At 33.2% G+C, this 144,179-nt stretch overlaps 6 protein-coding genes across 12 annotated transcripts; 3 read left to right on the forward strand and 3 right to left on the reverse strand.

Annotated features, from left to right (window-relative positions):
* The first annotated feature begins 2,518 nt into the window (after positions 1-2,518).
* Positions 2,519-22,244, forward strand: LOC132718276 (X-ray radiation resistance-associated protein 1-like). 5 transcript variants are annotated; one of them, XR_009624064.1, is made up of 17 exons: positions 2,519-2,676; positions 2,888-3,096; positions 4,614-4,758; positions 5,603-5,700; positions 5,946-6,091; positions 7,564-7,665; positions 8,156-8,457; positions 12,225-12,391; positions 13,808-13,959; positions 14,613-14,673; positions 15,288-15,560; positions 16,717-16,867; positions 17,230-17,342; positions 17,670-17,801; positions 20,354-20,527; positions 21,267-21,854; positions 22,118-22,244. XR_009624064.1 is itself a non-coding variant. In XM_060701958.1 (16 exons), exons 1-16 carry the CDS (start codon positions 2,574-2,576, stop codon positions 21,396-21,398), a joined length of 2,460 nt encoding a protein of 819 aa, XP_060557941.1. In that variant the 5' UTR covers positions 2,519-2,573; the 3' UTR covers positions 21,399-22,244. The 5 variants fall into 5 exon arrangements, 4 of the variants coding, with proteins under 4 accessions (XP_060557941.1, XP_060557943.1, XP_060557944.1 ...); XM_060701958.1 differs by having other exon boundaries at positions 21,267-22,244; XM_060701960.1 differs by lacking the exon at positions 17,670-17,801 and adding an exon at positions 18,689-18,703 and having other exon boundaries at positions 21,267-22,244.
* A 1,068-nt stretch (positions 22,245-23,312) lies between these two features.
* Positions 23,313-50,590, reverse strand: LOC132718274 (regulator of nonsense transcripts 3B-like). Its single transcript, XM_060701956.1, has 15 exons — positions 50,434-50,590; positions 46,551-46,657; positions 46,015-46,121; positions 45,633-45,731; positions 44,090-44,200; positions 42,778-42,860; positions 42,079-42,276; positions 41,093-41,398; positions 39,458-39,585; positions 33,843-33,902; positions 33,221-33,385; positions 32,668-32,764; positions 31,414-31,506; positions 23,757-23,770; positions 23,313-23,376 (listed from the first exon to the last, which is right to left on the reverse strand). The coding sequence occupies exons 1-15, from the start codon at positions 50,503-50,505 to the stop codon at positions 23,313-23,315; spliced, it is 1,704 nt and encodes a 567-aa protein (XP_060557939.1). The 5' UTR covers positions 50,506-50,590.
* Positions 50,591-51,540: 950 nt separating this feature from the next.
* Positions 51,541-58,304, forward strand: LOC132718277 (2'-deoxynucleoside 5'-phosphate N-hydrolase 1-like). Its single transcript, XM_060701963.1, has 5 exons — positions 51,541-51,602; positions 54,030-54,165; positions 55,232-55,297; positions 55,795-55,905; positions 56,981-58,304. Exons 2-5 carry the CDS (start codon positions 54,033-54,035, stop codon positions 57,082-57,084), a joined length of 414 nt encoding a protein of 137 aa, XP_060557946.1. The 5' UTR covers positions 51,541-51,602; positions 54,030-54,032; the 3' UTR covers positions 57,085-58,304.
* Positions 58,305-68,973: 10,669 nt separating this feature from the next.
* Positions 68,974-80,038, reverse strand: LOC132718279 (metallo-beta-lactamase domain-containing protein 1-like). Of its 2 annotated transcripts, none has more exons than XM_060701967.1 (6): positions 79,743-80,038; positions 76,732-76,793; positions 75,101-75,199; positions 72,833-72,996; positions 70,168-70,282; positions 68,974-69,648 (listed from the first exon to the last, which is right to left on the reverse strand). In XM_060701967.1, exons 2-6 carry the CDS (start codon positions 76,781-76,783, stop codon positions 69,371-69,373), a joined length of 708 nt encoding a protein of 235 aa, XP_060557950.1. In that variant the 5' UTR covers positions 76,784-76,793; positions 79,743-80,038; the 3' UTR covers positions 68,974-69,370. The 2 variants fall into 2 exon arrangements, with proteins under 2 accessions (XP_060557950.1, XP_060557949.1); XM_060701966.1 differs by lacking the exon at positions 72,833-72,996 and adding an exon at positions 71,766-71,929 and having other exon boundaries at positions 68,977-69,648; positions 79,743-79,993.
* Positions 80,039-82,025: 1,987 nt separating this feature from the next.
* Positions 82,026-89,099, reverse strand: LOC132718278 (WD repeat-containing protein 73-like). Of its 2 annotated transcripts, none has more exons than XM_060701965.1 (8): positions 88,875-89,099; positions 87,664-87,731; positions 87,092-87,180; positions 86,022-86,110; positions 85,230-85,468; positions 84,056-84,366; positions 82,788-82,821; positions 82,026-82,520 (listed from the first exon to the last, which is right to left on the reverse strand). In XM_060701965.1, exons 1-8 carry the CDS (start codon positions 88,910-88,912, stop codon positions 82,309-82,311), a joined length of 1,080 nt encoding a protein of 359 aa, XP_060557948.1. In that variant the 5' UTR covers positions 88,913-89,099; the 3' UTR covers positions 82,026-82,308. The 2 variants fall into 2 exon arrangements, with proteins under 2 accessions (XP_060557948.1, XP_060557947.1); XM_060701964.1 differs by lacking the exon at positions 88,875-89,099 and adding an exon at positions 88,696-88,781.
* Positions 89,100-98,262: 9,163 nt separating this feature from the next.
* Positions 98,263-126,050, forward strand: LOC132718275 (long-chain-fatty-acid--CoA ligase 4-like). Its single transcript, XM_060701957.1, has 16 exons — positions 98,263-98,420; positions 100,233-100,415; positions 100,987-101,199; positions 101,535-101,712; positions 105,233-105,339; positions 108,097-108,238; positions 109,050-109,130; positions 109,486-109,614; positions 110,624-110,688; positions 111,270-111,341; positions 114,906-115,045; positions 121,088-121,260; positions 121,643-121,717; positions 122,651-122,839; positions 123,285-123,560; positions 125,974-126,050. The coding sequence occupies exons 2-16, from the start codon at positions 100,281-100,283 to the stop codon at positions 126,048-126,050; spliced, it is 2,052 nt and encodes a 683-aa protein (XP_060557940.1). The 5' UTR covers positions 98,263-98,420; positions 100,233-100,280.
* The last annotated feature ends 18,129 nt before the right edge of the window (positions 126,051-144,179 follow it).

Raw genomic sequence — 144,179 nt, forward strand, 5'->3', positions numbered from 1 at the left:
AATATACTCCTCCTCGGCTCGTCCAGTTGAATTGACCGTCAACAATAACCAATATGGCTGCTTAACTTAAATTGAATACTTTCTATGTCATCATCAGTTGATTTGTGTGTTTGTAGAAACGCCTGGCTATATGTATATGTCTTAGACTTCAAAATCTGTACGAAAAACGTAAGTTTTTTTGTACTTGCAAGAAATAGTCCTAATGTACGTGTATCAATTACAATCCTAAAGAATAATGGACCTATATCTGATTATCATGAACACAGTCAACAAATTATAGTACATTAATTGTTTTCTATTTTATAGTCAAGTCAGCTTTGTTTCGCTTACAAAAATAGTCTACACAAATGCATCGTTTTTGGATTGACTAAGAGCTTAAATTATGTTGTCGAACTGACTAACTTATTCCATGAGTTTTTCAAAATATTGATGAGAACAATAGAAATGTGTCATTTGGATAGTCTTATGAAATACTTGTATATTGAGATTATACTTGTCTAACAATTAATGAATATGTCTCGACAGTATTATAAATGTTTCACTATATGCCGAAAACAAAAGTACAATGTACAGTTTCTTGTAAACCAGCACCAATCTATTTCCGAGCAGCGGGAAGTAAATACATGTATATAGAATGCAGCTTCATTTATTTTAAATATAATCCAAAAAAGGAAAGAAAATCAACATAAAATACAATGTACTTATCAATGTGAAACAATTTAAGACCATATTAATCTTGATAAAATACTACGTCATTTATTTCACGGAAGAAATAACTACTTACGGACCAATGTGCAACAGAAAGTGGGGAGGAGAACGGTGAATGTTAGAAAGTTTAGTAAGAGCACCAGACTTCCTAACACGAAAGGAATAGGTTCGAATCTTCAACAGAGTTAGATTATTTTCTCGACTACTTCCCATAGTCCTAACATTGGAGCGATGTTTGATTGTGGTTTTTTACGTCACAAACCGACACAGTTTTAGGTTTTATTTGGGACTTCCCAGGATTTATCTTGGTGGAGGAAGACCTCAGGTGCAAATTCGTGCATTATTTTCGGCACGAACGGGCAGCCTAAGGGCCTAGCTGGATAGTTCCTAAACCATGAAAAAATCCAAAGTCCCTAACCCCTCAGGGTGGGGGGGCAAGTGTTTTGAAGTCAATAAAATTTAACCATCGGCCATTCGGAAAAAAAATTTTATCTTTTGCGACCCTTGGCAGCATAATAATTATCATTTTTTCAACGGTTTCAAAAAAATTCAAAAATTTGAACCAACCCCAATTAACGAAATTACAATTTTCAAATTTTTTCAATCCCCAAAAAAAAAATTTGTTTAAATTAAAGTGGGGGTTTATTTTGTTCATTAACCCCCTTTGATTTTGGGTTAACGCAAAACATTTATTTGCGTCTTTTAAAAATGAAAATGACGTCCGTCAAAAATTTTATGCACGGCCCGTGAAATTTAACCTTTTTTTTACGAAGTGAAAAGCAACACGGGGTGTGGGGAAAAATTTTTTTAAAAACTGAGCTTTCTGTATGTAAAATTTGTACGTTTACATGTAAAATTAGAAAAATATGAGGTACATGTGTATGAAATAAAACAAGACTGTTCAGAGGTTCAGTTGAGTTCACTCTATAGGTTTCACAAACTGCACTCCACATGAGCACCTCTGTGGCACTTTAATTGTGCAACTCTTAAAAGTGCACTTCAAAAAAAAACTAGAGGTATACACTCGGACCATAATGCACTGAAGCTTGATTGGGGACAACAATTAACGACTACAATTAAAGCAAGTCATAGAAATTGTTGATCCAGACCTGAATTAGTCTCCCAAACACTTTTTTTTTTATTTTCAACCTTGCGGATGTCATAAGCTTGGGAGGCTGTCCCATACCGGCGCACCCTCAAACCTAAAAGAGTATACTGCATGTTACATGTACGTACTTTTGACACTTGGTGCATATAATGTAAATCTACCTTTTTGATATCTAAAAGAGTAATTAAACTATATCATTTTTATATGGTGGTGATTTTTAGTTCGGCACTTTAACAAAACACTTCTTCGGCTATAGTTTTGATTATTGATAAATGTTAGAGTAGGCATATAATTTACTTATTTCTAGATACAGACAATTAAAATCATTTTCAAATTCAATATGGTAGTTGCTTTACGGGAATCTGGTGTCACTCCCTACAACATTTCTTAATAAAAACATCAAGAAAACACGGCACACTCTTATAATCGATGTAAAAGTTAAAGGCTAAAGTTTCATTTCATACTGCTGGGACTTAAGTCCCTATCAATATTATGACAATTTATTTTTTAAAAAAGCCTGCGTTTTTGTTTTTGATTTCTCATCTTCTTCTTTCCTAAATCAACAGGGATTTTCACGTGCTGCTTATATACATTTTTCAAGTTATAATCCATTATCTTTTTAATTTTTTTTTTACATTCTAAAATGTTATTATTTTAACATCTATTCTTGGCCTAACATTTTTGGGCTTTATACCTGTCCGCTTTACGGAAATTGACGGAGTTTTCCGATGTCGGTTGCCGTAGCGATGTTTACAAAATGGCGACCCTCCCTGGAATAAAATATGATGACGGTTTACCTGCAATCTCAGCTAACTGCTTCCCTGTCAGAACATTTTTGAGACACGATGTGACAGAGGAAGGTAAAATCCATACAGTTTCTGAAAAACATTTCCTTTAAGATGTTTGTATTTCGAGAAATATTATTTTATGGTTAAATTAGGACGAAGTTGCAATTTTTCGGATATTCAGAATACTCGGATAATATATCATCACTTATGCGCTTAAAAGTTTCCTATGATAATTGAAATGTTAATAGCAATGTAATAAATATGTACTGATGATCTTTTTTAGCTGATGGGGCATGGCTTGTTGCCCAGAGAGCGGAGCAGCGAAAGAGATTTAAAGCCATTCTCTGCACAAAGCCAAAAACATATGCACGTATTAAAGAAGAAAGACGGAGAGCTGAGCAGCAAGGAACAACCATAAGTGAGCAACTTCAAGCTGCAGATGATCATGAAGAAGAGGAAAAAGATGTTCCTATGCTAGATGGTTTCTTTTTAGTATGTGTGATCAGGAATATTCTTAATTTTGGTGTAAATTCTTAATGTAGTCGGTGTAAAAAGCTCATCAGAGCTTATGTTTATTGTTGATTGATTGATTTTCTTTAGACCGGGCGGTCAAGGATAACCTACAAAAGTGCAAGCACTTATTTCCAGTAAGTCCTTAACTCAGCAGACACTAGAGACAGCTATGAGATACAAGGAAATCCGGGAACCAGTCCCTAGCTCTTATTGAATAGATTCCTTGGTTCTTTTACATGCCCAGTGTATAGCACTGATACATGCGAGGATTACCTGGGTTTCCTACCAGTAAACCTCTAGTTAGGTGGGAAACACTGAAAGTGTTTCTGAAAAATCCCAAGGGTGTTACCCAGGATGGAACCCGAAACCTCAGGAGTGACAGTCAGTGGTCTAACCAACTGAGCTATCGCGCCACCTTGATGTATCCGACTTGTAAATAAAATTTACTTGACTTGACTTGACTTGTCAAAATTGCAGCACTCATTTTTTCTGTGAAAATACTTGAATAAGACATTGTTGCCATTTGATGCCACAGGGTCTTTCTAATAGAATAGTCTTGAGTTGGACCAATTTTAGGAAAAAAATGTCTCGGCTGAGTCATGTTTTTAGGTTATTTACGGGCTGTAATCTGGCATATATGTAGTACAACACCGTTCAAAAATCAAATTATAAGATAATGTTTTGTTAAATCGAATAAAAATTACTGGCTACATTACATTAAAAGTTTTAACTTAAAAAAGTAACAATTTTATAGATTTGCAATGAAATTAAGAATTTTTCATTCCCAGTGACACTGCTCATATCTGAATTATCTGAGTTTCATAAGCTTTTTTTAAATTTATGCATAGTTCCATGAGAAAATAGAAATCGATTTTACAGAGAAAAAATGTTATTTAATAGTATCATGTAAAGATAAAATGACATTTCATGTTGTTATTTAAAAATATTTTATGTTTAATATAGTGCATTTTCAAAATGGAACTGGTTGTCGGCAAGTATTCTGAATAAGCAGCAATCTATGTTTTTCAACAGACCACAGCTTAAAAAATATTATTTTATGAAATATTTTTCTTTTTTTCACAAATTAAAAGATTTTTTTAAGAACATCATGTTGTTAGAAATTTCATTTTTTGTTCTTGTATTTAATTTTCGCCCTTTTCTTAAACATTTACATTATTTGCATGTTTCAAAAATACCTAGTTATACCGAGACATGTTTAATTGTAGCGAGAAAGGTTTACATAGCACATTTCAAGACCATTCTATTTGAAGGACCCTGGATGACAGTATCTGTTTCCCAAATGGGTTTCATGAAGTCAAGTCATTAGTCTTGATCAAATTTTTTCATATTGTAACACACAAAAAGCTTTTTAAGTATGTCACCTATGTGCTATATCCATTTTATATACATTACAATTAGCAGATAAGTAAAATGAGAGTCAAGCTTGCATTTCATGAAACAATTCAAATAATGTAATTTGTTTTTCATATTTTCAGATGCGCCATTGCTGTGTGGATGACCCATCAGATCTTTGTTCTGTAAATATTTCTGGGAAAGAAATGACCGATGTAAAGGAGGAAGATTTAGCCTTATTTGATAATGTGGCTTACGTAAATGCTAGTGAGAACTACCTACCATTGGGTGTGTAACACAATACAGTTATATTTACATTTGATTCTTGCATTTAAAAAATTGTTTTTGGTTTAACATATGTTTGTAACAGTATTTCACTATTTCAGTGAACATTAAACTATACTGATAATTGCCATGAAATAATCTAGTGAAAATTGATACTGTAGATTCATATACAATAAGTATAATTGTATGTACTATGTGTAAATGTTTGTTCAAATGCCTCAAGGATTTAGGAAGGTAGGATTTATTTTATCAAGTTAACTTTGATAAATAATGTATATTAAATTGACTTAATTTTATTTAAACCATAGATTTGTTTATTATATACTTTTAAATGAAATATTGAGAAATATTGATGAAATAAAATGCGTATTTTTATTATCCGTATTTTCACTGTAAAAATTTATTTTTCACTGCAGTGAAACATATTTTCCGTATTTTCACTGGTGACCTGCCGGACTACTTTCTTTTAAATTCTGCCAGTACTCAAAATTTAAGGGAAAGTCTTTCAAATTTTAATGTCCAGAAAGAGAAAAATGTATATAATAAACAGAAAATTCAAGTTTTTTCTATAAATACATGATTTATTTTCATCTTGTGGCATGAAAATACCATATTTCACTCGTGGCTATCGCCACTCATGAAATATTTATTTTCATACCACTCGATGAAAATAAATCATGTATTTATAGAAAAAACTTGAATATCCTCTATTTACTTTATTCTTTTTTGATGTATATCTTGATAATATAACAATAAAATAATGAAATAAACAGTTTGTTTGCTGAGATTTAAAACTTAAACATTTAAAAGATGTTCTAATTATTTGTTTTATTGATTTAATCTTCAGAGGCATTTAGAGGTTTTCCAATATTAAGAGAACTTGAGATGCCCCTGAATGCATTGAGGAGTATCAGACCTAACATTGGTGATTACCCATTACTTGAGGTATATTTTCAATGTGTATTTATATTTTTTCATTCAACTAATGTTATAATCTGTGTGATATTTTAATTTGGCCAGCCTGATCCTTGATCTACAACAAAAGTTGAAAATGTTTTCTGATCATATCAAGTAAGAATCATCTTTCATTTTCTGAGATTCTCCATAGCCCATACTGCCATAGCACATGTTTTAATTAATTTGTTGTGCTTAATTGATACAATTTCCTTTATGCATTTTCTTTTTAACAGGTGCTTGACGTCTCTTACAACAATTTATCACAAGATGATATTCTTACCCTGGGACTACTTTCTAACCTCAAAGTGCTTCACCTCACTGGCAATGGACTGGTTTCCCTGCCACCTAACATGGCAATGCCTCATTTTGATGAAAAAACGTGAGTGAATGATTCTTTTTTTCTCTGCTCCTTTAACATTTATTAAATGTATGTCACCAGTATAGTGCAGTCTTATAAGGTAGAAGGCTTTATACCTGAAACCACTTAACCATATAATAGACTGATACATATTCAAATCTGGAAAAGTTCATTTTAGATATTTTAGCAGGTGAATGTCATCAAGTTTATGTATTACTTGCTAGTTGCAGAAATTTCATACTCAGCTTTAGTCTTCTATCTTGCTGTCAATATATATGTTTTAAAACTGTAAAGTGGACAAATTAATCAAATTGCATATTCTGTCAGTATGCAATAAAAATTGAATCATTGAATTCGGATGAAAATACAACAAATCATGCATAATATTATTAGTAACTCTTTTATAGATATCATGAACTTAAGGTACAGTTATTCATCCAGAATGTGTTTAGATCAGAATAAAACTTACATTTAATGACCTTTTTAGCTTTACTTTTCGCAGAATAATCGAGCTAATGCAGTCACCCATTTGTCGGCGTCCCTGTGGTTAAGTTGTAAGCTGGTATCTCCATAACTACTGAAGGAAATGTATTGAAACTTCACACACTTGTTCTCTGTGATTATCTAAGATGATTGGCACAAGTTCCATAACTCTGTTTTGCTTTTTTACATAATTATGCCCCTTTTTAGACTTAGAAATTCTTGGTTAAGTTTTTGCGTGTAAGCTGGTATCTCCATAACTACTGAAGGGAATGGATTGAAACTTCACACACTTGTTCTCTGTGATTATCTAAGATGATTGGCACAAGTCCCATTACTCTGATTTGCTTTTTTACATAATTATGCCCCTTTTTCGACTTAGAAATTCTTGGTTAATTTTTTGCGTGTAAGCTGGTATCTCCAAAACTACTGAAGGGAATGGATTGAAACTTCACACACTTGTTCTCTGTGATTATCTTAGATGATTGGCATAAGTCCCATAACTCTGTTTTGCTTTTTTTACATAATTATGCCCCTTTTTAGACTTAGAAATTCTTGGTTAAGTTTTTGCGTGTAAGCTGGTATCTCCATAACTACTGAAGGGAATGGATTGAAACTTCACACACTTGTTCTCTGTGATTATCTAAGATGATTGGCACAAGACCCATAACGCTGGTTTGCTTTTTTGCATAATTATGCCCCTTTTTCGACTTAGAAATTCTAGGTAAATTTTTGCTTGTAAGCTGGCATCTCCATAACTACTGAAGGGTTTGTACCTTTTCGGACAATTTTATGTTTTCATATAGGTAAGCATTATTATACTCAATGAAACACCCTTGTGACAACTTTTCGAATAGTCGAGCGTTACTGTCCTCTGACAGTTCTTGTTGTATAACTAGTATATATCAATATTTTATTTTCATTGATTTTCTGACATATATTTTGAATTTTGAATACTTCATAAATTTTTAACAAATCATGCATAATATTATTAGTAATTCTTTTATATTCAGTAAGACAGAGCATTTGAGGTTTTCCAAGTTGGAAATTTTACTGCTGGATGATAATAGATTAGAGGATGTGTCTGTCTTTGCTGCTCTTGCTGGATTGTCAAGGTAAGACTCAAACCATTGATGATAGATTTAATGTTTTCATGGTTTTCTTATTTCATAAAAGTTAAACATTTTGTAAGATATAGAAATTCTTAAAGTTTGAAACATGGGAAATACAGATTTGTGATTAATTGGGAACTTAAGAAATATTGGGATAGAGACATGAAATTGTGAAGATCATGGGAAAACAAATGGACTAATATCATGAACTTATTAAGGTACAATTGGGATATGTTATGTGCAAATATATTTGAAACATCAACACATTTACAAAAAGAAATACATATTGTATATTGTATACACCTTTGTCCATCTCAAGAGTAAATGCTGCTATGATACTTGAAGAAAATCATTATAATACAATTTTGGTATAATATGTCCTCTGGATTCACTTACAGTTATCATATACATGTGAAACAACTTGATCATAAAAATTCAAAAATAGAAACAAATTTACTACTGTTTGTAAAAATATTATAAATTGTATTTTCAGTCTAAAGCACTTAAATCTAGAGAAAAATGAATTATACTATGTCCCAATGTTGAAATCCATAGAAGGAAAATTGGTTCAAAATGAGAGCGAGAAGGATGCGAGGAAATTACGAAGATCAGCTGAGAAAGAAGGCAGGAGATCTGCCCGAGGAACACGATCCAAGGACCCTACTCCAAGACATCCGGTTGAGAAGAAAGAAAGGGAGGGAACTACTGATGCTCCACTACCTACACCAGTACCCACCGGGGAAGATTCACAGAAAGGGTCGGGGAAAATGGAAGGGGATTCTTCTGTTCAACCAGGTAAGATCGTGTTATGATTTATGATGACAACACTTTTGAGAATAAATTCGTAGGAAATATAACATTAAACTTCAGGCTTTGAATTTGAAAGGCTCTGAAGAGGCTATATTAAATCATTTTGAGTCCAGTATCTATACTTCTTTAAATCTTAATTCAAGACAACATAAACTGTTGTACCTTTAACAAATAAAACATGGCCTTGAGGGCAATATGCAAGTTTACGGACTGATTGGTCAGACTGAGGAAGGTATATGGCCCGAAGGGCAGCTGAGGAACATATTCCTTCCGAGGTCTGACCAACCAGTCTGTAAACATGCATTTTACCCGAAAGGCCATGTTCTATTTGTTATATTATACCGAATCTAAATCCTTTAATCCCTTTTGTTGCTGTAATGTTTCCTATAATTTGCGTTCAAATGGTCAGTGTGTGAAATATCTCAAACCCTAGTCAGATATTTTAGCTCGACTATACGAAGTATATGGAGAGCTGTCCTACTCGCCCCGGCGTCAGAGTCCGCGTCCAGATTTTAGATTAAAGTTTTGGTGCAGTAAAATATTTTTCACTATAACTTTGTCATTTCTTAAGGTATCAACTTCAAACTTCAAATATATGTTCCTTATCATCAACCACATCTTATGTGACAAGGTTCATAACTCTAGCACCAATATTTTCAGATTTATCTCCCCTTGAACTTAGAATTTTCCTCAAAAAATACTATTTCTTACTGTTTCTTCTTTATTTCTTAAGGGATCAACCTCATACTTCAAATATATTTATGTTATCATCATCCCCATCTTATGTGACAAGGTTCATAACTATAGCACCAATATTTTCAGATTTATCTTCCTTTGAACTTAGAATTTTCCATAAAAAATATTATTTTTTACTGTTACTTCTTTATTTCTTAAGGGATTAACCTCATACTTCAAATATATGTACCTTATCATCATCCCCATCTTATGTGACAAGGTTCATAACTCTAGCACCAATATTTTCAGATTTATCTCCCTTTGAACTTAGAATTTTCCATAAAAAATATTATTTTTTACTGTTACTTATTTATTTCTAAAGGGATCAACTTCATACTTTAAATATATTTACGTTATCATCATCCACATCTTATGTGACAAGGTTCATAACTCTAGCACCAATATTGCAAGAATTATCTCCCCATAAACTTAGATTTTTTAGCTCGACTTTTCTATGAAAAGGGGAGCTATCCTACTCGCCCCGGCGTCGGCGTCGGCGTCGGCGTTGGCGTCACACCTTGGTTAAGTTTTTCGTACCACCCCACTTTATTTCAGAAGTATTACAAGTATGGCTTTGAAACTTACCATACTTGTTCACCATCATAACTTCCATCTACAGACAAGAGTACATAACTCTGTCAAGGTTTTTGACAGAATTATGGCCCTTTTTTGACTTAGAAAGTGTATTGAGCTTGGTTAAGTTTTTTGTACCACCTCACTTTATTTCAAAACCATTGGAGGTATTGCTTTGAAACTGACCATACTTGTTTACCATCACGACCTTCATCAACAGACAAGAGGACATAACTCTGTCAAGGTTTTTGACAGAATTATGCCCCTTTTTGACTTAGAAAATACATTGAATATGGGTAAAATCCACTTATTGCCTTAACCCTTTGAGATATTGCTTTGAAACTTTTAATGCTATTTCACATCATTACCCCCATCTGTACGCAAGAGAAGGTAACTCTGTCAAGGATTTGTTTTAAAAATTAAGGCCTTTTATCGACTTAGAATCTTGGTTAAGTTTTTAGTACCAGTCCACTTTTTGACTGAACTGTTTGAGATATTAATTTGAAAGTTGGAATACTTGTTTACAATCATGATTCCCAAACATGTCCAGGAGAAGGTAATTCTGTCAAAGATTTTATTTGAATTATGGCCCTTAACTGTCAATGTTTTGTATTATAGCCCTCTTTTGACTTAAACATTTCAAACTTTGCTGCAGTGTTCAAGGGTATCACACAATTCAGTAAAATAATTCTTCACTAAATATCTTAATACTCATGGCCATTGTTCACTTTAAAAATACAGAGATTCTTGTATTGCCTTTTACTGCAAAAACTTTTTTTATTGGCAAGCAATAAAAAAGTCGAGCGCGCTGTCTTACGGACAGCTCTTGTTTACTAGTAAAATGTTATTTTTTATTATAACTTTTTTATTTTTAAAGGTATCTACCTCAAACTTCAAATACTTATTCCTTATCATCAATTACATTTTATGTGACAATGTTCATAACTCTTGAAGCAATATTTACAGATTTATCTCTCTTTGAACTTAGGATTTTCTTTAAGAAATATAATAACTTCTTTATTTGTTAAGGTATCTACTTCAAACTTCAAATATATATTTCTAATCATTACACAAATGTTGTGTGACAAGGTCCATAACTCTAGCATGACTATGTCTAGAATTATTCCCCTTGATCTTGGAATTTATGTTAACAAATGTTATTTTTTTACTATAACTTAATACATAATTATACATAATTGATTTTTCTTTCATAGTTTTGTCCTCCTTACTGCATCCAGTATTTTATTAGTCGAGCTTCGCTGTCTCCTGTGACAGCTCTTGTTATAATTATTTTCAAGCAAATCAGCAAAAATAATCGTGCTCTTCTTTTGTTATTCAATTTTTGTTAATCAAATTAAACAGGCGGAAAAAAAACGAACTTTAAGATATTCACAAACTGTATAGATAAAATTTATAATCAATCTAAAGACAAATCATGACTTTTGTTTAACATGTAATAAATTAATGTGAAACAAAACAATAAATTCTGTAAAAAGAATCATTTAACAACAAAATAAAATATTATACCTCATTTGCATACGCCCTTCTACATTTAATATGACATCATCCAGTCCATATAAGAATTATGGACCGCCCCGGTCTGTATGCGGTTTATGAACTGGATGACGTCACGTTAAATATAGAAAAGCGTATGCAAATGAGGTATAATATTCCTCTTTATGTCATGAGATTTAAGTTAGAGCAGATATATAGAACATATATAACAGAAATATAGCTTTATACACTTTAATGTTTTACATGAAGTATTCTTTAACTCATTGTAACTCAAGTTCAAATCTTAATGTTTTACCTGAACTGAAGGACTATATAGATTATGGTTTAAATCAAATTTCGTTTAAATTTTCAAGATATGTACTTTATAATAATGTTTATTACAAATTTTTTTAAGAAGCATTTTATGTGTTAAAGGGATATTCAGGCAAAGTAATGACAAAAATATTAAAATGATCTTATGTACTCAAATCAAGCTAAAATGACTTTTCTTGAAGTTTCTGCATGAATTTCTGTTTAAATTCTATATAGTTTGGGTTTGAAGTGTAAATATGTCTATATATGTTGAACAAAATTTAGACGCCAATAGAATCACCAAATAGTTTTTAAACAAGTCAGGTGACTTGAATAAACCCTTGAAGTTACAACAACAGATATTGTGGATATTCTATGATTGAAGCAAGCCTAAGTCATTCATTTGACATGTTCTTTTACGTTTCCAGAGTTCACTTTGACAACTATTGTGAAATGCTACCCTCTAACCTGACCCACGCGGGTCAAGTTAGGAAACCACCATTTTATTCTTTATATGGAGAAAGGTTTTGTTCCTTTGACTGTCTAATATATTTATTTTGATGGCATTTACAGAATAATGAATGAAAAATTAAAAACTAAGAAATGAAAATTTTGCCTGTGTCTCCCTTTAATTACAGATTTATTAAAGGAGGATTTTACAGATTTGTCACGTCAGATTACTGACATTGATTTAGAGAAGGAGATAACTCTACCAGTCACAGATGAAGGCAATAGACCTCTTGGGGATGGTTCTGGATTACCTCCCTTTCCAGACTTGAGGGCTCTCAATCTTGCCTATAACAAGGTAAACCTTGAATAATTTCCTCCTTTTTATGCTCCCCGAAGGGTGAGCATACATGTATAGTCGCCACTTTGTCTGTCCGTCCATCTGTCTGCTTTTCTTGTTCGGGACATAACTTTGAAACAACAAGAGGTATCAACATGAAACTTTGTAGGTAGATAGATCTCGTCGAGTAGGTGTGCAGTGCACAAAAACGGTAACTCTGCCTTGTCTAATTTTTGAGTTATTGCCCTTTGTTTATTTTTACACTTTGAACTTTGTCCGGGACATAACTTTGAAACAACAAGAGGTATCAACACGAAACTTTGCAGATAGATAGATCTCATTGAGTAGGTTTGCAGTGTACAAAAACCGTAACTCTGCTGTGCCTAATTTTTGAATTATTGCCCTTTGTTTACTTTTACACTTTGAACTTTGTCCGGGACGTAACTCTAAAAGCATAAGAGATATCAACATGAAACTTTGTAGGTAGATAGATCTCATTGAGTAGAAGTGCATTGTTAAAGAATCATATCTCTGTCTTGTCTAATTTTGGAGTTATTGCCCTTTGTTCATTTTGACACTTTGAACTTTGTCTGGGACATTACTCTAAAATTTTAAGAGATATCAACATGAAACTTTGTAGGTAGATAGGTCTCATTGGGTAGAAGTGCTGTGCTAGAGAACCATAACTCTGCCTTGCCTTATTTTGTCACGTCAGATTACGGACATTGATTTAGAGAAGGAATTAACTCTACCAGTCACCAGTTTTTACCCTTTGTTCATTTTTTTATACTTTCCTGTGTCCAAAACCTTCTCGGGGAGCATCACCCGGTTCAACCGGTTTTTGTTTTTCAGCTGTTTTATTCTAAGATAATACTTTTCATCTTTATTAAGTACAAATGGTCATAAAACTGTTCAATTATTATTATTTTATTACAAAGTAATAGTTTTGTACTATGTATTGAAGGAAGCCATTCATCTGTCTGTTTTATTAGGTTTGAAATTCTGCCCACATTCTTATCTGCAACCAAAATGACAACAAAAATGTTTTCAATAATGGTCCTGTGTTAATGCATTGTGTTACCAGTATTATCATCATCTGATAACTGATAATTGTTTAAACTTATATATTATCTACCTGTATTTAATGTCTATAAACATTTATATATTATCTACCAATGTTTGATTTACTAGTATTTATTTTCCTACCTGTATTAGCGTATACATTATTACAAATATTTGATACCTGCATCAATTTATACATTATCCACCAATAATTTGATACCTGCATCATCAATATACATATTATTATTATTATATACATTATCAACTAATATTTAATTTCTGCATCAATTTATACAGTGTCTACCAATGTTTGATAACTGCATTAATTTATTCATTATCTACCAATACTAAAATATTTTTTTTTATATTTAGATAGAGGATGAGGAGGCTCTTCTAGCTGTTGCTGCATGGCCGATGTTAGTGGAACTGATAATACATAATAATCCTCTAACAACAGAAAATAGTGGAGATCCTCCCCTGTTACAACGATTCCTCGGTGAAAGATTAGGCATTAGAATTAAAAGGTAAAACTATTTTAGGATAGAAATACTATAAAATAGTTATAACAATATATTGAAGATGATCATAATATAACTTAACCAAAATTTAATGAAAAAAATTATTGGTTTGATCCTGTTGTGAAGCAAAATTTCTCATTGGGTCTTATGGTCATTTGTCTCTCACCGCTGGTTCAGAAATGATGTGGTCTTAGTAGTTAGTCACTTTCGAAGAAATTAGTTATTACTGGTAAGTAAGCCAGGAAAGCTTAACAACCAAGATATGACAAAATGTGTTAAAATAAATTTAAAAAACAAACATTTTATCAACATTTATTCATTGTTAGATCTGAAGGAAAATAGTAGAAAAATAAGTGCAAATCTTGTTTATCCTTTTATATTTTATGTGTTCTAAAGTATCTTTTTGCACTGGCCATCTAAGTTGGTTCCCTTTCATCAATATTCCTACCTTAAGTTATGCCATTTATGAATATTGTTAATTGAATTTTTCTTGCAAGTTATACTGTTGTTTATTTCAATTAGGCTTATGCTAGTTTTAATATTTGGAAGCTTTGTGATGAGAGTGTGCAATGGTTCACTAATTAAGATAAATATAGCATTTTTTTTTTCAAAAGTTGTTTAAGGATGAAATGTCCATATAATAAAAATTTGTGATTTAGGAAAAAGGAGGCAGATGTTGTGAAACCCCCAGTAGAGGTCAAGATGAAGAAATCCAGACATGTAAGTGCACTATGTACCCCATGTCATTTGCAACCCCTTCCAGCTACCCCATGGAAGTGTGGTTTCTGGAGCATAACTTCAACTTGATGCTTTGAAAATAAGACAAGTTTTATCATATATCTTGTTTATCATATTTTAATCTTCAGTCTGTCCCACAAACTGCCATGCCAGCGAGATTTTATTCTGGTTGGGAGAATGTCGAACTTGCTTTGGCATTTAGCATAGATTTTGATATATACTGACCTTGCAAGATTGTGATAATTTTTGGCTTTTATGTATACGGTCTACACCCTGTAGATAATCAGTACAAACCTCATAGCCATTTCAAACCTCATAGACTTTTTTATACCTCATAACCAGTTCCTATCTCTGTTATTCTCATAGCCAATTCATACCATAACAGTCCTCTTAGCTTGATCATTTTTCATTGCTGGATATTCATACTGGTTTATACTTAAAGAACTTGTTTATTGATCATTTACCTATGTAAAAAGGTAAGTCACAATATTGAAAAAGTTGATCATAAAAAAAAAAAAACAAAGTAAAGTATAATGAATATGGAATCTGGTATGGTGTTTCATTATATCAGATATGAAACTTCTATATTTTTTTAGGTTACAACTGTGGTACCAAAAATCCCAAAAATGAATGTTGATGACTTACTTATGTTGGAGGCCCCTAAACCTCCACCAGCCCCCAAACCAGAAAGGACCAGAACCCACAGTAACCTTGACCCTCAGAAACCACTTCCTGCCATTCCAGCTTCGCCAGTAGATGGTCAAGGTCAAAGGTCACAGAGAGAAACAGGAGGTGATGAGAGTTCAAGGCCTGTAGATGAAAGTCAAGGTCAGGAACAACAAGATAATGATGCCTTCTTTATGACACAGGTATTTTTCTCTATCCATTTTTGTTTTTATTTTTCTCTTTACTTCTGAAAAATAAATTGTTTGTTTGTTATATCTTGGCAGTTGGTCTAGCTAATGAGCTTTTCTGGATGAGCTTTTCTGGATAACTTAACCCAGTAATTACTAATTGCAAGTGACTGACTGACCTTTAATCCAACATGGTTTCTTAATCAACGGTGAGAAAAGAATGACCATGAGATTCAATAGTCACAGAAAAGTTTTGCCTCTCCCAAAAATCGAACCAGCAACCCTTGGAGAGAGATGAATAAATCATTCAATATTTGACATAGTTTTTGAATGGTGAATTAGAAATTTGACAGCCTTTAAACAGTCTTAACTACTTTTTCTTTATGATAACAATTTTTATTCAAGTTAGTGAGCTATCATGGAAGCCAATTTATTATATACTTATAAATGAAATATTGATGAAATAAAATGCGTATTTTCATTTTTCGTATTTTCACTGTAAAAATTTATTTTTCACTGCAGTGAAACATATTTTCCGTATTTTCACTGGTGTCTTGCCGGACTACTTTCTTTTAAATTCTACCAGTACACAAAATTTAAAGGAAAGTTTTTTCAAATTTTATCGCAAAAAAGAGAAAAATGTACATAATAAACAGAAAATTCAAGTTTTTTCTATAAATACATGATTTATTTTCATCTTGTGGCATGAAAATTACCATATTTCACTCGTGGCTACCGCCACTCATGAAATATTTATTTTCATACCACTCGATGAAAATAAATCATGTATTTATAGAAAAAACTTGAATATCCTCTATTTAGTCAGCCTTTCTTTATACCAGATAAAATGCATACCATTTCACAATTTTTACATTAATTTCAAAATATGCATCTTTTCATATGACTTCACATTTCCAAGCATGGGGTTGTTCATGGCCTAGTGGTTAAGGTCGTTGACTTCAAACTACTTTCCACTCAGTGCCGTGCAAGTGTCTTCATGCAAACTCTTTCATGTGAGAAAGCTATCCAGCTAGCTTACAGAATGTCAGTGGTTCTACTCAGGTGCTCTTTTGAGATCACGAACTTAAATTTACCTGTCGTCGTCCTCCACCAATAAAGCTGGAAAGTTGTCATATGACCTATACTGTATAAAATTTCCACACATAACCAGGTTGATGATCAAGAAGAAGAGTGGAAGAAAGCCAAGAAAGAATCAAAGGTCAGGAAACGAAAGCAGAAGGAGAAAATGGCAGATGATAAATATAAAGGATATGAAATACTTCTTGATGCTGAGGATGACACTAACTACTCCCCACCAAAAGGTATGTCATTTATAGTCTGACCTAATCAAATTTCTAAGATTTTGTTGCATCTTTAGTTTGTTTTCTAATTTCTCAACATTCTCAAAAAACTGTTCCCCTTTGGTACATTTCATCGCTGTTCTTGATTATCAAAACAAAGCAATCATATTATTTTGTTCATTAATTTTTCATTGCAATTTTGGCATTATTACAGCACAGCTTATTTGGACTTGCAGCATGAGTCTTTTGTTAGTTGAACATTTCATTTTTAAGAATATTTGATAAAATCAACAATATTTCATTGAAGAAGCAAGACATAATTTTATGAGTTGTAATTGGTGTAAAATTGGTGTATTTACATAGGGTCTCCTGTTATATTTTAGATATGCATGGTACTATAAAGGCCCTGAAGTATGCTCTGGGACATGAACTTGTGTACAGAGATCCTGCAGTTAGACTAGACCGGATCAGTAAACCGGTAGAGCCATACCGGAAGGTAATATATCATCTCTATATACTTGTTATATTCCATCAATCAGTCATCAATCAGTCATATAAGTTATTCTGATTATTTGTTTATAACACTTACCATTCTTAATTTATAATGGACCTCTCCTATTTTGAAATATCCACTAAGCAGTTGGAGGATTACAATATCAAGGGGGGCTGACTTTGGGGGCTCACTTTGGCCTACATATTTTCAAGGAAAGTGAAAAAATGGAAATAATTTGCTTGTAGACCTACTTTCTAATAATTCCATGTACATATACATTTCTACAAAAATGTACAAAATACATGCCAAAACATATCTCTTACAATCCAGAGGAAAAACCAGTTCCTTGGAGGGCAATTGCCCCCAGAACCTTTAGAATTTTGCCTACAATTAAAGTCAAACCTGGAAGCTACACCCATGAAAATAAGAATGAATTTGAACTGTCATAGGATTAGAGTATTGGTAAGACATATTTTTACATTATAAGGCTAGTCTGATTATAAACTGGTGCCATAGACAGGTCATTATCACTATAAGTACTGTAAGGGTCAATGTACATCTATTTGTTTGATGGGTTATACATGTATTCATTTTATATTCAGTCTTATACTTTGTTTTCATTATGCTCATCTTTTTTCTCAGTCACCAGTGAATGTATGTTAATATTGTATTGTATTGTATGTCATTCACAGAACTTGTGTTTAGATGTGCCTCTTATTCATTTTGCCATGTCATGTTTAATATTACCGATATTTGTAAGTCTATATGTTAGTAATATTGAATATTAATGTTAGTAATATTAAATGTTTGCCATTATAATTACCAAAAAGAGCAATCAGGTTTTACATTTTCCAAAGAGTGGGTGGGAGGGCGTGAATACAAGTACAGAAAAAAAGTTAGATATTGTGAAAATGAAATGAATGATTCCTGTTTTTGATTTATTTTCTGTTGGAATATAAAAACTAAAGCCGTGTTAAAAAACGTGTTTAATTTCCTGGAATTATAATAAACAGCAATATCATCTTGGTAACTCAGTTTTCTTTATGTAAAAAGGGGAGGGGGCATTAATAAGGGTAAGGGGTCATTTAATAATATAAAGAAAATAATAAGAATTTGATGGAATGTTGATGATGCAATATACAGTATTAGTAAAGCACAGTATGCAAGGGTTTGTGTATTAAATTCTTAAGCACAACTCAAAACAGCACACTACGTCAACTGCCTTTTGCCAGCACATGGGAAAGTTGACATTTAGGTTACATACAGTTGTTTCAAGTCATGTGACACAGTAAAGTGTATAACATTTAATTTTCTTTAATAACCTACTATTTGTTTGTGAATGTACTTAGCTACGACTGGTCAAGGTAAGAACCAAGATCATGTACCATGATCATGATGACATCATAAAATAATCGCATGAAAACATTTGACTTCTGCTCTAGCTAATATATTTTGTTTCTTTAAGTGCATGTTTGTTTTGTTGTGTAATTACGGCTTTTGCAGTCAGGCATGTATTGCCCTGCCTTTGCAGTGCTCTTGTTACGACATCTGCATTAGAGCTACTGAATTATATAACATATATGCCCTCCACATTGATAGATTGACAGGCACATTGTTTTTGTCCTGTCAATGGGTGATTGTAATTGCACAAGAAATACTGCTAAAATATCAGATATGCAGAATATATATCTCTACAGCCTGATTTTGACATGCTGAAAAATGACCTTGACATCTATTTTCAAATTTTGGGTACATAGGAGATTTCACAAAAACTTTGTTTGCGTTACAAAGTTGAAATGGGCATGTTGGGTTTTTTAATCATTTCCTGTTAAACATTTTATAAAACCAACACTAGCTTAGCTTACATGTGAAATTACTGTTAATGTGAATTTGCTTTGTTCTTGTTGCTTACAGAATAATTCTTAATCCCCTCTTTGAATCCATGCACAAAGATGCTACAATCTGAATAACGATAACTTTGTAATGTTAAATTATAGAGCAATTATAATCCTCTTACTCTAAGCGACCCATTTTCTGGCATTCACATAAAAATTTAAAAGACGGCTGAACATGAATTATAATGATAAAAAGACCATGTGTATAACAATGTATTTACAGTAAAAAGAATTTTATGAGTGATTTTACCTTGAGAAATCTCTATTATTAAATACCTGACTTTACTTTGAACAAAGTTATTATAGTACTCCCCGCGGGTACCGCGTCCTTGCCCATTCTGATGTAATCAGAAAATTTGTTTCTTTTCACATTGAATGCCACCAAATACTGTTTCCACCATTAAAGTGAAAGTGGAAGTGCTGCTTTTTGTGAATTTGGATAGAAATTGTTAGAATTTTTTTCATTTCAAATAAAAATCCATAAAATCCAAAGCTGCCTGTGTGTGCTGAAAAAACTTCGTTATTTTACCCCATATTTAACAGTTAAACTTATAATTTCATGTTCCGACAAGTGAAGGTCTTCTGCTGAAACTGTAGTGACAGCATATTCTGTTACAAAAAATTATACTGAAGCCAAAAAGGGCCATCAATTAACATACCACGGTACCATAGTGCTCTCCGTATAAGCTCCCATTCTAAACATGGCTGACGGACCATAGATGTTTCTAATTAAAATCATTGAGTTATTCTATGAATGACATGTGTATTTTAAAGTCAAGATGCGACAGCTAAACACAATTCAATAAAATAGTAAATATAAGTTCTTTTTATTTGTACAATTTGCTGGAAATAATAAGAACAGTGGTACCATAGGGGACCATCCTACATAAAAGCATTTCTGTGGCATAATAAGCCTACAGAAGCAGTTCCGATAATCTTTGTCAGTCTATTCACCTTATAATGATTTAACAAGTCATAAAACACCTTAATTTCTGTGAAATCTCTTTCTAGACAAGCAACCTCAAACTTGAATTGCATTTATCAAATTCTTTTGTTTTTTAATGTATACATAACAATGCTTACCAAGTATATACTGATTTTGTTTACGCTGTCTTTCAGACGGAATACTTAAAGGGGGCTCCACGTGTTTCACAAGGGCAAAAGAAGGAGGAAATGTTGGCAGAAATGAGGGATAGAGTTACAACAGAAGAGGCTGAACTTCAGGATGTTCTACAGGGAGGAAATAAGGACCTGAGAAAACGGTTCCCAGATTCTGATAGACTACTGTCAGAGGTTGGTGTTATCTACAGTATCCAACCATAGTCTGCTGTTGCTAGGCACCAGTTTTGTTTTATAAATATGTGGGAGAAATTTGTTCTTCCTATATTAGGAAAGCTCAGGAATTGCAATATAATTCATATCAGTGACTCCAATAAAAAAATATTACAACTAAATTGGCACAAACTCATTCATGAGCATTTGGCATATTGCATAGTATTTGTTCAATAACTTCAAACAATTCATCATTTCCCCTCGACATCTACATATATAGACACAATGTTAAGAAAGAACTGCCTCAGACTGAATTGACTGTCTGCAACACTCATCTATTCTTAGTGCTTTATGTGAAAATATCCTTTGAAAATGCAGTTAACAAAGAGGAATAATTCAGTAAAAAGTTTATGCAAAAGTTGTGGGTCATGTTCATTCACCAACAAATGTTACAAAGATATACATCATGTACTTAAATTTTCCAATTTATAACAGTATAACTTCAGATGTTATGGAAACTTAAATTTTTATGTACTAAGGGCTACAATTGAGTACAAATCTATGCTATAGTAACTGCTATGGGTCTTTGAAAATTACCTATAATTATAATGTTAATAGTTTGTATGAAGTTACAACTGATTCTTCAAATGGATTATGAGGCATAAAATATCAATTTCTTTACTGACGTGAGAAGGAAGAGTAACCTCATAATTCTTTGAATAGTTAACTTATTTCTCATCATTTCTTATTATTTTCTCAGATTCAAAGACGATACAATGCTGTGCGTGTAAACTCTATGAAAGAAGCCAAGGACGCCAAGAAAATGCTGGCAGGGACATTACAGGAAGTCAATAAATCAGCTGGTACACGAAAAGTGAAAATGGAAGTGTGAACTTCACAGAATGTAAAAATAAGTGTGAAAAGAGAACACTTTTTTTCAGTCAGCATTGGATAGAACTAACATGGAACTAACATTGAGAAAATGTGATCAAATCAAGTTTTGTTTTCACATTTAATATCTAGATATTTTTTTTCAGAATGAAATATATTTTTTACTGTGATATAATTTTTGTTTCATTTTGTTAATCATTATTTGTATATTTGTTGTTGATAGTGCCTTCATAATTACTTTTAATTAAAACTGCTGAATTTGATGTAAATTTTTTATGAAACTGCTGAAATTTTACAGATTTATCTATACTGTACATGTATATTTATACATTAATTTTTGATTTATATGAACAGAAAGTAATGTAGAAGTGTATTTATCTGTCCATACAGTGTTTTGCTGAATGTAACATAAAGAAAGTTAGGTTTTTAGAGCTGTTTATTCGATTTCAATACATTTGTATAATTTATACTTTTACACATTGTCGTGAAGTTTTAATTCTTTCCAGATCATTTTATGTTATTTTACTCATTTTGCATTGAATATTAAATTAATAATAATTAGGAGAACAAGGCAAATTCCATTCAAAATCAATTTTGATGACTTTCAGGATTTCAAGCATTTGTTAACATCTAAACAGGCTTTATTTACATAGACCAAAGATCAAAAGAAATTATATATTTCTTGAATTGCACACAAGATAAAACTAGTATTATGTGTAGGTAGGATTTTCAAGTGTACAATTCATGATTAGTATTACATTGATTTACATGTATGTTTTACAAAGCCTTTCTGTATTTGTTTTTTATATTGAAAGGTTGTACTTGACATTAAAATCATTTCAGTCAATACTCTTCTTTTTTTTAATCATTTATGAAGAAGGTAGATTGGGGAAAATAACAAAACTGGCCTATTTACTTGGCTATAATAACGAAAAACCATTTTAAAAAATACAATCTGTAAAATAAACGGGTAAATAACCTTTTAAATTAAAAATAAAAGCATAGAAAATTTTTGAAGAACCTTTTTAAAATAAAAAATTTTGAAGAAGTATAAATAAATGTATAATGGATTGTTTTTATATTTCCGCACTTGATAGTTTTTTCTCGTTCAGAATGGTTTTTTCCCTTTTATTTTACCCATGCCCGAAATGTCATCTGGCTTTGGGGGGTAAAAGCAACAAGGATACTAATTTTACTCTTATAAAAAAAGGGAAATTTTTCTACGCTGTTGTAAAAAAAACAGTTAGGTGTAATCTTTAAATTTCATGGAAAAATTTTTTTTAGTAAGATAGAGTTTAACAAAAAGAAATAGGGTAAAATCCAAAAAAACTGACTTTTCAGTTTGGATCGGCAACCCTTTTCCCCAAAGGGGAACCCGCCTCCCCCCAAACTCGGCAAGCCTTTTAACTCCCCCAAGGGACGGCCCCCCCTCCACCAATTCATCCAAAACCACAAAAAAAATTTTTAACCAAATAAAAAAAACAGATGTACGTTTTAAATGTAAGAGTAAAATAACATTAAATTTGGGACATTTTCAGTTAACAATTTTTCTTAATATTTTCAACACCCCAAAATCATTGGCAACAATTTTTCGTAATAAACCACAAATATAAGGGTTTAAATTTTCGGTTACTAAATGTAAATAGTATGTGTTTTCCCTCATCTTTAACTGCCCCCTTATTAATAAAAAATTTTAGTAGCAAGAGAAATTTTCCCTTATTTATTTTTTTATAAAAAAATACAAAAAAGTGTTTCTCTTTCCTCGATAAACGGTTTTAACAATAAGGGGTGAGCAAGCAAAGGGCCAAAAATTTAAGGGATTACCTCAGCCATACTGAAAATGTAAAATTACTTTCTAAGAAATTTTGCTTTCCCGGCTAGTTAAAAACCACAGAGTCAGCAATCCGATTACTATTTAATGCATTAAAACTTTGGCAACACTCCCAAACAGCGGGGAACCCAACTTTTTTTGAGTTTTTCTGTTTAAAAAAGTACAAACAGAAAAACAAAAAAAATTTTAATAACAACATAAAAAAATAAAATTTTGCTCATCATAAAATCATTTGGAAAAAATTTATTTTTTTCAACAAATTTTAGTTTCCAGGGGGAAAATTTTTTCCTTTCAAAAACTTAAACAAAACTTTTACGCACTAGGGGTTTTAATACACAAAATTTGCATTTGATAGTCATTGCTACACCATATAAACAAAGGGTGCAACTGGGGGACCCCATCTTTTTTTTTTGGCTGAGACCCCCTGTGGGCCCCGGACAGCTCTCGGGGGCTGTCACTGGACTGTTCATCTTTTCCGTTTTTTTTTGCCCCTTTTCTGCGTTCTGCACTTTTCGTGGGGCAAATTGCCTCTCTGGACGATCCTGAAAATTCCCCAAAAATTTTAAACCTCAAAAATCAAGGGCATATATGATTTTAAGATCAAGGTCCCCGGGTTTAAATTAAAGGGTTAAGATTCTTACATGATAAGTTTAATTTGACATAGGTTTTGGAGCCTTTTTTTCAAGAACCCTATTTGGATCTTAAAGAATTTAAGGAGTCACCCTAATGGGGATATAAAACTGTAAAAAAGACAACATAGGCAATAGCCTTTAAAATTTACCCGTAGCAAAATTTAAAAAAACTTTTCCGGTGTTTTTGAGTTATGACATTTTTTTGAACTAAAACCTTTTCCCTTTGAAGGGGTTTTTTTAGAAATGGGGAAAAATTAAATAATCTATAAATCACATTATGAAAAAAAGTTTTTCCCATTTCTTTGTTAAGAAAAAAATAATGACATTTTGGGAACAAATTTTAAAAAACAAAAAAATGTTTTTAAAAGAAATGTTTTTTAAAAGTATAAAAATGTAACCCTACCCACCCTTTAACATTATTTACCTTTCCCCGTGTAAAAAACCTTTTTTTAAAAATCCCTAAAATTTTTCCCCAATAGGGGGGTTTTTAAAGTTCCAAATTTTTTTTTTAATGTATATTGGTTGGTCTTGCAAAATATAAAATACTTTTACCGTGTAGTTTTTTTTTTTATTAAACTTTGAAAATAATCTGGTATCATATTTTCTATTAAATTTGGCATTATTTAGTAAATAAATACCTACAAAAAATTATATAATTAAAATTGAAACACTTTTTTCTTCCATAAGAGATCTGAGAGATTATTAAACAAGAGGGCCATGATGGCCCTGATGTCGCTCACCTGTATATAGGCTCCCCCCCCCTACCCCCCCCCCCCCCCCAACGTTGCAGGGCCAATTTAACCCAAGGGCTTTTATTTGCACAAACTTGGTAGACACCCATAAGAAGATGTTTCATGCTAAACATCTAAGCTCTAGCTCATTGGGCTTTTTAAAAGAAGATTTGTTTTAAAGTTTTTACTATACACATATAGTTAAAAACAATGACACCCTGGGGCCGGGCCAGTTTTGACCCCAGGGCTTTTATTTGAACAAACTTTGTAGACACTTACTAGAAGATGTTTCATGCTTTAATATCTAAACTCTAGGGGTTTTTCAAAGAAGATTTTAAGTTTTTTGCTATACACATATAAAGAAAATCAATGACCCCCGGGCGGGGCCAATTTTGACCCCAGATCTTTTATTTGAACCAAACTTTGTAGACACACACTAAAGATGTTTCATACTTAATATCTTAACTCTAGCTATTTGGGTTTTTTCAAAGAAGATTTTTTAAGTTTTTGCTATACACACATATAAGGAAAATCAATGACCCCCGGGGCGGGGACAATTTTTGACCCCAGGGCTTTTTATTGAATAAACTTGGTAGATACCTATTAGAACATGTTTTATGCTTAATATCTTAGCCATAGCTCTTTGAGTTCTTTAAAAGAGACTTTTTTTAAGTTTTACTATATGCATATAGGGAAAATCAATGAACCCCCGGGCTGGGCCAATTTTGACCCCAGGGCTTTTATTTGAACAAACTTGGTAGACACTTATTAGAACATGTTTCATGCCTAAATATCTTAGTTCTAACTCTTTTGGTTCTTATAAGAAGATTTTCTAAGTTTTTACTATATGCATATAGGGAAAATCATTGACCCCCCGGGGCGGGGCCAATTTTGACCCCAGGCTTTTATTTGAACAAACTTGGTAGACACTTTATTAGAATATGTTTCATGCTAAATATCTTAGCTCTAACTCTTTTGGTTCTTTAAAAGAAGATTTTCTAAGTTTTTACTATATGCATATAAAGAAATCAATGACCCCTGGGGGCGGGGCCAATTGGACTCCAGGGCTTTCATTTGAACAAACTTGGTAGACACCTATTAGAACATGTTTGATGCTCAATATCTTAGCCATAGCTCTTTGAGTTTCTTTAAAAGAAGATTTTTTAAGTTTTTACTATATGCCACATAGGGAAAATCAATGACCCCCCCCCCCCCCGGGGCGGGGCCAATTTTGACCCCAGGGCTTTTATTTGAACAAACTTGGTAGACACCCATTAGAACATGTTTCATGCTAAATATCTTAGCTCTAGCTCTTTGGGTTCTTTAAAAGAAGATTTTTTAAGTTTTTACTATATGCATATAGGGAAAATCAATGACCCCCTGGGGCGGGGCCAATTTTGACCCCAGGGCTTTTATTTGAACTAACTTGGTAGACACTCACTAGAAGATGTTTCATGCCAAATATCTAAGCTCTAGCTCTTATGGTTTTTTAAAAGAAGACATTTAAAGTTTTTTCTTTCGGTTGCCATGGCAACCAGAGTTCTGCATGGAATTAAATTCTTTGAACAATTTTTAAAGGTGACCACCAAAGGAACATTCCTGTGAAGTTTGGATGAAATTGGCTTAGTGGTTTATGAGGAGATGTCATTTAAAGTAAAAGTTTACGGACGACGGACGGACGGACGACCGACGGACGGACGCCGGACGAAAAGCGATCACAAAAGCTCACCCTGTCACTTTGTGACAGGTGAGCTAAAAATGTTAAAAAGAAAAAGAAAGAAAAAAAAGTTGCCCCTTTGTGGGGTTTGAACCCACGCCCCTCAGTTTCAATACACTTTACAGTGATTCTAGCCTATTTAAATACTCTTCAAAGTGGAGATAGTGCATAAGGGGTGTACTACCTTAAATGCTTTTAAGCACATTAAGATTTACAGTTTACACAAAATAAACTACAATTCTACACAAAATACTTTTGCTGAATATATGCACACAGAATTGTTATTATCATTATTATTATTATTATATTTCTGTTTTAAATGGTAAAGTTATATATTTTCCACTGTTCTTTTAAGGATCTCAACATTTTTAGCCAACAAACAAAATGGGAAACAGCAACATCACTTTAAATCTGTGCATGTTACAATATTATACTGTTGTCATATATGTTAGTCTACAAATATATTCAGACAAGGTATTTTATTCATGCTGAGAAAAGAAACTATCATAGGCAGTTAGTAATTAAATTCCCATATGACTTTAAAAATCTCCAAAACTAACCATGGACAACTCTAATTTCAAAGCAGACCAAGTTAATTAAGCAAAATCCTAAGTGTTGAGAGTTGTAGCATGAACATATGATACTTGAAGTATTCAAAAATGTTGGTTATTATAAGAGATTCTTTATTTGGAATGTGTATTTGGCTTCAATAAGTTGGTCAATGCCAATACTGCACGAGGGACGGTAGCAAAGACTGTGATTTAGTGAAGTAGAATCCACGAGATCCAAATAAAAGTACAAGATAAAGACAAGAGGGCCATGATGGCCCTGAGGTCGCTCACCTGTATATAGGCCCCCCCCAACCCCCACCCCCACAACGTTGCAGGGCCAATTTAACCCAAGGGCTTTTATTTGCACAAACTTGGTAGACACCAATAAGAAGATGTTTCATGCTAAACATCTAAGCTCTAGCTCATTGGGCTTTTTAAAAGAAGATTTTTTTAAAGTTTTACTATACACATATAGTTAAAAACAATGACACCCCTGGGGCCGGGCCAGGGCTTTTATTTGAACAAACTTTGTAGACACTTACTAGAAGATGTTTCATGCTTAATATCTAAACTCTAGCTATTTGGTTTTTTCAAAGAAGATTTTAAGTTTTTGCTATACACATATAAAGAAAATCAATGACCCCCGGGGCGGGGCCAACTTTGACCCCAGGTCTTTTATTTGAACAAACTTTGTAGACACTCACTAAAAGATGTTTCATGCTTAATATCTTAACTCTAGCTATTTGGGTTTTTTCAAAGAAGATTTTTTAAGTTTTTGCTATACACATATAAGGAAAATCAATGACCCCCGGGGCGGTGCCAATTTTAACCCCAGGGCTTTTATTTGAACAAACTTGGCAGACACCTATTAGAACATGTTTGATGCTAAATATCTTAGCCATAGCTCTTTGAGTTCTTTAAAAGAAGATTTTTTAAGTTTTTACTATATGCATATAGGGAAAATCAATGACCCCCGGGGCGGGGCCAATTTTGACCCCAGGGCTTTTATTTGAACAAACTTGGTAGACACTTATTAGAACATGTTTCATGCTAAATATCTTATCTCTAACTCTTTTGGTTCTTTAAAAGAAGATTTTTTAAGTTTTTACTATATGCATATAGGGAAAATCAATGACCCCCTGGGGCGGGGCCAATTTTGACCCCAGGGCTTTTATTTGTACAAACTTGGTAGACACTCACTAGAAGATGTTTCATGCCAAATATCTAAGCTCTAGCTCTTATGGTTTTTTAAAAGAAGATATTTAAAGTTTTTTTCTTTCGGTTGCCATGGCAACCAGAGTTCTGCATGGAATTAAATTCTTTGAACAATTTTTAAAGGTGACCACCAAAGGAACATTCCTGTGAAGTTTGGATGATATTGGCTTAGTGGTTTATGAGGAGATGTCATTTAAAGTAAAAGTTTACGGACGGACGACGGATGGACGCTGGACGGATGGACGGACGCCGGACCAAAAGCGATCACAAAAGCTCACCCTGTCACTTTGTGACAGGTGAGCTAATAACATGATTATGACCCTTTTATTCTACATACTTTCTCATATATCTAATCTATTGAGCTTTAATTGATGGCATTCGTGAGCTTTGTCAGTGCAGATTACACAGGCTATAAAATAAGAATCTTATGTCATGTCAAATCAGTATTGTTGATGTGATACAGGCAGCATTGGTATCACAATATACAATGTTATACACTTATAATGCATACATGTGAACTCTCCCACTTTAAGTGGGAAACTCCCACTTTCTGCAGCCGTATTTTCAAAGTATTTTCTTAAAATAAGGGGTATTTTCACAAATTTAAGAAATCTCCCTATTTTTGATGTCAAAATTTCCTTCTTTTTTTATTGCAAATTCTAAAATCTCCCTCTTTTTGAAGAAAAATCTCCCACTTTATCACCAAAAAATGTTCACATGTAGGATAATGTTCATAATGAGGCAACATATATTACGGTATACTATTCATCATTAAATAGTTCTATATATCTTGAAAATACAACTTGAGTGAAAAATATATAATTCTAGTGTCTGAGAGAAGTGTTACAAATCTTGGATAGTGTTATAAAGCAGGCATGCAGCAAGCTTTATAGCAAAACTCGAGCAAAGAGTGTTAATTTTAAGTAAATTTGAAATGACCATTATTAATTCATCACATCATACAATATTGTTAAGTCACCAAAATGATAAAGCATTGAAAAATTGCAAAATCATTAATGCACTATTTTCTTTGATGACATTATCTTTGACTTTACATACAGATGATGATGTCATAATGATTTTTGTTGAACATGTGCAATCATATAAAGAAATACATAATGGGTGTATTAAAGCAATCAAATGATACAAAAATGCCATGAGAAAAATATTTCCTTTTCCAGTCACCAAAAAAAAGCATTCCTTAAAGAAAACCATGCTGTGATATGCAAACGTAAAGATATTAAGTATAAACTAATGACATCATATCATGCTGGTAGTTATTTATAATATTTTCCTATGCATGGTTTACATCTCCTTTATTATCTTTTCCTTATTGAACTCTTATTCTATAATCACTTGTCAATGATACTGTATAGTAGATTCAACCTGCACAATCATGCAGTCTGTTTAAACACATTTATTTAAGCTCAATTGAGAAACAAGTTCTTGCAACTTTTATTAATCACTTTTGGATCCGCTTCCTGGAATCAACCAGTACTGGTGTCATATAAAGATACATGGTCGTGACCTGGTTAGGGCTCAAACCCATGATCCCTGTGTTGAGAGGCAGACACCTTAACCATTAACCACTCCCCTTGCAATCTGTTGACTGACAACTATAGTGTTAAATTTAGATATGTTGTTATTGAAACAACAAGAACTGTCTGTAAACAGTGCCGGTTATTAAATGAAAACAACACAATGTTTAACAAGGGCTAAATATCATAAGTTGAAAAAGAGGAAATTTTTTGCATAAAAAATTTAAGACTTTCTGCCCTTTTGAAATGGTGTCCTTTCATGACACTAAATTTGAAGTGAACAGCTTTTAGTTTCACGAAAATGAACTTAAGCAAAAATGTTAACTAATGCCTACACCAGCACCGATAAGAGCATTGTAACAGTAGCTCTGTTATTTTTTCTTTGAAGAGTGGAGCGAACAGTCCTAATTTAAAGCAGGGCAAGTTTATTAGACAACAAGAGCTGTCACAGGAGACAGCGAAGCTCGACTAATAAAATACTGGACGCAGTAAGGAGGACAAAACTATGAAAGAAAAATCAATTATGTATAATTATGTATTAAGTTATAGTAAAAAAATATCATTTGTTAACATAAATTCCAAGATCAAGGGGAATAATTCTAGAAATAGTCATGCTAGAGTTATGGACCTTGTCACACAACATTTGTGTAATGATAAGAAATATATATTTGAAGTTTGAAGCAGATACCTTAAAAAGTAAAGAAGTTATTATATTTCTTTAAGAAAATCCTAAGTTCAAAGAGAGATAAATCTGTAAATATTGCTTCAAGAGTTATGAACATTGTCACATAAAATGTAATTGATGATAAGGAATAAGTATTTGAAGTTTGAGGTAGATACCTTTAAAAATAAAAAAGTTATAATAAAAAATAACATTTTTCTAGTAAAAAAAATCTAAGTTTATGGGGAGATAATTCTTGCAATATTGGTGCTAGAGTTATGAACCTTGTCACATAAGATGTGGATGATGATAACGTAAATATATTTGAAGTATGAAGTTGATCCCTTTAGAAATAAATAAGTAACAGTAAAAAATAATATTTTTTATGGAAAATTCTAAGTTCAAAGGGAGATAAATCTGAAAATATTGGTGCTAGAGTTATGAACCTTGTCACATAAGATGGGGATGATGATAACGTAAATATATTTGAAGTATGAGGTTGATCCCTTAAGAAATAAAAAAGAAACAGTAAGAAATAGTACTTTTTGAGGAAAATTCTAAGTTCAAAGAGAGATAAATCTGTAAATATTGGTGCTAGAGTTATAAACCTTGTCACATAAGATGGGGATGATGATAAGGTACATATATTTGAAGTATGAGGTTGATCCCTTAAGAAATAAAGAAGTAACAGTAAAAAATAGTATTTTTTAAGGAAAATTCTAAGTTCAAGGGGAGATAAATCTAAAAATATTGGTGCTAGAGTTATGAACCTTGTCACATAAGATGTGGTTGATGATAAGGAACATATATTTGAAGTTTGAAGTTGATACCTTAAGAAATGACAAAGTTATAGTGAAAAATATTTTACTGCACCAAAACTTTAATCTAAAATCTGGACGCCGACGCCGGGGCGAGTAGGACAGCTCTCCATATACTTCGTATAGTCAAGCTAAAAATTAAGCAATGTAATGGTTAAATTGAAATAAATGAAGTCGTATCCATACATTAATAAATAAATAAACTGCATTAAAATCATCAACTTGCCCTTGCCCACCCCCCCCCCCCCCCCCCAAAAAATGTAACAAAAAATAAGAGTAATAAAAATAAAGAAAAAAAACAATTTTTGCGGGGGCAGCATACCTTTCTCTTCCGTCTATCCAATGCAGCTGATGATTCACTGTCTCTAGGTGCGTCTGTATTGTTATTGTTCTGTGATTTACCCTCTTCATTAGGCTACATACAAACACACAACATCTAGTTACAGTCACATAAACACACTATAAACTACAAATACAGTCTAACCTGTGTTAAAGACCATCTCCAAATAACAGATCATATACTGAAAAACCTGCCACTTAAGACCAGTGTTAGTTTCTAAAGACCAAAATTTCCTTTTCTACAGGTCAACAATAAATACTTTCTTTCATATTACTGGACTGCATTTTAAAAGACAGGTTTTAATATACAGTAACACCTGCTTCTACAGACCACTGACTCCAAAACATCCTTTTAACTTTGCTTGCAAATGGTTTTTTTATCACTGATAAAATACACTTTAAATTTTAAACAAATAAATAAAACCAGGACTTTTACAGCCAGTTCATCTTTATTTTTAGGTGGCTTTTATCACAGGTTTAGCTGTACACTAAATAAGATTTCTATTGAATTAAATATATAAAATTTTATGCTTAAACTTGATTTAAGACTTCAAATTGTCCAGTTCAAAAAAGGGACAAAGCATGGCAAATATCAACCAAAATGCATCTTCCAAATAAACATAACAAATTTTTATAAAAGTATCACATGCACTATAATAATAACAACAACACACAAACAATATACTAACATTCAAAAACTAGTTTATATGGCAAATGGGTGCTGTACATACATGGAGAAAAGACTGATATTTCTATATTGTACATTGTATATCTATTTCATTATCTGATTACATTTAATAAATATGTGTTAAAATACAAGTGTACACAGTTCAAAAAAGAGCTCATCTTTCCACAAAGTTTTTAATATGTTTTATGCTATTATTTTTTTAATAAATAATTTTCGCATTGACTTAGTACAATGGATTTCTTCATCTTTGAATAAAGATCTGTCATAACTGTTTTTAGCAGGTAACAATAAGGTACAGATGCATGTCAGACTGGGTTGCTGGCAGCTATGCTGTCGGCTCAATTTTAACCAAACAACTAACAGACATACTACTGTCTTATGGACAGATCAAAATTCAATGTAAAATCCATTACACAAATTTGGCAGGAACTTGTAAATTTATAAACAAATTATTATCAAAGTCTCTTTTCCAGCTGTGTTCAAATTAAGACAAAATAATTTATCATATATGCAAGCTATGGTTATTTTTTCAACAAGATATGTACAAACCTTTGTTCTTTCTCTCTCCGGTTTAACACTCTCCTTATCTTTGTCTTTAACAGCTTTTCCTGTATCTGCTGAACTAGGCTTACCATCTCCCTCAGGCCTAAAAGTTACTAATGCATGTGACTTTTTGTTTGTATCCCAGGATTAGATGGGAAAATCCCACATAGGCAGAGTTCTGGTGAAGTTTCCGAGTATCTATATTTTAATGCTAGATACATGTATCATAATGATTCAACTTTAAACAAATAAAACTTAAAGACAGAAAAGTCTGCATATCAATACAGTCTGACTGGACTCCTTATGGATGGATGCTACGTTTTTGCTTCTTGACATTAAAACATTCTAAAATAATAACTGATTATTCCAAATTCAGAGCAAGGTAAATCAATAACCTTACATAAGAATTGAAAGGTAATACATGAACAAGTTAATGGCATCAAAGAGAAAAATACAGTAAGTTATATTACATTATGAGAGACGGAATAAATTCCAGGCAAATTTATCATTATTCTTATAGTTGGAAGAACAAAATTGAACAGTTGATAAGCAAACTTACTTTGCAGGTTTAGAAGTTTTCTCAGGGGTTTCAGACCTAGCCGGTTCTTTCTCCGGCTTTTTCTCCCTTGCATCATATTTACTGCTTGGTCTGTCAGATCTAGGACCACCTCCGCCACTAGATTTTGGAGAATCTCTACTGTTATTATTATTTCTGTTACTATCCCTATGAAATGAAAAAATTACTTTTATATTTTTTTCAACATCAATAAAATATTGACATGTATATATCATGCCTTCATTGTCCACTAATAAGACAATGCCATCTTGTTAAAAGATCAATATATACGCTGATTTTTTTTTCGTCTATGTTTGTATCATTGCTGTAAGAATTTTTATACCATACACAAAATAAGCACTTGAGACATATCAAAATGTAATAATGTCACTTTGGAGGAGAGAATGATAACTGGAAGATGTGCCATCTGCCTCTTGAACCCTTGAATCAGGAATTGATGTGTTTGAGCCCTTTCTTCTACCATGTTATCTTGATATGGTATTTGTTATTCAAGGCAGTTGACACAAGAATAGTTCAAGTAAATTTTATGTTTCTTCATGACCATTGAATTACATAAAATTTATCTCAACAAAAAGAGAATGAAACAATATAATATAGAAGTCACCTGTAGTCATCCCGGTATCTCCCATCTCTTCTAGGTGGTCCACTTTGTCTTCTGTCATCCCTGCAATACAGTCAAACATTAACATATAGAAATACAGATATTAATGATTCAGCAGTTGCCTATTGATAGTGAAAATGTTCTTTGTCCTTGTAAATTCCTATCTTCTTTTTTAAAATGTCTTTAATGTAAATAAAAATGCAACAGCAGAGCTACTTTTCAACTGACTTTGCACTAAACAATCTTTGTGTGTTGATTATTGTACACACTTCATAAACCTTCATTCAGCTAAACTTTGTAACTTTTTGTTGTTATTTCTGTTAGTGTTCTAACAGTAGTTCAGTAGGGAGACCATCAGATTAGAAATCCAGAGCTGCAGGTTCAATCCTTGGACAAGTCATAAATTTCTCTTTCACAACTGATTACGGACATTGAGTTTAACAGTCATTTGTCTCTAACTGCTGATTTTGAAATCATGTAGGACTAGAAGTTGTCACTTGCTGAGAAATTGGTAATTCAAGGGGAGGAATCACGCCGTTCGTTACCCAAACAAACAAGATGGCGGATGCAGCCAAAAAGTAGGTTTTTCCCTTTTTTCTCTGAAATTCATGATGTTCTTGTGTAAAGGTACATATAACAACCTTCTCCACAATTTTCCTGGCACACAGAAATTTATTTCATGAAGTTTCGTCCCGTACTTCTTCTGAAATGCGCGTCACCAGATTCGAAGCGAGAGAATTTTCCACCGGTTTGATCATGGTAACGTACGGCTTCTTCTCTAAAATTCACTGTTTTGTTTACATATATGTATATTAACTGAAATCACTGACATTAAAAAGTTGTAATATGTCGGCATCTAAGCATTCATGCCCATTCTGGCTAGAATAACCGCTGAAAATATTAAAATCGGGGCATTTTCAGGAAATGATAACGTATGGCGCACAAAATATCAATGATAACGCATTTTTGTCTGCTTAATTGATTTTCTATATAAGAGAAAAGTTATGTTATAAATAAAGAAACTGAATATTATTTAGTGTTTGCATAATATCTGTCATGTGTTTTTGTATCGGATAGAAATATCCAATCCAGGGGCTCTTTCGCATTGGGCTGTAACGAGTCTTGCTAACTTAAGCCCTTGTGCAGGTGCCAGTGGGATGGATATTAAAATCCGATAGGTAATCACGAGTGATATGTTTTCTTGCATATCATACTCGAATATAGAGCAACTTTTCCACCTTTGGTGATCTTAAAGTTTCGTCAAAAGTGAAACTTGATCCCAAATTTCAAATATCTATGTATATGTTAGTGCTCATCCGTACTGTTCTATAGAAATTATAGATTTTGACGGGAGTGATAGCGGCAGAAGGATGTTTTAATTTCTGTAGAACAGCTACGGATGAATACTAACATACTAAGCGTCAAGCTTTTTTGGCACTTTATTACGTCACTATACTGTTCTATAAATTATTATGAAAATGAGAAATCGACTATGAACGGAATTCGATAAAGTATCGTATTTTGTTCTTCAATGAAAATTAACGCACAGATTTCCTTTTAGAAATACAGCGCTTTCATTGGGTGAGAAATAAATTTGGACACTATATTAACTTCTATTTTTCATAGTGCTTCATAGAAATGTGTTCGTAAAATAGACAAGTATAGTGACGAAAGAAAGTAAATATTAATGAAGCCAAATAAAGCTTGACACTAAGTATGTTAGTATTCATCCGTAGCTGTTCTACGGAAATAAGAAACATTCTCGGGCCGCTATCGCTCCTGTCAAAGTTTCTTAATTCTGTAGAACAACACAGATGAACACTAACTGATTACTACGCTACTATGATAATATTGTTTACGAAGTATATGTTACTAACATATACTTCGTAAACACTATTATCATAGTAGCGTATTAATTTTTACAGCTGTTCTTTCATAAAGATAATGACGTCATCTGAGCGCATTCATGAGCGGTCTAGCTTTAATGATTTCAGACAGGTTCTCTGACATGGATAAAACATCGAAATCCAAATCCGATATGAAACTTTATCATGGTCGGTAAAATGTTTACCGCAAATTTCAATGACACTCTTTTATTGCTGATACCTGCAATACTATTTTGTAAGAGATTGATTTTTTTTGTTGGGGCGTTTGCGAGAAAAAAAGCCAAAATATGATAGGCAAATTTATGAATTGGATGTAATTGTTTTGATAAAATCATTTATTATAAAAAAACTGTACGGATATGTCGTGCAAATATATCTGACCTCATAGTGGCACAACGTCACGCTAAATGGTTGCATTTCAATATTAACCGCCCGTCAAATAAACATAAAATTTCTTATTTACTAAATTCATTGAAGTTTTTTGCATAACATTATTTTCTAACTCATGTAATAAATTTAATATAGAACCTATACTCATTCATTATTCTCTTTTATGAATTTTCTTTCAATGAGCGACCAGATTGTATAAACACAGGCTCATCTCCTCTGGGTGTAAGCTAGTCGCAATCACTTTTCGTTTTGTTTATGTTTGACGTGGTTCAAATATTAAGATTTTCTTATCAGTAATTTGTTAAAGTAATTATGCCCCCATTTCGAAGAAAAGGGGGTATATTGCTTTGCACTTGTCGGTCCGTCGGTCTGTAGACCAAATGGTTTCCGAGTGATAACTAAAGAACCCTTAGGCCTAGGAACTTCAAACTTGGTATGGTGATAGGTCATGACCAGTAGATGACCCCTTTTGATTTTGGGGTCAAGGGGTCAAAGGTCAAGGTCACATTGACCTTGTAAGCAAAAACAGTTTCCGATCAATAACTAAAGAACCTTAACGCCTAGGAACTTCAAACTTGGTATGGTGATTGGTCATGATCAGTAGATGACCCCTATTGATTTTGGGGTCAAGGGGTCAAAGGTCAAGGTCACATTGACCTTGTAGGTAAAAACGGTTTCCGATCAATAACTAAAGAACTTTAAGGCCTAGGAACTTCAAACTTGGTGTGGTGATTGGTCATGATCAGTTGATGACCCCTATTGATTTTGGGGTCAAGGGGTCAAAGGTCAAGATCACATTGACCTTGTAAGCAAAAACGGTTTCCGATCAATAACTCAAGAACTTTAAGGCCTAGGAACTTCAAACTTGGTATGGTGATTGGTCATGATCAGTAGATAATCCCTATTGATTTTGGGGTCAAAGGTCAAGGTCACATTGACCTCTTGGGTAAAAACAGTTTCTGATCAATAACAAAAGAACCCTTAGGCCTAGGAACTTCAAACTTGGTATGTTGATTGGTTATGACCAGCAGATGACCTCTATTGATTTTGGGGGTTAAGGGTCAAAGGTCAAGGTCACATTGACCTTGTAGGTAAAAAACGGTTTCCGATCAATAACGAAAGAACCCTTAGGCCTAGGGACTTCAAACTTGATATGGTGATTGGTCATGATCAGTAGATGACCCCTATTGATTTTGGGTCAAGGGTCAAAGGTCAAGGTCACATTGACCTCTTAGGTAAAAACGGTTTCGGATCAATAACTAAAGAACCCTTAGGCCTAGGAACTTCAAACTTGGTATGGTGATTGGTCATGACCAGCAGATGACCCCTATTGATATTGGGGTTAAGGGGTAAAAGGGCAAGGTCACATTGACCTTGTAGGTAAAAATGCTTTCCAATCAATAACTTAAGAACCCTTAGGCCTAGGAACTTCAAACTTGGTATGGTGATTGGTCATGACCAGCAGATGACCTATTGATTTTGGGGTCAAGGGGTCAAAGGTCAAGGTCACATTGACCTTGTAGGTAAAAACGGTTTCCGATCAATTAACTAAAAAGGCTTAGGCCTAGGAACTTCAAACTTTGTATGATGATTGGTCGTGACCAGCAGATGACCCCTATTGATATTGGGGTTAAGGGGTAAAAGGGCAAGGTCACATTGACCTTGTAGGTAAAAATGCTTTCCAATCAATAACTTAAGAACCCTTCTTTAGGCCTAGGAACTTCAAACTTGGTATGGTGATTGGTCATGACCAGCAGATGACCTATTGATTTTGGGATCAAGGGGTCAAAGGTCAAGGTCACATTGACCTTGTAGGTAAAAACGGTTTCCGATCAATTAACTAAAAAGGCTAAGGCCTAGGAACTTCAAACTTTGTATGATGATTGGTGGTGACCAGCAGATGACCCCTATTGAGGTTTGGGTCAAGGGGTCAAGGTCACATTGACCTTGTAATTAAAAATGGTTTCTGATCAATAACTTAAGAACGCTTAGGCCTAGAAACTTCAAACTTTGTATGGTGATTTGTCATGACCAGCAGATTACCCCTATTGATTTTGGGATCAAGGGGTCAAAGGTCAAGGTCACATTGACCTTGTAGGTAAAAACGGTTTCTGATCAATTAACTAAAAACGCTTAGGCCTAGGAACTTCAAACTTTGTATGATGATTGGTTGTGACCAGCAGATGACCCCTATTGAGTTTTCGGTCAAGGGGTCAAAGGTTAAGGTCATGACCAGTAGATACTTGATAACCCTTATTAATTGTTTGATCACTGGGTCAGAAGTCATGCATAATAACCTTATCACATGACTAATTGGCTGCTGATAGGGGGCATACATGTTTTACAAACATATCTTGTTTTGGAAAAGAAAATATATCAAGTCTTCCGTACCATTTTAACATTTTTGCTCTGTTGAATGCATTTCTTCTTTCTGATAAGGGGATAAGACCATAATTATCGCACAACACTGGCGAAATTTAATGTGAAGACAACAATACACAAATGTTTCCTAAAAGTGGAGGCTTTTCTTTCCATTCTGCATTTTATACAAAATATTCTCAAACTATAAACGTGTTTTTTACTTGGTATATTTACAAGGAATATCTATTATGCCACCAGCTAGAAAGATATTGATACCCGATGGTGCAGCATTGTTCAATAATTTATTTCTGAAATGACAAACTTTTTGTTTAAAATATCTATCATTTCCTACATACAAATAATTTATGATCAGCTGACTGGACAAATAGAAATCCACCAAGTAGAAAAATGCGCCGTACGTTATCATTGATATTTTATACGCCATACGTTATCATTTCCGGAAAATGCCCCGATATTAATATTTACACCAGTAAATCTAGCCAAAATGGGCATGAATGATTACTTGACAACATATTACAAATTTTTAAAGTCAGTGGTTTCAGTTAATATACATATATGTAAAGAAATAGCGAATTTGAGTGAAGAAGCCGTACGTTACCACGATCAAACTGGTGGAAAATTCTCTCGCTTCGAATCTGGTGACGCGCATTTCAGAAGAAGTACGGGACGAAACACCATGAAATAAATTTCTGTGTGCCAGGAAAATTGTGTAGAAGGTTGTTATATGTACCTTTACACAAGAACATCATGAATTTCAGAGAAAAAAGGGAAAAACCTACTTTTTGGCTGCATCCGCCATCTTGTTTGTTTGGGTAACTAACGGCGTGATTCCTCCCCGTGTAATTACTCGTTAGTTATTCAGGAAAGCCAGTTAGATGGATGGACTGACCGACGAGAAATGAAAAATGTGTAAAAAAAAACAAGAAAAACAAACAAATATAAGAAATATCAAACATCAACCTGTAATAATCTTGATCTCTGTTTAACCGTCTTTCTCTGTCCTCCCTGTATGACTTTGGCCTCGGTCTGTCAGACCGTCGGTCATCTCTGTCCCTAGGATCATCTCGGCTAGATCTTGGACGGTCATTCTAAATCATTCAAATGAAATGTTGTTCATGGTTAGTTTTTCTAAAACAGTGATATGCAAAGTTCACAGTGATATTTCTAAAATATTTGTGTAAATTCTCTATGTTTACAACATTTTCCAATAGTTACGGGTGAATAAACTTATCTGTATATCCTTTAATTCTATACTAATATAAATCTTTCATTCATGATTTACCTGTACACACATGCATCAGATATTGGTAAGGAACAGTCTAACACAATATTCAATATTTGTCCCCATCAAACTTTTGCAGAGAACACTTTATGAGACAGTGGGTTTGAATTCATGAATTTATATTCAACAGATCAAAGTCTTAACTGTATCAGATAAACAAGAATGTGTGCTTATGCCCAAAAAACTCTACACAACATTACTTAGCCAATATCGTTACAATAGAATAATGTTTGATATGTACATATATATGTACTATATTCATTAATGAAAAAGTAGTTCCTCTGCATAAAAGACACATGAGCTTAAAACACATAGCAACATTTATATATAAAATTAATTTCAATCTTGTATTTTTTGCTTTCTTGAAATTGTAAAGTTCTTTGTAAGTTTCCTATCTTCTTATTAACAGTAGAAATCCAAATATTCAAGAACTACATTTTGTACTTTTGATACAATTTAATTTATGATATATTATTATTTTCATGGAATTATGACCAATCAATGGTCTTCCCTAACCAAACTTTGCAAATTTATAAAAATTTAAAGTAACAAATCAAGACTGAACAAAATAACTGTGGAAAAAAAAGCAACATTTAACATGTAACATAATTATAGTACATTTGTATCCTCCCGATACATTGGTTTATTTGCCTCTCCTTTCTTATCTAATCTTCATTGAACTGGTGGCAAGGAGAGCAGGCATGGGCTGCAAATGTTGAGTGGAGGCCACTAAATAACAGTGAACACGTCCAAGAGAAAAGACAGCAAAAATCCTTAGTTTGAAATTATCAAGAGGAAAAGATTGCCGCTTCTCTATAGCACATTTGATAGGGGTCTCTTACCTTAAGATATTTCACTCATTTACCATTGTGATTAGATAAGTATCAAGTACAGATAATATACATAAAGAATATATCTACAAGACATTACTAGTAGCATGAATATAGAAGCCATAGTAACAGATACCCCGGATACCCTTGACCACACAAATCAAAGTTTATTGCATTATCAGATCACCAGCCTATACATAAATACCAAAATACATAAAGAATAAAAATCTCGGGTATGAGGCTAATGGGTATATTTATACATTCAGAGCAAGTGGCTATAACAGAGCTATACTATTTAAATACAGGCATGCCAGTGAATTCATCAAAGCAGTCTGACCACAGACTATCCTGTAAGATCAACAATTTTTTTTTTTAATTTAATCATTTTGATACTGAAATCACCCTTAAAACACTAACAGACTTTTCAAATATCAAAGAAGGGCAAGTACATCACATTATTTGAGGGGCGGTAAGGGTTAATACCTTAGCTGGACTAGATTTGCCACGATCCCTGTCATCACGTCGGTCTCTCACTTCTCTTTGTTCCCTCTGCTTCTCTCTGTTCTCCTTCGAGAACCGTAGCTTCGATTTATCATCCTTAGATCTACTATTATCCTTTTCAGGTCCAACACCCTCTTTCTCTTTTTTCTGGTCACTTACTCTGTCACTTAACTTTTCAGATTTATCACTAGATGATTTATCATTTGTTTTATTATCTGGTTTATCACTGTCAGTCTTATTGTCTTTGCTGTCCTCGGGATCAGTATCTCTTTCTGTGTTTTTTAAAAGCTTTAAAAACAGATACACAAATTATTACCCTTCCCATAATACCCCATCACCAACACAAACAATATACAATAACAGAAATAAACATTGAATTCTTCTAAACAGAATGCATCCTTTTATTTGTAATAAGTTTGGATCGGAGGTAACAAGAGAGAAGGAGTAAAATAATTAATGAAGGGACTGATAAAATTTTAGGCTGTCTATATTGGAAGAAGGAAGTATATTTGAAAGTAAGATGAAAATTGAAAAGATCTTTTCAGTGGAATGAAGAAATTAAAAGGATATCCAGAATTGAAACAATAAAACTGTCAACAAGAGTCAATAAAGAAGGCTAGAGTAAAGGATGCTTGACTGATAAATAAAATGTCTGAACAATTAACTGAATAATAAACAAAACATAAAATGATATTAATCTACTTCAAATTTGTTATAAAAAAAACTAATAAAAGAACATGACGAAATAACATGAAAAATTGAACTGAACCGTTTGCCTTGAAATTAAATACACAATACAACTGTGTTTTAATGTTTATTTTTCCTTCTTTTAAACTATATTCCAACTAACTTCAACCATTTCAACAATTTAACAAAAACAAAAAAAATTGAACAATAACAATACAAAGCTATAATGCATTCATAAATGCCATCCATTCAGGGCAGTCGTCTGAACTATCATCTATTACCTTTACTGGACCATCCTTATTCTTCTCTTCTTGTTTCTCTTTATCCTTCTCTCTATCCCTGCCACGATCTCTGTCCCTCTCCTTCTGTCGCTGTCTGTCTTTCTCTCTCTCAATTTCACGCTCTTTGCGTTTTCTTCTATCGTCTTCTCGCATCTGTTTCCTCTCTAGTTCACGTTTTTTACGTTCTTCTCTTGCACGCTGAAAATGTCAAGTTTGATAAGATTTTTAAACGTTTCCTTTTATACTACTACATGACACAGAAAGAAATGACAATAAAAATTCAAACGTTCCCTTTTGACTTACAGAAAATGTAGAACAATTTACAGAATATTATTTAAAATTTCAATGCTAGGGGTCTAAGTCCTTCATCTTAACAAATACTGTATGTGTCAAAGCACATGATGACAATCCTGTTTTGAAAGTTTGGAGGAAATCTGTTTAGAAATTGTGTGCAGAAGAAGTAGTTTACCGCCATCTACCCACCCACATTGACTAGTCTGAGTTTTCTGCAGAAAATCATGAAGAACTTTTCAATTCTATGTTTGTTTTGATAAATTAAAAACAATCCACATTAGATTATCAATTTTCTGCACTTGTTCCACAAAATAACATAGAATAATATACAAATCTTAACCTGTTACAAATAGGAGAATAATGCACCACAATTCATAATAAGTCATAATTCTCTTAACAACTTACCAAAATAGAATTTCTCTTTTCTTCTCTTCTTTTCTTTATAAATTCTATCAATGGTGTAGTAACTTTAGGTCCACCTTTGGTTGCTAAAATATAAGGTAATACTTCTAGGTTAGACAATGTTTAACTAGGGTCTAGAACTACCTTTACTTCATGCCATATTAACCAAGTCAGACAATTAAAACTTTAACCATCCAATTAGTATGCAAGTAGTTTACTGGAGAAAATCTTACTTATAAAAGAGTTTTCCTGATTTTTTGTTTTTTACAGAAATACAGTACAACATGCGCTGGTCAACACTCTTACGGAGACAAAGATTTTGTTTGCTGTTGGGAGGTATTGTTATAGGTATGCTAATTTTATTACTTTTTGGGGGGGATGTAATGAAAAAAGTTTTTGTACAGAGATTATTGTTCATCAGAAGGGACACTCTATGGAGGTTGTACTGTAACCACATTCAGAGTTTTAAGATGGTCACCATTCTTATACAGCTGATACAGTAAGCACTTGTTATTTCTTTATGACAATGCCAGTAATAAATTTTCCTGACATTTTTGACTTTTTTTCTGCTGTGAACCATCTCAATCACTCATGCCCTATCGACATAGTTTACATAGTTGTCTCTGCTCAATATTCTACAAACTATGAAACAGCAAATATTCCAGCATTATATCAAAATTTCTAAAGAGCATGTTAAATACATGTATAACATCCAATCAAGGCATTTTTCTACAAGGCCAAAGTCCTAATCCAAAATTACCTGAACCTCTTTTTTTTCCCATTTCATAAAAAAATATTCCTTACAGTTGCAAAAAAAATAATCTCACTATTTCAAATTCTGAGAAAAATTCAACTTTTTGACTTGGCTTCATAAAAGAAATGACAAGTTACATAATCATAAACACAAACACTCTTGCCAAAACTTTACCTAAACATAAACCAGGGACCTTTTCCAACATAGATAACAGCTGCTGGAAATGGCCTTGTAATTCATTTTAGACTAAGAACTCTTGAAAAATGAAAACATGGTGTGGCATCATAGAACATTCAATCTATAACACACTTTTGCTTCAAATGAAGTCCCCAAAAAAATATTTAGAGATTCAAAATTAGTTTCCTAGTTTTTCTTTCATTCTAAAAGGATTATCTAATATTAAATAATAACAAGAGCTACCGGAATATTAAAGCTTGCAATAAGTTAATTTCTAAGACTAGCATCAAATACCAGGGTCATATTAATAATGGCAATAATGATATTTTTAGTGACATCACTGTGTTGGAAGGTGAACATCATTATCTATAAGTCACTACTCACCTTTAGCCTCACGTTCTTTAGCCTCCAGTTGCTCGAGGTAGGTGTCAAGAGATACTACCTCTTCAGTTTCTGGGTTATTCAATGTGTCTACAAACTTCAAATAGTCCGGGTCTGTAAAACATGTAAAACAAACACATTAAAATTCAAGGCCAGATGCAGTTACGTAATTTTTATTAAATTTTTTCCATAATTCTTACATCAAAAATTCCTATTGAGCACCAATATAGGCACATTTTTTTCAATGTATTTAAAACTATTATTTTCAACAGATCTTAATTGCTCAGCATGGCATGTCAAATAACAAGCCAATCTTTATTTATACATACAAATGCATCCTGTACAGTATTTTTACTATAGGCTACCCAATTTTACCTTTTTGATAACAACCGTTGTTTCCAAATTCAAACCAATGAGAGACAATTATACAAATTTAGTGGTGTTTTAAAGATCCTGTACGTTGAAATTGAGGTTGTACACCACACTTAAGTAAAATTATATAAATGTATATAATTATGCTTATAAAACAGTTTTCAAACATCGAATAATATGTAAAATATGAACTGCAAAGATTTGTACATATTATATACAATCATTAAAATATAATTTTGGTGTTCACAAGGTGAAATATATTTCGATTTTACACTAAACTAAACAAATTTTCTTTTTATTACATGCAAGAAACGTTTTTAAAAGACATTAAACCTAATACTGAATAGAAAGCGCGCCAAATAATAATACAAACGTGACGTCATTTACGACGTCACGTCATTAAGTTGGTACCCAGTACTGTGCACGCTGGTATTTCACTGAAACAACGTAAGGGGCTTAAATTCAAAACAGTGAAATTATCAAAGTGGTAATTTCACTGTTTCAAACAGTGAAATTACTAGTTTTATTTCACTGATATATTTCTATAAACCACCGAAAAGCATGTAATAAATATATATATATAATTATGTTTATAAAACAATTTTCAAACATCGAAGAATATGTAGAATATGTACTGCAAAGATTTGTACATATTATATGTAATCATTAAAATATATGCATTCATTTCTTATTGAAAAATTTGACTTAGACTTTATAGAAAATAAATTTTTTATTACCTCTCTTTATTTACATGAAATGTTAAATTTGGTAATATCTTTATAAATAATGCTTTTGGAACTTACAAAATTGATAAATCTTAATTTGAGCATCATATTTATGATATAAAACCATAAAAAATTTGAGTTACAGGATCTTTAAAAAACACAAGTAATTACATTATAGAAATTTAGCAGCATAAGGGTTACAAGAACTATTATCAGAAAATTACATTATAACGAAACAGTGTCCACGGTTATAAAAAAATTCGCTAAGCTCAAACTCTGATCTCAGGAATCAGATTGGTCAGAAACTGCTATGTAATGTACACTAATCAGTGAAAACTAACAGATTTGAGACAGGAATTTAGTAAAGAAGTTTTATAACCTTGCGGAGACAACTGAAGAAGAATAACAAGAGCAAATAAGCTATTGTCTATGAAATAAGATATTTCTACCTTGTTCTATTGTGCCTTTTTTGGAATCAGGTTTCCTCATTTTCTTCTTTGGCACTTTTTGGAATGACGAAAATTCTACTATAGCTGGATATTCATTTCCTGTAATAATCAAGTAATTTTAGTTATGCATTCTTTTCTAAAATAAGGAATAAGGTCAGTCATAAATTAGTATTTTAAATGTAAGCATAATCCTTCAAACTGTCAATTTAAAAATGTAAACACTTCCTTGATAACATCAAACCGGGCATATAAACAAACAAATCCTAAAAATAATGGAAGGTACCATCAAAATTGAAAGTTTTGTAATAATAATACTGAGCTCAATGTAACAAGGTACAAGTGATAATAAAACTGGTTGGTACTTTATTAAGGAGCATGTTACCTTTGGCATCCACAAAAATATATCCATCAAATTTGTCTCGAAAATTCGCAATATCCTCATAGTTCTGAAAGTTTATATATGCTCGAGAAAAGGCATTAACACCAAGGCTGAAAACAGAGAAAAAAATTGACTTTTTAAATCTTTTATTTTTTTCCTTGAAAAGCATACAGAACTTCCCATTTTATTGTACAATCCAATTTATTATCTAGAAATAACTAGAACAGCTATAATGTGTTATTTGTTTGTAGATTCTTATTTCCCTAATCAGAACAAGAGGTCTATAAATGTTTATGAATCTGACATTTATTATCTAAGTTTCTTACATGCCATGGAAAAGTTAAATATAATCTACTCCAGATATATGTAACCAATTAAAAAAAAATTATGTCATGAAATTATAGGATTTTCTGGGGGAAAAAATAGTCAACAATCACAAAATTGTGAACTTTGAATATTTTAATTTTGATAGCATTTTGTGAAAGAGAGGAATTTATATTGATTGGAAATGTATTCCTATGACGGAAGAAAACACTGACCTTAAATCAGCTTTCATAAAATAGAAGAAATCATAGTTAGGTAGAGGTGACACTTGCTCTAAAAATGTTTCACCAGTCAATGATGGTGGTAATCTTCTTACAACAACCTGAAATAAAATTATAAGATTATAAGACTTTTTCAAACTTTTTTTTATGTGGATCACAATTCAAACTGGGAGATAATGAACACTGCAGTGTCTGTTCTAAGATGTACAACTGCAAGATTCCAGTGTTTATTAAAAAGATCCCAAGCTACATATACATGTAATTACAACCATGAGCATGAAAATCCTGCATAGACTCAGTTTATTAAAGGAACAAACAAATATAGCCTGGATGCAAATGCACATATTTTTACTTACTGATAAATAATAACTTCTTTCACTATATTGTTGTTGTATGCGCAGCACATGGAGTAAGTTTCAAAATTCAATAGAACAAATATAAATTACAATATTTGGCAAATAATCTTCACAAGTGCTGAAATTATGAAAATATTTCAGACCCTAATTTCATAGCAAATGACAAATGTAGCAGAATTTCCACAGCAACAGCCATTGGCAGATCATCTGAGTATATTGAGATATGACAAATGGTTAATGCATCGGACTAGTAATCAAATGATTGCTACCCGCATTGGTTCAAACCCCATAAGGGGCAAGTCCTTGTTTCCTTTTGCAAGAAACTTTAACACTCATTGCTCAGTAATGGTTGGTTCCAGGAACAGATTCAAAAGTGTGTCTATAAACTTAAAGCTTTCTATGCAATCAAACTAAAATAAATTCTAAGTTTGACGTGTGTTCTCCCCTTCTCTTGATTTTCTTGTTAAAATAAATTCTGTATAAACCAAATCATGGAAAAACTTTTTGTTATGAGGCTTAATATGGGGTACCAAAATTACCCAATAAGTTCAATGAAGAGAAGTACTTGTTTCCGTACATAAACTATAGCCCATAAAAATTATACAATATTGTTATAACAGTCCTATTTTTCATTGATAACCGTTGAAGAAACCATTTTTTCAGAGGTAAATAGATATATGTTATTCAGGAAATACAGCGTGGACTAAATACTAGTACTATTACATTAAGTATCATTATCCCAACGCCTTCACATGCAATGAAATGCTTGTATGCATGATACATTTAGTTTCCATGGTAATGCCCATTTATCTGTGCTTAGGTGGTATTATTGGAAACCCTTTCACAGGTCTCATATGTAAGTATAAACAAGGACAGAATCCCCCAATGTTAACAAGGTCACATTTTGACAACACACAGGTGAAAGTGATTTAAAACTGCTTCTGTACAAGAACTATTCGCATGCCAGTACAGTTGATAAAAAATTTTTGTACCATTAGTTAATTGTTTTTTTTCCCCTTTCTGGCACATCCCCCTTCTGGCAACCCCCTGATGTATCTTTTGGATGGGGGGCGGCGCCGAAAAAGTGCTCAATTTTTTAGTAACATTTCTCATACGAAAAACATGTGTTTGGGGCCCAAATAGGACATTTTTGTACTATTTGAGGCCTAAAAGAGGGGGGGGGGGGGGTCGAAAGTGCGTTGTTTCGCGTATATAAGAGGTAAAGGGTTAATCAACCCTTGAGAATTTGAGATATTTGATAAAAATTTATGCCATAGAGAAAATCCCCACTTTCCGACAGTGCTAGGTAAAGATATACTAAAAAATAAAGATTACTATTGGTTTTGCTTTTGAAACTGTTAAAATGCGGTACAAGTCAACCCAGCCCCAAGTCAACCCGGCCGCAAGTCAGCCCGGCCCCAAATTGGTCAACCCGGCCCAAAACCAATGTTATTTCTGGTCAACCCGGCCCCATTTTTTTAATTATTTATTTTGCTTTAAAATATAAACACTTATCAAGAAATGAAATAAAAATTAACAACAAAAACCGTCGCGAAAATAGGTGACGTATGTCTTCAACCTTAACCTCTCTACGATAGAAGTTTTAAGAAAAAACAAAACTTTTTTATTGATATATCATGGAAAAGAAACCTTAATGTGTTCAAATCATTACAATGTTATTGTATGTGAAAAAAAGAAATGACCAAAAGCACACTAAAGTGTTTCCATGAACAGTTTTTAAGTAAGATTAATTATAGAGATGCTGCCATCTATCACAGGTATCGCAGGTCACTGCCTCCTGGCTGTCACGCACAATATATCCACAATCAATACAGTTATCAGTCATAATGACATAAAGTGATTAAACACAAAACACTATCAATTTTTCAAACACTTAGTAATATTCCAATACTTTTTTACACAGTAAATATTCTTTGAAAATAAGTTAATAAAAAACGAAACAAATATTTATTATACTGATGAACGTATTCAATAAAAACATTCAAATGAACTGAAAAAAAGATTGTTGGAAACTTAATTTATACAAACCTTTTAACTCGAAATTCTATGCATTTCTTCCTAATTATCGCATTAACACTCACGAAACCATCTTTAATTTACATCGAATAAAGACATGAAAGATACTACCAACTTATTTAAAGGATTTGTTTTCACAGCTATACCATTTTAAACTGTTTGATTATCACATCTGAAATAATGTTGATGTACATATAATTGTTGATGTTATATAATTAATCATTTTTATTCCATCATACAACAAAATGACCTGAATAGTTTTCTTTGAAAATATATATTTTTGGGCCAGAATGACCGATTTTGGGGCCACACTGACCAATTTTGGGGCCGCATTGACCAAATAAAAATACTGTGGGGCCCGGTTGACCAATTTTGGGGCCGGGTTGACCAATTTTGAGGCCGGGTTGACTTGGGGCCGAGTTAACTTGGGGCCGGTTTGACTGTAATTCTTATAATGTAATTGCCTTGGTAATATGAGTATACAACTATACTCACTAAGCAGCAGATAGGTGTTAATTGCCAAGTTGTGTATGTCACAGTTCAGAGCTGTTCATTATTTAGGGGAGAAGATGTGTAAGCGGCCAGAAAGCTCAGTCGGTAGAGCAGCGGTACAGTATTCTGAGGGTCCCGGGTTAGAGTCCCGGTCAGGCTGCACATTTTCTCACCCTGCTACAATTGGCGTCCAACCGGGGACCGTGACTGAATATAGCTGAGAGTTTAATTCACATTGCTCTGTAACTCTGTGAAATTCATGGACAAATTTTAATAAAGCAGGGGAGTATGTCACGGTTCAGAACTGTTCACTATTATCTACATCTACATCGTACGTCAGCACAATCACACTTGATTATAACGCGACGGGTGGTGCAAGGTCAAGAAAAAGAAATATACAAGAAATGATAGAAAGTTAGAAGAGGTTGGATAGGTCAAAAGAAAGAGATATAGACAAAAAGTCTGGCCAGCTACATTTCGCCTCTTCAACCCAAACCTCTCCTGTTACAGTGGCCGTGGCCGGCACAGCCTTGGATATCACTAGTGGGTTCTTGTAGATGGCCCCTAATGGCGAATAAGAATGTGAGGGATGATAACCCCTGCTTGAAGGATACCAAGTCAGGGGCCTCTGCAACAGGGGCAGGTAGGCTGTTCCAGGTTGTGGCTGTACAAGGGAATGAGTTCTTGTAGTGGGAGAAGTTGTATAAGGGGCCGGATAGCTGAGCTGCTCAGTCGGTAGAGGCACGGTACGGTATTCCCAGGGTCCTGCGTTCGAGTCCGAGACTTTGGCTGTCACTTCCAAAATATTATGCTTTACTTTCTTTACTTATATAATGTGACTTCCAATGCCACACATTTTGCACTCTCAGACAGACTTCCAAATTTGGATCATGGAAGCCCTGTGTCTAATAGACTCTATGAAACGTAGACGGTTTGCATAGAATTTGTCTTGGACGACCAGACACTTATTTTCTGTTTCACTTAAGCATTACCTTTGTTGGTGGCAAGTCTTTTGGGCGTCGCTTGTCAACTACTTTTACTCTATTGTCGGTTTCTTGTGTCATTTTTTCCACTTTAATATTTTATTCTTAAATTTCTTTAATCTGGGTTTCCAAATGCTTGATTGATATCCAGTACACCACTAAATCATAATATTTCGGCTGAACACTACCATAATACAGTGTTTAGGTAGTGGCCAAACTGCTTATGTTTATTACCTAGGGATTTAGAAAAGAAGTGCTAGCTCCTATGGTTATGTCAAAGCTGGGAATACAATAAGCTTATTGTCGTCAGAGATAATATTATAATTATGATGTTTCATGTGACCTGATAAAATGTATTATTTCATGACAGTAATATAGCCCGGTGTTCAACTTAACGTTTATCAGAAAACATTTAAATATAAATATCATACGTGAATGACATTTTTGTTCTATTTAATAAGTGAAATTTTTCCAAAACTGTCAAAAACTTATTTCAAATGATCAAATTAAAATGTTATTTTACAAACTATTTCCATTGCCTGCCATTTTGATTTTAGAGTCCTGAGATGGATATATAGATGGGTGGACATACGATACTTTATGTCCCAGATTGCTCATACTTGGAAACAATATTCATTTGGTTAGAAAAAGTCATGCACTGAAACCATAGTTCTTTTTTGATCCATAACATCGCCAGAAAAATAAAAACTATGATGTTCCTGATTTGATATTGTATATATTTGTATAATGCGAACTGGAACTTTGCAGGTTGCTGGAAAAATAATGCATAACAACCTGGTCGTGCATGCACGAGATTCTTTTCATGTGTGTGGGTCGTACAAGTTGCTTATTTTATGGAATATTTGTTTTAGTCTTCTTAAGATTTGTACATAGGCCTACATGTACTCTAGGTAATTCACGTACCTAGTTCTATGTAAACATGTTGGACCAATATATCATTAAGGCCACACGTGAAGCATAATTATATCAACAACAATTTCACTGTCGTATGCCAAGATATAAGGCTTAAAGCCACAATCGTATGCAATTAATAGAATAGAAAGTATCATAGTTAGTTTTTCGAAGTTACCTCCCTTTTACTCGTGTACGCCATTTGTCAATTTGTTACAATAATTATTATATAGTGTCTCTCTTATTATATATCGTCACTTCGTCAGGTACTGTATTTGTGTCCCAATTGAAAAGTGGCAGCATACAGTGATAGGATTTGTCCTGATTTTATTGCATAATAACACGCACCAGGGGCGTAGCTAGGGCTTGATAAATTATACGCAAAGCGAGGCACGAATGTATTCCAGTTTCATCTCATCAACCACTAAATGATAGTCACGTAAAACCTCACACAATTTCAAGCTAATAATAGCAAAGATTTGACTGGATTATCTCCCTTTGAACATTTATTAAATAACGTTTTTTACATCTGAATGACAGATCAATAAGGTTGTAATTATAGGTCACTGACCAACCCTGTTATTGCAGCATTGGTTAATAACTAACTTAATATTGAATTATTTTCCCTTTATATTATAGTGGAGCATGCTGTCAATTTGACAACTTATTTTATTGTTATTTTTGTCAATTTTTATTTCCTTAAGATATAATTTCCTCTATTTATGGTTTTTAAAGCATCCCTATGGCCTTGAATAAGCTATTTAAATGAAAATTACAGATAATTCTTGCTTTTGGAGTTAACTGGTTCAAATGCCATTCTGAGGCAAAGCAGTGTCTGTAATAATATTTAAAGTAAAGTATAGAAATGCAAGGGTCAAGTTGCCCCACTTAATAATAAACAAATTTCTGAAGTCCTAAAGCGGTGTTTAATATCATTTTTCGGAAGCTATTTGTACCAATAGTTGTTATCCACAACTCGCCAAAATTAATGTAGGTTTTTCCAACTTATCCCCATTTACGAACAAACTTTTAACTGTAATAGCTTCACAGAGCTCTACCATTTACAATTATAGATAAGTCAACCAGATGTACTTATTTTTGAAACTGTACTTTTTAAAGTTTGTTTGTACCCAGTGCAGGATTAGCCTGGAAAACCAAAAATATTCTTAAATCCGGAGAAAGTCTATCATCATAATAATCTTTATATAGTAAGGTTTCATTACCATGCTAAAATTAAAATTTGTATAAGAGTTTTGACATGTTTTTTTTGAAATTTGGAAGAGTCTTTTAGTTTATTGTTAATATTAGGGGTTCTGGTATCAAAATACTGAAGCAATGTACAGTTAGGGGTGGTATTGGGAATATGGGGCATTAATTGACAAGTCATTATCAATTACCTTTCAAGGGATTAAGGCATTACCAAAGATCAAGGTTATATCAAGGTTATATGTCCCGTTAAACCATAATTGACAGTAAGACTCCTGTAGTTTGAGTCATGCACATAAAGTTTTTGTTCTGCATCACCTTAACAGCAATGTCAATAATAATTGCATCTTTGTGCACAATTAATTCACTGATGTGTATTGATTGAGGTTAATTAAAGCTACACACTCATACAATGAAGGAATACTTGTAGTTCAGTGTTTTTAGTTCTTGGTACTCAGGTAGAAAAGATATTGTATAAAATAATTCAGGATGCTGGCCGCTTGTATACATTGTACAAGTATCATTTGATTTTGTGCAATTTTGGAAAATTTTAGAAATTAAAGTTTATCTACTTGTTTTAAATTTCATAGTAAGGATAATTTTGAACATAAAGCTGGAAAGTAATTCTGAAGTGTGGCAAATTTTAATGCTCCTTGATTGATAGATTGGGAGTCATATTGGTTTTTATTTGTTCGCATGTTTGTCTGTCTGTTTGTTACAAAATCAACTTTAATAATCTTCACCGTAACAGAGAAGTTCTTTCACCTACAGCTTTGAGACTTCATAAATGCATGTACCTTGATGAGGTGACAGTAGTCTACCACAGACTCACTAAGAGGTCAGGGGGTCAAGGTCACCAGGGTCATGGTCTTAAATTCTACCTGTAATTACAAGCGGACAAGTGGAATTTTTTATCTATGTATTTCACAAAATATTCATTAAATTGTATTTATTGACAAAGTTATTCTTAAATGTAATTTAGCACTTGTCAAAATGCGTCTTATTTAACCTTTAACCTACAGTATACAACAGATTTGCTGAATTTTGGGCAGTCCGTTCAAAGTCTTAACAGATTTCAAAATATAAATACAGAAAATGAAGTAACTAACAGTAAAGAGCCCATTTAGACTTAAGGGATGTGCAGGCTGACCTGACTGTGTACTTCTGGCAAAGACTTATCATTTTCAGATCCATTACAATAAGAATAAACATATATTATAGTACAATATCAGTAATCTTGTACAGATGGTCTTTAACTCCAAGGTTTTACTGTATTTTAATTGACTTTTATAGATTTCTGGCATGTAGTGATTTTTATTGATCGGCTGATGCTCATTGAACCGTCTGCTGTATAAAGTAAAATCTGAGTAATTCAGTCGCGGTCTGTTTCAAAATTATACCATTATATCAACATTACATTACACTGAGTGGATAAATACGAAACATTTGGAACTACTTCACAGGTTTTGTGCTATTTACGATTGTAGGATATGAAGATATACTTCTGTGGGAGTATCTATGGCGGACGTCAGGATGCCGAGTTATATACCCGCTTGATTGAACAGCTGAAAGGTTATGGAACAGTTCTCACTGAACATGTTGGCTCTAAGGAACTAACTGATGGTAATGATTTACTTGTTGTTGTTTTTTTAATGTGAAACCAAAATAAAAATATTGTTTTAAACCATGATTAAGTATTGGTATTTGAGTACAAATTAATCTATTAATTAGTCAACCCATATAATTTTTTAATTAATCAGTCAACCCATGGAATTTTTTTCCCAACAAAGATCTAACCTTGCCCTGGTTGGCTTTTTTTTACATTGCCCTGGTTGGCAGATTTACTTGTATACAGCAGAGATCTTATCTTGCCCTGGCTAGCTAATTTATACCTTGCCCTGGTTAGCTAATTTATACCTTGCCCTGGTTAGCTAATTTACTTGAATACAGCAGAGATCTAACCTTGCCCTGGCCAGCTAATTTATACCTTGCCCTGGTTAGCGTATTTATACCTTGCCCTAGTTAGCTAATTTACTTGAATACAGCAGAGATCTAATCTTGCCCTGGCTAGATAATTTATACCTTGCCCTGTTAGCTAATTTATACCTTGCCCTGGTTAGCTAATTTACTTGAATACAGCAGAGATCTAACCTTGCCCTGGTTAGCTGATTTATACCTTGCCCTGGTTATCTAATTTACTTGAATACAGCAGAGATCTAACCTTGCCCTGGCTAGCTAATTTATACCTTGCCCTGGTTAGCTAATTTACTTGAATACAGCAGAGATCTAACCTTGCCCTGGCTAGCTAATTTATACCTTGCCCTGGTTAGCTAATTTACTTGAATACAGCAGAGATCTAATCTTGCCCTGGCTAGCTTATTTATACCTTGCCCTGGTTATCTAATTTATACCTTGCCCTGGTTAGCTAATTTACATGAATACAGCTGCAGAGATCTAACCTTGCCCTGGTTTGCTAATTTACTTGAATGCAGCAAAGATCTAATCTTGCCCTGGCTAGTTAGTTTACATGTATACAGCAGTCTGGATTGGTAAAGTATGAAAATTGTTAATATTTGTATTTTGTACCTGTTTGCACTATTATAATGTTAGCAAATTTGCAAAGTAAAAATGAATCAGAAAATATTTTTATGCATTAGGATTTGATTGAAACATGGTTTCTTTATTTCAGAACAAAAAAAGTGGACAGACAAAAATATTCATGACAATTCTTTAGAATGGTTGACAAGCTGTGATGGTAGGTTTTATTTATATGCCCAATTCTTAAAAAGTGAGAAACACACAGTGATGGTGTGGTCCTGACTAATTCCTGTTAGTCTTGTATGATCAATTTCTTGTATGATCAATTAAAGATATAGTATGGTGAAATTTGATATTTGAAAAAAAACAAACTGATAATTACTATGCGTCTTTTTGAAATGTGAAACGTCTTTAGAATTTACACAGAGAAAATATGCTACAATTTAAACTCTACACACTACAGATAATCAAAGTATACTCGTAATTATATAGTGTCATTAAAAAAATGGCAGTTTTTATAAGAATAGACCAAAATAATTTGACAAGTAATAGGGAATGCAGCTTCCCAAACATAGTTTGTTTATACATTCACTTATTCAGATTAGACATATTCAGGAAGAATTTACTAGATTTCAATAAATATCTTTAAACTGATGACAACATTGAGCATTCTTGAAAAATTTCTATTTCAATTTTTTTTTTTCTAAATTTCAGTTGTGGTTGCCGAGGTAACACAGCCATCACTAGGGGTTGGTTATGAGATTGGTAGAGCTATTGCCATGAATAAAAAGATACTGTGCTTGTTTAGACCATCTTCAGATAAACGTATGTTAAACCAGGACTTACTGCCATGTTGATTTTCATGTTAAAATTTTTATTCTCTATATCTTTTGAACAGTTTGTAGGGTTTCTGACAATGTGAGATAACATTACACAGATAATTTGCCCTTACTAAATGAAAATTAAACTGCAGTCTTTATCACTTTTACCAGAGATGTAGATTAGCAAACATGCATGATATCTTAACTGGCTAGAAAATTTGCCTACTGTATCTCTGTTATCTATGTCTCTGCTATTACAAGGCCATCCAAGCAGTTTGTCTATGCTGTATCATGTAATTATACTGTTCACTGACAAGCTTCTATAAATTGGTTGGTAGTCCATCCGCCCTTTCAGGCTTTTAATGCAGCTATTTAGTAAGTACGGACCCCGGGCATGTCACCAGTAATGCCCTTAAAGAGTTAATTTTGATGCATAAAATAGTGATAATTTACCTCCATGCAATTTCTATGGAGTATTAGCTAAAGATATGAATTTTGAGTCAAAGGTGGTCACTGCGGCCAATGAGAGCCTAAATGTACAATAACCTGAGAGAATATGAAAATGAGGTAGCCCTGAAAAAAGGCTGTAATGCCAGCAAAGGGCCTGCCTTTTAAGCTGTCACTCTTTGTGCTAGGGGCTCACGCACCTTAGCATACTGGTCTTGTAGTCCCTGTCTACTTAGTAAGGCTGCTCCCCTTGGCATTTGTCAGGACATCACCAGCTGGTCTGCAGGATACAAGTTTTCTTTTATGCCATCCCAAGTTAATTATATCTTCTGCCGATGCCCTGTGCCTTCTCTACGATGTGCACGCTCCAAGGGGAAGAGAGAAGCTAATGTTTGCCTTCTCATTTTATCACATGTACTTCTCTTACAGGATTTAAAAGGTCAAAAGGGAAAGTTTCCATAATATATCAGACAGGAAAAGAAAGAAATGGTCCCACCCTCTGCAAATTTTTCATAGAGAGTGAAACACCATTTCTGTAAATAACTTATTAAATATTCCCCTTCCACCTGCACCACTACAATTTTGTTATATAAAGAACGAAGAAAATACTCTCCTTCTGTGTTATGTTTTAGGTCTGTCAGCAATGATATCTGGGGCAGACAATGGATCAACAGTGCAAACAAAACACTATACAGAACAAGAGGCTGCAAAGATATTTAAAGACTTTTTTACATGAAAAATTGAAAAATTAATTTCTTATCTATTATAATTATGTCTTCATTCTTCTTTCATGCAGTTAAAATGTTAATAAATGAAAAAGCCATAGGATTTCGCTGAAATGCAGATGTTTAAAGTCTCAGTCTAGCTAAAATACTAATGAGCCGCGGCACAACAAAACCAACATAGTATGTTTGCGACCAGCATGCAGTCTGATCAGGATCCATGCTGTTCGCTATCAGTTACTCTATTTGCAATAGGGTTGGTAAGCGAACAGCATGGATCCTGATCAGACTGTGCGGATGCACAGGCTGGTCTGGATCCATGCTGGTGGCAAACGCACTATGTTGGTTTTGTCGTGACGCGGCTCAATTATGCTTTTATATGATAAATCTGTTGCTCAATAGAGAATTACAGAAAGCTTGTGAAGTTGTCTTATATAGATATGGTCAAACATAACAATTTTTGCAAATAAAGGGAGGTAAATGCTTTGTCTGTTCTGCAATAAAATAATATGTATTTTTACTAGCAACATTATAATCAATTAAAGAAACAACTGTGATATAAATATTACATTTTTTGTATGTTTATAGGTACATGTACTCATTTTGTTGTCAGGAATCAACCCAAACTTTATAATTTTTGTGTTTTCTATATCTGCGATTTTTAACATACAGAATCTGTAATATCAGAACTACAAGTTCAGCAGCAAACAGTATAGTCCTTCATTGAAAGACATCACATTTTCTTTTTTTTTACAGTTTGACATTTATCGGAAAATGTGAATTTAAAATTAAAGTTAAAGCGGATTTGACCCATGTAAAAAATAGATTCAAATCCGCGGTTACGTCTAAATATTTGGACAACAAACAGTGCAGAGCTAGGTCAGACTTCACTTTTGTCTAGACTGGCATGACTCTATACTGGTAAGGGTTCAGAAATTCTGATCATTTTAAATAACTTGGGAACATCAAAACTGTGTTTGCTAAAATCACTTTTATTTTGATGTTTTTTCCCAATGAGGTCAACGAATAATTGTATGTTAAGTATAATTTTTGTTTCCTCTAAAAGCAATATATATAAGTGCTTTTGTAGTTAGAATATTCGCTATATCAGATGAATGATTGCATGCCAAAAGTAAAATGTTAGTCATAATTTGTTTGTCAAACTTTAAATGAGGACGATTCAAAGAAAAAAGTATGTACAAGACTGCAATGATGTATTTACTGCAGATTGAGATTTTTTTTTGCCACATAACTAAAAACGTCACAAAATTTTTCTGACATGACTTATATGAGAAATTAAAAATTTCATGATATAGTGTATGGAATTTTCAGGAATTTCAGTAAAATTTGCTTAAAATACTCAAACCTTATATGTTTTTCAAACTCATGAAATATATATGCCATTATGTTTTAGTGTATGACACTGTTTGACTGTTTTAGTGTATGACACTGTTTTGACTGTTTCTTTCCTGCCATACTGATCATGGTTCTATTCCTGATCACTGCTGTATTTTTTTGAATGAATAATTGTTTATTTAAATAAAGTTTACAGTTTATGTAATAGAAAGAGCACCGAAACACGAGGCTATCTGATTTGTACAAGGGGGCGTAGCCCCCGAGTATTTATCAGATTGCCGAGTGTTTTGGTGTTCTTTCTCTTTTGTATCATAGTCAAACATAAAAGCACGTTCCCTGTTGTCACAATATGAAACCCCGGCAAAAATGAACCAATGAACGAACATCTGAATATGACATTTCTGTCGCTTTCCCTTTCTCTGCCGTCAAAATATGTAAACCCCAGCAAAAATGAGCCAATCAATGGGCATGCTCTGGAGTGCGGGTAACTAATACCCGCACTCCAGTTAACGCACTGTGCATGTGTATGTATATGATTTAACCCTGACACATTTTCAACAGAAAGGTCTCCAAACTATGATACAATATATATTTATAAATGAAGAATTTAAAAAATATTGAGGAAATAAAATGCATATTTTCATTACAATTATTTGTATTACATATTTTCACTGTAAAAATTTATTTTTCACTGCAGTGAAACATATTTTCACTGGTAACTTGCCAGACTACTTTCTTCTAAATTCAGCCAATTCATAAAATCAAAGTGGAGTTGTTTTGAATTGTAAGGTCTAAAAAGAGAAAAAGTTTATGATAAACAGAAAATTCAAGAACAGGATTTATTTTCATCTCAATGGTATGAAAATTATCATATTTCACCCATGACTACCACTACTTGTGAAATATTTATTTTCATATCTATCAATGAAAATAAAACCTGTATATGTGGAAAAAACTTGAATATCCTCTATTTATGCAGACTGGAGAATGATTCTTTATCAACGATATAAAAAAAGTATTTTCTGGGTTACTCCGCAAATGATATTTAATATAAAGAATTTTTACCTATTTTAGTTCATATGTTTATTGTAGGTAATTGTATGAACTTCATTTCAGTGTTTTTCTTTCCGGTGACTTTATCGAATCATAGAATAAGAAATACATGTAGAGCATTGTAAGGTATATGTGAACCGTTGGTTATTTTGGATCGCTTATCATTATAACGTTTAGAAGTATAATTCCATTAAGTTCTTTAATTAGAAATGAAAATCAATCATATTCTATTCTGCTGGCTTCAACCTAGTGCCTGTACATTAAGTGAATATTATTATTTTTTGCATGATGTGAAATTTAGGAGAATCATGCCACTGTTTTATATAATAAGCTTCAGAAAAAATTGCCAATATTTAAATTCATAAAACCTGTTTATGATATATTTTGTAGAAGTAAACTATAAATCTAGGATGAAAAAAGTCCCCTGATCATAATGTGAGCATATTTTAGTTGTTAATACTACTTGATTCATCATAAAATGTGGTTCCAAAACTCCCGATAACATTTTATTGATGTAGGGTGTTTTGGGACACGTGAATATCAAATGTTTATTATGTTATTTGATATTATAGAAACGTATCATGAACTCAGTGAAGGTGTGTTTGTATGTCAGATATGTTTTTAAAAAACGGAACAAAAAACATCTTAATCCAAAATTATAGAAAGGGCAGAGAAAATGAGGATAAAACAAATTGACTCAGACTTAAAGAGGGAAAAAACTGAAAAGGGAACCTGACTCCTTAGAGATTATGACATATTAGTTTATTGTGATGACAATAATCTTGCAGATATGGATACTAGCATTACACTTAAACATGCTACTCATGCATTTGTTACATTCCTTTTCTTATTAAAAGTGCTATATAATATACATGACCATCACGTTTAAAGCATAGCACAATATATGGTATCATAGTACAAAATGGAGACAAGGAAACGAGGAATTGCTGATTTGACGTTTATTGTCCAAGAATAGCGCTAATTAATGCACCTTTTCCATGCATTAACATCTGCAGAAGCCCTCAGACATTTTAAATCCCTCACTGTGCTATCTCAGACTTTGAAGATGTAAATGCATACAGAAAGGGGCATTAACCCTCTTACAGTACTTAATCGAAATGAACAGATAAAATAGACCATTTGACCCCACATACTCAATAGATCTATAAAGCATCATAAAATAGTATTATATTTGATTTTGACTTTTTATTTAAAAGAAATTTTCAATCAAATTGAACTATGCAAAATAAGGTACTGCTCTATGGTTTGTTACAAAATTTTTACACTAAAATTAATGGGTCCCAAAATGCCCTTCTTTCTGTCCATAAATACCGACGTGTCCCAAAACTGCCTCCTCATGCTCTTCTGTTTAACAAGGTATATCACGTTTGTTTTGTATATGCTTATGATAGTGGCCCATTATAGACGATAGTCAAACAGAGCTTAACCTAAATATCCAATGCCAATACTGAAACAAGCATATTAAAAATCACAATAACAAATATGCCTTAGATGTCCCAATATACCCGACATCGCTCTAAGTAACTTCTGTTGCTCACCAACCTAGGTAAACTTCATGAATTTCTGTGACAGAACATATAAAATAAAGAATGATGTAATTTTGTGAACTCCCAAATATAAGTGAAAAAAATCTCATGAATATTTCCCAATATACAGTACATAATCAACTAAACATATCACATCTTTAAATCAGGGACCTAAGTATTTAAATTTAAAACTACATTTAAATGTGTGTATAGTCTTTATATAATGTATCTAGGACATTTGATATTTACTTTTTGAGAATTTTACTATTCATATTTTTCATATTTTTACCAAAATGATATTATTTCAGGTATTATTTGAATTTGTTTTTACTCTGTTTTTATTATGTTTTATATTATTCTTTTGACTTGAACACTTAGTTCTCAGGTAATTGTTGAGTCCTGGCCGGGTTTGTTTCTACAAATTTTTAAGTTGCCACTTTCAATTAAGTCTTGACATTCAAAATTGCTTCCCTTCAATAAATCTTAACAATTTTTAGGATATCTTCATTTTCAAACTGTATTTTGATATTATTTGTCAAATTTAGATGTGCTTACTATTTGTTTTATCAAATGTTAATAATATTTATGAAGTTACCAATTGCTATTCACTCAAGTAATAGTAAGTTTTATTTTATATCAACTCTCCTAAAATTCTTAAATGGACTTGTCCTGCAGGGGTTTTCAATGTTTTATTTTGAGCAGCCAGGAGACTGCAAAATCATTATTGTTCGTGAGGCACTAATTTTCGTGGTTTTGACTGATATACTTTAGTAAAAAAATCAAAATAAAATTGTCCACATGCTTTTGAATAATAAATTAGAGAGAAAAAAAATCAATTATCTTGTATTTTTATTTCCGTGAACCATACAACCTCAGTTGAGCAACAACTTTTGGGAGAGAAAAATTTGGTTGTAGCTGAAAGATGTTGCTCTAGTCAGGGTGATTTAATATGAGAAATAATGAATGAGCCCGGCCACAACAAAACCAACATATTGGGTTTGCAACCAGCATGGATCCAGACCAGCCTGCGCATCCGCGCAGTCTGATCAGGATCCATGCTATTCGCTATTAATTTCTCTACTGGTAATAGAGTTGATTGAGCGAACAGCATGGATCCTGATCAGACTGCGCAGATGCCCAGGCTGGTCTGGATCCATGCTGGTCGCAAACTCATTATGTTGGTTTTGTCGTGACACGGCTCAAATTCTTGTAAAGAGGTAACTGCTCTACAGAGGTCATTACGCTGCAGGGTTTGCACTGTGTATTGTATACCATTTAGGGGGGTCTGTGGCCGAACGGTTAAGGTCATTGACTTCAAACCACTCGCCCCTCACTGTAGTGGATCTAATCCCAACAGCGACTTTGATTTTTAAATGAGGAAACTAGGACTACTATGGTTCTTCTCAGGTGCCCATTTGTGCCTAAAATAATATACAGGCACTTAAGGTCTTCCTGCACCAGTGAAGGTGAAAGTTGCCATAAGACCTATACTGTACTGTGTTAGTGTGACATAAAATCCACCTGGGTGACCCCCCCCCACTTTCCCTTCCCAAATTTTTTTATCCCATTTAACACTTGTTGCCAGTTTTATTAAAATATTGTATCAAGACAGCTGGGTTGTATTTTACTTCAAGCATATGTAGCATTAAGATGTAGTGATGGACAATAAAAAGTGAAATACTCATTATGTTTTTATAGTTTATTGAATCAATAAAGAAAAAAACAAGGAACATCGCAATGCGATGCAACCAGGTTTTCAGCAAAATATTTCACAGAAGCTTCGTCATGCAGGGGCATTTGTTTTAAAGTGAACACCTGCCCGCCCACCCAAAATCACAAAACCCCGATGATATGCACAAGGACTCTTGATGAGAAAGCTTCTGTGAAAGTTTGTCAAAATAGTTTGTAGGAATAGGTGTGCAAATAAGAATTTGTTCACTTTATATTCTATATATGGAACAAAAACAATATATTTCTATATAAGGGAAAAAAATAAATGGCAATAATTAGGTCAAACATTATCAAATCTCATAACCCTGACAACATGCAGCAAGAGTTGATGACAAAGCTTCTGCCAGAGTTTTGTCAAAATCCCTAGAGAATTGTAGGAGTTGCGCACAGAATTGCGCAGAGAAGAAGTGTTCACTATATATATTCTGTATAAGGAAAAAAAAACAAAGGGCCATAATTAGGTAAAAAATTATCTAATCACAAAACCCCGACAATATGTGCTATGGCACTTGATGACAAAGCTTCTGTGAAAGTTTGGTCAAAATCCGTTGAGAAATGTAGGAGAAGTTGCGCACTGTAGAAATTGTTCACTATTATATTCTGTGTAAGGAAAAAATACACAAAGGGCCATAATTCGGTAAAATATTATCCAATCACAAAACCCCGACAATATGTGCCAGGCACTTGATAACAAAGCTTCTAAGAAAGTTTGGTCAAAATCCGTTGAGAAATGTAGGAGGAGTTGCGCACAGAAGAAATTGTTTACTATAATATTCTCTATAATGAAAAAAACAAAGGGCCATAATTAGGTCCAATATATACCAATTGCAAAACCCTGACAATATGTGTCAGGGCACTTGATGACAAAGCTTCTGTGAAAGTTTGGTCAAAATCCGTTGAGAAATGTAGGAGGAGTTGCGCACAGAAGAAATTGTTCACTATATATTCTATATAAGGAAAAAAAAAAAAAGGGCCATAATTAGGTCAAATATTATCTAATCGCAAAACCCCGACAATATGTGCCAGGGCACTTGATGACAAAGCTTCTGTGAAAGTTTGGTCAAAATCCGTTGAGAAATGTAGGAGGAGTTGCGCACAGAAGAAATTGTTCACTATATATTCTATATAAGGAAAAAAACAAAGGGCCATAATTAGGTCAAATATTATCTAATCGCAAAACCCCGACAATATGCGCCAGGGCACTTGATGACAAAGCTTCTGTGAAAGTTTGGTCAAAATCCGTTGAGAAATGTAGGAGGAGTTGCGCACAGAAGAAATTGTTTACGCCGCCCGCCCGCCCGCCGACATACCTCAGTCTAATAACCAGTTTTTTCCTTCGGAAAACCTGGTTAAAAAACATGTACATAACACAAATGACTACTTCTAAGTTATCAGATAAAATAATAATTTTCCTCTCAACTTAATGTAAAACATACATATTGATATATTTATATTAATATAATAGCAGGATTCATTGTTTTGCTGTTCAATCAGTCAAACCTCCTATAAAAATGAAAATGTACCAGGAGTATAAAATATTGTATAATGATATATAGTATTTAATTCTGAATGAGACATACTGACATTGTGCAACTAGAGTCACTAAATAAATTGTTAAGAAACAGTCAGTTCATTATACATTTTTTATCATAACAAAATAAAATCTGATTAGAACTTTGGCTAAACACATTCCTTAAATTTTGAAAGCCTTAGCCTAAAGTATACATGTACCAACTGTATTTAAACTTCTTCAATTTAAATTCTGAGTCTAAGCTTAAAGTAAACATGTACTAACTGAAATTCTTCTTCCGTAATAATAACAACAACAACACTTTCATAATTTTTGGACTAAAATAGACACTAGGATAGATAAAATGCCAATCATCATAATTGAGCCGCGTCCTGACAAAACCAACATAGTGCGTTTGCGACCAGCATGGATCCAGACCAGTCTGCGCATCCGCGCAGTCTGATCAGGATCCATGCTGTTCGCTTACAGACCCTATAACAAGTAAAGAAACTGATAGCGAACAGCATGGATCCTGATCAGATTGTGCGGATGCGGAGGCTGGTCTGGATCCATGCTGGTCGCAAACCCATTATGTTGGTTTTGTCGTGACATGGCTAATATCTGAGTGTGATTCTTTTAACTGTCTATACAGTGTACATTAGTATAAAGATTTGTGCAAAAAAGGAAGACAGACCAGGAATATGCCTTTACCTGCTGTAACTGCTGTAACTGTGTAGTTTGACTGCTACTGCCAATATAGAAGAAGGTCAACCAGCAGATCCATGCTGCAGCAGTCTGACCAGGCTCTATACTGTTGGTAGCTTAATTTTGGTATTGTTGTATTGAAATACCTTAACATTCAAATGGACTGTTCCAAATTCAAAGCAGGATAAATCTATTACACAAATTCAGCATGTTAAGAAAAAACATACTGACTTTCATTGTTAACAATTCCCCAATTAAAGGAAAACATGCATGACAAGCCTGGTGGTAAAAATTAAAGCTTTGCATAAAAAGAATTTATGGTAATGTACATTCCATGCTTGAGTTACAGGTTCTTGTCACTGATATGCCAACACTAACATCACACTAAATGCATAGCTGAATATGATTGTTGCAAAATTTTGGATAGTCGAGCTAAAATTAGAATGGTATATGATTTTATGTTGTCGGTTAAGTAAGAAATTGGTTTCAACACATTTTGGTTTAGAAAAACTCAAGTTCAGTAAACATCTCAAAACAAAAATCAAGCACTGAAGAGATATATTTATGACATGTATATACAAGTTCATACTGCCACTTATTCATAACATGACATTGGCGAACTAAGATATGATATAATGAAAGCTTCAACCTTTAAGCATTGGACAATAAGCTTCATGCACGAATACACACAACACACAGTGCCACCATAGACTAGCCTATAAACAACATTTTTATCACATACCCGTGCTTATTTTGCAACTGCGTAAAAACAGTATTGCATATATTTTAATGCAACATCATTTGTGTACAAACATAGTGTGTACAGACTCACTGAACGTCAGCATTACACTATAAGCTTGTCAATAAAAAGTGATTACTGTTTTGGATGTGTGATAAATAGAAAATTATTTTTGTGTAGCTTCATTACTTAATTTATGGAACTTATATGCCTGTCAGAGGCTTGCATGTGACAGGCTCGCAAAATATAATTTAATTTAACTTGTTCAATAAATTCAGTATTGAACCTACACTCATTCAGTATCTTCTATATAATATATAAATTATCATAGTCTTAATACATTTGTCAATTTACATTAAGGTATGCTCAACAATTTCAACATATGTAGATTAACTATGCAAAACACATTGGCATAGTTATCAAAAATCACAGTGTCTCATGCTTAACAACATATCAATTGTTATAGTTGTGATACATTCATAGTAAATTCTGTCAAGTTATGTATCTCTGACTAAATATATACAAGATACATGTAGGATAATTTAAAAGTTTATCATCAATTTTACATGAGATGATCACTATACAGTATAAGATGGTTTATTTGGTATCGTAAAATACATTTACATAGAGATTTATGTTAATTTGAAAGATAATAATAAAAGCATAGCAAACATTATAAATTTTAAACAAAACTGACCTACACTAGTATAGTATATTTATTATGCTAATGTTTATCAGATCATATGTTCATTGCACCAAAGTTTTGCCATTATTCTTTCAGACTATGATTTTTGGAAGGTGATGAATAGCTTATTTACTTAGTCATTTCAATATCCTGCATTTGCCCAGGAGCAATAATATCCAAATATCTAACAATTATAGTTAGTTGCTATTTAAGTACATCAAAACAAAACATTCTGTAAATTAGAACAAAAACTTGTAAAAAAACTATGTTCCAGTTAATCAATATTTTGAAGAAAAACAAAAATTTTAAATGTTTTATAAAAAACATGATTTTTAGCATTTCTTTATTGGATATATTTGTTTCTAATGCATACAAATACTTCTAGACTAACAGGCAGGTAATACCATATCAGTACAGTAGTGTAAATGTGTAATATATAACTGTGAAGGTAGGATAGAGACGTTTTGAATGACTTAACTCTGGGCATATCTTCCCCTTAAGAAATGGGTTTTCATGTTTTTCATACTGTCCTTTGGACCCTAAATTCTTACCTCTTTCATTGTATAAGTAAAGTTATGAAATGAATAGTTTTTATCTTCACACTAAGCTCCACATTGCAAGATTTATGCTGTCAAGATTTTTTCTCAGTGTCAAAAATTAGCAAGCACACTCCACAAACATAAAAAGAGGTATATTTTGGCAGGGGTTTTACCATTTGTTATTTCAGGGCAGAAATTTCACTAGATATTCGCTGGACATAAATTAAAGTTCCTGTATTCTGCAGAATTTGAGACAGTTATAACTATCAAATAACCTTTACAATATTTACCTTTTTATACAGATACGAAATTACAATTTGTTTCGGCAACTTTGGCCAGAATAATTTTATAGATATTTATCTTTACTCATAAATTTATTTACTGAACTAACCCATAATCTGCTGGAACTAGTTATCTCCCTTTACCACAAGAATAGAGCCACCCTGACTAATAAGGACCTATACTGTTGGTATCTAAATTTTTGTATTTTGATATTGAAATCCCTTTGACTTTGAATGGACTGTTCCAAATTCAAAGCTGGACAGTTCCATTACACAAATTTAGCAGGTTAAGGATAAAATAACATACATGTAAATTATCAGGATGGCACAGACAAACATATCACAGAAACATAATAATACAATAACCAATGTTATACTTGAAAAAAAAATGATCAAAGTATAAAATATAACGAAAATATAAGCTATATCTGAAAGAAATGAAGTGGTTAACACTTACTAATTTAATGATCGCTAGCCGCATGGATTCAAACCCTGTTAGGGGCAAGTCGTTGTTTCCTTGAGCAAGAAACTTTATAATCATTGCTCAGTACTGGTTGGTGGTTCGAAAGTATGTCTATAAGCTTATAGCTTCCTACACAATCAAACTAAAATAAATTCTATATAAACCAAGGAATGAATATTTTTGAAATGTGCCAAACAAATTTTAGGAACAACAAGATTCATACCAATTTCATGAACATTTGAAAAAAATTAATTTAAACATAAAATATAGTGTAGGGAACAAAGTAAGTAATTTACACATAGAAAACAACACTTATATTCTATGTAAATCACCAAAAAGAGATCAAAATATTTGCAAATAGCCTTTACTGCATAAGTCACATAAAAGAAATATAGTGATAAATATAACAATATTAGTCATTATGGCGCAAAAAGGGTAAATCATTATTTGAATTTTGAATCTTTTTACTTTTCTTAAAATGTTGGTACATTTTTCTCACATTTGATTTTCTTGAAATATTTTGGCTTGTCTAGAAGTTTTCTGCTTCCAAGTTGTACAATGAGCTTCGTTATTTGAGTTTTTAAAATGCTCTAATAAAGGTTTGTTTTTTTCTTACAAAAATGAGGTAAAAAAAAATGGAATTGCATCATTTTTCTGAATCTGTAAATTTGTAATTGAAACAAATGGCACAATCAATTATGTGATTCTTTGAATAAAAATTGTTAAGTATTTCAAGATTTCTTGACAAAAATTATTTTACAAGGGATTTATTTGAAAGGAAGAATTCCTTAAAAAAATCGTTTGTAGCAGTTAACTCCCTTGATATACGAATGATGTGAACAAAATGTGGAAAGTTTGACTAGGTTTTAGTTTGTACAACCAAGTTAGGATGTAGTATCAAAATTGAAAAATAAAGACATAAGTTTTACTTTCATAAAAAATAAAAAACCTATTGCAGTTAAAAAAAAAAAAAAAAAAAAAAAAACAACAAAAAACAAACAAACGAAAACCCATAAAACAACTTAAATCAAAAATGAACCCAACATGTTTAACAATTATCTCTTTCAATTAAGTATTGGGTAACATACATATGAACCGCGTCATGACAAAACCAACATAATGGGTTTTGCGACCAGCATGGATCCAGACCAGCCTGCGCATCCGCGCAGTCTGATCAGGAGCCATGCTGTTCGCTATCAGTTTCTCTACTTGTTTGTAAAGCGAACAGCATGGATCCTGATCAGACTGCGCAGATGCGCAGGCTGGTCTGGATCCATGCTGGTCGCAAACCCATAATGTTGGTTTTGTCGTGACACGGCTCATATCATGTTATATAAAAGCTGCCATGTTAATACTTGGAAAAAAAGATATTGGTTTATAAGATAACACTAGCCAACTAAAATCAAAGAAGTGAGTACAATGTTAAGGTTCTTTTAGTTTGTTTTTTCAAACAAGTATATTTTTTGCAATTATCACATCACATTTCACATCACATTCTCAGCATTGCATGGTGTAATTTATCTATGATACACACATAATTCGGGATTGCAGGAGTTAATGAGAAAGATGAATGATTACAAAATACAACACCATGTTAAATGTTCATTTTTTTCAAACAAAACAAGCAACATTCTCTTCCTGTCTTTCACTCTCTTGATAAGTATAGTCTTTTTCAAAGTATTTTCACTTCTTCAATCTTCTTCTATCACAGTATAGTTTGTTTCAGAAAAAGATGACATAGACCCATCCACGCCATCCACTGTAGTAGATTTAAATTCTTGATACATCACCATCTTGAGTTGTGCTTTATACTCATACGGAACTTGAAACATCGGACCGTGCCCAGGTACGATCCAATCTGCGAATCGTAAAATTTCTAATCTGTTCTGTTGTTGAACCTCGGGAAATTCGCTATTTTCCTGCCAGAGAGAGAAATCTTCGAGGTCCTCTAGCCGTTCAAACAAATCACCTGCATAAAATAAAGATAATATATGAAAGTCAAACCTTCACAAATAATGAATTTTAATTTCAATTGCCCTCACACATATGGAATCTTTAACTAGTAAAGGAATCACAGAAAAGGTTTATTCACCCTTCTTACAATGTACATGTATGTTAAAAGTGTCCAAAGAGAAAAACAGGTTTCACTTTGAAATGAATGAAACAGTTTGAATTGGAATTTAAACTTCACATTTCAAGGCCATTCTTGCAGTGTTAACCTATTGACAGGACTATAATTTCAAAATAGATTTTTTAACCTGACATGTACACAAGCAATTGAAACTTTGGGTAAGAACAAGATTTTTCTTGAATTTTTTACACTCTTGAGCACAAGTAACTCTTAAACTCTAGCAATACTGAAGATATATTTGAGAGGTATTTGGGAACACTATCAGTAATCACTAAATGTCTTTAACATTGTAAATCATTATAAAATCTTTAAAAATACAAGTTTACAAGTTTGACAATAATTTATAAAGTAACAAACCAGTGATTGCAACAGTTCCTTTCTTGGTGTTTCTCACGATTACACTAACATCTGAGCCTGTATGACCCGGGGTAGCTATAACTTCTACATCATCGTCTATCTCGTATGGTATGCCCTAAATAACACAATGTTGATACAACAAATTTAGCCATTTGTTTTTCAATAATATCTTCATCATATAATCATATGAGCTGTGTCACGACAAAACCAACATAGTGGGTTTGCGACCAGCATGGATCCAGACCAGCCTGCGCATCCGCGCAGTCTGATCAGGATCCATGCTGTTCGCTTACAAACCCTATTACAAGTAGAGAAACTGATAGCGAACAGCATGGATCCTGATTAGACTGCGGGGAGGCGCAGGCTGGTCTGGATCCATGCTGGTCGCAAACCCACTATGTTGGTTTTGTCATGACGCGGCTCATATAAGGAAATTCAAAATCATTCTCCTCCTAGATAACATGAAGAGTAAATATAGCTGTTGACTATACTAAGATCTTGGTTATCTCTAAATATCAAGATAAACTATTTAACATGTACAATTTATAAGATATTATATCCATAATGCATTGCTAAAAATGCAATACATGTGTAAGTAAATACTGAATACATAAATGCACTAGAAAATATACTTCTGCTCTAAATATTATTTTTCCTTTTTTTAGGATTAGTAAAAGTGGGCCAGTAATGAATATGGAAAAAACAACAACAGCAAAAATAACATCCATCAAGTATGTTATTATTAACTAAATGGTAATAATAATATATTTACAGAAAACAACTAGACAAAAGTAATAATTAATTCATTTCTTCTAACTCAAAGAAAATACTTTGTAATATAAAAGCAAAAGTTGTGAAGGAAAATAAAATTATAACAAAAATTACTTTATGTCAAAAGAAAACGTAAAACAATGTAATTAAAATTTCTGGGTAATGATAATTATACTTTGGCGAAAAAAATCACAACAAAACAACGAAAACGAAAATTGCCATGCAGAAACTTGGAACTTTAAAATTTTTCATAACAGAGGAAAGTATCATAATACAGGGTCTTTCAAATAGAATTTAAAGACCCTGCATAATATTACATTACTTCACAGACTGATATTTTTTCTCATTTTTTATAGTATAAAATATTACAATGATACTGATTTATGAGCACTTGACAGCAAGATTTCAAAATAAACTATCAGTAAAGATGATAAATATACTGTTATATGAAACAATCATCCTACTATAAGGTAAGTTTTAAATGTGATCAATTTCTGTTCAAAATAACAAGATGACTCGCATTCACGACCAAACCAACATAGTGTTTCTACAAGCATGATCAGACCAGCTCGCTCGCGCAGTCTAATCAGGACCATGCGTCCCATCATTTCTTACAGTATTAGCTGGTAAAACACATGGATCCTATCAGTATGCCGATTCGCAGGCTAGTTTGGATCCATGCTGGTCTCAAACCCACTATATTGGTTTTGTCGTGACGGGGCTCATTAATACAGCTGGTTAATACCATTCATGTCTTATAATTAATTAAGCTAAGCTGATGGGTCAAATACGTCAAACTTCAAAGTTATAGAAATATCAAAAGGTACCTTTTGAAACTCATGCTGTATATATAAGTCTCCTTCACAAAGGTCAAAGGATACTATATGTTTAGCTTTGGTAAATAAGTTGATGTTGCCGACATGGTCAGAATGACCGTGTGTACATACTGCATACTGTATTTGATCTGCCGTTACACCATGACGCTTCAAACCTAATAGTAAAAGCACCATATACAGATTGCTATTTATGGCATAATTCTTTTTTAAAAACACATTAACAGCAATGTTTGCTTGACTACAAAACGGCTACGTGACCTAAATCCTGCTATATATCATGATTTGGCACACCCCTTGCTAGTGTCAATCAGACCTATACAACCGATATGATGATTAACCTAAAAACAATAACAAGTAACATGTAGGGTTGTCACTGGACATCACAAATTCGAAAAATATGGTTGATTTAAGACTGTTTCATAATTTATAATATTGATACAATTCAAATCCCATTTCTCCCTGTCATGTGTTTGTCTGGAAAAAAAATCTGTTCTCTCACTGTTTCTTGGCTTACTTGAAACTTACGGTAATTTTTAGAGGTCAGTAAGACATAACAACAAGTTCATTGCCAATATACAATATGCTTTCTTTTAGTCATATAATGTATTATAATGTTGTATTTATGATGATGACTAAAACAGGATAATTTAGGGTGTCTGTTTGACCCTTGAAATGACTCTTTGACGCTTCAAATTTCCAAAAGGCCCAATTTGACCCTCAGAATTTTAAATGGAGGGTCAAATTTTGTTAAAATCATGCGTATTTAACCTTGTAACTTAGTCAAAATGACCCTTGGGATTTCATGGCTAGTGAGAATTGTTTATCACCGTAATGACACTTCTTTTACATTTATTCAAATGGTTTCCACAGTACAAGTAATTAAGTTTAATATATCGCTGAAATTCAGCGCCTGACATATTTTTACAAAATTTTCCATCAATGACAGCTCTTGTAACATGCTCATGCTTTGTAACACAAGAATCATGCACAAATTAATGCAAACTATTCGCTCAAACATACAACATGTAAATCAATAACAACCACAATCCTGTGTCTACCTCGGTAAAACCGTGCCGATGGTAGTGCTGATGTTGGCTTACTTCTCCCGCTACAATACCAACGGCTCTACCAAACAGGTTCAGGTTTCCCACCTTATCGCCGTGCGCTCTTGTGCACACAACATAATGTATATCATTGGGCTCAAGATTATGATTTCTCAGAGCTGTGTGTTAATAGAGTAAAATATGCCTTAACAATATGGCTACCAAGTTTGCAAAATCTTACAAATTATAAATAATTCACTATAAAAAAGAATTTTCATTATCATATTGCATTCATAAGCATACACAGTTTAAAAAATGTAATTGTATCAAAATGATGACCATTTCTGTCATTTTACAGTTAGTATCAAAATTATCTTGAAATTTGTGTGATGATAGGTGGCTTAACTCAAGTATCACTGAGTTGTAAGTTCCGTCAACACCACCACTATAGAATTGCTCAACTAATCATGTGGAAAGAGACCCTGTTGTAGTTTTCACACCATCACTGTTGGTGATTAATAACCCCACCAGCAACTTTGACCTTTTAAAAAATAAGTAGTCTGAAGAAAAATTTGAACTCAATCTATAGTAAATGAAGTATCAACTGTGTAAAAAGAATAATTTCAATTAATTGTAATCACAACCAGGATCTTCATATAAACTTGCTATACACCAAGTTTGATTACAATATCTCATTCCTAACTTAATTTATGTCCTGGAAACCATTTTTCTATTTTTAGTTATGGTGACCATGCCTTTGGCCCCAGAGGGTCCAAATGCAATACCAACCGGGGTCTTCATATAAGCTTGCTATACACTAAGTTTGATTACAATATCTCATTCCTAACTCTAGTTATTGTCCGGAAACCATTTTTCTATTTTAAGTAATGGTCACCTTGACACCAGGGGGTCCAATAACAACCTGAGTCTTCATACAAGCTTGCTATACACCAAGTTTGATTACAATATCTCATTCCTAACTCTAGTTCCTGTCCAGAAAACATTTTTCTTTTTTTATCAATGGTGACCTTGCCCTTGACCCCAGGGGGTCCAAATGCAATACCAACTGGGGTCTTCATACAAGCTTGCTATACACCAAGTTTGGTTACAATATCTTCATTCCTAACTCTAGTTACTGTCCGGAAAACATTTTTTTATATTTAGTAATGGTGACCTTGACCCCAGGGGTCCAAATGCAATACCAACTGGGGTCTTCATATAAGCTGCTATACACCAAATTTGATTACAATATATCATTCCAAACTCTAATTATACTCCGGAAACCATTTTTCTATTTAAAGTAATGGTGACCTTGACACCAGGGGCTCCAAATGCAATACCAACTGGGGTCTTCATATAAGCTTGCTTTACACCAAGTTTGATTACAATATCTAATTCCTAACTCTAGTTATTGTCCGGAAACCATTTTTTAATTTTTAGTAACAGTGACCTTGACCCAAGGGGGTCCAAATGCAATACCAACTGGGGTTTCCAAATAAGATTGCTATATACCAAGTTTGATTCCAAACTCTATTTATCGTCCGGAACCATAAAGTGGACTGACTGACAGACAAGCTGACTCCTATATACCCACCCCATAAACTTTTTGTGGGGGTATAATAAATCACTTAAAAATAACGATGCAGAGTTGATTTAGTCTTCAACATTTACAAACGTAAATTCTAAGTCAAAAAAGGGGCATAATTCTGTCAAAATGCTTGATACAGTTAACTCCTCCTGTCTACAGGTTGGGTCATGATAGTGAACAAATGTGCAAAGTTTCAAAGCCATATGTCAATGGACTTTGAAAATATTGGAGGTATTACAGAAACTTTAACATAAGTGGTTACGCCGAGTCGGCCAACGTCAACGCTCGGGTCACTAGGATAGCTCTCCTTATTCTAATCAAATAGTCAAGCTAGAAAGAGTTGTAAATTAACAAATAATTTAAGTAATAACAATTAAATGTTAAAATATCTAATATTAAATGTTTTTATTAAATAAGAAAAATATTGGTTGTAAATATATTTTAAATTTAGGCAGATTACGAGTTTCTTCTTTCACAATATTAAGGAAAATAGTGCAAAATCCTCACAATTTCAAGCAAAATTGCACTTGTTTTTCACAATCAAGGGGAAAAAGCTGTTCTTGCCTTGAATGAGCAACTTCACACACATTGCAAAGCACTGGCTTGTTCCAGGAACAGGCGTCTAAAAGCTTATAAATTCCTACACATTGGAAAATAAATTCTGTATAAACTAAAAATATTTTAGTAACACAAACCTTCGAGTATAAGCTCTTTATCCCAAGGATTACCAGTATCAACAATTACATTTCTTGGCCCTTTCAGCAAGGTAATAGATCCACATGACCTCTGTTTACCTGAAAGCAGTCAAGTCATATCATAAATCTGTCAATATTGTCTCAAAACAAGAGGGCCAAGATGGCCCTAGATCGCTCCCCTGACCAATCGACTTCATTTGAGATATGTCTTGGACAAGCATCCTGACCAAGTTTGATGACAATTGAGTAAAAAATATGACCTCTAGAGGTTTAACAAGGTTTATCCATATTTGGGCAGTGTGACCTAGTTTTTGACCCCAGGTGACCCATACTCGAACTTGACCTAGAAATCATCAAAACAAAGTTGCAGACTTATTTCCAGGACATTTGGATAACAACCGTAGCCACTAGAGGGTTCACAAGATTTTTCTATTTTTAGCTCCTGTGACCTAGTTTAACATCAGAGATGACCAATGTTCAAAATCCTCCAAGCAATTAGGTAAGCATCCTGAGTCAAAGTTTGAGTCAAAAATTTTACCATTAGAGTATTAACAACTTCAAGATTTTTCCATATTTGGGCAGTGTGACCTAGTTTTTGACCCCAGGTGAACCATAATCGAACTTGACAGATATTTGGATCAAAACAAAAGCCACTAGAGTGTTAAAAAGATTTTTCTATTTTTAGCTCCAGTGAACTAGTTTTTGACCCAGATTCGAACATGACCTAGATTTTATCAGAACACCCTTCCTGACAAATTTCCAGAATATTTGAATCAAAACTGCAGGCAGCCACTAGAGGAGTAACAAGATTTTTCTATTTTTAGCTCCTGTGACCTAGTACTGACTGAAGATGACCCATATTCGAATTTGGCCTGTATTTCATTGAGACTAACATTCTGACATAGTTTGATTATGATCCAGTCAAAACTGTGACTGCTAAAGTATAAACAACTCAATTGTTGACGACACACAACGGCAGACGCCGGACATAGCCCCATCACTATACCTCACCTTGACCACTTCGTGGTCAGGTGAGCTAAAAAAAACAACATGCCAAATATCTAAGCTCTTGGCACTGTAGTTCAACAAAAGAATACTTCAATGTATTTTCCTATAAAAGTTTACATAAACCAAGTGACCCCACTGGGGGTTGGCCAATTTTGTATCCAGGAGCATGAATTAAATAATTTTCATTAAGGACCATAAGGGGTACTACATGCCAAGCATCTAAGCTCTAGGCATTGTAGAGAAGAATTTTAAGATATAATTATAATACAATTGAATATGCAATACAATAGTATACATACCAAGTGCATTGTAGTTTCTGAGAAGAAATTTTTAAAGATTTCATTTTTACAGTCTGTTTTAGATCCTGTGAAAGACTGAAACCATTTTACATTGTAATTTGTATAACCTTTTGTAGAGGACCACCTAAGGATCAATTCTGTGAAATTTGAACAAAATCCATTAAGTGAGAATATGTGTTTAAAGAAATTGTGGACAAGGAGGGACAACTAAAACAGACACAGTGCCATTACAAAAGCTCAAAACAACATACAATTTAATGTAAATAGCCCGAGAAGAAAGTCTAGTAGCTTTACTTTTGAAAATTCTAGTAATAAAAGAAATACCTGGACCTTCCTTGACATTGTACCCATCTTTCAGTACATGAACTTCATACATGGTTGCTTACCTATAAAAAATATATCAAATCAATACATCAAATCAATACATCAAATATGCTTGCTTTAAAATAACCTGTGAGACTTACTAGTAACCCTTAGCTGTTGGTGGCACCTGCTACCCATGTGACCAGTGCAGATCAAGATCTGGCACATCTTTGCCTTGTCTGAGCATCGTGTGCACTGTTCACATTTTAGTTCCTAAATATTTTGAAATCCCTAAAAATAATAAATGGTTTTGTCCAGATTGAAAGATGGCCAATCTCATTTAAGATATAAACTCCAGATTATTAGTCCACAACTCTGCCTCAATGCATTTCAGTTAAACATATTTTACATCAATTGATAATAACTACCATATACTAAATAGTAAAAAATATATTTCATCAGGAAAAGTATATAACTGTGATTTTTTTTTTCAAATTAAGACATATTCAACACAGTCAGACTTTTGAGGCTGAGCTTTGTGCTGTTTATTAACCTTCTTGTTAAGCTTCTTGAATTTTAGAATTGATAAACATTCTATCATTGCTAACTCCAAGTGATCTGGATTTTTGTTTCTGAAGTTTATCAATTGCACTATGCTGTAAATTTGTGCTAAACCCCATTTGCATAAAGTTTTCTTATTTGCTTCATGATGACTTGTACAAAATAATTTACAATGTCTATCAACAATGTTAAATTCCAACCATTTAAATTGTTCTTATCGAGTTTTCCTGAATGTTCTTTTGGTGTTTAGTGTCAGAAAGTCCTAAGTAAAACAGGCTTTTAATTGAGCGGTAATAAATTGCTAGTCAACAGCAAATAGACGACCTAGAATGTTCGATATCGGCGACGTTAGTGCTAATTGGACAACAATTCAAATATGCCCAGAATTTTGACCAATGAAAATTACCAAAACAGTAGTATAATATTTTGAACAAAAACAGTGTTTTCTATTTTTCCCTGCAGAAAATAAAAGATTTTACAAAACATAAAGAAAAGGCATAGATAATGAACAAATAAGCCACCTGCAAAACAGTAATTTAAAATGTCCATTCCTACTAACCCGTGAAATTACAATTTCCACAGTTCAATCTTCATATAAAAGTGTGACAAATCGGCATGTGTACAGAATTACTATTGTTTACAAATTAATGAAAATCATTGTGTACATGTCATCTGCAGTGTATATTGACTTGCGGACAACTTTTAGTTTCACTTCTCGCTATCAGATGCAAACACGAGCGTACCCATCAGTGATTGGCTTAAACTGCTTTAATATGGATAATTTGTCACCCCTACTGTACCTGGGGCTAATTGCTTTGTTGATGCAAAATTCTTGTGTCGGCACTTATTAATTGACAAACAGTAAAGTTTCATGCATGCATTGTCAATTTTTCTTGTCAAGGGTTATAATGCATTAACTGTGGCTGATAAAGTAAACACAAAGCAATGCACAGTCAGTATATATACATAGTAAAGACTATATGCTGTGGAGTTTTCAGGGCTGTTAAAAAGCTGTATGCTACGTTGTTTTTTTTTTTAGAATTAATAATATTCATAATTATTATTACTGGTAATAATGAGGATATTCTGAAGACAACATGGTCATTTCGTTTAAATGGTCTGAAATTAGTAATTATTTACATACAAAAATTGAAATAATTTCCTTTAAATGTGTAACCGTGCAGTGATTTTTCTTTTATTTCAAAAATTGAAATAATTTCCTTTAAATGTGTAACCGTGCAGTGATTTTTCCCCCTGTATTTTACAGTCGAATAAAGGCTGTTTCCCCTAGCCCAAAAAGAGGTATATTTTCACCTAAAAATGCTAATATTTTCCCCTAACATGCCCTGCGCACATTCTTCATGAGAGAAGACAGAAAGCTGTCTCTATAGATAGCCTCTGCTATTAACACCCCAGTTACACTGAGCCATCGGTGACTGATCGGTAGTTTTCTTAGCCAAATTATGGAGTGAACAGATGACAACGTATTGTACACCGATATCACCTATTTTCCACCTATCAACTGCTATTGGGGAAAGATAAGTTTTATCTGTGAAAAATTACCAATTGGGATTTTTTAACATGTTTAAAATTCTTGAATGGTGAAAATTTTTTACAAATAACCAACAGCAACCTATATCACGAGATATGCAAGCTCTTAATCACCGATATCACCGATTGGACCAAGATAACCAAATATGAATCACCAGCCATATCTGACGGAAAGTGTTTAACCACTGATGACTAGCTATCAAACACCGATTAATCAGTGTTTCTCCCGATTTAGCTCCAATTTACAAACGATAAAAACCGATAGTATTTCAGCATTTTTATCACCGATCCAACCCCGTTTAAGTTTGCTTTCTGTCACTGATGGCCGTTTACACAGAAAACCAGAAATAAAAAAAATGACAACCGATCATAACAGCGAGTAAATTTAAAATTAAATGACCGATTGGGGACCGACCGTCTGTGTAACTGGCCTCTAACCATGCATGTAAAACTGGACTCAAAATCAAAGTGAAAAATTTAACTAATAAATTATTGAATTTTCTGATTTCATGCGCTATATTTTCCCCTTCAGAAAGCCACAGGTTGTTTTGAAAATTGGAAAAAAAATCACTGCTGTGGGTCCTAACTTTTGAGTACTTGACATTTATACTGGAAGAATACATAATTTTAGTCAAGACAAAAACAAGGTTTTGTGCTTGTAGTCACTAGTGCTTTAACAAGAGTTTTATTAACATGATTAATGATTTTACATCTGAAAAAACAACTTTCAAATAAATATATACTGTAAAATTTGTAAATTTGTATTGAAAATTGATGCCAAAGTCGTTGCGATACTTAAACAAAAATAGAATTTTTGGATAAAATGGCTACATCCGAATACATGCAACTACAGATTAAAAATTCTATGACACTGTTTGATAATACAAAAATTATAAGGTTATGAAAATTGTTTAACTTACGGTATGATAAAGTTCTGACACTTGTGAAGTTCCGTGTTACTAAAAGCCGAAATTAATTGAAAAACAATAAAGTTCTAGAATCTCCTCCACTTGAAGAGTATTCTACAAAATTCTAGAGTCCGTTATTACGGTATAAATCCGGAATACCGTGGACTTTTCCCGTATGATAAAAGTTGAACACTACTAAATATTTTTGATCTCTCTCTTTACTTTCTTTACCAATAAGCTCAAAATTGACCATGCTATTAGTGAAACTCATTTCCACACTGTCTATAGTCGTTAATTCACAAAATATCTTATCTGAAAATATGTTTTTCAGATTATTGATAATTCTGCACGTAAAGAGTCAACTCGGCCCTATACCAACTCGGCACAGGTGAACTGGGAAAGGGTCAACTCTGCCCATTTAAAAAAAAATATTGAACATATTTACTTTTTCTGATTAAGTTATCACGGCAAACTGTTTTAAATGAAAAATAAAAGATATCTGGTACATCATTATATAATTGTACATTATACTTCTGCAGAATTAAAGTATATTGAGAAGAAATTCATTACGTTTATACTTGCAGATTCGTTGAAAATTAATATAATACAAATGTGTTTCCTTTGATGCTTTTAAAGTAATCTTCAATAAAATATAAAATAAATATGTATTAACTTTTATTATCATAAGCTTCAAATTAGTTGAAGGTGGTCATTTGAATGATTGCATTATTCATAATTATCACCTGATCATTCGGTACCCTTAAAATACACATGGCGATTAATTGGTGATAATAGCAGTCCTTTAATGTCCTTTTCCAATTTCAATAACCAAAATTGTAATAATAATTTAAGAAAACATCTTTCCACGTTTGTGAATAAGTCCATTAATTATGTGGTTCCAATAATATAGAGTGATAAAACAAACCAATGTATAAATAAATTGAAAAGTGGGCCGAATTGACCTGTGCCGAATTGGAATAGGGTCAAGCTGACTCCGGTGCCGAGTTGACCGTGATTAAATCCTGCTTATGACAATGCTTAAATTATGCTCCCCTACAAAAGTAACATACATAGGGTCTCAACTCTATATACATCTGTATATACATACAGATTCTGAAATAGCTACCGACCACCATTGCATTATTGCTCTATACATTCATGGCTTTAAACTTAAGCTTTAATTGAAATTACAGCAGTGGTTAAACACAGCCAATAACAATGATTTTCTAATACCCATGAAAAGTATCAAAGGGCCATATCCCTAAAACCAATAGGTGGATTTGGATGACATTTGTAGTCTTATTTCCATGTTAATATTTTATTACCTCCATCCCTCTTCTAATTTTATCACTTAAGGAAATCAGAGATGTAGATAATCTATGTCTCTGAGAGAAAAAAAGGTCAAAAGCTTAGATATAAACTCACAGTAATGACTCATGCTTTGAACCCGATGGTCTTAAGTCATAAGAGCCTGTCAGTAATCCTTGATCTGAACTTTCCTCACCTCAGCTCAGCTTGTGTAAAGGAAGCTTGAAGGCTGGTAGTTATAAGCAGTAGTTATTAGAAGTGACCTGTTGTGGATATGAAATTTAAAACAGTTATGAGCTGTGAGCAAGGAAGTTCTGTTAAAAGCCATAACCAAGGCTATCCTATCTTGAGGTGTGAGCCACCAATTGGCCTACCTTTAGCTGTAAACCAGACAGTTCTATCATTATAAGTAGCTATAAACCAGACAGGCCAGTCATGAGCAGAGAGCCAGGCAGTCCTGTTATACAGTCCTGTTCTGACTAATGAATAAGACAAGTCAGTCACATATTGTGAGCCACAAGCCGGTCAAGAGTTGTAAATTAGACATGCCACACATAAGCTGTGAATAAGACAACCCAGCCATGTCCTTAGGTAAAGACATGTCAACTGCATAGAATATTTTGTTTTTGCCAATGCTCACCAAGGCAGATTTTGTTGAACAAGGGCTTGTTGGGTAGCTTATGGCTTGTCATTTACAGCAGTGTAAGCCAACTGGCTGTAGTCTAACAAAGTAAGAAATCAGAGGCAAGCACACAAATGGCCTTAACCAGTTTAGCTCCATCTTCATTACATTTTCAATGATATTATAGAGTATAAAGCTATATCTTATTAAATATTCTAATAAAATCTATCAATTGTTAAATTATATTTGTTCCATAATCTTATGATTTAAAAACTATATAGGGCATTAAAAGTCAGTGCCTTGTGAAGTACATGTAGGTTATTACTGGTTTGGTAGATCTACTTCCAAGATATGACAAAAACGTATTAAATGATTTTTAACCTTTTTTATTACACTTAACATATCAATATATTGTTTGTTGGAAATTAACCCATAATCTGCTGGAGGGAAAAGCAATATGCATTTGCCACCAGTATATTACTGAATTACACATTCAAAAACCAACACAATTAAAAAATCAAAACTTTATCAGCTTCTTCAGTTGTCAATGGCAATGACTAAAACCTGCCAAGGATGTTGCTTTTGGTACGCCACACATATGTGTAATGTAGAGATTTCTACAGTTAATAGTTCTTACAATAAACACATTCAGATTGGGTTATATTGCCATGCATGAAGAGAGCTGTCTGTTGCTGATGAAATAATCAAATCTTGTTGCCACGGATACCACATATGCTTAACAACACATACAGAATCAGACTGGTCCTCTGAGTTTCTTTTATGTCCTTCATGTACAAAGACTGGTTCTAGATTTTTATCTTTTAATGGACTGTTATAAATGTACACCATTCCATCTAAACCTGAAAAAAGGTTTGGATTTAAAATTTAAGGTTACCTCCCTTTGACTGTAATACAAATACTTGGTCAATATCATAAATACAATTTTCATTCTAAATGGGAAATACTTAAAAATTCTGTATTTATAGAATTAAGCTATTTATAGATGGTGCAAAAGTATTATTTTAAACCATGACAATATTTTGCTTGAACCAAATGATAATAAAATATGGACAACACTTTAAAATGCTTGTCTGAGATATACTTTTGTCAAGAATGATCAAGATTACCTGATATTGAAAATCTGCTGCCATCTGGACTTCCCTGAACAATAATTAAACAAACAGTAAAACATATAGTTTAAGCATTCTCCATTATTAACATTATGCAAAAATAAATCTGAAATAGTCATTACATGTTCTTGAAAATAAATGTGCAACATTTCTTTTTATATTATTAAAAGAAAGCACAATCTGAGGCCACCAATGACTCAGGGTTTAAGTTTCAGTCAGGCTGCAAACAATTTATCTCAGCCTGTGACACATATATTGAAAGATTCTTTAATAAAACAGGTTGCATTTGTGAATAATGCTATGCCACTGCATTAATACAACATTAAACAGTAGTGTAGAAACAGAAGATTTTTTTTTGTTTCTATACAATTGAACTTTGCCATAATACAGTTGAGTCTAGTGAATTTGGTGGTCAAGGTCATATTTCTAACGGCCTAAATTTCATGACTGTACATCAAAGGACAAAACAGTACATCGCTTTGTCAAAATCTAGGCCAGCTGATATCAAAGTTCATTTTACATCTTAATCAGTGCACATGGTTCAAATTTCATAGCTGTACATCAAAGGACAAGAAAGTAGGTCAGATGTCAAAATCTAGGTCAGCTGATATTAAAATTCAATTTAACATCTCAAACTGTGCACACGCCACACAGTCCAAATTTTATGGCTGTAAATCAAAGGACAAGACAGTAGGTCACTGTCCCCTTGAGCAGGGCAAAATTTGACCCAAGGATTTAATTTAAACAATCTTGATACAAGTCATTCAGATAATGTTTCATGTCAAATATCTAAGCTGTAGCTTTCTCCTATTCAGAAAACATTTGTTTTAGATTCTGTTTTTACTATATGTACTTAGTGAAAATCTATGATCCCCCCCCAAAGCCGTGTATCTTTAGACAAAAAGATTTCATGCAAAATATCTAACCTCTAGTCTTTGTTAATTCAGAGAAGATGATTTTTTTGAAGTTTTTACTATATACATGCATGCAAAGGAAACCCCCCCAAACCCCCATCCCCGGGCAGGGCCAATTATGCATATATGACACCAGGGACAAAATTTGAAAAGCTTCGGTAGAGGGACTATAGATAATATATACCAAATGTCAAAGCTCAAAGCCTTGTACCTTCATTGTACCTTCAGACAAGAAGAGTTTCACATGCAAATGAGCACACACGCACACACAGGGGAATCGCTATACGCCACTGCATCACAGAAGCTGGGGTGGCATAAAAATCAAAAGTAGTAAATATAAACTGAATGTACCTGTACAAAAAAATGATTTCCTTTCCCCTTTGGAGAATCACATGTCTTTCTTACACATTTTTCTCTAAAATCAGAATCCAGAACAACTACATCACCATGAGTTGAAGCTAAAATAATAGAATCTGATTGGTCATTTAATTTTGTTGCTGTCCAATCTACTTGCTTCTTGTTTACTACTTTATGAGAACAGTTGACCTTTACTTTTTCACATCTAAGGTCACATGTATAGATATCGCCTGTACTAGTGCAACACATTAGGACACTGGCTGTTCTGTGAAATATGCTTGATACCTGATCAGATTGATCATCTCCTGTGACAAAAAAACAACAAGCATATTATTTGTTAAAAAGGCTTTCCATTGGTTATTCTGGATCAGAATAAACAGTTATAAAGCAAACTACCATACCTATGAAACAACATATAACCTGTCAAAAGTCTTTATAATATTATTAATACTACTGATCTTTGATTGAAATAAATTATCATAGGAGCAGCAGCAGTGTATGTAGATAACTGATAATAAATAAATTGTATAAACATCATGACTGTCTGATGAAAACTGATATTAATGATACACATCCATGGCCGAGTGGTTAAGGTATTTTACTTCAAATTGCTTGTCCCTCACCACTGTGGGTTCAAGTCCAACCATGGACTTTGCATCTTTTCATGTGAAGAACCTTAGTAAAATTCAGCTAGCTTATGGAACAACCATGGTTCAACTTAGGTGCCTGTTCATTCCTGAAATAATGCATGGAAGGGCACCTGAGGTCTTCCTTCACCATAAAAGGTGGAAAGTCGTCATATGACATATTATTTAACTGTGTTGGTGCAACTAAAACCCAACCAAAAAAAAGAAAACACAGTAATATACATGTACATGTATGTAGAAGCCTTTCTGTAAGGAACAGAAAAATCAAGCCTGGTTAGGTAGTCTCTCTGGAAACATGAATATTGGCACAATTGCAGTAAGTAATGGAAATAAATCTTCATGATTTTATTGAAAATATAGGCTGCTTAAAAATAGCAGAAATACTGTATTGTTCTTCTTGACATTTCACTTTCAGATTATTAATCAGCATCACCCATTCATGTGACTGTGATAATATTTCATTCAATTACTAAAGTCAATGATATGATAAAATATTTCATTAAGTTTTCTTAAGAACTTACCTGAAAAATCCCTTATTTTTTCAAATCGTTCAGTATCCAGCACAGTGATGTTATTTAAAGAAGAACCAAAGACAATGCTGTTATCATTGAGGTTGTTGGTATGTACAGATATCTGTGTAGGATGACACGTAGAGTTTACAGCGGAGATAGATTTCTCCTCTGTCATCAAATCAGTATCACAGTCTCCCATCTTCCATACACTAACAGTTGTCTCCCCTGTAGTGGCTGTCATACAATACCTGAATTTATAATATAATGTTATGTTATTATATGTATATAATATAAATAAATTAATTAATATATTATATACACCTACATTTATTATGTTATATGTACAAAATTGTTCTACATGTACAAATACAACCTAATGGAACTCAGTAAGTGAAGGACAATAGTTCTCAAATAGGATGCAAAGTATGATGTAGAATTTGCAAAAAATCAAATTTCATTAACATCAATTTAATTAAACCCTTAACCTGTTGAATTAGCTGTTGAATTAGCTGTTGATGAAATGCAGGGCTTTCATTTTCATCTAAAGAAACAGATGTGCTTACTATTCAATAATATCGATTTTTCAGGATATAAAAATGAAAATTTAAAGTTAGTCAGCCAACAGTAAAGACCTTGTCAGACTGTACAGATGTTTATAGTGATGGCAAATGCTAGTAACATTTGTTTCCAGCAAAGTGAGGTTTAATATAAGAACAAGGAAAGATAAAGGGAGAAAACACATATAATCTAAAGAAGACTGACTGCATAAATGTATAATAAAATAGATATCATCACTGTCACCTTGTATCAGGTATATGTTTGATATCATTGATTGGAGATTTACAAAACCCTCCTGTCAGAACTCTAAAATCTCTGTCCTTCTTCAGCTTCTATAACAAAATATAAATACGCAATGTATGAAAAATGCAAGTATACATAGAATAATAACATATTAATAGTAGTTATTTATTATAAAAATATAAAATTGGTCCTTGTAGAGTAAGACTTAATGTCAAGTAAAACACATCATGAAACAATGTCATAATTTGCATGTCAACCTCAGTTGTAAATGTAATAACAAATATATATGGCTGCACTAATTTGCCCAATTAAATGCCAGTTTGCTATAAACAGGCTAGTGAAAATGCCCGATTGGGCTTATGTCATAAAAAATCATATTTCTAGAAAAGAAACATAAATATTTCTTTTAAACTTTGTTTGTTTATTGAGAAAAATATTTGACAAACAGAAAGAAAAATATTTAGCTACTGTCACTTTTGTGAGATTTATTTCCCTTTTTTATGTTGTTCAACACATAATTTTTGAAGTCCTTAAACGTATGTTACATATGCAAAGTGTAAAACAAAATAGGTTAAATAACTTCTTTAAACTCAAATTCCTTGCGCCAAACCTGTCAGCATACATTTCATTCAGTTTTCAGAGGAAACTTCAAAGTATAATGTTCAGTTTCAATGTCAATTTTAATATAAATGCCAGAAACAGAATATTTAATCCAAATATATAGAATAAAGGTATTGGCGCAATAATCTAGAGCAAAATGAAGTTGTTGGACGCATTTCTTTTTAGAATTTTACAATATAATTTTTATTAACTTCAAATATTTAGTTTCTAGAAAATGGGAAAAGGGAAATAATTCTAAGGAAAAATGATAACCAAAATATTTTGATTTTGATTTGTATCATATATCAATGCTTAATAAACAAAACAAGTGAGAAAGAAACGTATTAATTATTTTTCTAGAAATATGATATTTTTATGTCAAAGCCCGATCGGGCATTTTCACCAGCCTGATAAATTGTCCAACTTTGTCCAACTTTCTCATGTTATTTGAACTACATATGTATACTTACCCCATCTTCCTCAGATTGTAACATCTTATCAGGTAGAGCCAGCTCTAGTATCTCATTCTTGTTCCCAGTTGATGTGCCAACACACAAACCTAAAACATGCATAATTTAATCATCATACAAAATATTTGATTTGACAGTCAAACTATTTTCACAAACCTAAAACATGCATCATTTAATCATCATACAAAATATTTGATTTGACAGTCAAACTATTTTCATCTTAAGTTAAGAAGAACTATAATTATTTCATTCAATGTAGTTCTGAATGATGCCCAAAAATTTTGAAAATTTGACATCAAACGTCACCATCATTTAAAGGTCATGGTCATTATTCAGGTTTTTGCTGAGGTGTTATTTGCTTAAGAGGTATAATTTAATGTGAACAAATAATTTAGGAAGAAATAGAACTGTTATTTTAAAGAGGTAATTGGTCTACTGAGGGTAAATCTGCTGAGGTTACACTGTAGTAACATCAATAATAATCCTAATAAAATAACAGTTAGTTTTCAGGGTACAGAACTCACTTTAATTTTACATAATTCAAAATCTTTTTTTAAAAGCATTTTACTTACTTTTCCTGCTCACCCAATCCATTGCTGTTACACATTGTTGCATATCATAAATGGACAAGTTTTTGTACCTGTTTATGAAAATACAAGCAAACTATGTCATATTTGTACGTGTATACATCAACATCAGATAATAATAACAATAAATAAGTCTGTGCAGAGAATACTAAATAGGCTACTAATAAAACTTTTAAATACAGTGAGTGGATTCAACCATAAAATATGGCAGGAAATGAAAGCGATTTGACTAGAACCAGGCCTGCCTGCACATCCAATTTATATCTGACCAGGCTTGTTATTTAAAAATGAGAAACATTAACAATAAAGGGCTAATTATCAAAAAAATGGTTATTGACATCATGCAGTATATATATAGAAAGACCAAAAATCCCAGTCTGGCTTAAAAAATTTTCTCACTCTGTGACATTTGGCACAGGCAACAAGGGGCTGTGTCACTGTATTAATCCTGCTTCATTTGAAGTATTCACTCTTTCCATAAGAAAAGTTATGATACAGAACTGTTCACTACCTAGACCTATCACTGAAGGTGATTAATACATGTACCTGGCCCACCAGCAACTTTGATTTCTTGACAGATAAGTGATGTGAGAAAAATTTGAAGTAAGATTACATGTATGATGTAATCTACTAGTCAAAATATATTGACGTGCCAAAGCTTGATTCTGAGATATTTTCGTTCTAGAGCAGAATCTCGCTTTAGAGATATTTAGAGGCGAGATATTGCCCTGACACGAAAATAGCACAATTAATATCTCGTCGTGCAGTACAATTAGTAGGACTGCAAAATAATTAACTGACAGCAACTTGAAGCTCTGATGCCAGTGGGACAATAATAATTTCATGCCCCCTTAAGCAAAAGTGACCCCTTTTGACACTAAATTAAAAATTTTATCAACATTCTTTGATTCTTTTTTGAATAAACCACATCTTGGATTAGAAGGAAGCAAACCCCTTTTTTCCAAAACAATATCCCCCTTGGACAGTTTGTCTGAAATATGGACATTTTTTTAATACCTCCCCGCCCCCCACCTCTTCCAAAAGAAAGAGATGCGAATAATTTCTGGAATAGCCCATGGCCATGGCATTTGTGGAACGAGTCAGTATAGGGCCGACTTGAAATTCTATGTAAAACCGTTGTCGGAACTCTGTGTATCTAATGTCATTGCATAATAATAATAGTAGTGATTAAATACTTCTTTATTGACTCAAATATCCAATCATCATAGTCCATGACTGATGTTTAAATGTTTTTTTTCCCGAAATACTGTCGATGTCTTCCATTCACTGGTCAAACAATTTAGAATGTATTCTAAAAATATAAATCAGTGAGACCCCAAAAGTGTTCTTTAATTCTGATACAGAAATTGTGTACGGTACAGTACTCATAATTTTATGTGTACATATATTTTCTATTTTGGAAAACAAATACAAAAAGGGGGAAATGACTGATATGTTCAAACAATCATGTTCTTGTTTTTATTTTTTTATTGTTCGATTAACATGGGACAAAAAAAATAAAAATAAAACAAACTCCAATCCGGTTGGGTTCGGGCGCTAACTATGGCACAGTAATTCAGTAATTCGACTGGGCTTTCAATCAGTACAGAGATCTCTGTCGGCTCATTGAATGTTCACAAAATATGTGTTTGATGGTATAAAACATTTATCCTTTGTCAGAAATGAATTCTAAGTCCATTTCCATTACACTATATACAAATATGTCTATCTTAGTATATAGTGTAATGGGAATGTATTTTAGGATAAATGTTTAATACCATCAAATACTATTTTGTGAACATTCAATAAGCCGTACCCATTTGTGTGCCACCACACACACATTTTTAGCAATTATTTTTTTTTTTATATATATATATATTTTAGCTTTTTAATTTATTATTCATTATTTTGAAACTTTTGATATTTTTTGATAAACTATAACACAGATATCTCAATAACTATATATAACGATCGTAGGTACGAAAAGTTAAAAATATAACAGAAAGAGAAAAATAACTTTAGATTTTCTATGTAACGGTCGATATTTACATTTGAATTTTGACGTTACGTCATGTGACTTTCATCATCATGTGACGTCTGCGAAGGCAGTGATTACAATCTGCAAAGGGAGGTAATGACATGATGCAATCAGAACATCTTTGCATTTATTCATAATAACCTCAGGTTTAATACAGATTAAAAGTAGTTCTTCCACATGGTTTTACATGTAGATGTAATCAGAGGTTGTAAAAAATTTTATTATGTATGACAACTCAACTCAACTCTTTTATTTCATAATCAAAGGCCTCCGGCCCAAAATATATATTGGAAATATTGCAGTATTTATGATTGGAAAGCATCCAGGCTGGTCTGGTCAACACTGCTGCAAGACGTTGTTTCCCAGACCAGCCTGGATGCTTTCCAATCAGCTCTGGCCAGCCAACATATATAATACTAATCACGGAGTTGTTTTTACTCTTTTAATAGAAACTGTAAATAGGGAAACTTTTTATTTTTATTTTGGAAAACAGTCAGTCCTGCCTGCTGCGTATGTATATACAGTTTTTATCCGATTGCGAGTATACTCCTTGCGGAGTGATGCAATTACTTGAGATATTGATGATGATGATATATCAAACAATAAAGTAGCATTTGAATCAGGTTATTTCAATATAATATCAGTTTGTATGACATATATTTCAACATAATAGCAGTATCTACGACATTGTCTATTAATTTCAATATAATAGCAGTGTTTATTATAACACTGTCCATCAACCGCAACATAATAGCAGTATTTATGACATTGTCTACTTACTTCAATATATTTATAGCAGTATTTATGACATTGTCTATTAACTTCAATACAATAGCAGTATTTATGACAATAGCACTATTTATGACATTGTCTATTAACATAATTCAATATAATAAAAGCATCCATGACACTGTCTATTAACTTCAATAAAAGCAGTATTTATGATATTTTCTACTAAATTTAACACAATAGTAGTATTTATGACATTGCCTATTAACTTGAATTAACTGACAATGTATATATTTGACATGCAAAGGAATTTTTTTTCGATATTAAGTACTATAGGCTAATAAACTCAACCTTTAAACATAAAGTAATTTATTGCTGTGAGTTGTTGACTAACTTTATTCAAATATGTCGAGAAAAAGACCATCTAAATTAAGTAAATTCACAGATATTAAAGTAAACAATACATTATTTATATACATTGTACTTGTAATTATGGTTGTAGAAACCGAAATACATAGTAAACCTGTTGACAATAATTAAGATTTGGTTATAATTGTACATAAGTGGGCATATGCATGTTTTAGTCAAATAAAGTTACTGATAATAACCGAGATGTTCCGATTGCGTTATTGGCTAGCGAAATTATAGTTAACGCCCGAACCCTTCCCGAGATTTTGCAGAGTAGAGCTGTCATTTTGTGTAAGTATATTCCTATTTTACTTGTTCGTGACAACATTAAATTTTATTTTGTTACGTTAACTTCAGTTTTAATTTACTATTTTCCAAATATTTCCTATAACAAAACATATATTTAGCTATAGTTTATAAGAAAAATATGTGCCGGGATCTAGGCACTGTGAAATGTTTCCTTTACTCCTATAATAATTGGTTGGAAATGTAGCTACAGTCATTGTCCTAATGTAAGATTTCCAAGGCGACGATATATGCAAGTTATAATTCATAATCTGCACTAGTTGATAATTCCCAATCCATAATTGATACAGTAGAACTAGAAGAATTATGATTATTGTCCAACTAATTGTGTAAAATACAAAACAACATTGTTTTTGTTGACCACCATTACCTTACTCAAACAAGAAATCTGAACTACCTGATACCCTACTCAAGGACACAATATCATCAAAATTCTTTCTTTTCTAGGAGCATACGTCTTTGGAATAGCCTTCCTCTAACTGTTCAGTCTAGTCCCAGTTTAAACATCTTTACTGAGAGGCTTGACCCATTCTATAAATTCTAAATTGCACACTTTTTAATAGTCTTGTAGAACTTTTATTCTTTTAACTTTTTAATTTGCATTTAGATAATTTCTTTTATTAACAGTTCCCTGACAACATGCCTGCTAGTCATAATCAGAATTGATTGTTAAGCAGTATAATGTAGATGTACTGCGTGACGAGATATTGTGCTATTTTCGTGTCTTGGCAATATCTCGTAAAAGCAAGATTCTGAATCAAGCTTTAGCATGTCAATATATTTTGACTGGGGAGGGGAGGCGGGCCTTTTGTCCACAATGTCATTTTTAGATGGGGGGGGGGGCATTTAGATTTACCCTTGTCTGTCCATCCGTCCATTCTCTTTTGTGTCACACATAGCTGTGTGATGATTTATTCAGTATTTGTAGAGATATTGTTGAGTGAAATAGTACATATATTTGCTTTTGTAATGAAAAAGAATATATTTCTATTTTCAACAGAATATATCCATATAGAGCTACATGTATATTTTATTGTGACATTTAATGATATCCATGTCAACCTTGATATAGCGGTCATTTTAGCTTAGTCCCCTTGCTGACGGCTATAGGCAGGTTAGACAGTACTTAATACTGCCCTTATTTAGCAGAAGCAAATTTATACTATTAATGCAATATACTTACTCTAAAGTTTAGAATATTTTTATGTTTTCCCAGCTATATGGGGGTGCACACATCTGACAAATCTATTGTGAACAGTAGTGCACTGTGAAGCTATAATGGTAAAATTTTGTTTATACCAGGACATTAGCTTGGTAAACATACTTTTGCAGAGTTCCGGATAACAACTATTATTTAGTATTAAAACACTTACCATATTTTCACTTTTGCTGTATTTATATTTATATATTCATATTGACAATACTATGATACATAACATATAATGTAATTATTTTCCTTATTTTCCCATTTATAATAATATTATTGTCTAAAAGCTACCAAACAATAGAGATTTGTATCGCGGTCATTCTTATTTTCATGTCACTAAACAATAAGTACATTTATAATACTAGTCATTTTAGATTTTTCTTCCCAATAAACCTAAATTAATAACATTTGAACTGTTAACGTTGATGTTTAATTGATTATCTGGATTTTACTTCCTCTTTACTGAATTAAAAGATGTATACAATTTTCCAACTGGAAGGCATTATGGTTAAATAAAACCACTAAATCTGCTGACATTGGAATAAGTAAGGTAAATGCACTAGCATAATGTTCAAAAAGATATCTTCCAGGCACTTGTCATTATTTATAAGCCTTCGGTCCTAGAGAATATCTATGTATTAAAGAATGCTGATTGACATAAACAGCTCTGGTAATGGTATCATTGAAGTATCTACTGTTTAATATTTACTGCTCATAACCACCTTGCCTATATTTGAATTTGCCTCCACAGTAAAAAAAAATGTTCTGTCAATAAAGGCAGTGTTTTTTGATTACCTGATTTGTACTTCATATTATTTTTACAATGTTGATATATTATTATCCTTTAGCGCCTGACCAATAAAGAAAAGATTAAATGCAAATTCTTCTAACCATAATCTCAATTTTACAGATTTTGAATGCTGTTACAATGTAGGATGTCCATGAAAGGTGTTTGGTAACTGATAAATTATTTGCATCAATTGAAGTTATCTTAAGTAATTTCTCTAATATACAGGTTTTGATTTACCTTGTTTTATCATTGAAATTTACAGTCTTTAAGGTTATAAAAACATTCATTATGATAAGGCAAAGCAGTGTGTGGATACTGGTTGGGGAGATAACTTCGGCTGGTTGATAAACTCGGCTTTTTATAATTAAATCGAGTTATCGGAATTTTTAATCTAATCAAGCTCACCATCTCATACTATCGCTGGAATTCGACAATATCTGGAAATTTTGTCAAGTTTGGTAAGATATTTAAAAAATAACACAGACTTTAACCTGTTTGTTTACAAAACATGCCTATAAAAAGTACAGGAATCCCATTGTTGTGCGCATGTGCAGCAGATGCTCATTTTGAGGCCCGCACAGGGGTACTTTTGTAAATTGACCGACTACCGGTAAAGCAATGCATTTTGTAGATGAAATTCAGACTCACTTTTGTCTTGCTAACTCAGAAAAAAGGCTGATTACACAATTGTAATCTTTAAGTGGAATGGATTGAAAGACTGATTTTTATATGTTATTGTGTAGGTTGAATACTACTAAATTAATTTCTTCTTCACTCTGTTAAGCTAAGCAAAAATAAATTTGATTTTAATTCTTTAACTACATATTTCGTTATACGTTAATAAATGATAATGCATGTGTTTTTACGTAAAAATGATTTATATGTTACATAGTACGTTGCATATAAATATCGTGTGATCATAGATATTCATTATACTAACGTATTGCTCAATATTTTGGTAACAAATATTTTTTTATTTGACATATATGATCAGCAAAGAAATAATAAAATGTCTAAACATGTTATTTTACGTTTTAACTTATTCATTTAAGAAGAAAAACAAAGAGCCGGAATTATCTACTCGCGTGCGTTAAAAATATCCTTTTTAAGTACCTCTTCCAGGGCCTCTCAAAATTACCCGTTATGTTTCTAAATATAACTTTTATGGTGATACCGGAAAATCAAAGAGCTGAAGTTTATTATGGTGCAAGATTCATCAGAATACTTAAACAAATAAATGAAATATGCCCCCAAAAAACTGATTTTCGGCCGAGTTTATCTCCCCAACCAGTATATAATTAGATAGAAAATGTCTAGACTAGATATTGGAGCTATTCTTGTTTTATTGTTGATGGCTATAGTGCTGTATACAGTCTCCTGTGCAACAGTCATACAGACTGATAGATGTAAGTGTAATTTACAGTGTATTTAATGAGTATTTATTGATTCCCCCTCCTGCTACCAGTAGAGCTGTTGATGTTTTCATGATTTATTAAACTCTGGCATGGCAATGCAAGCTGCAATACACATTACGTTACAACATTACCCAATACTTCAATTTGCATATTAAGTAATGTTTGTCACATTCTTCTGTGTAGCTCCAGTTTCTTCAGTTTCAATTGAACCAAAAGTTTAAATGATCAACAACAACAACTGTTGTTGTTTAAATTATCTGTATGTTATCCAGAATAGCTGCAATTGATTTTAGCACACCTGACTTAGCTTTTGTTGTGTGATCAGGTACAATTTGAATATATTAGGTTCATTATGAGTCAGGTAAGGTATTAATGTTTAACTCACTGTGTGATCAGGTGAAATACTTATATTTAGCTCACTGTGTGATCAGGTGAGGTATTAATGTTTAGCTTACTTTGTGATCAGGTGAGGTATTAATGTTTAGCTTACTTTGTGATCAGGTGAGGTATTAATGTTTAGCTTACTTTGTGATCAGGTGAGGTATTAATGTTTAGCTCACTATGTGATCAGGTGAGGTATTAATGTTTAGCTCACTGTGTGATCAGGTGAGGTATTAATGTTTAGCTCACTGTGTGATCAGTTGAGGTATTAATGTTGAGCTCACTGTGTGATCAGGTGAGGTATTAATGTTTAGCTTACTTTGTGATCAGGTGAGGTATTAATGTTTAGCTCACTGTGTGATCAGGTGAGGTATTAATGTTTAGCTCACTGTGTGATCATGTGAGTATTCATAATTAGCTCACTTTGTTATCAGGTGAGATATTAATGTTTAGCTCACTGTGTGATCAGGTGAGGTATTAATGTTTAGCTCACTATGTGATCAGGTGAGATACTGATTTAAGCCAAAACATTGATTTTTGCAATGTTTCAGTTTTTCAAATTTATTTAAAGTTGTTCCATATATTCCCTTGAGGTGTTTGTAATGTATTAAGTATTCATAAGTTTGTCATTTGTGGCAAAATATTTGAACGCTGCCGCAGAATTTTGTTAACATAAATATGCATGATTGGAAAAATGGAGAAAACATGGCTTTGTGGCATTTTATTGATTTTGAGTTAAAATTGATCATGATTATCAGATAGCTTACTTTATGATAACATTGATTCCCAAGCAATGTCACACATGTGAGGAACTTTGTGAAAAATTGACAATACTGAATGATAACAGGCAATAGTTGTATCAAATTTTGTGAAATACACCACCACCATGTTTTAACATGCGCTGAGTGTTTTGTAGCAGTTTCGAGATCTTAAACCCAACATGAGCTTTTCAGGCATTACTTCAGTGCTATCCTATTTTAATTTAGGAACATTAAAGGGACTCCAATGAGGTTTAAAAGCATAAAAACATAACATTTAAATTTCTTACATAAATGAGCTGGGGCACTTTATTCAGAAATATATGCAAAGATAGTTAAGAAATTAACTATGAAATAAATTGAAAATTACATTTTCATGCTTTTCTTAGCCTGATTTGAAATGCTTTTCATTTTGGGTCATTTTTTTGCAATGCGAATAATCATTCTGGAGAAACGAAGTGTTTGAATGATCTGAAATTTTGCACAAATATTAGTGGTCTAAACCTACATCAAATGGCACATTTATCTAGAAAAAATATTTTCAGTCCCATAATGTCAAAAAACCTCAGTGGAGTCCCTTTAAGCAAACAGTGTCTATTCTAGGACGCGCGATTGCGCGATTCACGCTTGTATTTCACAGATCGCGCTCAATTCAAAATCATGTGCGTGAAAATTGCGCATCTATAAAAAAGTTAATAAAATCTTAAAACTTCCATCCTGCATTATATTTGGTTGTTTTGTTTACATTTACACCGGAAACCGAAGGGAGGTAACTGTACGCTAATTATAATGATTTAGAACCGTATGGTACTAGTTACGTGAGTTGACGGAAATTAACTGAATGTTCCGTACCGACCGGAACTAGTGTTCTAGGTCTGACAGTTGGGCGCCATTTTAGTGTAGTAAATAATCAAGAAAAATGAGGCAATTCCTAGCTTGGCTATGATCTAGACGTGAAAGATAGGTTGATTGTTTGTATTGTCAATCCCTTTATAATCAATCGCGACAGTTCTGTAATAATTTGTTTTTCGTTTAAAAATTAAGGGCTGCTGCCTTAAATATTTTCGTTTTAATTATTTCATTGGTTGAACGCCTCAGTGTAACTTTAATGCAGACAATTTAACATTGGCAGTTTATATTGGCACCCCTTGAATTTGAAAATCGCCCCCTTTTTTGAAATAGAGGGGGGAAAATCACCCCTATTTTTCAATTCCTAGAATAGACACTGGCAAATGTATGTTAATTATTCACTTGTCTTTCTTTTATTGTTATGTATGAGATTGGAACCTATTCATTTTATCTTGGCAGACAGAGACTGCTTGAAAATTGTGATTAACCATATACAGTCTGGGGTATTTACTACATATATATTTGAAGAGATATACTTAACCAAGGAGTCTGTATCTACATGTATATCTTTGCCAGCATCACACTTTGATCCAAGGGCAATCCCTACCATTCTTACTTGACTGTCATCATCATGTAACCCATTGATTTATTGCTTTGAGACAAGATAAAAATTATAAGTTGAACAAGCCTGAGATTTAAACCCTTTATTTAGTCATTTTCTTAAATTTACTTGTCCAGCTCCCATTTTTGGAACTGTCCATTTTCAGTTTAGGGGTATCACGATGAAAATGCCAACAGGAGAGAAGAGAGCTTGGTCAGGCTGGTTGGGTGCAGGCTGGCTTGGCTCTTAGTAACACTGGTGGTAGAGGTTTAAAATGACTACGTTCCAGCAGTGGAAGGGTTATAAGGCAAATTACACAAATACTTTTACCAGAAATTTGTTATTTTAAATTAAATGACTTTTACAAAACTAGTTGGAAGCACAAAGACTGCAGTTACATTGTTGATATTTTAAAAATTTCAGTTGACATGGAAAATAAACAGATCAAATTAAAACCAACAAAAAATGTTTGCCAGATTAATTTGAAGAAATTCAAGTCAATCTACAGTTTTCATAAAAAAAATTCCACACTTTTTAAGTCAAAACTTATTCACTGCAAAATAATAAATCTGACTCATAAAAAAGGAAGAGAAAAAGGAGAGAGCACATTTTTTTATAAAAGTTGTATTATAATACTCTGCCTGATGCGTTGAAATTATGGATGTACTTAACCTAAATATGTGACATGGTTATGATAAATTAGAGTACCTGTGTACTAAACAGTACAAAGTACAGCGTCTTTATCTTAAAGGGATTAACTAACATAAAATTGATTTTATAAAAATTTGTAAAATTATCTATTCACTATGTGGTCGTGTAGCATGCTTTGGTGAATGAAATAATATGTTGAATTGTTTCAATCTTTCAAACATTTGTCACATGTGGTTTAATATTATCACCAATACTTGATTGGGGTTAAATAACGTACATTCACAGTGTTTTAATAAGTGTCAATGTCCAAAAGTTGCTCTTTTTAAGAGTACATACCAAGTAGAGATGTAATAATTTGACAATACAGGATGGCGAAGTATACATATGATTTAAAGAGGCCAGATTATTCAATTTTTACTGTAGTTAACATCTTAAGGTTTTTATGTCATTAAATTGTCATATCACAAATATAGAAGGTTTGCTTAAGATAAACAGTACATCAGATCATACAGCCCGAAAGCAGGCTTTATATTGGATAATACACTTAACATGAAATAGACCTTGAAAGTTATATTAAGTATTAAAGGGATTTTCTTTTGTTTCATCAAGGTTGGTTAATATTTTATTGGATTTTATTATGTTGTCATTGGATAATAATGAAAACGAATGTCTTGATTGCGGGTGTTTAAGAAAAAACAGTTGGATATATAGATTGGATAGAGACAACAATATTGTTTGTATTTCTTTTGTCATTTCACGAGATTTTATAGGATTTATTTGAAAATAGCAGAAATACATGTATATCTCTATTATAAATGATAACATTATGACATTTATGATGTTTCTTTTCTCAATGAAAACATTTAGTTTGTTCTTAATTAAATACAGGCTCCAGTAGGTCATTGACCTTAATAAACCAGGTAAAGGTATTGAACTTTAAGTAGAGTCTTTCTTATGTCACTTTATGGAGTTTTGTGCCAGCCTATACATCTATGCAGCCTTCACAGATTCCATATTGGTGGTTCTAAATTTTAGTATGTTGAGATCAAAATTTTGAATTTTTAAAACATACTGTTCAAAAATTCAAAATAAGACACATTTATCACAAAGTTAGCAGGTGGAAGGTTAAATAAACATTACACAGTTTCTTGAACTTGAATTTCAAGTTGCAAGATTGATAAAACTTTTTAACAACTTTTTCACACTGTTAGTAAAAATGTAGGTCAATATGTCCTCTATTTTTCAAAAAAGAAATGATATATCTTGACATGGATAAAAACAAATGCATTAGCTAATACATGTATATCTTGACATTGATCTTCATGGTTGTAGATTGCCAAATGCAATTAAGTAAAAATGAACTTGTTGCATTTATCTCAATCGGTAAATCTTGACCTATCCTTATAAAGGTCCAATGTGATTACAAGTTAGTTAAGTGCCTAAAATCTGCAAACTGCAGTACTGTCTGTACATGTACTTTAAAATGCTTTTTCATGATCTTTACAGGACAAATTTGTTACAGTTACTGTAACTATGTTTGCCGGCAAGTAATTAAAAATATGAGCCGTGTCATGACAAAACCAACATAGTGGCTTTGCGACCAGCATGGATTCAGACCAGCCTGCGCATCCGTGCAGTCTGATCAGGATCCATGCTGTTCGCTTACAAACCCTATTACAAGTAGAGAAACTGATAGCGAACAGCATGGATCCTGATCAGACTGCGCGGATGCGCAGGCTGGTCTGGATCCATGCTGGTCGCAAACACATTATGTTGGTTTTGTCGTGACACGGCTCATATTTTTAATTGGACAATGACATTTTGCATATAATAGTTTAAAGTGCTGTAGTGCTGCATTGCATGATGACACTTGAATCTTAAGTAGGTTTTAATTTCTTTTCTTCCTTTTAAGCAAAGAATATTGATATGGATATACGTGTTGGTATCAAAAGAGAAACTTGATATGTCAATAAAATAGCTTAAGTGCTGGAGCTTCAGGGGGTCTCTGGCCCCAAGTCCCTTAGTGATGCCTAACTAGAACATTGCCCTGGACCCATCAGGGGCCCTATAGTCTAATTGTACTACAAGTTGAAATAATAAGCTGTTTATTATGAATGGGCATTATCTCCTCAATGAAGAATCTAGATTCTGATCAAGAAAGAGAATACCCAGAATCTAGTGTTAGACATGGAAATAGTTTGACTATCCTTAAGTGGCCCTATTATCTCAGATCTACTGCTTATCCAGGACAATTTTCAAGATTTTTTTATCAAGAATTTTAAATTCTAACCATGTGTTCCTGAAGTACATGTACATGTATTTATAAAACTGTATTAATGAGGAATTGTTACATGTATGAAAGGACTGACATCCTTGTTAATCTTTGCCATGTAACATATTTTATTTTCTATTAATTTACAGAGATGGCAAATTTCCTATGAAGGATAGTAAAATCTACATTGTGCAGTGATGGCGGACATATTACTGCACCTAGTGTTTGGTGTGTTTAGAGCAGTGACCTTGGTCTACAACATTGTCACCTTTGTACCTTACTATGTTGTGTGCCAGCCTGGAGAAAAGCTGAAACGATCAAATAGGCTAAAGGTCTGTATCCAGGCATATCTCAAAATGGGAATTTCCCAGAAATGTAATCAAATTATGTATTGTCTGAAATGAATAATTACATATATAAACTTAGTTTTAATGTTTTTCACTCATTTATTTCATGTTATTGTTTCCGGAAAATGAATTCATTAATTATGTAAATTGAACATGTACATAAATTTAATTACCATATTTGTTATAATCAGTTCACCCAGGGTTACATGAAAGTGACATTTCAACCATGTGTAAATTATCGGTGAATATGTAAAACTAACTTAACATTTGATGAAGACAATTTCTGAAAATAATAAACTAAAGCTTAAGTACTCACTCACAGACCAAGCTAAATTACCTTTTCCATATCTGGTAAAAATCTATTCCATTGGTGAGAAGAAAACTAAATAAAATGAATCCTGAACTTTCTCGTGTATGTACAGCATCAAAACAGACTCTAGAAGGAACATTCTTAGAGCCAGAATTCTTTTTTTTGTATGATTTGCTTTGTATGATTTGCTTTGTATGATTTGCTTTGTATGATTTGCTTTGTATGATTTGCTTTGTATGATTTCAGGCAAAGAGATTAGATGTAGATCCTGATACTCCATACAGGGCTGTAGAAGTTGCTTTAAAAGAGCTCACAACCACACCCTTCCCAGAATGCCGTACTTTAGATGATCTCTTCATACGTGCTGTTAGAATATATGGCGGTAAAAAATGTCTTGGTACGAGAGAAGTTCTCCGCGAAGAGGACGAAAAGCAACCGAATGGAAAAGTCTTTAAAAAGGTACTAATATTGTTTGCTTTTGTAAACATTTATACTTTCATGTGAATAAAAATATCTGGCATGGTTGAAGGAAAATAATGGTTTTAGTCAAGTTCAGAATCGTGTCTGAAATAATGGGCATAGGAGCATTTTGATAAAGCTCTATGCTAGTATAATTGAAAATGTAAGGAATATTTAGTTTAGTTAAAATGTTCTTTTTATGTTTTGTTACATGTTTGAAAACAGTAACAACATTTTATTAGGTATTTTGACTTATCTTATAATTACAAATGTAATCAATTTTCTTTTCTTGTTTTTAAAGGTAAACTTCCATGTTGTGTTTGTTTTATGTACAGGTGATACTTGGTGAATATAACTGGATATCATTCGAGGAGGTATTTACACGTATAACCAACTTAGGCAGTGGTTTATTAGCTTTAGGACAGAAACCTCGCTCTAATACCCTCATATATGCTGAGACCAGGGCTGAATGGATGATTGCTGCACAAGCTTGTTTTAAATATAACTTTCCAGGTAAGAAACAGTCGGGAACCTAGATCATAACTGGAGAATTTTTATCAGGATTACCAAATCAGGTGTTGAGTATCACACACACACACACACTGGTTTTTATCGCGCACACATCCTTCTTGTTTATGTGATAATTTTATAGATACTTTTCTTGTTAATGGACTGATTTCTATCAGGGAAAGAGCACAGGAAGTGTAAGTGAAAGCTTGAAGTTGTTCAGAAATTTGACATCTTAAAGAATATAGACCTATTTATGAAAATTTCAGACTAAATATTTCCGAAGTCTAGTACTATTCCATGTGTATAAGATGTTAACATATTTGTGAAAAAACTCAGTCTGCCCATTTCATCTATGGTGAATTTGGTTTCTGATTAAATGAAATATTTATTTACATTATAGAAGTATATTTTATGGTATCATAGTCTATTTCTACTGTTTTTAAGAAGTAAGACTTACTTGTGCCACGAAAATAGAAACTAACCTTAATTCTTAGTGGAGTTTTAAAGTAACTTTGATTTCACACCTATTAATTGTTGATTTTTTAATTTGATGGATTTCAGCGTAAGAATTATAAAAAAAGTTTGCATCCAACAGTACATGCACTTGTTAGACTGTATGGTTGTGCTCAATACTTGTGACATAGATAAGTCGTTATAACTGTGAACACTTCAAGGATAAGATAAAATGTACTTGAAAATGAGCAGCTGATTATGAGCTGTAGTTTTAGATTTTATAGTAATGTTTTTTACTTTCTTGATTTTTAAAGTAGATTTTACATATAATAATGACAAAAAATCTTAACCTTTTACCTGCTGAAGCCAAAAAGAAATAAGTCTTTGCCACTAGTATAGAGCCAGACCAGCCTGCAGGCTCTATACTGTTAGTTTATACAAAATTTATTTTTTTTAATTTGTAAAAAAAGCAAAAAATTTTAAGTTACAGTCCCCAACGGGTCCTTTTTGCTAAAGGGAACAGGGTTTGCCCCAATAAGGTAGTATGATATTTAGTCGACACTTAAACCCTTTTAGCCATCTTCCACATGCATAGACTTTTTGGCTAGCAATTTTTAATTTTTTGATACAGTTTTATTCCGGGATTCAAAACGGGGGGGGGGGTTTTTAAAAAAAAATGAAAATTTTTAATTACTTTTTTTGATCTTTTTCCTTTTTTACTGCTAAAATTCCCCCCCCCCTCGAAAAAATGGGGGGGGAATTATCGAAACTAGATGACCCCCACACCCCCCGTCCATAATAACACTGTTGAAATAACTTTCTTGAACTTTGAATGGACTGTTCTAAATTCAAACCTGGGTAGGTCCATTATAAAATTTCAGCAGGAAAAGTGTTAAATGGATATTTCTTGTGCTGTGTCCCTTTGTGCTCACTATTTTTGTACAAACATTGATGAAAGGGAGATAATAAGGGTGTGTTATCAACAGTTTTTAAGATGATATAAAGATACATATAAATGGGTTTTTAAACAATTTTGAATGGAAACCATGTTGCCTCTAGTTCTATACTGGTGGCTAATGAATTTAAATATTTTGATACTGACATCCCTGAAAATATTGATGGACAGTTCCAAATTTTAAACTGGACTAATCCATTTCAAAAGTTGAGTAGGGTAAGCATTGCATTTACTTAGACTGGTTATTTACAGTGGATGTCGATTGCGAGTAAGATGTTCCATAATAATTGACTTCTTTGTTCTTTCATTTCAGGAATTGAGATTTTTTAAAACAAATTGAATTAAGATTTAGTGATTTTTCATTTATTTTTATTATGCCCCCATTTCGAAGAAAAGGGGGTATATTGCTTTGCACTTGTCGGTCCGTAGACCAAATGGTTTCCGAATGATAATTAAAGAACCCTTAGGCCTAGGAACTACAAACTTGGTATGGTGATTGGTCATGACCAGTAGATGACCCCTATTGATTTTGGGGTCAAGGGGTCAAAGGTCAAGGTCACATTGACCTTGTAAGCAAAAACGGTTTCCAATCAATGACTAAAGAACCTTAAGGCCTAGGAACTTCAAACTTGGTATGGTGATTGGTCATGATCAGTAGATGACCTCTTTTGATTTTGGGGTCAAGGGTCAAAGGTCAAGGTCACATTGACCTCTTGGGTAAAAACGGTTTCCGATCAACAACAAAAGAACCTTAAGGCCTAGGAACTTCAAACTTGGTATGGTTGATTGGTCATGACCAGCAGATGACCCCTATTGATTTTGGGGTCAAGGGGTCAAAGGTCAAGTCAGATTGACCTTGTAGGTAAAAACGGTTTCCGATCAATAACTAAAGAACCCTTAGGCCCTGGTAATTCAAACTTGGTATGGTGATTGGTCATGACCAGCAGATGACCCCCATTGATTTTGGGGTCAAGGGGTCAAAGGTCAAGGTCACATTGACCTCTTAGATAAAAACGGTTTCCGACCAATAACTTAAGAACCCTTAGGCCTAGGAACTTCAAACTTGGTATGGTGATTGGTCATGACCAGCAGATGATCCCTATTGATTTTGGGGTTAAGGGGTCAAAGGGCAAGGTCACATTGACCTTGTAGGTAAAAATGCTTTCCGATCAATAACTTAAGAACCCTTAGGCCTAGGAACTTCAAACTTGGTATGATGATTGGTCATGACCAGCAGATGACCTATTGATTTTGGGGTCAAGGGGTCAAAGGTCAAGGTCACATTGACCTTGTAGGTAAAAACTGTTTCCGATCAATTAACTAAAAACGCTTAGGCCTAGGAACTTCAAACTTGGTATGGAGATTTGTCATGACCAGCAGATTACCCCTAATGATTTTGGGATCAAGGGGTTAAAGGTCAAGGTCACATTGTCTTGTAAGTAAAAACGGTTTCTGATCAATAACTAAAGAATGCTTCGGCCTAGGAACTTCAAACTTGGCATGGTGATTGGTCATGACCAGCAGATGACCCCTATTGATTTTGGGGTCAAAGGTCAAGATCACATTGACCTTGTATGTTAAAACGGTTTCTGATCAATAATAAAAGAACCGTTAGGCCTAGGAACTTCAAACTTGGCATGGTGATTGGTCATGACTAGCAGATGACCCCTATTGATTTTGGGGTCAAGGGGTCAAAGGTCAAGGTCACATTGACCTTGTAGGTAAAAACGGTTTCTGATCAATTAACTAAAAACACTTAGGCCTAGGAACTTCAAACTTTGTATAATGATTGGTCGTGACCAGCAGATGACCCCTATTGAGTTTTGGGTCAAGGGGTCAAGGTCATGACCAGTAGATACTTGATAACCCTTATTAATTGTTTGATCACTGGGTCAGAAGTCATGCATAATAACCTTATCACATGACTAATTGGCTGCTGATAGGGGGCATACATGTTTTACAAACATATCTTGTTTAATCTGAAAAGCATCTTTCAGGCTCCTTTACTTAAACTTTTAATCTACCTAGGTGTGCTAATCTGTTTAAAAGTCTGTTTTATAGTGGATTGCTGTACACTGCATGTAATACAGGAGTTTTTGTTTCTGTATATTTTAGTTGTGACATTGTATGCAACATTAGGAGAAGATGCCCTGGTACATGGTATCAATGAGAGTGAAGTCAGCTATGTCATCACATCAGCTGACCTTCTACCCAAGTTTCAGGTAGGTCATTTACAAATATGTACTTGTTACATTCACTTAACTTAGTCTTGATTTTAACCTTTGGAAAATTAATGGCAAATAATATTTTATCCAGTCGTCCAGTATAATGGACAGTCTTACCAGGTTTAACTGTTTGCTGCCAAATTTTTGTATTCAGTGATACTGAAAACACTTCATCTTCTTTTGGTATGTTCCAAGTCCAATGCAAGGCAAGTCTTTTACACAAGTTTAACATGATACGAGTTAATAAGTGTTGACACTAACATGATACGAGATAATTAGTGTTGACAGTTACATGATACGAGATAATAAGTGTTAAAACTAACATGATACGAGATAATTAGTGTTGACAGTTACATGATACGAGATAATTAGTGTTGACACCAACTAACATGATACGAGATAATTAGTGTTGACACTAACATGATATGAGATAATTAGTGTTGACAGTTACATGATATGAGATAATTAGTGTTGACACATACTAACATGATACGACATAATTAGTGTTGACAGTTACATGATACAAGATAATTAGTGTTGGACACCAACTAACATGATATGAGATAATAAGTGTTGACACTAACTAACATGATACGAGATAATTAGTGTTGACACTAACTAACATGATACAAGATAATTAGTGTTGACACTAACTAACATGATACGAGATAATTAGTGTTGACACTAACTAACATGATACGAGATAATTAGTGTTGACACTAACTTGCATGATATGAGATAATTAGTGTTGGCACTCACTAACATAATACGAGATAATTAGCGTTGACACTAACTAACATGATATGAAATAATTAGTGTTGACACTAACTAACATGATACGAGATAATTAGCGGTGACACTAACTAACATGATATGAAATAATTAGCGTTGACTCTAACTAACATGATATGAGATAATTAGTGTTGACACTAACTTGCATGATATGAGATAATTAGTGTTGACACTCACTAATATGATATGAAATAATTAGCGTTGACTCTAACTAACATGATACGAGATAATTAGTGTTGACACTAACTTGCATGATACGAGATAATTAGCGTTGACACTAACTAACATGATACGAGATAATTAGTGTTGACACTAACTAACATGATACGAGATAATTAGTGTTGACACTAACATGATACGAGATAATTAGTGTTGACACTAACTAACATGATACGAGATATTTAGTGTTGACACTCACTAACATGATACGAGATAATTAGTGTTGACACTAACTTGCATGATATGAGATAATTAGTGTTGACACTCACTAATATGAATATGAGATAATTAGTGTTGACACTAACTAGCATGATACGAGATAATTAGTGTTGACACTCACATATATGATATGAGATAATTAGTGTTGACACTCACTAACATGATACGAGATAATTAGTGTTGACACTCACTAACATGATACGAGATAATTAGTGTTGACACTAACTTGCATGATATGAGATAATTAGTGTTGACACTCACTAATATGATATGAGATAATTAGTGTTGACACTAACTTGCATGATATGAGATAATTAGTGTTGACACTCACTAATATGATATGAGATAATTAGTGTTGACACTAACTAGCATGATACGAGATAATTAGTGTTGACACTAACTAGCATGATACGAGATAATTAGTGTTGACACTCACTAACATGATACGAGATAATTAGTGTTGACACTAACTTGCATGATATGAGATAATTAGTGTTGACACTCACTAATATGATATGAGATAATTAGTGTTGACACTCACTAATATGATATGAGATAATTAGCGTTGACACTAACTAACATGATACGAGATAATTAGTGTTGACACTAACTTGCATGATATGAGATAATTAGTGTTGACACTCACTAATATGATATGAGATAATTAGTGTTGACACTCACTAATATGATATGAGATAATTAGTGTTGACACTCACTAATATGATATGAGATAATTAGTGTTGACTCTAACTAACATGATACGAGATAATTAAGTGTCGACACTAACTAGCATGATACAAGATAATTAAGTGTCGACACTAACTAGCACATCTGTTCACCTAACAGCCTGTGACTATTTCTTGTTCATGAATAGACTTGCTATATAGAAATTCGACTGTGTAACATACTAGAATAATAATGGAACTCTTTCATTGCTAAAGCCAATGGATTTGATTGTCTTCCCATTGCACATTGGATTCAATACCTACTTGGCACATTATATTATTAAGTGGTTAAGGCATCTGATCCTTAGCTTTTGAATCATGAATTTAAGCCTAACTGCTATCCTGTTGTGTGTCCTTAAAAGATGTCTGTGCTAGTTGGTACAAGAAGAATATGAATAATACATATTTCAAAAACAAACATATTTAAGCTAAATTTTATGTTGTTCAAGCTAGCAATGTTTCTGCCTGTCTAAGTTTTCAAATATATTGGATATCCATCTTCCCTTTTAGGCACTAAGAGTAAGAATCCTTTATTTTAACCAAATATAGTTTATGCATTTTTTTCCATTTGAGTGCTAGTGGCAGAAATAAGAGACCGGTAGTTTCAAATATAAATCTCTCAACTACTAATGGACTGTTCCAAATTCAAAGCAGACAAGGCCATTACAAAAATAAGGAAAGTAAGGTTGACATAATTACAGGTATTTTAAGAAATGCCCTTCTGCAGACAAAAAGCAGTACTAATTTGCAATTTTCAGTTACTTAAACTGGTACTTTTATATATGTGTTATATTTACAGGGAATCTTTGACCAGATCCCGAAGGTTACTCACCTGATTATCATGTGTGATGAACAAAGTGTTTCCAAGAAAGATTATCCGAGCCATATTAAAATATTGACGTTTGCAGAAGTTGAATTGATTGGAGCTGAGCCTGATAATAGTAGGTTCTATTTGTGCAACTCAACATTTACATATCAATAAGCATATTGTTTTAATACCGTAATCCTTTTCCCCCCCAAATTTATACAACACTATCATATTTATACAATATTCTCATAGTTATACAACCCTGTCATATTTAAGCAAGACTGTCATATTTATACAACACTGTCATATTTATACAACACTGTCATATTAAACAACACTGTCATATTTAAACAACACTGTCATATTAAACAGCACTGTCATATTTATACAACACTGTCATATTTATACAACACTGTCATATTAAACAACACTGTCATATTTATACAACACTGTCATATATATATACCACACTGTCATATTTAAACAACACTGTCATATTTATACAAAACTGAAATATACAACACTGTCATATTTATACAACATTGTCATATTTATACAACACTGTCATATTTATACCACACTGTCATATTTATACAACACTGTCATATATATATATATATATATATATATATATATATATATATATATATATATATATATATATATATATATACATACCACACTGTCATATTTATACAACACTGTCATATTTATACAACACTGTCATATATATGCAACACTGAAATATTTATACAACACTGTCATATTTATACAACACTCATATTTATACAACACTGAAATATTTATACAACATTGTCATATTTATACAACATTGTCATATTTATTCAACATTGTCATATATATATACAGCATTAACTTGCTTGTATTTTGTCATATTTTATACAATATCTGTACATTTATCATGTAATATTATATTTATACAGTGAGAACACCAGTTACAAAACCATCTAGGGATGATACAGCTGTTATAATGTATACATCAGGCTCTACTGGTAAACCTAAAGGTAATACAATATTTCTACCTGCGTGATATCCTTGATAAATCTGAATCTAGTTTATCTTGTAAAATAATGCAAATTATTAGAATCAGTTTGAAACGGTGCTGAAAACAAGAACCATTAGATTATTTTTATGCTTTAATGAATTGTCTCCCTTGGTTAGTTTTTTATTTTACCTCGATTGATGACCGAAACCTTATGAAACATGTTTTTAAATTTCAATGGATTAATGAGAAAAAACATATTGCACATTACACTATTACTGGTTAGTACAGGGAGAAAACTTCTGAAACATTTTGGTCTTGGAATGTTTAAATGAACAAGTGAATTATATTTAATGATTTGATGAATGATATTACAGGTGTTATTATAAGTCATGGTAACCTGATGTCGGGGATGTCAGGTCAGTGTCAGAGGATAGAGGGATTGGGACCACATGATACATACATTGGATATCTACCTCTAGCTCATGTACTTGAACTTAGTGCAGGTAAATTAAACTCATTTGTTCTTCATGCAAATTCTATGATTGTTAAGAGTCATCTACCTAAGACTGTTGTTTGACTACAAGTCATGTGGTCGCCAGTTTGGTTTCTGGCTAATCTATCTTAAACAGGGCTGCCGATTTTCCGCGGATTTCCGTCCTGGGTCATTTTTGAGATCGATGTAAATTCGACAAAAACAATAAATTAATTCGTCATATTTTATACAGTACCCCAAAAAAAACCGGCACGCTTCGGCTTTTATCGTTACCCTAGCCGCCTATGGTATGTCTGTAAGCGCTTTTCTCATTGGTCAAATCGAGTCTTTTCCGGCATTCTATTTTAGAATAACCAATCAAATTACAGTTTACATTGTCGCTCTTGTCTGTTGTCAAAATGTCGGATGTTTGTTTTGAGGGCTGATGAAAACCTGAAGTCCAACTAAAAATGTCTCTGAATGGCTTTAAAGGCAACCAAGGAAGTCAAATTTAGAGTCCAGGAAATTGATTTTAATAGGGCATACCAAATCATCAGAATCCAGGAGCTTCCGGGGGCTTCGCCCCTTGGGCCCCCAAGAGGGCTCTGCCCTGGATCTGCAAAGGGGGCTTGCGCAGCCTCCTTGACCCCCGGCGTATTTTCCTCTGATTTTGCAACTTGCTGTTGGCAGCCCTGCTTAAACTGGCCTCCTAGGCCAAGTTGTCAAGATCACTGACTTCAAATCACTTGACCTTCACTGCTTTGATTTTGAATCCCATCGGAGACTTTGAATTTTGTCTAGTGAGGAAGCTATCCAGCTAGTTTACAGAAGGCCAGTTGCCAGTTTGTGCCTGAGATAATAAGATAAAAATGAAATTTTGTTCCTCTCTATGTCCAGTTTATTCTCAGTAGAGATCATTTATCTTGCTTTTTTACAAGCCAAATATTTTAATTGATAAAAATTAGGAAGTTTGTCATTTATTTTATCTTACTAATTTGTAAGTATTTATATTTGTACATGTATGCAAATATTTTTTTCAGAAACTGCCTCACTGTCACATGGTGTTGCCATTGGATACTCCTCACCTCTCACTCTCACAGATCAGGTTTGAACCTTCATTAAGACATTCAAGTGAAGATAAGCAGATGTGTTTCTTACACTCTGAAAGCTAACAGGGATTTAGAATTTCAGAGCTATTCTATCAGTATGACATAATGCCACCTTGCTCATTTGTGCAGTCTGGTGCTATTAAATTTTAACATTTTGATAAACATATACAAAACCCTCCTATTAGCAATGGATTGTTTCAGATTCCAAATAGGACAGTTCCATTATACAAAGTCATAGATGAAAGGGTTAAACTGTTTCCTATGATTACCATTTGACATTCAAAATATTTATTTATTTTACAAAAATTAGTTATAAACTGCAGTATTTGTTTCTGTATTTTGTATATATTCCTTGTGTAAATGTATTTCTTTCTGATAATGTATTTACTGTACTAGTGTATTTATTGTATTAGTGTATTTATTGTATTAGTCTATTTATTGTATTAGTTTATTTATTGTATTAGGGTATTTATTGTATTAGTCTATTTATTGTATTAGTCTATTCATTGTATTAGTGTATTTATTGTATTAGTCTATTTATTGTATAAGTGTATTTATTGTAATGTTTTATTTTCAGTCGAGCAAGATCAAGAAAGGTAGTCAAGGAGATATTAGTGTTCTAAAACCTACTCTGATGGCTGCAGTACCTGTAAGTTTATCTCCCTTTACATATCTAGTTCTGTAGTTCTTCAAGTCTACAATAACTGTGTTATATCTCCAGACTGTTAGCCTACTGAATATTATAAATGGACCTGTGCTTCTGTCAGTCTGGATAAACCATTCATCATATTTAATATGTAATTGTACTGATTGAAAAGCAAACAGTGCAGACCATGATCAGAAGGCACCTATGTGCTAGATGATCTTGGTCTACAATGGTAACATGGGTGCAATCAATTGCTGCTCGCTGGCTAAGGATTAAATGTAAATTCTAAAGAAATATATATTGTATTAAGACAAAGGAAAAGTTAAAAAATAAAGAGTGTGACATACTGCTACCTGGTAGCACAGCACTGTCTTAATGAAAACTAGCGGTACACAAACAAAAACACACTCTTATTTTAACAGTAATCAAAGCCAGTAAAATATGTGAGAAGAAATATTCTATTATATTAGAATAATTATCTGTTAAAAACAAATATGAAGAACAGCTTAATATAAATCCGGAAACTGGTTCTGCAAGAGTGAACAATTTACACTTTTAATGACCAAATTTAACCTTCAATTTGCACATTGCTTATGTCACCAGGTAGTATTGTATTGTGTTTTCGGAGGAAGTTAGAGCTCAGGTTTTTTAGCTCACCTGTCACAAAGTGACAGGGTGAGCTTTTGTGATCGCTTTTCGCCCGGCGTCCGTCCGTCGTCCGTCCGTCCGTAAACTTTTACTTTAAATGACATCTCCTCATAAACCACTAAGCCAATTTCATCCAAACTTCACAGGAATGTTCCTTTGGTGGTCACCTTTAAAAATTGTTCAAAGAATTTAATTCCATGCAGAACTCTGGTTGCCATGGCAACCGAAAGAAAAAACTTTAAATATCTTCTTTTAAAAAACCATAAGAGCTAGAGCTTAGATATTTGGCATGAAACATCTTCTAGTGAGTGTCTATCAAGTTTGTTCAAATAAAAGCCCTGGGGTCAAAATTGGCCCTGCCCCGGGGGGTCATTGATTTTCCCTATATGCATATAGTAAAAACTTAAAAAATCTTTTTTTAAAGAACCCAAAGAGCTAGAGCTAAGCTATTTAGCATGAAACATGTTCTAATGGGTGTCTACCAAGTTTGTTCAAATAAAAGCCCTAGGGTCAAAATTGGCCCCGCCCCGGGGGGTCATTGATTTTCCCTATATGCATATAGTAAAAACTTAAAAAATCTTCTTTTAAAGAACTCAAAGAGCTATGGCTAAGATATTGAGCATCAAACTATTCTAATAGGTGTCTACCAAGTTTGTTCAAATAAAAGCCCTGGGGTCAAAATTGGCCCCGCCCCAGGGGGTCATTGATTTTTCCTATATGCATATAGTAAAAACTTAAAAAATCTTCTTTTAAAGAACCAAAAGAGTTAGAGCTAAGATATTTAGCATGAAACATGTTCTAATAAGTGTCTACCAAGTTTGTTCAAATAAAAGCCCTGGGGTCAAAATTGGCCCCGCCCCGGGGGGTCATTGATTTTCCCTATATGCATATAGTAAAAACTTAAAAAATCTTCTTTTAAAGAACTCAAAGAGCTATGGCTAAGATATTTAGCATCAAACATGTTCTAATAGGTGTCTACCAAGTTTGTTCAAATAAAAGCCCTGGGGTCAAAATTGGCACCGCCCGGGGGGGGGGGGGGGGTCAGTGATTTTCCCTATATGCATATAGTAAAAACTTATAAAATCTTCTTTTAAAGAACCCAAAGAGCTAGAGCTAAAATATTTAGCATGAAACATGTTCTAATGGGTGTCTACCAAGTTTGTTCAAATAAAAGCCCTGGGGTCAAAATTGGCCCCGCCCCAGGGGGTCATTGATTTTCCCTATATGCATATAGTAAAAACTTAAAAAATCTTCTTTTAAAGAACTCAAAGAGCTATGGCTAAGATATTGAGCATCAAACATGTTCTAATAGGTGTCTACCAAGTTTGTTCAAATAAAAGCCCTGGGGTCAAAATTGGCACCACCCCAGGGGGTCATTGATTTTCCCTATATGCATATACAGTCTAACTTGCCCATACGACCACGTGTATTAAGCGACTTTTGTCTTAAACGACCACTTTAGATTCCCCCCGATCATTTTCTCTCTATATCTTTAATGTATTAAGCGACTTTTGCTCAACGCGACCAACGACCGCTAATTAGTCACCTAATTGACATCAATCTTTTCATTAAACGACCACTTTTACCTGTCAAGTAACTGTGTTTTTAGAGAACGCCACCTCGTTATGTCACAAGTGTCAACAATCAAAACACAACAATAAACGTGTGAAAAGCTATTTCCCATACCGTTTTAGCGTATGCAAATGAAGTTAAGTATACGCGTGATGTGTATTAACCAATAATATCGGATAAACAATGCAGCTCTCCGCCCATACTGAGATGGTGTATACGCTTCGCTTGTTGACATTTAGACTGCATTGAATTGACCTTGAACTTGATCAGCCATTAAATTAATCGTAACAAATAGATGTAGTTTGTTTATTTCAAATGAAAAATGCACAACAGAAAACATCCTCACTAATAGGGTTTTCGTGTTGGAGACAAGGAAAAACAACGGAGAAGCTAAAATATTCTGGAAAAAATGTCAAACATGTACGTAATGGATCTTGAAACTGTTTTGTCAATAAATATCAGAAAGTTATTTTTTACATTTGCATCCATTTAGATTATCGGAGCGTACTTTTATATAAAAATGAAGTTGAAAAACAATCCCACCGAATAAAAAAAATGTCATTTATAAACTTTGACTTTTATATCATGCTGACTGTCTTAAGAGACCGTTTCATTAAGCGACCGTTTTGGGTGTTTCCCTTGCCCGGTCGCTTAATACACGTTTGACTGTAGTAAAAACTTAAAAAATCTTCTTTAAAAGAACCAAAAGAGTTAGAGCTAAGATATTTAGCATGAAACATGTTCTAATAAGTGTCTACCAAGTTTGTTCAAATAAAAGCCCTGGGGTCAAAACTGGCCCGGCCCCAGGGGTGTCATTGTTTCTAACTATGTGTGTATAGTAAAAACTTTAAAAAATCTTCTTTTAAAAAGCCCAATGAGCTAGAGCTTAGATGTTTAGCATGAAACATCTTCTTATGGGTGTCTACCGAGTTTGTGCAAATAAAAGCCCTTGGGTTAAATTGGCCCTGCAACGTAGGGGGGGGGGGTGGGGGGGGGCTATATACAGGTGAGCGACCTCAGGGCCACCATGGCCCTCTTGTTGTATGTTTTATTAATAAATGTCTATTATTAAAAAAAAAGACAATTAAAAAAAAAACTTGAATTCAGTTCGGAAACTGATACCAGACCAGTATAGTGGTAACAGTAAATAGAACACTAGTGTGTCATACTGAATCTTTTATAAACCTTACAAAGGTTTTAGGTGCAATGACACAAAAATGATCTAATGGTCTATTTCATGTACATTGCTTATGATTTGTCAGTCATGTTTGAATAATTCATTTTGCACAAACACTTTAATAATAGTTCCTATATGTTTACATTGTTTTAGTGATCGTCATTTTTCAGGTGATTATGGATAGACTGTATAAAGGTGTATGGGACAAAGTAAAGTCTGGTAGTCCATTTAGTCGTGCTCTGTTCCAGTTTGCCTATGAATACAAGAAGAATTCCCTAGAGAAAGGTTACGATACACCAGTTTTTAACAAGTATGTTCCTACATTATAATGTATATATAACATTATACCCCCAAAAATGAAGTTTGGGGGGGGTATATAGTAGTCACCCGGTGGTTGGTCGGTCGGTCGGTCCAGCGGTCCGTTGCATTTTCCTTGTCCGAGCATAACTTGAAGACTAATAGTTGGAATTCAATATAACTTCATACAATGGTCAAGCACATTGAGAGGAAGTGCAGTGCACAAGAACCATAACTCCATCTTGACTAATTACAGAGTTATTGCCCTTTGTTACTTTTCCTTGTCCGGAGCATAACTTGAAAACTACTGGTTGAAACTCGAAACAACTTCATACAATTGTCAAGCACAATAAGAGGAAGTGCAGTGCACAAGAACCATAACTCTATCTAAAGTATTTACAGAGTAATTGCCCTTTGTTATTTTTCCATTGCTTTCTTTTGTCCGGACTATAACTTGAAGACTTATAGTTGGAATTCAATATAACTTCATACAATGGTCAAGCACATTGAGAGGAAGTGCAGTGCACAAGAACCATAACTCCATTTTGACTAATTACAGAGTTGCTGCCCTTTGTTTCTTTTCCTTGTCCGGAGCATAACTTGAAAACTACTTGTTGGAATTGAAAACAACTTCATACAATGGTCAAGCACAATAAGGGGAAGTACCATGCACAAGAACCATAACTCCATTTTGACTAATTACAGAGTTATTGCCCTTTGTTACTTTTCCATTGCTTTTTTTGTCCGGAACATAACTTGAAGACTAATGGTTGGAATTCAATATAACTTCATACAATGGTCAAGCACATTGAGAGGAAGTGCAGTGCATGAGAACCATAACTCCATCTTGACTAATGACAGAGTTATTGCCCTTTGTTACTTTTCCATTGCTTTTTTCTTGTCCAGAGCATAACTTGAAAACTACTAGTTGGAATTCAAAACTATTTCATACAATGGTCAAGTATATTGAGAGGAAGTGCAGTGCACAGAAACCATAACTCTTTTTTGACTAATTTAAAAGTTTTTGCCCTTACTTACTTTTAATTGTCCAGTGTATAACTTGAAAATTAATGGTTGGAATTCAATGAAACTTTATACAATGGTCAAGGGCAGTGAGATGAAGTGCAGTGCACAAGAACAATAACTCTATTTGGACTAATTACAGTTATTGCCTTTGTTACTTTTTTTGTCCAGTGCATAACTTGAAAACTAGTAGTTGGAATTCAATACAACTTCATACAATGGTCAAGCACAATGAGAGGAAGTGCAGTGTACAATAACCATAACTAAATCTTCAGTATGTATAGAGTTATTGCCATTTGTTCCTTTTCCTTGTCTTTCTGGACTTATTACAGAGTAATCTAATAAAACTTCATCAATGGCCAACCAATATTATTTCCACTATACAGTCAAAAATTGCCATAGTGACCCACTGTATTCAGTGACTTCCTGTATTTATGACCATTTCGAGTCCACCCAACGATTTGCGGTTATAAAGTTGCACTGTATTAAGCAACTCACTGTGTTACGTAACTACCATGATTTATACATCCATAAGGTGTATATCACTGTTCTTACTTCCTGTCTGGTTAAAGGAAATGTTGGAAACAAAGAAAAAATGTACATGTACAATATCATTCTGACATTATTTTAATAGTTTTATAGGCACTAAATGTTTAATAATCCATTTAACAATCAAATATTCAAATACAGTGTAAATTGTACATATATACAATATTTAACACTGTACTACTCACTAATACTGCTCTTACCATACATAAATGTTTTAACCCTACATGTATATTGCTCTATTTGTATTATGGAACTTTTTGATAATGTTTGGATGTTTGACAGTAAACCTGTATTTAAAGAATTCCTGTCTGATGTGACTTTCTTAAGAAAATACCGTAGACTGAATATCTCTTTGAGCTGCTTGAGTGGTTCTCTTGATTCCATGATCACATGTTTGTCTTGCTCAGACTATGAGTAGATACCAACTTATTGACCCTCCATTTTAAAGTCAATGGTTTGAGCAAGATAATTTTTTTCTGCTCATCATTGTACTTGTATCAAATACTTATTAAGGTGACATTCAGAATCCAGTTTTAAGATTTCCAACTTTAAAGGTGATTGTCATAATTTAAGGTCAATGGTAGGTGCCTGTTCTGTACATTCAGAATCCAGTTTTAATATGACCAATTTTAAAGGTAAGGTCAGAGTTCAAGGTTTTGAGGCTATATATCACTCACCCGTGCCGATTTTGCGACTCCGTAAATATGGTATTGGACTGCCGTGCATATATTTTGACGTGACATCATTAGCGTTATACACTATAGCGTAAAGACGCGCTAAATGTTAGCGTTTTACTATAACGTTACTTATTTCACTTTAAACGGTCTTTAATTTAGGTATGTGATAAATAGAATATTAAATTTGTGTAAGTTCATTACTGAATTTATTCAACTCTTTGAATAAAATAATATTATGCTCGCCAGAGGCTCGCATAATAAAATTCTATTCAACTTGTGCAATAAATTCAGTATTGAACTAACACTCATTCAATATCCCCTATATATCATTAACCACTTGAGGATGACTTGTGTTACATTGGTGAGAAGTTTGTTTCTTTGAAACAATAGGTAGCAGAACTCTGATTTCACACAACCCAATTTATAAAAATTCAGCTTCAGGTATACATAACCCTTCCTTTGCCACTTTCCATTTTTTGTCTATTTGGAAGAAAAAGTGCAGCTATTATGATATCTGCAGTGTTATTGTTGTTGTCATCATGCATAAACGTTAATATAACCTATTACTCAAACAGTTCTAAAGGTATCTATATGAAACTTCGAATACTTGCTTATCATGACAAAAAGCAGTTGTACGACAAGGGGCATAATTTTGAAAGCTATATTTTTGGAGTAATGCCCCCTTTTGTTCCCCAGCCTTTTTGAAGAAAAAAGTTGGATATAGAAAAAGGCTCTGTCCGTCCGTCAGATTTTCGTGTCCTGTCCATAACTACATATATGTCATTTATAATTGGAATTGAAAATAAATTGCACAAATGTTTGTTATAATAAGATTATGTGTCATGCACAATAACAGGAACCCTACCTCCAAGGTCAAGGTCACACTTGGTGATTAAAAGTCAACAATGTCTATTTGAGGGTATATGTTGTGTCCGGTTCATAACGTACTTATCCATGAAGAGATTTCGAAAATACTTGGCACAAATGTTCACAATAATGATATGATGTTGCATGCACAAAAACCAGTTGCCTACGTTGGAGGTCAAAGACTTACATAGTCTGTTATAGGGTATATTTTGTGTCCGGTCCATAACTTCTTTATATTTCACTAAATTTTTTTAAATGAATTTATTGTTACTTGCATGTGCAGATCTAGCATTGATCAAAATTTTGTACTGAAAGTCCAGATCCCATACCTAAATCTTTTGAAATAGCACAATTTTGTGCTTCATGTAAAAACTTCCCTTAGGCGGGAGACGTTGGTATCCCTGTTACAAATTCTAGTTAACATTTTTGTCATAAGTGGTTATTTTAACAGACACCATTAGTTTTGACACCATAAGGTGCTGTTGTTATGCAGGTCACTTTACAGTCTATGGTGATGGTAGTTTTATATTCCAGGCATACTTTTCAAATTAGGCTACTGACACTTTGTTTATATTTGTTTTAATGAATGAATCCATTGTTTATGTTAATTCACTCAATGTAGGGGGAAGTCAAAGGTAGGCATGAAATACCAAGAGACACCTTTAAAACGAAAAATGTAAAATAAAAAATGAACACAATTTTTTTTTCATCATAGGCTTTGCCTACTTTCATATTATAGACTGATTCCTGGAAGTAGTTATTTTCTCCATAAATTCCATAAATAGAATCTACTTCTGGGAATCACTTGAACAACAATAGACTTCCACTTCCATTCAAGGTCTCAATTAATTATTTACATGTTTAATTTATGTGCTGGGATTAGTTTCTAAAACTGACTTTCAAAAAAAAAAAAGGACTTTAGTTTCAAGTTTTTAATTTTTATGTGTTTTGCTTTATTACTTATTTATAAACTATTGACAGAAACTAGACCTGTGATAAAATATTGTAATTGTTGCGAGACTATACAAGAAGTACATTTAGTGTTAAGTAAAGAACATTTAAGTTAGATGTACTTTAAGTTTTAGTGTAGTTTAGGATCTGTGGTATAAGTTTAGATCTTTGGTACAGTTTATGATCTTTGGTACAGTTTATGATCTTTGATGTGGTTTATGATCTTTGGTACAGTTTATGATCTTTGATTTGGTTTATGATCTTTGGTACAGTTTATGATCTTTGAAGTAGTTTATGATCTTTGGTACAGTTTATGATCTTTGATGTGGTTTATGATCTTTGGTACAGTTTATGGTCTTTGATGTAGTTTATGGTCTTCAGTGTGGGTTATGATATTTTTTCAGGTTATAAGTAGTGTTGGGTATCGGGCTCAAAAATCACTATCGATAATCGGACCACCACAATCGATAGTCTGCCGATAGTATAATCGAGTTTCGCACTTATTATGGACCTATTTTCTTTTAAGGTACCAATCCTTGTATGTATTTTTTTATACAGTAGTGACCACATTTTGAGAATAAATAAACTCTTGTCTCCAAGATTAAAGTATGATTTGCTTTTGAATTCAAAATAAACAACACAAATACCTAATACTACTTTGTGACAGTCAGTTATTGTATAATACAACTTTATGGCAGTCAATATTAGTACTAGTCAACAGGTCACAATGTAAATGAGTAGTATTGTAGATCACTCATTTAACAACAGTAGATAATCATATATAAGTTTATAATGTTATGTTATTACACACTATAATTTTCTAAAGTAGTATTAACCATGATAAATAGGTTTTGAATACAAAAAGACTTTAGGATTGTCTGGAATTAAAGAGATTCAGTCGGGAAATTTCCATTTGACTGCAAGTAAAAAAGTTACGCCCTAAGCAATTCATGGGTGGTAGAACATTAGAACAATCGATTTTTAAAAAGGACTATCGATAGTTGCTGATTTTGGGGTGGTCCGATTAGTTATCGATTTTCAGAGACAATCGGGACAACACTAGTTATAAGGCAACTCCATTTAGGTGTCACCATCCCTGGCCTTTCTGATCATATGGTGTAGTGCACTAGAAGTGTACAAGGCTGGGAAGTTTATTGTGAACTCAACAGTAGTACTGGTAAACTGCTTGTGCCCAGGAAAGATGTGGTAGCTGAACTTTGCTGTTGTTTATTCAATCTGGCTTATTGCTGTGATCCAGAGTGAAAACTACCTATAACACCACAAACCATATAAGATTGAAAAACTTAATGTGTTAGAAAATTATAAATGTTCCTTTACTATGAACCCCAAATTTTACAAAACTATTATACATGTATCTAGTTGATAATGTGAGTCTGTAAATTTAAAACAGTTGTAGTGGAACCTGCATGGCTGCAATAATAAATAGAGATTATTTCCCACTTAAACTTGTGTATACAAATACACCCAAATTTTTTGGGGTACATTTTTTATACATTATTAATTATTTAAAGAAAATTATTGTTTTGTTTCATTTTAATTAAAAAAAAAGACCAAAACATCCGAAATAAACCAAATCAATATTACAGACTATTTAGGTGAATTCCCCAGATCTAACATCTGGAATATACAGAAAGTACCTGAAAACAGTCTTTACCTAGGTTTTTTGCTACAAATTGAGACAGTTTATTGTGCTATACACACATTTAAAATCAGCATTATTTCAGCATCATGACAAAACCAACATATGGGTTTGCGACCAGCATGGATCCAGACCAGCCTGCGCATCCGCGCAGTCTGATCAGGATCCATGCTGTTCGCTAACCAACCCTATTTCAAGTAGCAAAACTGATGGCGAACAGCATGGATCCTGATCAGACTGCGCGGATGCGCAGGCTGGTCCGGATCCATGCTGGTCGCAAACCCATTATGTTGATTTTGTCATGACACGGCTCATTTTGTAATTTCAGAATTTTGTTCAGTAAGATACAGCAGTTACTGGGTGGTAGACTGAGAATGATGTTAAGTGGTGGTGCGCCACTCTCGGAGAAAACACAGAGGTTTATGAACATTTGTTTCTGTTGCCCGGTATTACAGGGTTATGGCCTTACAGAGACCTGTGGAGCCGGAACAGTCTGTGATGGTTTGTAAATAAATACCTTACAAGTGTTAAATATGTAAAGAAATGCAGTTTCTTACCTGAATTAATTACCTAAGGTGTCATATGACTATATCAACATGGATGTTTTGCCAGAAGGGCTCAAACCCTTGTCTTTAGAGGCTAGCATCTTCGCCACTTTCAGGAGTCTGCTCCTATATAGAATATGGATGTTTAGTGCATTAGTTTGAGTTATGCATGTCAATTTATAAGATATAGAATGGTATAATGATTATTAGGCGGAAAGTATTTGAGATTTTTTAATTCACATAAACATTGAGAGGAGTGTTTTATTCCCAATTTTATATATTATATTTTAAATATATGGTATGTTGTTTATGTGTATGTGTTTTCTATTGTATTTCAGTAAATGATATGAGTACAGGGCGTGTTGGACCACCTTTGACATGTTGTGAAATCCGACTCAGAGATTGGCTAGAAGGTACAGTATTTATACTCAGGGAAAATAGTGTAATGAAATAGTGCCAATATTATATGAAGGTCACAAAAAAATAGTGCAAAGTTTGTTAATATCTATTTATATGACATGATTCAGAAGGTCATTATCTATGTCATCTCACTTGCTCATATAATTTAATACATTCTGTTATGATAAATATTGTCAACAATAATAGGTAACCACGGAAGTACTTATTACATGTGGTTAAGATGTCCCTGAAGAATTGGGATAAATGAAATTAAGTGCCTAGCATTGCAGTGTGGCTTGGTTTTGGAAAAAAAAATTGATAATAAAATTAATGCCAATGCTGGCCACATATTGTATTTGATGTACACCAGTTTGGATATTATAGTATATCAACTGTGCACTGAAAAACATTTGACATAGCCATGTTTGTTGAATCTTTTAACATTTGAGCCGCGTCACAACAAAACCAACATAATGGGTTTGCGACCAGCATGGATCCAGACCAGCCTGTGTATCCGCGCAGTCTGATCAGCATCCATGCTGTTCGCTATTGGTTTCTCTACTTGTTGTAGAGTTTGAAGGCGAACAGCATGGATCCTGATCAGACTGCGCAGATGCGCAGGCTGGTCTGGATCCATGCTGGTTGCAAACCCAATATGTTGGTTTTGTCATGACGCGGCTCATCTGAGCTCCAGATACTATATGTGATAAAACTATCCAGCTAGCTTGCGCAACATCAGTGGTTCTTCTCAGATGCCTGTTTGTGCCTGAAAATAATGTAGGGAGGGGCACCTGAGGTCTTCCTCTACCCGTAAAGCTGGAAAGTCACCATGTGACCTATACTGTGTCAGTGCAAATTAAAACCCAATCAGAACAAAAAAAAAAAAAACAGAAACTAGTACAGCAAATCTTCATCTGTATCAGAATTAACTTAACATTTTTTTACAGGAAATTACCTAAATACAAACAAGCCTTACCCCCAGGGTGAAATTCTGATAGGTGGTGGCAATGTTGTACAAGGTTATTATAAGAACAAGGAGAAAACAGAGGAAGATTTCACTGTCATTGATGGTTTACAATATTTCTGTACCGGTGATATAGGGCAAATAGAGAGTGACGGAAGTTTGAGGGTGATTGGTGAGCACTGACATGCTTTATATTCACTTCAATTTACTCTAGTGTCTAGAATTTAGTGATATAGTGTCTAGTGATTTATTACGAGTTCAATATCTACACAGAATATACAGATTATTTCTTTTTATAGATTTTCAGGTCTGTTGATTATTTGGTCAAAATACTTGAAGTACCCTATTAATATGATCTGAAAATTTGGTTAAAATATTGGAATGTGCTTATTTTGTGATCTTGAGATTCTGTAATTATAATTCTGAAAATATGTTGAATGTTAGATCTAAGTATTCACCTGAAAATACTTGGGTTATACAGATTTTCTAGGCTGAAGATTTTGCTCAACAAACTTGGAATTGATTAGCTAAATTTCAGGTCTGAAGACTTTTGTAGAAATGTTTGAAATTTTTTATCTAAGTAAGTTTCAAGAAAGATAAAATATTGTAAATTTCAGATCGTAAGAAGGATCTTGTGAAACTACAGCATGGAGAATACATATCTCTCAGCAAGATTGAGACAGCATTAAAGATGAGTCCACTAGTAGAACAAATCTGTATCCATGCCAACAGTTCACAGTCTGTGTGTATAGCGCTGATTGTACCCAGTCAGAAAAACCTTACAGAGCTGGCAAAGAAAGTGGGCGTGACTGGAAAAGAGATAGAAGACTTATGTGAAGATGAGAAGGTGGAGAAGGAGGTGTTGAAAGAGTTAGCTGTTGTTGGTAAAAAAGGTAGGTCATTTGACAAAAGTTTAATATAAGAAATATGAAATAAATGTCTCAAAGAGTTCAATCATATTTATTTTCTTTTTAGCTCACCTGTCACAAAGTGACAGGGTGAGCTTTTGTGATCGCTTTTCGTCCGTCGTCCGTCCGTAAACTTTTACTTTAAATGACATCTCCTCATAAACCACTAAGCCAATTTCATCCAAAACTTCACAGGAATGTTCCTTTGGTGGTCACCTTTAAAAATTGTTCAAAGAATTTAATTTTCCATGCAGAACTCTGGTTGCCATGGCAACCGAAGAAAAAACTTTAAATATCTTCTTTTTAAAAAAACCATAAGAGCTAGAAGCTTAGATATTTGGCATGAAACATTTCTAGTGAGTGTCTACCAAGTTGTTCAAATAAAAGCCCTGGGGTCAAAATTGGCCCCCCCCCGGGGGGTCATTGATTTTCCCTATAAGCAATACTAGATAAAAAACTTCAAAAATTTCTTTTAAAGACCCAAAGAGTATGCCTAAGATATTTAGCATGAAACATGTTCTAATGGATGTCTACCAAGTTTGTTCAAAAAAAAATCCTGGGGTCAAAATTGGGCCCCGCCCCGGGGGGTCCTTGATTTTCCCTATATGCATAAGTAAAAGAACTTATAAAAATCTTCTTTTAAAGAACCCAAAGCAGCTAGAGCTAAGATATTTAGCATGAAACATGTTCTAATGGATGTCTACCAAGTTTGTTCAAATAAAAGCCCTGGGGTTCAAAATTGGCCCCGCCCCAGGGGGTCATTTGATTTTCCCCTAATGCATATAAAAAACTAAAAATAATTTCTTTTTAAAAAAACCCAAAAGAGTTGAGCAAAGATTTAGCAAGAAAACATGTTTCTAATAAGTTGTCTACCAATTTGTTCAAAATAAAAGGCCTGGGGTCAAAATTGGCCCCGCCCCGGGGGTCATTTATTTTCCCTATATGCATATAGTAAAAACTTATAAAATCTTCTTTTTAAAAGAACCCAAAGAGTAGAGCTAAGATATTTTAGCATGAAACATGGTTCCTAATGGGTTGTTCTTACCAAGTTTGTCAAAATTTAAAAGCCCCTGGGTCAAATTTGGTTTCCGCCCCGGGTGTTCATTTGGATTTTTCCCGCATATGCATTTTATAGTAGTAAAAAAATTAAAAAATTCTTCTTTTAAAAGGAACTTCAAAGAGCTATTTTGCTAAGATATTTGAGCATTCAAACATTTCTATTAGGGTGTCTACCAAAGTTTGTTTCAAATAAAAGCCCTTGGGGTTCAAATTGGGCCCCGCCCAGGGGTCATTTGATTTTCCCTATATCATTATAGTAAAAACTTAAAAATCTTCTTTTAAAGAACTCAAAGAGCTTTATTGCCTAAGATATTTAGGCTGAAACATGTGTCTAATAAGTGAACTTACCAAGTTTGGTCAAATAAAAGCCCTGGGGGTCAAAATTGGCCCCGTCCCGGGGGTCATTGATTTTCCCTATATGCATATATAAAAACTTAAAAATCTTCTCGTAAAAACTCCAAGATCTTAGGGCTAAGGATTAATTGAGCATCAAACATGTTTCTTAATAGGTGCTCTACCAAGTTTGTTCAAATAAAAAGCCCTGGGGTCAACATTGGCCCCGCCCCCAGGGGGTTAAACATTGATTTTTCCTATATGCATATAGTAACTTTAAAAAATCTCTTTTTAAAGAACTCAAAGGCTATGGCTAAGGATATTTAGCATGAAACATGTTCTAATAAGTGTCTACCAAGTTTTGCGTTCAAATAAAAGGCCTGGGGTCCAAAATGGCCCCGCCCCTGGGGGTCATTGATTTTCCCTATATGCATTATAGTAAAAACTTGTTGTGGGTTGGGGGGCCTATTATAACGGTGTGAGCGACCTCAGGCCAATCCAATGGCCCCCCTCTTGTTTTTTTTTAAACGTTGTTCTCATTGTTAAGTGTGTACAGGGTATTGTCTTTCAAACCTTTTTGCCCTCGGGTTTACTTAGTGAAGCTTACAAAAACATTATCAAATTAGCTTTTTAGTGTCTTAGTAACTTCAAATCCAAACTCAACCTGGTTAAACCTTGTCTGTAAAATTTTATCAAGTTGTATGTGTTGAATTGTGTGTTTCATGTTTGAATTATGTTTAACATTTTTGTTATTTTGGTGCACAATGTTTGATATTAGACTTGTATTATATCTGTTTCATATTTGTTTTTTAATGTGTTTATTGTGTCCACAAATAAAGCTTCCATATTTACCTTATCAATATTAAGTGACAGATGCAGTCTTAAAAGACAAACAGTTCTAAATTAATGTTACTGGTATCCTTTCCTAGATAAATTTTGTCCCGCAACTATGATATTAGTAAACAATAAGCTCGATATTAACAACCTCTGTTTTTTTAATTGCCAGCAAAATTGGAGAAAGTTTTAAATTTCCTGCTCAAGTTAAAGTTGTTGCCCAGAACCTTAGGATGCCACGATTACTGACTGGTTACAGATGCATTTTAAACTGAAAACGTTAAAACATTTTTGAAAAACATTTAAAAACCCAGTCTGCAGAGGATGCTACTCATTGCATAAAAAATAATTAACCATGATGAGATCAAACATGTACATATTATAATAGTGGTTTATTTTTTTAGATAAATACTGGATTTGCATATAATATTGCCCATATTCAATTGTGGAACCAATTATATTTAGATGTGCATTAATGCATGCATCACTATAATTGTTACCTTTAATTTTGGGGAAAGTTGGTTTATAACCTCTGTTTTGTAAGGTTTTATTGGCACTGATTACTTCTTTTTCCCTGTCTGTTCAAACAACTTTGACCCTGCGAAACATATCCTTAAGTATAAAAATCTTGTGCCATTTTTAGCCATTTGCTAAAATTCACTTATTTGGCTACTAAAATCACACAAATTTTTTTTTTTAATTGTCTCCTAAAGTCAGTCTAAAAATTTTCTTGATTTGCTTCTAAAAACCACTTAAAAATTTCTCCATTTTGTCTTCTAAAAACCACTAAAAAATTTCTAATTTTGCTACTTTTAATCACTAAAAATTTCCTCTAATTTGACTACCTTAACCACTAACTTCTCTAAATTGTCTTCTAAAATCATAAAAAAATCTCTTTTTGCTCTTCTTAAACCACTCAATTTCTCATTGTCTCTAAACCACTACAATTTTCTCTATTGGTTACTTAGTCACCTTAAAAACCCATTAAAGTTGGATAAAGGATTTTTTCAGCAAGAGATGTCCTCATTGATTTTCATTACTGTACTTTACTATTGAAATGTAACAAGGTGCTTTGTACTTTTATTGTAAACATATTATAGGCTATGTAGGTGTTTTGTAATAAGATGGAATGGAGTTTGTTTAAATATTTTGTATATTTTGAAATACCATAATCATGGATGTTGGCCATGTTCTCTGTTGTTTGCGGCAGATAGATATGGAATTTTGTTACAGTATGTTGGCCCCTTGAATTTAAAAAAATTAAAATAAAAATCTTTCTTTTATATGCCTAATGTGACAAAGTGCATGGCATTTATTTCACAAATTGATAATTATTTTTGGAATCTTTTCTGTGAAATATTTAATGTAACTTTCCAGAGAGAAATTCCATCAATTTGATTACAATTAATAAATAAATTTAATTTGGGGCGATTGCTGATTTTTGATCTTGAATCTATAGAACTTGGTAGGGATTAGCTTTTCATTAACCACTATATGACTCGCTTAGGTGAAGCGTATCTGCGAGTATAATCAGATCTTATAAGTTGAGCTGACCAAACTCTAAATTTTGGACTTTGATATCCCCTTAATTTGATAACGACAGTTTCTTTAATAATTAATGAAAATTTGCGAATGGATAAATGGCAATTGAGTAGATTAATTAATCATATATATTGAAATGAATATTAATATGGGTTGTTTTTTTTTATTTTGTAGGCTTTTACTATTTGTAATTTCTTGTTGTATTCTGCATTGAAAATATTTGGATAATTGATTTTTTTATTCCACATAATTTACTTACTTTTTTATTTGCTAGTAACATTGGTTGGCAGTGTTTTATTTTAATGAAATGATAATAAATACACAAAGTCCCATCACTGTTTTCATATAATATATTTTAAACATTTGTTATTTTTCTTTCAAGAATGTTGTCAAGTCCTGTAATAAGTATTGTCCGGGACTTTTAAATAAAACCTGTAGATATGTTGGCAACTTTATATGTAACACGTATTGGGCTGTAAAGTGATCTTTGTGAAAAAAAAAAATATTTTTCATTGAAGTCTATTTGTAAAAAGTTAGATTATATTGTACATCAATGAGTCTTACTTTTTGATTTTAGAAAATCCCCAACCCAACCTTAAACTTTGAAGTGTAACATTTAAATTATTTTAACGTATAAAGGTTATAAAAGATTCTTTACAGTTTTGCTGCTTATCAAAAAATGATATGAGCCGTGTCATGACAAAACCAACATCTATGGGTTTGCGACCAGCAATGGATTCAGACCAGTCTGCCGCCTCCGCTTCAGTTGATCAGGATCCATGCTGTTCGCTATCAGTTTCTTACTTCGTAATAGGGTTTGTAAGGAACCGGCACTATGTTGGTTTTGTTGTGGTACTCGGTCATATGTGGAATCATGAAATGTCCTTTGCATGTAAAGATGACAGACATGTTTTACATTATGTTGTTTTGTCCCAAGTTGTAAAACTTGAAAAAGTCCATTTCTTTTATATATTTACTAGTAGACTTGCTTTAAATTTTTGTTAAAAACATGTGTATATGTTTTTGTTGCATTTGTTGTAGTTGCTTTTATTATGAAAATAAATTCTTATTGAATTACCTGAAATAAAATATATTCAGTGCTAGATTGAAATGTTTTTGCTGTGGTTTTGTTTGATATAACGCCTGTTGTGATATTATTTTAGTAATACTAATAATCAGCAACCTTTCAAGTGTTTACAGTTTTATGTAAATTGGCTAACTTGTGTATCTCCCTTTGCTACACTGCTAATAATTTCATAGTGAACTGGTTGACCTTGGTTTGCACACAAAGAACACGTGGTTATGTTTAGTGATACTGTTTGTGAGCAGTTGACCTAGCAATGAATGGAAAAGGTTGTGGCTAAATGGTTCCGCTACGAAAAACCGGAAATAAAAAAAAAATTCGTATTCTCAACTCCCTATTAATCATTTTGAAAAAAATAACATTGTTAGGGAACTACAGCGTTTGAACTAAATATTTATAATGACAATCAAATAGGCTTGTGACAATTGTTTTGCCATATCTGAGAACATTAAAGCTACAAAATATTAATAGATGCAAGTACTGTTGGTCATTCATTATGTCCTCTGTTATTGGCCTTTCCCGGTGTTTAGCAGTTTTGTAAAATTTAGCCCCTCACTTCCTTCAATTTCTATTCATTTCTAGGTACATTATTCACAAAACAATACCATATGTTTTTCTTCCTGTGCTTTGATTTAACAAGAATTTGTGCTGCCAACAATTCAGAGCCTGATCAGCCCGCACCGGTGCCGGGGTAATGCTAGGAGGTTTGGCACTAGTCTGGTGGGTCAAAAGGCTTATCGCTCGATTCCAGCGAGAAAGAAAATGATTATAACACCACCTTTTTTGGTTTTTCGGTCTGCGTTAATGTTCAACGTCAAAAGTTGAGCCGCGTCATGACTAACCAACATAGTGGGTTTGCGACCAGCATGGATCCAGACCAGCCTGCGCCTCGCGCAGTCTTGATCAGGATCCATGCTGTTCGCTATCCCAGTTTTTGCTTACTTGTAATAGAGTTTTGAAAGCGGAACAGCATGGATTGCTGATCAGACTGCGCGTATATTTAGTTTTGGAAAAGAGTGTTTGCCAATTTGTATTTGATTCTTAATTCTCTATATTAATGGACAGCATAAAAAAAGAAAATGATTACCTTTGATTCAACAGTTGGATGAGAACAAATTTACATAATCCTCGCATTTCTATCAATAAATGAAAAGATACCGCAATTAACGGCTTAAAATGTGATTGTTCAAGTGCCCATTTGTTAAATCTGATCAATGTATTGAGGTGAACAATTTAACTATACAGTTACTATCCAATGATAAAATTACAAAAAATGCTGATCAAAAAATGATGTTGTTTACATTCAATTTATATATTTCTTGTATTTAGAATGTACACTTAATTTTTTAAATCTGAGAAAGAAGTTTATTTAGTTCACAATTTAATGTCCTATCAAAAAGTATGTCAGTTTAATGATTAAAACGATTGACATTTACAATAAATGTAAGTTTTAAATGCTCAAATTTATGACTTACATTACGACATTTGTTGATGATTGTCACGTTTCCTTTTTTATAAAATGTTCTGGGCGGGTGGGGGGGGGGGGAATCATTAACCATAGCCCGTTCTTCATGATAATACCCAATTACATCTACTCGGCCCTTTTCCGTCAAACTTCGGGAGTTTGACTGAATAAATATTGTCACGATTATCCATAAAGCCAGTCCGCATAGGCTAAATCGGTTAGAGCGCGGAGGACTTTGTAATCTTCGCATTGCGGGTTCGATTTCCCGGGCTGGCCAGCTTAAAGTTACTATTCAGTCTTTCGGATGAGACTTTTAAATCGACGTCACGCTAAAGAACCAGGAGAAGCTTCTGGAATCGGGGCGTCTTTCTGTATCTGTAATTGCCACTTATCCTCTAAAATCTTAAAATGACTTATTACTCTTTCTGGAGGATACGCCAATTTATGGGCAACAGGTGCGAGTATAAATAAACGGAAATACACTCACACACAAAGAAGCACAAAGGTTGTTAAATATCAAATTTTATATAGCTAGAATGTCCCCTCCTACGAAGATCGCATTGTGTTCACAAAATAGTGCATTATACATTACAATGGTTTTAAATTTGTTATATTCATGCTATATTATTTTAACTGTCCAGGTAAAAGGGAATGATGTGACCTTGCTCACACATTACATGTATTTACTTTTCATTTGTCTTGGAATAAATCCATGATGTACACGTTATTTCGAACCTTTCAGGCCTTATAATTTCGGTACCTATTGTAACCTTTTCACAACCATGCCCACTGGTTACTAAAGTACAAATAATAATATTATATATTATTTTGTTGAAATAGATCTGAAATTTAGCTCAACTAAGTTATTAGATTTTTAATGATTAATGGAACTGTAATTTGTTTTGGTTTTTAAAGTTTTGCATTGAAATCACTTAGAAAACAAGAAGTCCAAAATCACAATAGAATCTATGGAAAGACATTATTGTGCAATCAATTTATATATTGTGCTCAGTATTAAGAAATAACTATTGACGAGACTAATTAATACGTTCATAATATAGAGAAACGTTACCACAGCCAATGAAATTGTCGGTAGTTAGAACAAAACATGGTATCACTAGTAAGTAAAAATGTTAATGTTTAAGACGGGGAAATCAATAAGATTTTTACTTAAAGATTATGGTTTATACCGTTGTGATCAAAAGTGGTAAACCACATTAAGTGAAATTATATATATTTACATTTAATTTATTGCAAATAAAAACAATTTTCAAAACATCCGAAAGGAATATGGTAAATATGTGCTGCAGATATTTTTGCATAATTGTAATCATAAAGTATATGCATTCGTTTCTTTATTTGTAAAGTTTGACCTTAAACTTTTAATATAAAAATAATTTTTTATTACCTCCCTTTATATTACATGGAAATTGTAAATTCGGTAATATCTTTTTATAAACTAAAGCTTTATGGAACCTACAATATTGATAAATCTAATTTGAGCATTTCATATTTTATGATTTTAAAACTTATTAAAAAGATTGTGTTACAGGATCTTTAATATGTTCTAACTTTTACAGTGGCTCACCTGAAATACATATATTTATACAGATCAAATTTTAGTAGCGGTGGGAAGAGTTCATTAGGTCAATGTCAAGGACACTTATAGCCTTATTTTCTGGAACCACCTGTTTCATCAACTAACTTAGAACTATTCACTCAAAAACCTCATTGCAATAGTTAACACTATAGAATTATCGAGATTTTTTACTATACGGATTTTGGGGGTCAGTGGGTCAATACCCTTTTTTCTACTGATTTAAAGTGGTTTTAAATGCCTGATTTACTTGATTTTCTTTGTTTTCAGTGGTTGTTTGATCAGCCAGTGCTTTTTTTATCAAACAAATAAATGCATTTTCTTCTATAATAAAGTAATTAAAATTGATTTTAGATATCTTAACAAGAAACATTTGATGTTTTGAAAAGTTTGAAGTTTAAAAGTGCAGTACCGAACAATAATCATTTGTAGGCGTCATGGTCGGATACCCACGATTGATAAACATTCACATTAACCCATGCAATCAATGATCTGTGAATGATAATGGTTCGGCCGTGGGTATCCGACCCCGATGTTGTAGGGTAAGCCAAAATTTAATTCTCCAAAAACTTCAGCATTTGTTTGCTGGACAAACCATTATCTGGAAAATTAAATGAAAGTCATAACATATCTTGTCAGAAACACAATACAGTACTGTCATGTGTACAAATTAGGCACTTTGATTACCACTTCCTACCTCATTTATTCTGATTTGCCATAGTCTTGATTCTTTCATTTAATTATTAAACATTATAAATTGGTAATAATCTGTTTACTATTTTAGCCAGGCCTGAGATATACCCGTTTAAATGTCTTTCCCTTTCTTTTTCTTTCTTTCTTTCTTTCTTTCCCTTTTCTTCCTTTTCTTCCTTTCTTTCTTTTCTTTGCTTTCTTTTCTTTCTTTCTTGCTATCTTTTCTTTTTCTTTCTTTCTTTTTCTTTTCTTTTATATCTTTCTTTCCTTCTATCTGTCCTTTCTTTCTTTCTTTCTTTCTTTCTTTCTTTATTTATTTCTATCTATCTATCTATCTTTCTTTCTTTCTTTTCTTTTCTTTTCTTTTCTTTTATTTCTTTCTTTCCGTCTACCTTTCCTTCTTTCTTTCTTTCTTTCTTTCTTTCTTTCTTTCTTTCTTTCTTTCTCTCTTTCTTTTCTTTTCTTTCTTTCTTTCTTTCTTTCTTTTTTTCTTTCTTTTTTTCATATTATTTATTCATTCATTAATATTCATTTAATCAATTGATTGATTATTTTATTCCAGAAATAAAGTTTTGATTCTTTTAAAATATGGTTTTAAAAAAATATGAATGCTTCACGGTTCATTTTGTATTGTTGTTAAACATTTGCTTTAAAGAAAATTTAACCAAAAAAAAAAAGATGTTATTCAGATATAACATACTCCTGGATTTACTTGAATTTAAGTTTTAGTTCATGTTGTACCGTATTAACAATGTTTCATTGACAATTTACAGGAAATATGGGATGAGTTCGTTTACATGCCGCCGTATTCAAACGTAGATCTGTTTTGGTTTGCTAGCTGTCGGCTATATGTTCGTCTAATTATGTTATTGTTAAAAACTGAACCTGTGGAACAAAAAGTGTCACCCTTAATTCCCATAAGTTAACCGCTTGATTAATATTTCTTATTTAAAAATTTTATCTCAAAACACACTAGGGATGGGTGATTCAACAATTTGATACAAATCCTTTAATTGGCCTTCGCGGTTTTTAAAAAACGTTTGTCATTTCAGGCCGGATGCGCTCTCAATTAATTCATCCATTTTTTTATTTTTACGTCCTATTGGATACGGTGATCACAAACGGTGACATTGTGTGTCATTTTTATTTACCTCGTGGCCACGAGATACTATGTCCGTGGCCACAAGTTACTAAGTCGTGGCCACGAGATAGCTTAAGTCGTGCGCCACGAGATATGTCGTGGCCACGAGTTACTAAGGTTCGTGGCCACGAGATACTATATCGTGGGCCACGAGATTAACTATGTTCGTGGCCCACGAGTTAAACTAAAGTCGTGGCCAACGATAACCTATATCGTTGGCCACGAGTTACTAAGTCGTGGCACGAGATAGCTAAGTCGCGGCCGACGATATGATTAACCAATGCATAATACACTATATATTAATGAATTTTTAAACTTAACAACTTACTTTTACATGCAAACATTAATCTTTAAAATAGCTGCAAGATATTTCACTTTGAACTTGTCTTTTAGGATCACATTTTAGAAAAAAGTCGCCCTTCCAAAAGGTCCATCGGACCCCCTTTTAATTTTTAACTATAGCTCTTTGTTGGGACAATTTTTTGTGATCTGAATTGTCGTCAGGTTTGTACGTACTACGGCCTGTTAAATCTTGTTTATACGATAACATGAGAAGAGAATTTAGTCCTGGTTTATTTTATTTTTGAAGGGACATTAGCCCCATGGACAGTAGATAGCCTATAAGGTAAAATCCTTGTCTGGATATAATTTAGAAGGGATAAGTCATGGTTTTAATAACCCAGAAAGTCATTGCACCTGATTCAGTAGATGACATCTAATAATTTCTATGTTATTGGGTAAAAAATCAGGCGGGTCACAGTTGACGCCTAAATATAAAATTATTGACCTGTATATAAATTGCAACTTTTACACACTTGGTGATGTTAGGGGCATCTTTGTACTATAGCACATGACTATTTAATTAGGGAAATTCCACATAAAAATTGGTTATTCATCTCGTGCCACGACTTAGCTATTCTCAGTGGCCAACGAACTTCAGTAACTCGTGGCCACGACATTAAAATCTCGTGGCCACGACTTAGCTATCTTAGTGGCCACGAATGGAGTAACTCTGGCCACGACATAGTATTCTCGTGCGCACGAGATAAATATAAAACACACACACACACATTGTCACCTTTTGTTGCCACCGTAATTGGACTATTGGATGTGACGTAATTTCAACCCAGTCTAAGTAGCCAGTTATATTTTCGCTTAGATCATATTTTGTTCTACTTTTCATTGACGCACTTGAAAATAAAATAATTTTGTTCAGAATGTTTAATTTTAAGTGATAGATATTCTTATTGGATAACAGTTTCAAACTTTTTAAATAATATCTGCCTTTTTGTTTTAAAGTTGTATAGTTCGCATAAAATTTCTTTTACAAAAAAATAAATAAAGAAAAAATATATAATAATAACAACAAACAACAACCAGAAGACGACAACTTTAAAATATGTTTTGTCTGTATTTCGCGAAACGTCCGTTACATGAAACCTAAACTACATGAATTATAAGGAGCAAATGTGCAATTAATTACATAATCGTCTTATGATACAGCTAGTCTTTTCCAATGACTATCAAAATGACGGGAATTCCATACGGGGGAAACGTCTTTCTTCACGTGATGCAGTTGTTCTAATATTTATGGTAAAGCCTCATTTAAATGAATCCGCATCAAACAAACCTTACGGATGTAGACAGTAGCCATCTCAAAGAAGATCGCGCACGGTTTAATGGAGAACTAACAGAGATGTATGGAAGACAAATCGATGCGAGGGGTAGATTGTGTATTTTTAATGTTTTTTTTTTCTTGGTTAATTAACTTTTGGTCAACATGTTTTTCAATCACTGTAACGAATGCTATATATTAGTTAAAATTATTAAATTTTATGACTTGGCGCTGTTATGGAATGACAGCACGTATACATTTCACTGTGATATGTAATTTAATCACGTTTCTGGTTTTGATTTTAATAATTTCAATTTTTTACAAATAGTTGCGTCTTACTGAGCCAATATCTATATAAAATGGCCTGCGGCAAAACCAGAGAAACATCGTATATTAGGCATGGAGAAGGATTTAAAAATGTTAATTATTACTATTGGAAAGTGTTTTGTACAAGACAGTCCGAAAAATAACCTTAAACACACGTTCTGAAAAATGCACACAGAGTGCAGAAAAGCTCTGAATGTTGTGGGGTTGTTTTTCAGACAAATCAAGTTTTCGAATTCATTTGACAAACCTCATTAAAATGGATATGTGTGCTCTAAATGTCATCGGGTATTCCGAAGAAAAGGCGTTACCAATGCGCCACCTAACGGTACATGGAGGAAGAAAAGAATTCCATATGTTCTACATGTAACTACGAGACGATATAAAAGTTATTTATTATAAGACAAAAAGAAAGTTCATTTTCAAGAATATGATAGCTTTATAATAATCAAAATAAATGGTTATTATGGCGGAAATAACTTTCGTTTGCTAGACCTGGAAAGTCGGTTCTGTCCATGGCTTACCCAGGTGGAATCTTCCAAAAATCACCTTCAATTATCGTATTCCTGGAAAACCTCATTGGTGAACAATTTACAAATTGCTTCAGGACCTTTCTCTCTGTTGTTTAGGTCCTATAGATTTAGCAGACGGTAACTTGCACAGACGAATATTAGCATTACCTTCGGTATCCAAACACCCTTATCCGGATCGCAGGCAAACAATAGTTTATTTCCGAAATGGAGGAAACTTGAACCAGTTTGCTGGAATTATACCAACAACAAATGTATTCTGTCCTTTTAGAGGAACAGTGAGAAGTGTTCGGTTTGTAATCGAAAAGTTGAAGAAAATAACTATTAATATTCGTTTAGAGAAATGGAAGGAATATTGTCACTGAAAATAAAGGTACAGCTGAGAAATTGGAATGCATTTATGGGTGATGGTTATAGAAACCACCCCGCCTGTCAGAGAGAAGCCGTTCAGGAATGTGTTATTTTTCCGTTATAAGTTGTATACTTTTTGCTTTAGCTTGAGATTTACATTCGCAGCACGAATTGGTTCTAATCACCTCCGGGAGGTGTGGAGAACACACTTCAGTGCTGAATCACGCAATGATACATATACGTTTGTCTATCAAGAATTTCGGAGCAATCAACATTTCTATATTGTTGTTATCTCAATTGTTCAATGATTCTGTCTCACTTCTTTAATGGTTTTTTTATTGTTTAATGTTGTTGTCTCGGTTTTGATGTTGTTCATTTTCACAATAATAATAAACAATAACAACCGAAAAGCGCTCTTACATTTGATGGGGGGACTTTGACTTTAGAACCAGACATGCCCTTGGTGAAACCCCCCCCCCCCCACTGCGGCGGACACTCTTATTATAAAACCACCCAACCCTTCCAACACCATTTACAAACTTCTGGGGGGACAGGCGAAGTAGCAAATGGACTTGCGTGGACTAGTACTTTATTGAATGTTTTCTCTTTTTACCCACTTCTCCTTAAAACAAATAATCTTGTTCCGAGATTTTTTTTATTATATGATTCTTGATTTGTGGTTGATATTTTCCGAAAAATTTAGACTTAACTCAGTTGAAGCTGCTTCTAACCGCTATCTAATGTTCGTTCACCGTAGCTGGGGAGTTTTTTTATTGCAGTCATTTTTCGAAAAAAAGGAATGTTAATTCACGTGTGGTTGAAACACACCGGTAAGTTTGTTTAAAGGATTTAATTTTGGAATATATATTATATATAAATATTACCATCACAAATTTTGAATGTTACATTTTATAGTTATATTTTCTCAATTATTACTAGGATCACGATTTAATTCTTTACTAAAGTATAAAACCATTTCAGTTATTGACTTCAAACAAATATTGTTTCTTTAAAGGTCTCTTTATAAAGGGAACTTACAAGACAAATGAATCTTTTCCTGAACGGCGAATAGTCCGTACATAAAAATGTATTGTTTAAAAACAACAAAACAACCATCACCATCATCACCCACTTCTACTACAACTACTATTACACTACTATATCATCCAAAAATTAAAGATATACATAACTATGCTCATCTTTGTTTAAAATAAATTTTATCGAGAAAAGTTATTGAAATCTAGGAATTCTCACTGACTATGTCAGTGAGAATTAAGAGAATACATAAAGTAGTATTTTGGAAAGGCTGCATTTCCTATTACCTTGTCTGGTTAATTTTTGCAATTTTTTCTTTAAAAAATAACTTACCAGGTTTCTTTAGTGACATTATGCATTAATTAGCCTATTAAAAGTATCAGTGTTTAAAACGTAAAACACTATTTCTCTTTGTTTGTACCTAAATTAATGTTTGTCTTTACATTTTTTAACAAGATAATATATTGCAATTATCAGTTATTTTTCAAAATTAATATAAAATTTTGAGCATATTTTTCCAATACTATGAAAACTTGAGAAACGTGCACGGTCTTATATATCGTAGATAAGAGGATGCACACAAATGTCACCGATAGCGCACAAAGAAACACGGACATTTTTAAACAGCGTATAGAAAGATAACGAAAATTATTAATTAGTTAATCAATATTAAAGTTTTCAAAACATTTCCGGTATGGGGACGTCCTAAATCTATAGAGGAATATAAAGTTGTCATATATTTGGATATCTATTACGTTATAAAACTGGTATGATATACTTTCTTGTTTAAACTTTGTTGTGTGTTTTTATTTTTAAGACTTCATTAATTAAAATTATTTTTAAAACTTACGGACTGGATTACCGTGTTATAAAGCCGGTGCTAGGTGGGACTTGGATAAGAAAGTTGCATTTCCCACCATCTCTTATTAAACTGACTCAAAACAAACCGAGTCTTCAATTTTTCAACGATTTGCTTCTTTTTTTGACACAAACTCGGAGCAAAACAAGTAATAGGAAAGAGCACCGAAACACGAGGCTATCTTGATTTTTACAGAGGGGGCGTAGCCCCCGAGATATTAATCAAGATTGCCGAGTGTTTTGGTGTTCTTTCTCTTTTGTATCATAGTCAAACATAAAAACACGTTCCCTGTTGTCACAATATTGAAAACCCGGCAAAAATGAACCAATGAACGAACATCTGAATATGACATTTCTGTCGCTTTCCCTTTCTCTGCCGTCACAATATAGTAAACCCCAAGCAAAAATGAGCCAATCAATGGGCATGCTCTGGAGTGCGGCGTAACTAATACCCGCACTCCAGTTAAACGCACTGTTTGCATGTATTTATGTATACGATTTAACCCTGACACATTTTCAACAGAAAGGTCTCCAAACTATGATACAAGAGCCGTTTTTGTGGTGCCGGTGCGGGTGATAATTCGCACGCGTGTGGCAATTTCTGCGCAATACTGATAACATGTTTTCTCCCTGGCAAATAAAACCACAGGCACGAGTTATCGGGACCTGGGAAGAAAAAATATGACCAGATTGAAAAAAAAACCTGTGTTCATCGTAAAAGGTGTTCAACCCCCCCCCCACCCCCCCCCCCCAAAAAAAAATGTAAATAATGACCCCCTTAAAAATTATACTATAAGTTAAGAGAAGGCCGGAAACTCCAGGATTTGAGGCCTAACGAGCAAGGGATTCATTTCCCGGGCCGTTGTTGAAAACAATTGGGCCAGAGAAATTAAATAAAAACTTTTATCCACTATTTCACGTTTTATATTAAAGCTTCAAAATTGAGGACCAACCCCAAGTCTCTAGCACCTTCCCAATCATGAAATTATCTATCAGGAAAACGAGCGAATTTCGCTGCTAAAAATCCTTGGTAGACAGAATTGCGGCACAACAATTCGGTACGTAAAACAATAGGACTAATTACATGTTATTGTCAGCTGAGTACGGGTTCAAAATTACTTGAATTATACTAAATAATAATAACTAAATACATTAAGTTGGACCACTCACAATTTGTCAGGAGCATCTGATACACGCAAAATTCAAATTTTTCAAAACCTTTCCACGGTCTTTAGATTCCTTTCTACGCCATTATCAATCAGCTGTTCGATATTTTTGTAACTGTGTCTTTCTGATGATTGGCAATGGCAACAGAAAACCGCAACGTTTCACACAAGGATGCCTAATGGCGTAGAAAGTTGATTTGAAAGACCTGTGAAAATGTTTGAAACTCGAATCTCGTGTGTATTAGATGCTCCTGACAATTTGTGAGTGGTCCAACTTAATGTATTTAGTAATTATTATTTATGTAAATTCAAGTTGATTTGACCCGTACTCAGCTGACATTACATGTATTAGTCTATGTTTACGTACCGAATTTGTTGTGCGCAATTCTGTTCACCAAGGATTTTTTAGGGCAACGAATTCGCTTCGTTTCCTGATAGATATTTCATGAACGGGAAAGGGCATAGAGACTTGGGGTTGGTCTCATTTTGGAAGCTTAATATAAACGTGAAATAGTGATAAAAGTTTTATTTAATTCTCTGGCCAATTGTTTTCACAACGGCCCGGGAAATGAATCCCTTGCTCGTAGGCTCGAATCTGGAGTTTCCGGCCTTCTCTTAACTTATAGTATATTTTTTAAGGGGGTCATTATTTACATTTTTTGGGGGTTTTTTGACACTTTTATGATGAACACAGGTTTTTTTTATCAATCTGGTCATATTTTTTCTTCCCAGGTCCGATACTCGTGCCTGTGAATAAAACTTGTGACAATAAATTTGTTTGTAGATTGACAATATTTACACATGCTGATCCTGTTCGTTATGATGTAGTTATTTATGCTTGATTGCGACAAACTCGGTTATTTTTCCCCCTTAAACTGATTATTTTAAAGATGGCACTGTCATCATAACAACTCAGCTATATCTTCACTATAATTATTATGCTTTAATATATGGTTTAAAGTCTATCATTCTTCTCTGCTTTAATATGTAAAGTAGAATGGTCTACAGTTGTCACATTTTCCATAAGTACATAATAAAAACTAAAGAACTGTATCCTGGAAAAAATGTTGATAAGGTTTTTAGTTATTTAGTATGAACATTTTATGATGAATCATAACATTATGTTTTAACTGCTGTATAAAGCCATGTTATATCGGAATATGTAGCCAGTAATATCATAATTATTTGTTATTTGATACAGGTGACTTCGATCTAACAAGTTAAAACGATGAATATGGGTATGTTTGATGTCAATATTTCTGATATTATTAAATAAAGTACAATTCCATGATTCTAGTACTTTTTAAAGTCAACATTTCGTTTTAATACATAATTGAGCCGCGCAATGACAAAACCAACATAATGGGTTTGCGACCAGCATGGATCCAGACCAGCCTGCGCATCCGCGCAGTCTGATCAGGATCCATGCTGTTCGCTTACAAACCCTATTACAAGTAGAGAAACTGATAGCGAACAGCATGGATCCTGATCAGACTGCGCGGATGCGCAGGCTGGTCTGGATCCATGCTGGTCGCAAACGCATTATGTTGGTTTTGTCATGGCGCGGCTCATTTTATATTTCTAATTTCAGATGATACGTTGACTATTGCTATATCTGTTTTTGGTATCATCATTTTCTGTGGCATTTGCATACTTACAGCAGTTATTATACATAGGTGGTAGGTATGCCTTATTAACTCCCCTTTCTCGTAGCAATGTTCAGTTGTACCATTTTTAATTTAATAAGGTTAATTAATATCTATTCCCATAGTGTTTTTTTCGACTGAGATAAGTAAAGTATCAATTTACTGTAATAAGCTTAGTAAACTTTTTCCGTAATCATTTTAAGTGCTTTTGATATTTATTACCGTAATTAATGGAGATACCTTAGTTAGTAATACTGTGTCGAAACACATCAAGTTCCAATGATCGCAAAAGATGATACAGTTTGAATTGTTTAGCAATCCAATACATGATTCAATGACCGGAAGTAAAAGGTGCTTGTTCTCGCAATAACCCGTACCAGGGACAGGACGTGACGTGGTTGCACACTTGGTTCAAGCAAAAATAAATTTGGTTGCAAACTTGACCAGATGGCTACCGATTTATGAATATTTACAACACCGGCACATATTTCCTTCAGGTAAGTGGGTTTGTATGTTATTTTGAAAAAAAAATATGCCCATTCATTAAAGTTTATGACACACTCGGATTTAGGTTTCAGCTTCCTAGCTTCTAATTTGACGTAGTTATTAAAGATATAAACTGGTCATGTACATATTTTTGCGATTTGACAGGTGACAATTCTGGTCGGATTTCCTGCTAATTTATTCGCATCTTTAAGTTTTGAAATTCACCAAACAAGACAAAATATGTTTCTGTCAATACTGTGTAAATGTTTTAATTTGCATGTTCGTTAAATCAGAAGCTGGAAAGCTGAACCCTAAAACCGAGTGTGTCATAAACATTGCTTTAAAGAATGGAAATATTAAAAGTTTTCAAAATAACATACTGAAGAAAATACGTGTGAGTGTTGTAAATATTCATTCGGTAGCCATTTTGTCAAGATTGCAACGCTTGAACCAAGTGTGCAACCATTTCACGTCCTGACCCTTGCATATACACATTGAATTATTTAGGCTTTCTGGAAATGTTACAGTTATAACGTTTCAATACAGATATTAAATTAGCAACGTTATTTTCAGTAATGATTTAAGTATCTCCTTTACATGTGCCAAGCTTATAAATATTGATTTACCGTAATATAATATAATATAATATTTTATTTAATTTTTATCCATGAAATATGGTGCTATATCAGTCAAATATATTTCATATTTTTTAAAAATAAATATGAAATATAAATATGAAAGTGGGCGGAGTTAAAACTCATATTTATTTTAAGGGACTTCTTTCGCCATTTTGTTTGAAAAATCTGTTAAATAAAAAAAATCTTTTTGTTGAATTTTGCTTTGAAAACTATCTAGAATGATAGAAAATGGTCTAACTGAGAAAATTAATCCGAACACCAATATCTTTAATTCAGTTATTAACGCTATACAGACGTTTAAACAGTTGTTTACGTGACGTCACAATGTAGCGCCAAATATCGCGCGCAAAACAAGACGCAATAATATATTACTGCGCGCTGTACAATTGCAGTTGCGTAGCAAGCAATAGGGTTTGTAACCATTTTTCTTTGATAATGAAATTAAATAAAAAGGTTATTTTTTCGTTTTTCGTGAAATATGGTATATATTTTCACTCAACATGATAAAATGCCACATATTTTCACTCGCCGTCCCGGCGAGTGAAAATATGTGGCATTTTATCATGTTTCGTGAAAATATATTCCATATTTCACTCAAACGAAAAAATATCCTCTTATTATATTATATTATATTATATTATATTAAGAGGATATTTTTTCGTTTGCGTGAAATATGGAATATATTTTCACGAAACATGATAAAAAATAACCTTTTTATTTAATTTCGTTATCAAAGAAAATGGTAACGAATCCCCTTGCTTGCTACCAACTGCAATTGTACAGCGGGCAGTAATTTATGCGTAAGCACGCGCTGTTTGGCGCTACATTGTGACGTCATGTAAACAACTCTTTAAACGTCTGTACAGCGTTAATTACTGAATTAAAGATATTGGTGTTCGGATTAATTTTCTTAGTTAGACCATTTTCTATCATGCTAGATAGTTTTCAAAACAATATTCAAGAAAAAGTTGTTTTGTATTTATCAGATTTTTCAAACAAAACGGCGAAAGCAGTCCCTTAAAATAAATATGAGTTTTGACTCCGCCCACTTTCATATTTATATTTCATATTTATTTTTAAAAAATATGAAATATATTTGACTGATATAGCACCATATTTCATGGGTAAAATTAAATAATATATTATATTATATTATATTATATTATGTCATGTATTGTCATATCAATCATATCATATCAAATCATATCATATCACATCATTCATACCATATAATATTCTACTGTTCTTCTTCTCATTTGCTGCTGCAAGTCCAGAGGACGAAATGAAAGCGAGGCTATTCCCATGCCCATCAATCATCCCCAGTGATAATTTAGATAACGGTATGTACAAAGTGGTGATACTGAACAAAATGAAAACATCAACAATATATTATCAGAAACAAATTTTCCATATACAAAAGAACCCGTCCCCGCCCCGAGCCGTCGCAACCCCCCTACACCGGAATATTATTATAGAATATACTTGAGGCCCGGTTGTTGTTTTATCCAGTGTGTGGCTAGTGAATATCTTTTTAGATAAATATGTCTTTTCAAACATGATATATCTTATTGAATAAGAAACATATACATGTAACATGAACGTGATAAAAAAAACGGACACCGCTATTTCCACATGGCATACCCAATACAGACGCCTTCATGTCCCCTGTCTTCAACTATTTCCGAGATGTAATGATAGCAAACAGATACAATAAGATTATCTATGTTTGTATATCAAATATCTTGAGAGTGATTTTGAAGAACTATCATTTTTGTACTTAATTGATCAACTCTGAAGTTATACGTTCCATTTAACATTAAATTATTTTAGTCGCTCTGTATCATGTGTATGTTATGTACAGAAATCTACGTATTTTTCTGCCGCGGTATATAGCAAATGCATTCTTAATTCTCGATTTCTTGTTAAGCTTACACGTTTATACATTACGACATTCCACTTGTTACAAAGAAATTGTTCGAAAAAAAACCCATAAAACCCGTAGCTAATACATGTACTAAATTTTTGTTTCCATGATGTTATTTCTATAGTTTTGTTTGCAATAAATTCGACTGATGATTTTTGTTCATTTACATACCAGAAACCATAATTAAAACTAAAACAAAATTATACATGGTTTATACATTTGTACATATAGACTTTATTGTTATTTATTTTGATGTTGCCTTTGGTTTTTGTTGTTGTTGATG

The sequence above is a fragment of the Ruditapes philippinarum genome, unplaced genomic scaffold, assembly GCF_026571515.1.
Source record: "Ruditapes philippinarum isolate M1 unplaced genomic scaffold, ASM2657151v2 ctg1325_1_1_1_1, whole genome shotgun sequence".
NCBI lineage: Eukaryota > Metazoa > Mollusca > Bivalvia > Venerida > Veneridae > Ruditapes > Ruditapes philippinarum.

Excerpts from the sequence above, each read along its gene's own strand:
- LOC132718279 (XM_060701967.1), bottom strand. The coding sequence starts at position 76,783 with ATGTATGAAGTTCATGTACTGAAAGATGGGTACAATGTCAAGGAAGGT. Across the intron at positions 72,997-75,100 it reads TAAAGAGCTTATACTCGAAG|CTCTGAGAAATCATAATCTT; the intron begins GTTTGTGTTACT and ends ATTAACACACAG. Across the intron at positions 70,283-72,832 it reads ATCGGCACGGTTTTACCGAG|GGCATACCATACGAGATAGA; the intron begins GTAGACACAGGA and ends TGTGTTATTTAG.
- LOC132718275 (XM_060701957.1), top strand. The coding sequence starts at position 100,281 with ATGGCGGACATATTACTGCACCTAGTGTTTGGTGTGTTTAGAGCAGTG. Across the intron at positions 101,200-101,534 it reads ATGGAAAAGTCTTTAAAAAG|GTGATACTTGGTGAATATAA; the intron begins GTACTAATATTG and ends TTTTATGTACAG. Across the intron at positions 121,718-122,650 it reads ACTCAGAGATTGGCTAGAAG|GAAATTACCTAAATACAAAC; the intron begins GTACAGTATTTA and ends ATTTTTTTACAG.
- LOC132718274 (XM_060701956.1), bottom strand. The coding sequence starts at position 50,505 with ATGACACAAGAAACCGACAATAGAGTAAAAGTAGTTGACAAGCGACGC. Across the intron at positions 46,658-50,433 it reads AAGACTTGCCACCAACAAAG|GTTGTTGTAAGAAGATTACC; the intron begins GTAATGCTTAAG and ends ATTTTATTTCAG. Across the intron at positions 46,122-46,550 it reads TTTATGAAAGCTGATTTAAG|CCTTGGTGTTAATGCCTTTT; the intron begins GTCAGTGTTTTC and ends CTCTGTTTTCAG.
- LOC132718278 (XM_060701964.1), bottom strand. The coding sequence starts at position 88,766 with ATGCCATGGCCATGGGCTATTCCAGAAATTATTCGCATCTCTTTCTTT. Across the intron at positions 87,732-88,695 it reads AAGAGGTGGGGGGCGGGGAG|GTACAAAAACTTGTCCATTT; the intron begins GTATTAAAAAAA and ends TTTCATAAACAG. Across the intron at positions 87,181-87,663 it reads GGATTGGGTGAGCAGGAAAA|GTTTGTGTGTTGGCACATCA; the intron begins GTAAGTAAAATG and ends TGCATGTTTTAG.
- LOC132718277 (XM_060701963.1), top strand. The coding sequence starts at position 54,033 with ATGAAGATATACTTCTGTGGGAGTATCTATGGCGGACGTCAGGATGCC. Across the intron at positions 54,166-55,231 it reads CTCTAAGGAACTAACTGATG|AACAAAAAAAGTGGACAGAC; the intron begins GTAATGATTTAC and ends TCTTTATTTCAG. Across the intron at positions 55,298-55,794 it reads ATGGTTGACAAGCTGTGATG|TTGTGGTTGCCGAGGTAACA; the intron begins GTAGGTTTTATT and ends TCTAAATTTCAG.
- LOC132718276 (XM_060701958.1), top strand. The coding sequence starts at position 2,574 with ATGGCGACCCTCCCTGGAATAAAATATGATGACGGTTTACCTGCAATC. Across the intron at positions 15,561-16,716 it reads ATGCCTTCTTTATGACACAG|GTTGATGATCAAGAAGAAGA; the intron begins GTATTTTTCTCT and ends ACACATAACCAG. Across the intron at positions 16,868-17,229 it reads TAACTACTCCCCACCAAAAG|ATATGCATGGTACTATAAAG; the intron begins GTATGTCATTTA and ends GTTATATTTTAG.